General features: G+C 38.4%; 11 protein-coding genes across 19 annotated transcripts in view; 3 read left to right on the forward strand and 8 right to left on the reverse strand.

Moving 5' to 3' along the window:
• Positions 1–300: 300 nt before the first annotated feature.
• LOC107100737 (prolyl 3-hydroxylase OGFOD1-like) lies at positions 301–4922 on the reverse strand. The gene is made up of 7 exons (XM_015399355.1): positions 4691–4922; positions 3433–3578; positions 3299–3345; positions 1346–1446; positions 1152–1268; positions 983–1074; positions 301–893 (listed from the first exon to the last, which is right to left on the reverse strand). Exons 1-7 carry the CDS (start codon positions 4848–4850, stop codon positions 711–713), a joined length of 846 nt encoding a protein of 281 aa, XP_015254841.1. The 5' UTR covers positions 4851–4922; the 3' UTR covers positions 301–710.
• A 1275-nt stretch (positions 4923–6197) lies between these two features.
• nudt21 (nudix hydrolase 21) lies at positions 6198–10735 on the reverse strand. The gene is made up of 7 exons (XM_015399351.1): positions 10496–10735; positions 9115–9315; positions 8973–9036; positions 8804–8893; positions 8532–8607; positions 8302–8416; positions 6198–6585 (listed from the first exon to the last, which is right to left on the reverse strand). Exons 1-7 carry the CDS (start codon positions 10615–10617, stop codon positions 6564–6566), a joined length of 690 nt encoding a protein of 229 aa, XP_015254837.1. The 5' UTR covers positions 10618–10735; the 3' UTR covers positions 6198–6563.
• A 2273-nt stretch (positions 10736–13008) lies between these two features.
• On the reverse strand, positions 13009–20579 carry LOC107100749 (mucin-5AC-like). Of its 2 annotated transcripts, none has more exons than XM_015399375.1 (8): positions 20364–20579; positions 19370–19473; positions 18827–19295; positions 18654–18746; positions 18543–18579; positions 15592–15663; positions 14253–15506; positions 13009–13626 (listed from the first exon to the last, which is right to left on the reverse strand). In XM_015399375.1, the coding sequence occupies exons 1-8, from the start codon at positions 20460–20462 to the stop codon at positions 13361–13363; spliced, it is 2394 nt and encodes a 797-aa protein (XP_015254861.1). In that variant the 5' UTR covers positions 20463–20579; the 3' UTR covers positions 13009–13360. The 2 variants fall into 2 exon arrangements, with proteins under 2 accessions (XP_015254861.1, XP_015254860.1); XM_015399374.1 differs by having other exon boundaries at positions 13009–13629.
• A 3674-nt stretch (positions 20580–24253) lies between these two features.
• On the forward strand, positions 24254–31766 carry LOC107100744 (transcriptional repressor CTCF-like). Its single transcript, XM_015399367.1, has 13 exons — positions 24254–24418; positions 26240–26506; positions 26598–26780; positions 26870–27242; positions 27333–27503; positions 28712–28845; positions 28939–29059; positions 29164–29313; positions 29434–29594; positions 29677–29859; positions 29937–30081; positions 30181–30330; positions 30465–31766. Exons 2-13 carry the CDS (start codon positions 26261–26263, stop codon positions 30710–30712), a joined length of 2265 nt encoding a protein of 754 aa, XP_015254853.1. The 5' UTR covers positions 24254–24418; positions 26240–26260; the 3' UTR covers positions 30713–31766.
• A 6304-nt stretch (positions 31767–38070) lies between these two features.
• On the forward strand, positions 38071–59076 carry LOC107100745 (protein FAM65A-like). 2 transcript variants are annotated; one of them, XM_015399368.1, is made up of 17 exons: positions 38071–38215; positions 42117–42198; positions 42320–42450; positions 42532–42610; positions 42697–42720; positions 43632–43685; positions 44791–44940; positions 45112–45175; positions 45257–45300; positions 45401–45526; positions 49864–50012; positions 50099–50207; positions 55501–56031; positions 56120–56337; positions 57563–57653; positions 57730–57823; positions 57905–59075. In XM_015399368.1, exons 3-17 carry the CDS (start codon positions 42359–42361, stop codon positions 57952–57954), a joined length of 1875 nt encoding a protein of 624 aa, XP_015254854.1. In that variant the 5' UTR covers positions 38071–38215; positions 42117–42198; positions 42320–42358; the 3' UTR covers positions 57955–59075. The 2 variants fall into 2 exon arrangements, with proteins under 2 accessions (XP_015254854.1, XP_015254855.1); XM_015399369.1 differs by lacking the exon at positions 44791–44940 and having other exon boundaries at positions 57905–59076.
• A 1654-nt stretch (positions 59077–60730) lies between these two features.
• On the reverse strand, positions 60731–75191 carry vrk3 (vaccinia related kinase 3). Of its 4 annotated transcripts, none has more exons than XM_015399348.1 (16): positions 75103–75191; positions 71098–71270; positions 70861–71010; positions 70649–70750; positions 67947–68069; positions 67152–67295; positions 66494–66537; positions 66274–66340; positions 65989–66073; positions 65800–65902; positions 65620–65712; positions 65140–65272; positions 62287–62404; positions 62153–62211; positions 61929–62069; positions 60731–61029 (listed from the first exon to the last, which is right to left on the reverse strand). In XM_015399348.1, coding segments are annotated over exons 2-16 (1536 nt in total). In that variant the 5' UTR covers position 71270; positions 75103–75191; the 3' UTR covers positions 60731–61027. The 4 variants fall into 4 exon arrangements, with proteins under 4 accessions (XP_015254834.1, XP_015254835.1, XP_015254833.1 ...); XM_015399349.1 differs by lacking the exon at positions 75103–75191 and adding an exon at positions 72380–72476; XM_015399347.1 differs by lacking the exon at positions 75103–75191 and adding an exon at positions 72357–72439.
• Positions 75192–75562: 371 nt separating this feature from the next.
• Positions 75563–89859, reverse strand: rab27a (RAB27A, member RAS oncogene family). The gene is made up of 6 exons (XM_015399372.1): positions 89648–89859; positions 79795–79963; positions 78429–78514; positions 78230–78333; positions 77881–78004; positions 75563–77305 (listed from the first exon to the last, which is right to left on the reverse strand). The coding sequence occupies exons 2-6, from the start codon at positions 79945–79947 to the stop codon at positions 77110–77112; spliced, it is 663 nt and encodes a 220-aa protein (XP_015254858.1). The 5' UTR covers positions 79948–79963; positions 89648–89859; the 3' UTR covers positions 75563–77109.
• A 1322-nt stretch (positions 89860–91181) lies between these two features.
• Positions 91182–91731, reverse strand: LOC107100742 (protein PIGBOS1-like). Its single transcript, XM_015399365.1, has one exon. The coding sequence runs from the start codon at positions 91684–91686 to the stop codon at positions 91528–91530; it is 159 nt and encodes a 52-aa protein (XP_015254851.1). The 5' UTR covers positions 91687–91731; the 3' UTR covers positions 91182–91527.
• Positions 91732–92218: 487 nt separating this feature from the next.
• Positions 92219–100761, forward strand: pigb (phosphatidylinositol glycan anchor biosynthesis class B). Of its 3 annotated transcripts, none has more exons than XM_015399364.1 (13): positions 92219–92528; positions 94078–94214; positions 94292–94415; positions 96644–96761; positions 96843–96947; positions 97822–97952; positions 98030–98170; positions 98250–98301; positions 98374–98585; positions 98662–98726; positions 98812–99031; positions 100360–100537; positions 100614–100761. In XM_015399364.1, exons 2-13 carry the CDS (start codon positions 94097–94099, stop codon positions 100725–100727), a joined length of 1578 nt encoding a protein of 525 aa, XP_015254850.1. In that variant the 5' UTR covers positions 92219–92528; positions 94078–94096; the 3' UTR covers positions 100728–100761. The 3 variants fall into 3 exon arrangements, with proteins under 3 accessions (XP_015254850.1, XP_015254848.1, XP_015254849.1); XM_015399362.1 differs by lacking the exon at positions 92219–92528 and adding an exon at positions 93828–93929 and having other exon boundaries at positions 94030–94214; XM_015399363.1 differs by lacking the exon at positions 92219–92528 and adding an exon at positions 93842–93929.
• Positions 100762–100989: 228 nt separating this feature from the next.
• Positions 100990–110558, reverse strand: ccpg1 (cell cycle progression 1). Its single transcript, XM_015399366.1, has 9 exons — positions 110428–110558; positions 109897–109979; positions 108882–108999; positions 108178–108254; positions 107908–108085; positions 105679–106008; positions 105490–105593; positions 101944–103235; positions 100990–101478 (listed from the first exon to the last, which is right to left on the reverse strand). The coding sequence occupies exons 2-9, from the start codon at positions 109954–109956 to the stop codon at positions 101286–101288; spliced, it is 2352 nt and encodes a 783-aa protein (XP_015254852.1). The 5' UTR covers positions 109957–109979; positions 110428–110558; the 3' UTR covers positions 100990–101285.
• Positions 110559–114035: 3477 nt separating this feature from the next.
• The window catches only part of prtg (protogenin), a 28701-nt gene continuing 1774 nt past the window's right edge, over positions 114036–140962 (reverse strand). The window contains exons 2-19 of one of the 2 annotated variants that reach the window (XM_015399370.1): positions 139641–139943; positions 131497–131641; positions 131117–131250; positions 130674–130970; positions 130424–130583; positions 129854–130101; positions 128659–128823; positions 127373–127678; positions 126733–126921; positions 121521–121616; positions 121234–121420; positions 120738–120865; positions 120460–120630; positions 118980–119159; positions 118776–118899; positions 118534–118675; positions 118283–118396; positions 114036–117602 (exon numbers count right to left, since the gene is read on the reverse strand). In XM_015399370.1, the coding sequence (XP_015254856.1) occupies positions 117234–117602; positions 118283–118396; positions 118534–118675; positions 118776–118899; positions 118980–119159; positions 120460–120630; positions 120738–120865; positions 121234–121420; positions 121521–121616; positions 126733–126921; positions 127373–127678; positions 128659–128823; positions 129854–130101; positions 130424–130583; positions 130674–130970; positions 131117–131250; positions 131497–131641; positions 139641–139943 (3458 nt within the window). In that variant the 3' untranslated portion in view covers positions 114036–117233. The remainder of the gene's footprint in view (positions 117603–118282; positions 118397–118533; positions 118676–118775; positions 118900–118979; positions 119160–120459; positions 120631–120737; positions 120866–121233; positions 121421–121520; positions 121617–126732; positions 126922–127372; positions 127679–128658; positions 128824–129853; positions 130102–130423; positions 130584–130673; positions 130971–131116; positions 131251–131496; positions 131642–139640; positions 139944–140962) is intronic. The other variant, XM_015399371.1, reaches the window with a different exon arrangement.

Here is a 140962-nt window from a genome sequence, read left to right on the forward strand (position 1 = left end):
ATCACCCAGCCATAAATAAATAAAACATGAAGTTTTAGAATACATTCATTTATTAGGCTAAAAGGCGAACCTTGTTCTGAATTTACCTCTTTAATATTCACCATTCACACTCAGACCTGATTACTGCCAGTCACCTGAAATCTAGTGACAAGATAGACTATCAGCCATGAGAGAGTTTCAAGATTACAAACATTTGGGGGAACTTTTTGTAATCTTGTTGTAGAATAATACAACAACATTACTTTTGTGGAAATATTCAGCTGACTGACAAGACGAAGGTTTTTTTTTTTTTATGGGAGGCGTGTGTCTCATTCCATGGGCCATAAATCTAACACGTTATAACCAGAGAATATCATACTGGCAGTGAAACCTGGTGGTGGAAGTGTGATTATCTGGGGCTGCTTTATGGTATAAGTATCTGGACGACCCAATGGAATCCTAAAGAACAATCTCCAACCATCAATTAAGCAGAGGACAAGAATCAAAAGCACAACAGCAGATCCACATTTGAATGCCTCATTAAGAGATACCTCCTTTGTAACAGATTCAATTATATCTGCTAGATTTTTAAAATTAGATATGTGAAAAATCTGCAGAATTGGCCACTAATCTTATCAAGTGTCACTTTGATTTTCAATAGAATAAAACTCCTTTTTAATATGGTGCATGTAGTGTGTAGCTAGATTAACAAACAAAATCGATGGGAAACCTTAAAATGAAAGTGCCTGAAAACACGACTTATCACCGTTTCCCAAAGCACTCACATCTCTCGGTAAGTGAGGATGCTTCACGATGGATGGCTCCTTAAAACGAGGAGGACGCTCCAAAGAAGGTCCGTGAAACCAGCCGCTCAGGGAGAGACGGCACTTGTCTCGTGATAAAACTTCAGAAACCTGCAGAAAAAAAAAAATAAAAAATCAGAAACACTTCACCTTACCCTCCTATTTTAACCAACATGGCTTAATAAAACCCAAATACTCACCTGGTGAAAAGATACTGGAGACACCTCGAACAGTACAAGGGTGTTCCAAGAAGGTACGAGGGACTTCACTATTCTCTCTGGCTGGAAATTACCTGAGGATAGTAAAAGGCAGCTGTTATGTAACAATACAGCTGTAGACCCACATACACACAGGATGTGAGGTACCTACTGTCTGTGGAGTACAGATCCAGGGTGCCACCATCACTGCTCTGCCATGGAGGCACAAGATACAGAATGAAAGCGACCCTCCTCCCCTCCAGCTCATCATCATGGCACAAAAGAACATCTTAAAGATATAATAAAAAACTATAAACCACATGCAACAACCTTCTCAGATTATCTGGGTTTTTGGGTAAGTCTCACCTGTATATTCATATTTAGCACAAGAAATATCCACAGTGGGCTCCAGCTCGACGCCCAGGACGTCCCCGAGCCAAGAGCGGAAACGCCCAAACAGGGCCCCCCTACAGAAGCAGAAACATTTCACATTGGACTCAATAGAAACCCTCCATAACTATAAAAGGATGACTGTTGAAATGCCCAAAAAGCCTGCCATGGCATTTGCTGCGGCATGAATTATAGATGATCACAGACAGAGGTGAGGGGGGGGCATCTCTTATTGTATATTTAATCGCAGCATTTAATCCCCAAGACTGGATTATATTAGTGGGTGTGAAAGCTTATAGTCAGTCTCTTATGGTTTTCTTTTAACTGACAAACAAAATGTTTGTTTTTATTATATTTTGGAAGCTCCTTCCTTCAAACTTAAGCTCCTTATTATAAGAATGTGCTGAGATATGGGTGTGACCACTTTTTAGAGTTCTGGATCAAATTTCCTTTATATACATTTCTTTGAGCCTCATGAGGATCACAATCTCACTTAAAATTTGGCCATTTATCTTTTGATCAGGTTAAAAATCTAAATCTCAAAGACACATACAGCCTAATTTAAAAAATAAAAATCCTTTATGAAAATGAAAGAGAGGGCTTTTTTTCTCTCTCTCTGAGGCCTGAAGCTATTATGGAAACAAAAAGACTATAAATAACCCTCTTAAAGAGTGACAGCATGCATCACCTGATTTTCCAGGTGAAAATTTTGATTTTTCCCTCACTATCATAAACTATCATCAACTACCTGTTGTGATTTAACTCTGCTCCTTTTAAGTTACAAACAATTCCTTTATAAATGTTTAGCATCCCCTTTTCATTAAATCACTTTAACACAAGAAACTATTCCTTGGGTACTAGGAGGTAATCTTTGGCGCCCCCTGGTGGACGAGATCACTAATCTCACATAATACATTTTAAAATCTGTAAATGAAAAAAACAGGCAATATGTGTGTGTAAATAAAAACAACAAACAAATCATATTACTTAAATCATATGGAGGCTTTAACCAATTATTTTGAGGCCATTTTGATCTAACTTCGGTTGGTTCTGTGTTGAAGGGACTCCCAAACTGCTGCTCATCATAGGTCAATGTATCTTTGGGTTGCTTGATTTTCCTTTTAGAAATGCAAAGAAGATCAGTTTTTTTGTTTTTGTAATTGTTTTTGTTTTAAATTAATTTCATTTTTTGTTACTCTAAATGGAAAACAAACAAAATTGTTCTCTAAATTCCACATATTCCTTTTTTACACAGAAAAAGAGAAAAGCTTTGTGTTTTTATTTTTATTAGTAAATGTTTCCTGTCATTTTTTCTTGTGAAACCTAAATATCTGGATCAGCATTTTTTTCAAGCAGTCATAAAAGGATAAAAACATGAACATTGTTTTTTTTGTTGTTGTTGTTACCAATATTTATTTTTATTATTTTTACTGGTGAGCCGTGCTTTAAACAATTTAATCTGTGTCAGGATAGCAGCAACTGTATTAAAAGAAATTAAAGTTTCATGTAGAAATAATCTCTGTATTAGAAAAAAAAAACTGCAAGAAAAGCATAGTAATAAAATCTGTGGGATTTTTTCCTTTTAAAGTGTCTAGAAGTCTCCTCTTTTCATCTAGGAGACATTTAGCTGAATTCAGCCATCATTAATGCACCTTCTGTGACACTGGTGTAAAGAGGTAAAAGGTTTAGATAGGAAAGATTGATAACAGTAAAAGTAGGTTTATGTCTCTGGTATCAAGGATAAGCTCTGGTGCTGGAGCAAAGAGATTAATCAACCATTAAATGTCTCATTGTGCGTCTCCTCTGTTTAAACCTCACATCTGAACAGAAACAAGAACTCTAGAACCCTAGAAACATTTCTAAACACATTTAGCCACTTTGTATAAATTTTAATGTCCCGTAAAAACCTGTAAGATTTGATTTTGTTACCTCACTGCTGCAATGTGTGGCTCCTTTCTCTTCTTCAGATCATCTGACTTGAAGAGATGGGGGAGGACGAGATTATCAAAACGAAAAAGAAAAAACATATATACTGCAATAAACCAGTATGATGAATGGGTTACCTGTTTAAACTTGTACAGATCATTTGACTTTTCATTGAAGTTGAGTTCCAGCAGCTCTCTTTGTAGGCTTTCAACAAAGGTTTGGCTCCTGAGGAAGTTCTTGATTATGCAGTGAGGGAAAGGATGGCAGTCCAACTGCAGGTCCCCTGGACAACAATCCCACATGGAGAAGTCAGTCAAGTGTTTTCATATTTCAGAATTCAATCTTTTGAAAACTAAAGTAGAGACTTTAGGATTATCTGCTGGTGCAACCTGCATCTATAAATACTTCATAACAGATAATCTGGAACTGAGGTTCCCAAACATATCAGCCTGTCAACCAAAAATTAACATTAACAGACTGGTGATTCCCTAAAAATACAGTTAGCCACTTCACAATATAATTATTAACACAAAAAAGTGAAAGAATTATATTCATTTTAAAATAAATGTATTCTTTAATTACATTTAACTATTTAATTCATAATAAAAAAACATTTTAACTATCTTACGGTATATTTAATTATTCAATTGTGCATTTTAGTGCACATTTAATGTTTGAATCATGTATTAAATTGATAAATACATTTCAGATAAATCAATATCCCATCAGCTTATTTTATAGTATATTTATTTATTTCATGATAATTTTTGGCCCTCTATATTACCTCATATCACAATAAATGTGACCCCACACTTGGTGTCTTGCAACCCTGACTTTTGAAACCCCTGATCTATAGCCCAATGACTCCATGTGTCAGTATGGAATCCCAAAATAATCAAAAATGTCGAGAGAAAATAAAAGACTAAGATTTAAGGTTTATTGGATTTTAAAAAGCAAAAAGAAAAACTAAAACAACAAATTTTTACTCTAAAAAGAATGTCACTAAGTTGCATCTGATTGAATGACGAGACTTTATGAATGTTCATTGCACAATTGACACCAAAGTGGAAATGCTGGCTATAAACTATATACGTGTGAGCACATCAAACGAAGGCGCTTATTTTTACCTTCATGTGTTGTTTTATTTTTAAAGAATGTTGTGAGATGGTGGATTTAGGTCATGATGCCTATGTTACACACATTCATAGGGAAAAGTAGTCAAAGCCCAACATTAATCCAAAAAATAAAATAAAAAAGTGTTTCTAATGTACCCTCCCTAATTCTTGGCTCCCATCTGTCCCTCTAGGAAGTGCCACTGGATTGAGTTAATAATGGCACCACAAATGTGATCAGAACCAGCATCAGTCCACAATAAACACGGTTTGCTCCCCTAACCTTTGCTGTAGTGGACCCTGCTCCTCCATGCCTCCTTCACTGCTCCCTTCACCTCTTCCTCCTCCACAGCCCCACAGAGCTCCACGGTCTCCTTGCTGCTCCTCTTTTTCTTCTTCCCTCCTGTCTCACCGCTCTCGTTCTGCGGTCGTTTGGAGCTCATAATAGAGAAATCTCTTTAAATAAAAAAAACAAAACAAACGCCGACAGCGTGTACGGGCAGATTGAAGCGGTGTCGCGGATAAATTACGTCAGATTCTAGGAGTCTGACGTCAAGTTTGGCGACCGTCATGGAGAAAAAAAAAACATAGGGGTAGATTTTAAATACACTGTAAACTTATCTTTTTTTTTTTTCTAAATATCCACTTTAAATTGTTTGATTCTTTTGAGAGATGTTCTTCTTTAACCTGACAACAACCTGACGAGACATGCATCTGGCTGTTGTCAGGTTAGTTCTTCCTTGCTATCAGCACCAAAACATGTTTAAACAAAAAATATAGTTTCCAAAACAATTGTTTATAATTATAATTAAAATATAATTCCCGTTTAAATCTGCGCTGCTGTAGGAAATCATATTGAACTGCAATAGGATAAAAAAAAATCTCAAAAGACAAGCCCAGGGAATTATTGCATTTGCATATATTTTAATCACTATTAAAAATATGTCACCTCAAGAGTTTGTGTTTTAGATAAGATTACTTACTGTAAAATGGGTTATATAGAAAAAAAACTGATGGAACTGTAACTATACAGTCATATGCTTACATCATTTTTTTCATCACAATGTTTGTATCACTGCTGTTTATCTGCACTTTAAAAAAATTCAAACTCTAAAGAGCTGCACTTAACAAAATTTCTTTTTGTTTACACTTGTGTATACAAAATGACAAAATAAAATCAAAGATTACTTGCATAAATGTGTCAGTTTGAACTACGGATTATGGAGGTCTGTCCCTTTGTAGCTCAGAAATTTAAGATTGCACTTATTTGATGTAAGGTTTGCATTTTCATGCCATCACCTGGTTGGTACACATTATAGTCTGAAACAAACCAAGGAATTGTGCTAATATAAATAACGGCACACATTTCTAAAAAGCATTTACAAAGTAATAGTGTAATCTTTATCTCTACAGCTTTATAAAGTTTCATTGTAGAGGTCATAATAAATCTTGTTACTACAATAAGTGGGTTAAGCATTTTAAGACATTTTTTCCTGCTTTTTAAAGATCCAATTACTTTATATTTTAATAAACTTTGCAACGGAGTTACCAAACTGTAGCACTGCATAAAAGGGAATTAGTAATTAGGTTTTCTATCAAAAAACCTTCTCAGCTAAGGAGAGCAGTCTTCAGTATATAAAATCTGCACCTATGATCTTAATAACAGGCATTTGTTTCATTGCGATGTATATTCTAAGTCCCTTCACTGTATACAAGTTTATGAATTTCCTTTAAAAGAATCTGAAACAGTGCTCATCAACATACAAGATCTATAAACTTTATAAAACTTACTATAAACACAACTTTATTTTAAAAAAGACAGCGTGGGTACAGGTTTAAACAACAGGAAACGCAATGTTGTATTTTTTTTAATCAAACATTGGCATCTTTCAGGCAAACATAAAACCAGATTCTGACACAGACCTGCATACTACAAAAAGTTGCAGTTTCACAAGTTTAAAAAATAAAACAAAAAAAAAACAACTCGAACATAATGTTTTGCTCCTTACAATAGCAATAACACCCCTGCAGATATTTTATTTACCATTCATGACAGGTGTTTGTATTTGTAAAAGATAGAGAAGAGATGGAGTCCTTTTTTTCAGCACAATGCCTCTCTGGCTGCACTCACAGAGACAGCCACACCGCTGCTTGGGTTAGTTGTAGATAAAGTTGAACCTAGGAAAAAACAAATTAAAAAAATAAATTTTGACATCTTTAAAACTACAAAAAACAATAACTGTTTATTCTTGAACTTTTAAGTTCAGCCTATTTTTTTGTCTTTTCTTTTCCTTTTTTTTTTTTATTATTTAGTCAGTATGCTCCTCTACATTCATAGTTGTTTGTATCTCAGATTTCTGATGTATAGGGGATAGAAGATTGCATGAATTGCAGAATGATTGCAGAAAGCAGGATAAGTGATAACTCAGAATAAAGTTCTGGGGTTAAATTTCCACATATCCTGCATTTTCAGTTTCAGAGAGCCAAATGGCTATTATTCTGACTCCTTCCTACAGCAAGTTACTCTGTGAACCAACTCTGGTCGGTAGCAAGATTTAATGAACTTATCTCAAGTCCGTCACACATTTAAGTTGAAATCTGACAGGAGGAGGGCATTAGAAATAGCATGCCCTTCACTGGATGACGTCACCTTTATCACTGGCAATAATAAGGCCAAAGAAGAAAAAAAAAAGATCATCATGTACCATAAAGCTGCATAATATCAGCTTAACATGTGACAACGTTGAGCCAAGTGTTAATGTGACTAGCTATGTTTCCACTACAAATGTGTGCAAAAATATAATGATATTCTGTGAATCTCAAAAATGCAATTTTTGTATTTCCATTAAATAGCAAATACAATTGAAATTGCCCATCAATTATACTTTGGTTCCCAAGATAACCTTACAAACAACATGGCAGTGGCAGATTTATCCATATTTCAGCCACTCCTCTGATGGGCACCCTCAAACTCCAACTACGTCCAGTCATCTTCTTACGAAGCAGAAAGGACCAGTTACAGATTGAGTGACTTGTGATACGAAAAATGTAGTTTAGCTAAAATCCGAAAATCCACCTAATCAAAAGCATAAAAACTTGATAAAAAAAAACAAAAAAAAAACAAAAAACTACTAGTTGCACAAGTTCTTTATCTGATCAATAACTGTTTTCTCTTATTCTTAAGACTATATTGTAGTGTTTCTAATCCGCTCAATTTGTGTTTCTGTGCATCAGTACCTTTATCTGCGCAATTGTTAATGATTATTTGTCAGCTGCTGTGAGTTTTATTATATCTGTAAATTATTGTATGTTTCCTTTTTTTTTCTTCCTTGCTATAGTTTAACTTTAAAAATTTTCTTTTTTCCATATTATTCAATATTTCTTGTACCTGTAACTTCTCTGCTATCTGCTTGTTTTTGCCACTGTCACCAGAATTTCCTCTCTGTGGGCAATTAAGGTATTTCTGTGCTATGCCACTTCAGGTGTATTGTGATCCAAGCATTTTTAGGTTATATTAATATAGTGTTTACTGGTATTGTGGCGGCAATGAAATTGAGATATTCTGTGCGGCTCTAGCCGATAAACCCTATTCCTGCCCCATAGAACAACCTACAGGCACATCATCCGCTACCTTTAATGTTCAAGAAACTGATCAAACACTGAAGTCTGATTCGAGGGGTCACTTTAGGGTGACTGTTAAAGAACCAGCTGACATTAATTAGCATTTAATCAATGGAAAAAGTGCCTGTTTACGTATATAGCAACATGTTAACATCAAAATTACACTTCAAAAAATAACATACAAGGATTGTTATTTGTGTATATTTTTTCCTAATGAAAATATGATTTAATTAAGTCAAATTTAATCAGCTAATATATAAAACTAATCTTTACCTGCTCAATAGCTGTGGTAGACTGGAAATGATTGGTCCATATCCAGGGGCGTTGTCATACAACTCAAACAATGGAGCGGCGACCAGCTTATAATTTTTGGGAACGGCGAATAATGCTGTGAAAATATTAGTTACAGATTTCAAATGTATGAAGAATCTGTGACATTTGAGCCTCGTTTGATATTAAATGGCATTATTTGACAACAGTTCTCACGTTACAAAGATACAAACCTTTCTCCTGCAGCTGGACCAGGAACAGCTTTTTATGCTCCTTAGGTTTAGTAATATGAGCTGGAATATACGGGTACTGAAAGATTAAAAAGCACCAGATCAGTTCTCACAAGCAAAAAACATTGATTCAAATGTTCAGTTTATCAAAATAAAGACTGTAATATCAAACAAACCATAAATCTTTAAAGTGTTGCTCTCCGAAAGTAATTTCTGTAATTAATGAGGCATATAGCTGTGTATTAGAAAAATCTGGGATTCCTCTGTTTACCAACCTGTGGAGGCTCAAAGTTGGGGCGCCACCAGTTACCGATGCAGTCATCTATCACCCAGTCCTGCTTAACGCCGTCTTGTCGCCCAAGAATCTAATGACCAGTCAGGAGGTTAAGGCAAATTTGTTCCACAATAATCAAGGAGAGACAATTCAACTAACCGCATGGCTACCTCAGTCATTAGGCGTTTCAGACCCTCCACTTCATCCTCTCCAGGATTCAGCTCTCCACCAGGCCTGCAGGAGAGGCAGAAAACTGTAAACTGGTAACTGTGCCACATGGAGCTGGTTCACACAGGAGCACCAGCCACTCACAGCTTGAAGAACGTTGTGCCAAGCTGCAGAAGCAGCACATGAGGCAGCCTGTGCTCGTGGACGATGAGGACACCCTCTACTGTCCGACGCATGCCCATCTTATCAAACTCTTCACGCATCCTCTGGAACCTGGCGGCGACGGAGCAGTCTTTTTCATAAAGTGGCTCCTTGGTCCCAAAAGTGTAGTTAGTGAGAGGATATCTGAAATCAGAAAGACAAAGTGAAAAGAGACACAAAATAGAGCAGACTAGATATTAAGCATCACAAGAGCTCTCCAGGCACTTCAGCTGTTAAAAAAATATATATATTTAACTCATCATTATACAAGAGTGCTGTGAAAATAATCAGTAAGAACTCAGAGAGGGGAGGAGGCTCTCATCTTTACAAAAAGATTTGATTCTGCTACTTTGCACACCATTACTTTACCTAGCAAGAAAGCACAACGGCAACAACAAAATTTCAAATGTTTCCACATTCTTTCCCCATCCAAGGAAAAATATTTATTGTAGAAAAAGTAATACTTTTGAAAACATAGGAAAACAAATCATACCACTTTGTAATCTACGTGTCTTTTCTTTTAGGACTTTTTATGCCCTTTTAAGTATGTTAAAGTTTCATTAAATTGCAAACTTTCGATATAATATTTGATTTTTGGATAATCTATAAACAAGTAGACTTGCATCTGTATAAAAGCAACACGTCTTTATCAATGAGGACGAAAAATATGAGGTTAAACATTAATATTCAATTCTATTCAGTTTATTTCTATAGCGCCAATTCACAACACAAGTAATTTCAAGGCACTTTAGTTCAGCAGGTCATACAGTCAAATTGATTCAAAGATTTCTGTTTAAGGAAAACCAGTTGATTGCATTGACTCAAATGCAATCCCTCATACTAAGCATGCTTGTAGCGACAGTGGAGAGGAAAAACTCCCTTTAACAGGAAGAACCCTCCAGCAGAACTAGGCTCAGTGTGACTATTAAAAACAAATATATTGGAAATGTTCCCTAGAACATGGCAAATTCAAACAGTCCAGTTGTTTTGTTGTACAAAACCTTTTAAAAATATTATAATCCCTCTTGCTACCAGCTTGCTACAAGCTGAGTATGGAACATTATGACGGAAAAGTAACATGAATTATATACATGCTACACTGATTTAAATAATTTCCTTTAGTTTTCCCAAGACTAACTCGAGCCCACATGTAGCTATAAACAAAGTTAAATATTTGTAAAATGCGTGTTTTTATTATTTTGTTTAAAGTAAATTTTGTTAGGACTGCTCCAGTCGTAACTGTCACCTCTCCACGGATAAACGGTCTCTCTCTGAATGAATATTCATTTGATAGCTGCAGCCTGTGTGGGTAATGTGGACTCACAGGTTGATGGTCCTCTCCAGGGTGAGAGGTTTAGCGGGCCCGCTGATGTATTTGTTCCCGAACTGCTCGCTGCCGCGGCGCGGCCAGCCGGTGGACGAGCGACTAGGTTGCACGACCGACATCTTTACCCGCGGGAGTAAAAGCTCCAACAAATAACAGACTGAAGGCCTGACGAATTTACAGATGAATAAAAGAGAATAAACAGCCTCCCTCCACAATCCGTCTCCTTTGTTTTTCCTCTTCCGGGTGAAAACAGCGGGATGTTGCTGATGTCATCAGTAGCGACACCTGCTGGCCAGGAGGTATCTAAGAAAAAAAAAAGTCCCTCTGCACGACCCACGGTTGGTTTTATTCTAATACAGAATATGTGTTTGTACTTGATTTAATCACTTTATGAACAAAATAAGTTAAATAAAAGAATAAAGGGTTAAATGTACTACCGTTGATTTTACATGAACCTGTATCATTTCAGTGTATAAATGCAAAATTATTGCATTAGCCTCATTCAATCTAAATTTGTTTGTAGAAAATGTGTTTAAAATGGTTTTAAAGTATGACTAACTGAGGTAATGATTATATATTATCACTATTCATCATAACAATTTGTTTTCACTTTTGGATAATTTACCCAGTTCAATTTTACAAAGGGGATTATAGCTGTACTCAAGAAATGCACATTAGAGGAAGGTTAAAATAATTTCATAGACAGACTCCACCAGAGGCAGATTGTGCATTAATGCTGCAGTTCAACCCATACCATATAGCTTATTTTCCAGATCTCATCCTTATTGGGAGGGAGCGCTTATTCATAAATCCAAATCCCCACTGACTGAATTTTATGGCAATAGAAAACTTGTTCAGGACAAAAATTAAAAGGTTCTAGTTAGTTTTGTTTTTTATCTGGCTAGTCCCTTAGATGTCTAAACCTAAAAGTCTTGAGATGAAATGGGCCCCATGTATGAAATGTTTTAGGTTAGTGGCAGAGGTGGGTAACCCAGTACATTTAGTTGAGTAACATTTTTTTGGGGAAAAAAAAAAAAACATTTAGAAATAATATCCTTGCTATTTCTATTTCAGAGAAAATTCTGGCTACTCTGCTCACTGTGAGTAATTTGATGTGATTAACGATCAGGTGACTATACAGTAAATATTAAATATCAACAGCGGAGGTTCTTTATCCTGTCCGAAAATATAAAAAGTCTCACTGTCAGGATTTGTTTAATGGTTTAAAGCTTAAAAACAATTTATGGGACAGTGATTATTCTGTATTAATTTGTTGTCACACAATCATTTTATTTTTTATGCAATTTAGTCTATAAAATAGTAGAACTGGCCCATAAGGTCTGTCTGATTGGATCATTCCTAGAGTGTAATCAGATATTATGATCCAGCAATTATATTTAAGTAGTCTTTTTACCAAATACATTTTTACCCCTAATTAACTAATTTCTTATATTTCTGCTTCTTCTTTTTTTTTACCTGATTAAAAGTTTTTTTAATACTGATTTTATTACTTGAAAAATATTTTTTTGTCACTCTACCTTTGGTTAGCAGGGAAAACCAAAGTCAGATACCATGATGTCAGATACACATGACAATATGGAGCGCCAAGACAGTTTTGTTGGATTCATGGCGTATGTCTCCTATTCCATGCCCCAAATGTATGATAAATGTAAACCCCACATTTTTTTTTTTTTTTTTATAAACAGGTGCCAGGAACAATAGTATTCAGAAAATACATCAACAGTCAACACACCTGAAGCACTGGCTCTTTAGAATATTTTTCTTCTTTACAAACATCTGGTCAAATGTATAGGAGAAAGCATCTTCAATACAGCTCTCTGTATATTTAATTTTCCTCTACAAAGCTTTATCTAGAACAGCGTAGTCGATTGTGAATAAAGAATGTTAAATGTAACATCATTGAATTGTTTGAAGTCATGCGGATAATCTGTAGACCACAGGCGTCAAAGTCGTTCCAGAAAGGGCCGTGTGGCTGCTGGTTTTCTTTCCACCCAAGCAATAGCACACCAGACTCCATTCATCTCATCAAGGTGAGTCTAGTCTTAACCTGATGACTTGATGGGATGAATGGAGTCTGGTGTGCTACTGCTTGGGTGGAAAGAAAACCAGCAGCCACACGGCCCTTTCTGGAATGACTTTGACACCCCTGCTGTAGACCCTTGAGACAAAATAAAAGTGAATGTGTTTTTTCTTTGTAAGTTACTTATTTGCCACAACATCTAGGACCTTAAAGCTGTCATTATTAACCCTAAAAAACACCAACTAATTTCTAATTGTCTCTTTGGGTCAAAAATTACTATAGGTTTAATACCACGTTATTAGGTGTAGCAACGGTATTTGATAAACGGCTTTTCCAGCTCTTTTGTTCTGTTTGATCAGGGAAATTGAATGCAGAAAGGTATGAAAGGATTTGGATATGAGGTTTAAACAAAATATGACCAAGTATATTGATTCTTAAAAAGCCAAAGGAAGGACTCAGTGAACTGAATAATCCATTTAATAATCATAGCTATGTCTCTTTTCCATCTTTTGTAAACATCATGTATTTTACCACAATAGTTTTCTTATAGTACATAATCATACGTGCGATGCAAAATTTCAACATAAGTTAAAAAAAGGACAAAGACACTGCTGGATTTGTTGATAACATCACACCAAGAGGATCTTAGTTCTTTGGTCCAGTGGCCCACTTAGTGGTGTGCTGCAGTAATGTGGTGGTCCCTGTTGGAAGTGCCATTGATCCTCACTCTCCCCAATCCTCCTTTATCCCTCATACCCTTTACTGTGGACTCTCCTGTTCGTCACAGTTGTCGGTCCCGTTTTCACCAAATCTACCATTTTTCACTTATCATCTGCTGACGTAGTTTCCTCTTGAGCCTCACTGACAGCGTTGTCTCTGCTCTTCTCAGCCTCTGTAACCAGCTCAGGCAGAGCATCCTCTTCAGCTTTCACACTTTCTTTCTGCACTTCTTTTCTTGTTACATCACCGTTGTCAACCACTGGTTTGTCACTGTCACTTTCACTCTTCTTCTCACTCTGAACAACTTCTTTCTTCACATTCAGCTCAGGTGATTTGGTCTGTTTGACCGTCTCAGAAGGCTCATCTACTGCTAAAAGAAAAAAAAAATGCAATCAAACATATACAACTACATAAAATGCAATATGTGGAACCCTATGCAGAATCAGAAAAAAAGTATATGTCTCTTGAAGTTGGAATCTAAATAAATTAAGTGAGTCTTGGTGCAGAATTATAAATTACTGGGAAATGACCACCTAGAGAGACAAGAATATTGAATCTGTGAGGCTGAATACAAATAAATTCAAGACTTTCCTGTTTATTAACTAATGAACTCTGGTAAACCACTAAGGTCTTCAAGAGCACCTATATTTTAGATTTCATTAAAATCAACAAGTCTTCATGGATAACTAGGATGTATGGCTGGAAGATATTTGTTCTTATTTGATAAAGACCCTTTAGATTAAATTTGTTTCAAGTTTCCACAGAACAAATGGGCTGAATCGAAATCAATTTAAATGATTCCCAAAGGTTAATTGGGGAACTGGATTTCATTTAATGGATTCAGCGTAAAGGGTGCCTAAAACAAATGAACATAATACATATTCAATTTCTTTCTTGAGCAACATATCAAAAGCATGGCATGTTTGGGTGTCCCAATGTGTAAGAAGAATTTTACAAGGTCTATATTACACATTTATTGAGATCAAATCTTACCAGTGTCTGTTTTTGTGGATTTTCCTGGTTTTTCTCTTTCCTTCCCTTCTTCAAGCGGCGTCTTTAAATCTTTGTCCTGCTGTGGAATACCATCGGGGGGTGCTGGACTGCTCAAGCGGTGCGGAGGGGCATCAGTCTCTTCATCAGTGGGAATCATGGAGACAGGATCTGACCCAGTTATGTGAGGGGAGCTAATTGCTGCAGTGCCTGCCGAGCTGCTGGTGGAAGTGGTGTCTGCGCGTGTTGAGCTGGTAGCAGTGGAGGCGGTGTCTGTAGGGTTTGTGTCGCTGGAAGAAGTGGAGGGAGCACAGACGTGAGCTGCTGACTGAACTTTAGCAGGAGAAGAGGCAGAATCCATGTGGTCGCTGGATGTTGGACTGAGGGTATCATCAGCAGTGGGAGGGAGAGAAACAGAGGTGACAGGGGATGTCGTGGTAATAGGGGCAGCAGTAACTGTACCGAGATTAGGAGAATGACATGCAGTTGCTGAGGTACTAGAAGGAGTATGTAGGCCTGAATTTGAGGTGGTGGTGTGGGAAGGAGGAGTTGCGGTGGTTACAGAAATGTCACCTCCAGCAGCTGAGAGAGCAACATTTGGCTCGAGGGAAGCTGCCTCAGTTGGCACATCTGTGGATGTTTTGGTAACTGAGCTCTGCTGTAAGGCAGCTGGGCCAGTTTCCAGGGTGGGAATGGAGGAAGTAGTTACTGTTTCTGATGTGGAAGGGATGAAAAGAGTTGGGGTAACAGACTCTGAGGAGTTAGGTATAACTGAGACGGTGCCTGGGAGCTCTGTTGGTGTGAAGATGCTAGTATTTGTGGGGATAGGTGTCTCAGGGTCAGGAGCACTAGATTTGGGGACGGAGGTTACTCCGTCACTGACTGTACTGCTGGTGGATGATGTGGTTGTTGCTGCAGCGGGTTTCACTGAGTCAGTGCATATTTCTGTGTCAGTAGTTGAGGAGGAAACTGCGACACTGGCTGCGTCAGGGGCTGGATCAGAGATTGTCGGTACGGAGGAGGGGGAGGTGGTAGCAGACAGGTCAGGAGTAGCAGGAGTAGAAGGAGCTGCGGTCATACTGGGCTTAGTAGGCGTGTTCATCTCTGCTTCTTGAATCTGTGCAAGCTCGTTCTCGGGCGTATTGCGACCAGACGTTGCGAGGGGCAGAGCTGGTTTGACAGCTGGTTTTGGAAGCAAAGCAGGTTTCCCAGCTGCTTCGTGGGCCGACACACTTACCCGGATTTGATGCCGTGTGTCTGGAGGGAGAATTTAAGGAGAAAAATTATCTAGCTGATCATAGAATGTTAGGGATAAGGCATAAATGGACTATTTATAGTTTACCTGAAGATGCAGACATTGTCCGAGGTTTTGAGAAAGTAGAAGGTGGTTCAGGCTTATTATCAATGATGGTACCTGAATGCAAATATTAATGTGTTATTGTAAAGGATAGAAGAGCATGACAATTTAGATTAAAGCAGGTTTATTTTCCACCCATCTTTTTTTCACACCTTACCGTATATTCTTATTTTTCTAAAGCTTTAAACAAGAAATAATAATAAAAAAAATCTTATTTTTATGATTTATGTTTTGGCTTTTGTATCATTTATCAATTAACTATTTAATGGTTATGTATTTGACACCTTTTCCCCAATTAAAAGGACATTTGCTCTGTGCATTGACATTCATAAGGCAGAAATCAATTGAGAAAAACAACCGAGTCATTTACCCATAGAATACACAAGTTGCACTTTTCATCCCATTCTGTCTTGCCATTTCTTACATGTGACAGGGCAGTTTTGCTCAATGAAAAAGATATGTGAGGATGGTAACCTAGTTCCATCATTGATTTGATAAAATCAATAATGGAATTGGGATACATCAAAGTGGACAAGCCAGACCAGTGGAAAAGGAAGCTTTTCTTCTTGTCTATACGTAGAGTGGGTGTGTACATTTGTTAATTTGTGACACTGAGGTGCAAATAAATTGTCAACCCCTTGAATGGTAAACTATGTAGAAATGTTAAAAACTCCCTATATTGAAGGTGCTCTTGCAGCGTTCTACAAAACCAGAAGTCTTGTGCCAAAGAAGCCCAAAGCCTAAAGAAATCATACACTCACTCCATCCCAGCTCCACTAACTGCTACTAAACCAATGCGGACGCAGTGACAGGAAAAACAGAGTCAAGCCACAACCCCCCAGAATATAGCTGCCCAATATTGTCCCCCTGTTGTTTGCATGGAGGTTACGGATACTGTAAAACCTTGCTACAAATGCAGGTGTGTAAGCCTCCAGTGCATTATTACTGGGACTCTGGTTTGGGTGTTGGAGATGCTGGTTGGATCCTCAAGGCTAATCATCCCACACCCCAAGACCCAGGTGCTGTGTGGTGTTGCATGTTTTAGGTGGGGATCAATGGGCACAAAGACTTCAACTCAGTTCCCCAGTGGCCCTAGCACCTTACCACCAGTTAGCATACCATCATCGCGCGACTACAGTCTTTCTATAAAGCATTTAGTTATGTCATGGCTTTGTTAAATCTGTATGGTTTTGTTAAAGACTCATTTCACACTATGGGCACCATCATTGCTCGCTTTTACTCTGCGATCACGGAGTCAATCCTCTCCTCCTCTATCACCATTTGGTAGGCTGCTACCACCACTAGGGACAAGGAAAGGCTGCAGCAAATCGTTTGCATTGTAGATTGACAGCAATTTTCTTTCTACTAAGGAATTGGATCAGGGTTCACCAAGGTGGTCCCTGAAGGCACCAAGGGGCAGACACACAGCACAGCGTCCCCTGAAAACGGCGCAACTCACCAGTGTGCTACAACTGAAATTTTATTTTATTCTGGTGCTCTTATTTTTCTTAGAATTTATAGAGCATTTCAGCATTTTAATTATGCAGAGCATCTGAGCATTTATAGAGATTTCAGAATGATAAATCATAAAGAAAATTAGGAGTTAAAAGAAACAATAAAAATATGATTATTATGCATAAAGTCTAGGTGAATGCTGATCCCTCCAGTTCATAGGAGAGTACTGGTAGCCCTTCCTATGACTCAGTATCCATGAAGTAGCCTTCAGCCTTAAAAAGGTTGGTGACCCCTGATCTAGATCCTAGAGGCAAGCAGGTAAGACTGCAGCTGTCCCTTCCCACCCCAAAATGTTTCCGAGTCTCTTCAGTGGCAGGAGGCTGTGGTCAATCAGGACCATAACCTCCTGCCACAAAAACAGCTTCTTTCCATCTGCTAATGGCCTCAAATACAAGGCCCAGGGTCCCACGTTTACACATTGGAGAAAAAAGGGGGGGAACATCCAAAACATCTCAGTAACTGTATATAATATAATTTTATACTGTTGTTATTATTTATTTTAAAGTATGTAAGAGTGCTCCTCCTATACAACTTGCATTTGCTTATGCTAAATTACATATTCCTGAATTTGTTTATGGCCTGTGGCAGACTGCCAACCTGTCCAGGATGGAGCCTGCTTTTAGCCAATAGTCTGATGGAGACAGGCACCTTGTCTGTCTAGCACCTCATTAAAACAATTTACTCATACTACTTGTAAAACACTAATTGGCAAAAGGCATTTTCTGGTTCTGATCCTGAAAACGTTTTGGTAGAAAAGAAAATGTCTTCCTCTGAAGTGTGTGTAGTCATCTTTGACTCAGACCATCCATGAAAGGGATGAAATTCAACAGCAGGCTTTTGAGGAAAGTGCCAACTTCACTGAAGATGTCTCAGAAATTTTTTTTTGTCCCACTGAAAGCTTCAGATTATCTCAAAAAAGTTGAATGTAAAAATCAACTGAGTAAATACTAAAATAAAAACAAGATGATAACAATTTTAAAGGAAAAAAGAAATGCCCTAAAGATAAATAGCTACCTTTGCCATCCTTGGCAGCAACAAGTTGGAGAACTGTTAACAAATCTTTTACAACCAAATTGAAGAAATTATTGTTCCAAGTCTACCAGATGTCAGGGATTTTATTTTCCTCTATTCAGGAATTTCTTCAGATTGGGGATAATGTGTTGCAATTTATATCCTAAAGGAAGTAAGGGGGGTTAATACAGAAGCCATTTCTTGACTCTGTAGGTCTCTTATTCCTAAATATTTAATTCAACATAAAGCTTTAAAAAGGAAAAACTGAGAAAAACTGTATTTGGGGGATATAACTATTTAACACAGTTCAGAAATTATATTTGGTATTATTGACATAAAGTTCACATTAGTTTTATTGACAATAACCCAGAGGATAGGATGTTAAAAATGGCATGGATGAAAACACATACCTTCAGATTCTGCCTTTTTCATCTCTCCTTCTTGAGTCTAAAATAAGAGAAAAAAAGAACTCAGGCATTCATATTTCCCATATGTAAATTGAGGCCTGCACACTTACACACCTGTGTTTCACCTGGTGGAGGTTTGGAAACTCCAATACGCTGAAGCATCAGATGGAGTTTCTGCTCAAAGCTGTGCTGACCTTCAAATTGTTTCTGAAATAATCAGAAGGTAAGTGATTGTCAGATGTTTTACGGCGAAAAAAATAAAGGAATCAAGCTGCAGTGACGCTCACCTTTGCAGTGTTTCTAGCATTGGTAGCTCCTGCTGCTGCTGATCCAGACAGCAGAATGAGAGACTGGGATTTCCCCTCTCTGAGAGCTCGTCGGGGAGGCGCTGCCTCGCCCCTCATTGGCGCATCACCGGTAACCGGCGTCTCCTGAACAGCCTCCTCTCCAGTAACAGCACTGGGATTTGCTTTTACTTTCTCCTTTTCATTCTCCTTGTCATGCTCCTTTACCCGCTCTTTCTCCTTGTCTTTCTCTGACCTGGCGACCTCCCTAAGAGGTCGGATGAAATCGGCGATGGAGGCTTTTTTGGGGCGACCCTCCTGGCTGGGCTCAGACTTCAGACCTCGCTTCCTCTTAAGGGTGAAGAAGTCACCCAGCTTCCTCCTGAGAGTTTTGGATGGTGGAGGACAAGCAGGGACAGAGCTGGCAGGAGCCACTTCTTGCTGTGTGATGACTTCCTCATCCTGCTTGATCCTAGAGAAAGAACCCTCACATTTCAATCCAGCTTCTATGAATACTTAATCATTTAACTACTGAGTGATACTCACAGTGTATCTGTGGGAAGTACTTTCTTTGTAAAGAACTCCTCCACTCCTTCATCAACACGCCCCATGTGCTCAAGAACTTCATTTTCACTCTCAATTATCGTCTCCTGATTTCAACAGATCCCAGCAATCAAACATAAACAGATTAAATTACATGTAACTTTACATTACATAACAATCCCCTCTAAAAACCCACACACTCTGGCAGCACTTTCCCTCATGAAACAATGCACATATCTTTGGTTGGATTTTTTCATCTATTTCAGCTTGGAACGAGGCCTCCTGGGACCCAGTTGCTCAGTAACGTGAAGTGATCGAGCGTCGCTGGGTTTTACATGCAGAATTTAGACAGCATAATTCATTTCACCAATAAAGGTAACGCGATATCAAAATCTCAGCTATGCAGTGTTGAATTACGCTGATGGTATCAGCATCTGTGCCCACAAGTGAAGATGAAAGTCAAGAGGTTGGCTGCAGAACACAGATTAAGCAGAAGTCACCGTTACACGATCTTCTGCCAGGGAGGGATTTGGGTGAATTTTGTCTCCTAGGGAGTGTGGCTGAATGTCTACAAGCTGCTGGAGCTCGGTGACAACATGACCAGCTTAGTGGGGAATACATGCACTCCCTCTGCATTTTAAAACACTGACAGTTTAAAAAAGCCTCAATCTTTTCCTTTTTATTGTTTTAATTTTTTTGGCAAGAAGAGCCAGGGAAGACATAGAGTCTAAATTCCCACTGGCCTCACCGCCCTCTCATATTCAAACGTAGAGACAAGAGAGAGGGTTTTTCAAAGAGCCAGTGACCGGTACAAAGGGACTGCCTAATTCAAGCAGGGACCAGGCATCTCCTCCACCCTTCCCTTCCCCCTGCCTCTCTCCTCTATACCCTCTTACATCCTCTCCCTCCTTTCCATTTCACTCCCCTCTCTCTCTCAAACACCAAACACTCCTCACTCCATTTTATACCAAGCCCATCTGATGCCCACACACAGTACCTGCGGTCTGCTAGGACGGTAGTTCAGTTTTTGCCGGTGAGGTCTCGGTCTGCTCTGGGTGTAGTGCCTGAGAGCTGGTCCACCCAATGGCAGCTCCATTGGGGAGACACGGCACGCTGCTGCCGTGGCTCTGTTGCTGAGGCACGGTTGCTAAGAGCACCAGCAGTATGTAATGCCTCCACAGTGGTGGGAGGGACCTGGCTGGCTCGACTGACAGATCTGACAACAGAACCTCGCCTTTCTCTGCCACTGCCCCCCCCTCCCCTCTGTGAGAGGAAAAACCAGGAGGAAAAGATGGAGATAAAGCAAGGAGAGGTTCTAACACAGGGATGAAAGTCATCACTCAGACACCTGCTTCAACAACACAACCAAACATTGTGAATCTGTATATCACCCATTACTTTAAACAGGAAACCCCTGAATAGACAAAATGTTCTGTTGTTGCTTATGTAACAAATTAATAATTTATTTTATATGCGGAAAAGAATCCTGGAACCAGTAATTCACAGATTGACCAGGCATTATTTTTTTTCTTTTGGTCCCCTGCAACTGATTGGAGATCCTGTTCCAAAAGCTTTTGAGAGGATAGTCAGTTGCAACACAGAGAGTTGCACAACTTATAAAAAAAAAAAAACAACAACAATGTAAAATATGCCCCCAAGCACCAGTTTCTACATTTTTTAATCACATGGCTTATTTCTCTGTAGATTTGTGTCCAGTATTTAATGGGAATGTTGTTGCCTGTGTGGCTGCTGTACATTTGATATTCAAACTGCGAGAGTTATTTAGACATTCGGGATGCTCATCTGCATCATGTCTATATGTGGATCACATTTCTTTGCTATTTGCTTTTGCAGTTGTTTACACAAATGAGGGAAACTTAAACTCCCATTTTGGCCCAGAAATAATTTGCTTTCCTCTTTGGAGTCTCACCTGGATAATTTCCCACATGCAGTAATATGCCTTCGCCTGTTCCAATGCTAGGCTGCAGGTATAACAAACCAATACTGCTGGTTATTTTACCTAGAGGAACATTTGGACCACTTGTCACACTGTTTTCTGAGGCTTATATGTGTTTAATCTTAATTACTACCTGTCTGTACTTGTAATCCCTAAAGAGTGAATATAATATTAAGACCAGATGAGACCGTAGTTTTAGCTAATGAGCAGTTAGAATTTTCTCAGGGGGAAACAGTGGAATTATAAACTTGAAATGTAACCTGGCACATTTACTCCAAAATGTGTCTCAGGGCAATACTTATTTTCAAGGAAAAACAGCACAGCCTTCAAATCCTTTAGACAATGAAAATAAGAATGAAATAACTATTTATACAAACTAATCAGTGTTGTTGAACACAGCTATGAGCAAGAACAATAACTATTTCTCTTTTTTGTATTTTTGTAGGACTGACTTGTTTTAGTGATCGCCTTCAAGTTTGATGCAGCCACTAATTCTATAATACATGGATGGATTTTTTTTTATTAAGTTTACATGACTAAGCCCTTAGCAACGTTTTTAAGAATTGCACATTCAAAGTCCTCTGCATAAATTATTTTCCCTTTACACTACTAGAATTGCTTGTTTGCATCCTGATATCAATGAGAGCTCATAAAAAGTGCATGGAACAACTCAGAGTACTTGAACAAAGGATGCTTTGTGAATATCGACTAAATCCACCAGGTGGATTCGGTCACTCTGCAAAGAATCATGGTTTCTCTTCCTGTTCTGACTGTTACTACTGTGACAGAGTTCAGAAGCTTCTCTTCTCCTTCAAAATAGTTAAATAACGTCAAACCAACGAACAATGGATTTTTTTTATCAGCTGATAAATAACTAAATGTGTGCATTTTTGGAGATGCCACAGGTGGTAATAGACATATAAACATTTATTTAGTCAATAAAACTCCTGAAATTGCTAATGGCCTTAATGCTGTAAAAGAAATACTGATATGCCATTGTTTGAGTGTAGTGAAGTTGGGAATTTGAGTAAATTTGAGTCGAAGTCTTCTATACAACCCATTACTGTGCAAAAACTTTAGCACAGCATTTATAGAGATTTCACAATAAAAATATCTAAAAGAAAACCATAAATTATAACAATTAACAACAATACATTTATAACTGTATGTATGAAGTTCGAATGAATGCTGAACCGTCCAGTTCAAAGGTCAGTAGCCCTCCCTATGACTTGGTACCCATGAATTGGCTTTAAGCCTTACAATGGTTAGTGACCCTGCTTTAGACCCCTTCAACAACAGAAGGAACAAATAGCCAGTTGAGAGAGCGATAAGAATCGATGATAGCAGCCTTTTTGTCCTTTACAACCAAAAATGTAACGTATTTTCACTAATAGGTTTTTCAAAGGACATTATATCATGTGACATCCTATATTATCCATCCATCCAGGTCGCAGGGGTAGCAGCTTCAGTGGGGAGGCCCAGACGTCCCTATCCCCAGCCACTTGGACCAGTTCCTCCGGGGGAATCCCAAGGCGCTTCCAGGCGTGTCCTGGGTCTCCCCCTGGGCCTCCTCCCGGTAGAACGTGCCTGGAACACCTCACCAGGGAGATGTCCAGGAGGCATCCTAACCAGTTGCCCAAGCCACCTCAACTGGCTCCTCTCGATGTGGAGGAGCAGCGGCTCTACTCTGAGTCCTCCCAGGTTGATCACGAGGCCCTCACCCTATCGCTAAGGCTCTGGAACAGGTCTCCTCCTCCTTTCCTAAATTAACAACTATTAAAAACTGTTTAACTCAAAAATCCACCCAAAAAACCTGTCCAGCACAACAATGATGTCAATCCATTATTCATGAAAACAAGATGGTGGCCTACTGGACGCTTCTACTATGGTTCAGCAATGACTGCCAGCCACACAACGCACAGACTCTAAACCCAACCAAAGAACACTGTGAGTTTGCTAAAGAGCAAAGCAACTGCATAGAGTGAAGCAGAATACACCAGAGGATGTACTCTGCTGCATCCCAGCAATGCCACTACAGGCAGCGGCCCAAAACGCTGCACAGCTACACCTTCAGGCAACGCCCTCAACCTAAGGTCACCATCATCTGGGGTGAACTTTGTCCTAAAAAAGCATATCGTCAAGAAAGCAGAGACATAAGAGGTGGATGCTGTAGATCCTTTTGCAAACAGGATTTCAGCTTTAGGCAACACACTGGCAGTGTGTTTAAGAAGATCTTTGAGAGTAATGAGAAGAACGCAAACAGGAGAGGGGGAGTATTTATGCCAGGACATTCAATTTTACAGCAGAAACATACATTTTGGGCAAGTCACAATTAATTAAAAATATTTCAAATTCACAGAGATCTGTTTGAAAATTAAGTAAAGGAATTTTGGTCTCTCTCCTCAGAAGAAGCTCATACAGTCTTGATTTACGTCCTATATGCCACCCCATATTCATCTGCACCCCATATGCACTAAATTTAAGTTCAGCAAAACTCTTTCTGCACTTGAAATAAAATATAAAATCCCAAAGCAACTCTGCAAACCCTGAGAGAAACGCAAATTTCCGTTAAACGTATTATTTCCCCTCTTGCCAATTCTACATCCATAGATCTCAATATGTAAACATCCTGTCACAGGCCTCACACTGCCCTCTTGTGGCCAATGTTATGTTCTGCTTCAATTAGAGGCATCTTTTTGAGAGAGTTTAGACTACACCTAGACAACCACTGTGTATATTGACACCAAAATTGATCAACATTTCTGGTGAGAAGTCTGTAAATTATCTTTCCATCCAATTCTCCTTTAATAAAAGGCGTATCTTAAATCGCCACACCCACGCCTCATTTCAAATCTGGCGCCCATCGCCTCAAGCTGCCGCTAGGGAACGCCCCTCTTTTCCCTCCGGTCACTGCCATCGCGCATGCGCGCTGCTGCTAATGAGCCGCCATTTTGTGTAAGGCCTACTCCTCCAAAGCGGGAGAAAATTAAGAGCTCGGCACAGAGCCCACACCACCGTCTGCTGCAAGTTTGAGAGGAGCAACCGTCGGCGCTGAGCTTCGACGTGAATACTACGCGGAAAAGAACCAACCAGGAGTGAGTGAAAGTATCATTTTGTCTCCAAACAGCAGAGGTTTTTGTAGGAGCCGTCGACGGCCTCTAGGTGTCACGGTAGGGCTTACCGTTCAGGCGACTGGCGGGGGGTGTTTGTCTCCCTCTATCGTTATCCAAAATACATTAAATTCTCTATAAACCTCCACTAGGCGCATCAGTCGAGTATTTTTGCAGCCTTCCGGACGATATAATTGCATATTTTCACAGGGATGGCTGTATTTATCGCTATTTCTGATTTAAGTATTTTCAGGCCTGACGTCCATCTTATCGTGCCCTTTGTTTCCTGTTTTCAGACGTTGTCGCGCTTCCCCACTTAAACACAGCTCAGCTTGGACAAGTTGTCGACTTGAAAACAACGCGTTATCTCGTCGTTTATAAACACACGAGGCATTTATGCTTTAATATCAATACATATATGGTTGGTTGAACGACTGATGGTGATTGGCAAACAGTCAAACCCCATCAGTCTTATCACCGCAGAAAGAAGCGAAGTGAGCGACTCTATCTCCAACCGTTGGTTCAGTTGCTCCATCTGTTCGCGGTTAATCTGAACAGCTGCATGAAAACTTTTCAATCTGAACCTAATATTGTTTACTGTAACTGAGTCGGACCTACACTCTAATAATCTCCATTATTCCCTTTGTGCGGGCCAAGTTGAATCCTAAGCTTCAGGGGTTCTTTGGATTGTTTTCTCCTTTTTATAAGTGATACAGTCCCTAATTTCCGCTCAAACCACCGTAGTTTAAAGTGTGCAGCAAGTAAAGAAGTTATAGATTAATTTCTCACATTCTTATAAACACCGATTCACCTTCTATTACAGTATTTTCATATTTATTCCCGCGTGCAATGAACGGCATAACAAATTTAAGGCTGTATTGGTTTATTTGATTACATTTTTTAAGAGAAAAATGACCTAGATGTGGATTTTTATATAATTTTAAAACCATATGGCTTAAGTCTGCCCAAAGGACAAAATAAATACTTTGCAGGATATATAGGCTTCATTAGATGGTTAATTTAGTTTTCTTTATACATCCTTCCTCTGTGGCGTTAACCTAAGTAGTTAACAGTCGGCCCGAAACAATTAATCATGATTAATCGATTATTGTAATAATTAAGTAATTGATTGGATGTTAACTGGAGTATAGACTCTAAGATATGTCTTTAGCTGACAGAGCAAACCAGCAATAACTATACAAAGATTGTAAAAATATATAAACACTTTGCATTTAAAATATATATATATATATATATATATATATATATATATATATATATATATATATATATATATTTCTTTTTTTCATCTGTCAGTATGTTCTGTCCAGAACTCCTCCAGTGGAAGTTTGAGTTTCACTGGGTTTAATTTCATAAAGTCTTCTTCAAAGAATTTGGCTATTATGTTAATAGATTTAGTTCATGACACTTGGGTGTTTTGCTAGAAAATAATTCCCTTGCTTTTCCCTTTTTTCTAGTCTCCAACAAGGACACAGCATCAGGGTTTTTAAATTGGTTTAAAGAATGTCCAGAGATTCTGTCAAAAATCCTTTCAATTATTATTCAACTTAAAATATACAGGTTATTGAGCAGTAAATGCAACAATAAAGGTATGCTGTCCGTTTTGAAGGTCTAATTATGAAACTGGAAATAATGGTATCTGAATCAGGCGTGCATTTAAGAGAAATGGCTAAAGAAATATATATGCCTCGGGTTTGTTGGAAAATGCATACAATGAAACTAGGGTGTGGGGGAATCATGATAGAGATGAGGTTTGGGATAAACTTTTTTTTTTTTTTTTACTAGAGTGTTGGTCAGCCCATTGCCATGGAGGGCGAGGTTGTTTCCATGGAGTCGGCTCAGGCTGCTGCCCTGACCTCTGATGGAAAAGTCCTACCAGAGGGCAGGGAGGCTTTGATACAAGCGGCGCAGGGAGAAGTGGCTGGAAACATGGACATGATGGTGATGGATGCGCTGGATCCAACTTTGCTGCAGATGAAAACCGAAGTGTTGGAGGGTGGAGGCACAGTGACGGTTACTGGCGGAGATGAGGGTCAAATCATAACACTTCAGGTATGCATACATACCACTAACATCGATCTATGGTTTGTAAGCAGCCTGACATGTTCTTTAGCTTTTTATAATACTGTATTGTTTGCTGTAGGTGGTGAATATGGAGGAACAGGCTGGTGCTGCGTTAGGACTCGGTCAGCTTCAGCTTGTGCAGGTACCAGTCACAACAACGACTGTAGAGGGGCTACAGGCCACTTATGTCGAGGCCCCTGCTGGGAGCAAGGATTCTGAACCAGTTATCTGCCACACCCTTCCCTTGCCTGAAGGCTTCCAGGTGGGAAATGACTTTATACTTCTTCATAAGTCCTTGCTGGTCAGATTTCTCTGCTAACAGTAATGAAATGTATTAAATGTTGCGTTTAGGTTGTAAAAGTAGGTGCTAACGGTGAGGTGGAGACTGTAGAGCAGGAAGAGCTTCAAGCAGCCCACGATGAGCTCCAAGCTGTACAGGAGGAAGAAGAGGAAGATGAGGAAGTGGGTGAGCCTGAAGCTGCTGTTCCTCCACAAGATGACCCAGAATGGTCAAAGGATCCAGACTACCAGCCCATCGCTGCTGTCCGCAAAGGAAAAAAGGGCAAAAAAAGCCGACTTCGGTATGCAGAAGGAGATCGGGATATGGATGTTTCTGTGTACGACTTTGAGGAAGAGCAGCAGGAGGGGCTGCTGTCAGAGGTCAATGCTGAGAAGGTTGTGGGAAACATGAAGCCTCCAAAGCCCACCAAGATCAAGAAAAAGGGTAAGGTTTCAACTCTTTGATTTCTATTACTTGAAATATTGTCCTTTTCATATTTGCATTTGAAATATTTGCATAAAATGTTTCTGTTAGGTGTGAAGAAAACCTTCCAGTGTGAGCTTTGCAGCTATACCTGTCCGAGGCGTTCTAACCTGGATCGTCACATGAAGAGCCACACCGATGAGAGGCCTCACAAATGTCACCTGTGTGGGAGAGCTTTTAGAACAGTCACACTGCTGAGAAACCACCTGAACACACACACAGGTGAAATAATGCAATGATGTTGAGGCATCCATTAATGTTTTCAGTTTGAATGTGAAGTTCATGGACACAGGCAGCCAACTAAATGTGATCCGTTGGTCGAAGCTCACCATTGAAGTTTTAACCATGCAGTATTCGCTCTAATCTTGCATAAATAAACGCACACAAAAATGTCTAGGGGCTGCTAAATAGAGTAACAAAGAAAGAGATTGTGCCCCTCAATCACCACTGTAGAACTGTTAATAATAATACTTTATTGATCTCACATTGGAGAAATTTACCTCTGCATTTAACCCAACCCCTTGGGGAGCAGTTGACTGCCATTGTGCGGCGCCCGGGGAGCAATCAGAGGTTAAGGGTCTTGCTCAGAGACCCAGAGTGCAGGCTATTGGGATCGAACCATGTACTTGCAACCTTCTCAGAGTACAAGCGCACTGCTCTAACATCTAGGCCAACCCAAGGCATTGGAAGCTAACGTGGCTAATAAGTTATGGTGGTCATGGTGCAGCCAGTTCGAAACTGACAATTGTACCAGAACCGGTCTGCTGCTGAGTTGATCATCAGTGGTTTTTATCTGCTAGGTCCTTGCTTATACTTGGAAGGCTTTATTTTGGACTAAAACAACCAGACTGAGAAACAGTTTCTTCCCTAGAGCTGTTGTTGCCCTGAACGCCTCACATACAATTTAACAACGGTAACTATCAATAATGCCACCTCACGTGCAATAACCTGTACCCGCTACCTCAGGAGAGCCCGCAGTATCCCTTTTTAAACTTTTTTCGTATTTATTTATTTTATTTTATTTTTTTATTTTATATTTTTAAATTTGCACTGATTGCTTGTACTGTGTTTTTTCTTTTTCAAGTAATTTCGTTGCACCCCTGTGGAGCAATGACAATAAAGAATTCTGATTCTGAAATAACTGCATTTGTCCCTTAGTAGTAAACTATACTAAAAATTAGCTGATAAACCGATCAGGAAGGTTAGGAAAGAATAACTTCATGACTGAATTAAAAGTTACATACTTTCATAGAGGGCACTAGTCTGCTAGGTGTTTGATTCTCCAGATAGGGAAGTGATGCCTTCTAAATTATACAGTTTTTTTCAACAAGGGCTGAATTGTCCCATTCCTTATTGGTCAGAAGGCTGATTAACGCTATGCAGTTTTGAAGCAATAAAAAGAAATTCATTCTAATTTTTTTATATTTTAGGTACCCGCCCTCATAAATGTACGGATTGTGACATGGCGTTTGTGACAAGTGGAGAGCTGGTGCGTCATCGTCGCTACAAACACACACATGAGAAGCCCTTCAAGTGTTCAATGTGCGACTATTCCAGCGTGGAGGTAATTCTGTTTTTATTTTCAAGGGCTATATATAACTTTCAGAGTGAGAAGGATTCAGTGCAGTATAAAATTGACATGTATTTCTGTTCTTAGGTGAGTAAGTTGAAAAGGCACATCCGGTCTCATACTGGAGAGCGGCCTTTCCAGTGCAGTCTCTGCAGCTATGCCAGCAGAGACACGTACAAGCTGAAGAGACACATGAGGACACATTCAGGTAAAATAGACGTGGCCCATTGTTTTTCAGCTGTATGTTTCCTTTTTGGTTTTTGTTGTTCCTAAACAGATCATTCTGATAATTTCACCTCCTTTCTCTTGCAGGGGAGAAGCCGTATGAGTGCTACATCTGCCATGCTCGTTTCACGCAGAGCGGCACTATGAAGATGCACATTCTGCAAAAACACACAGAAAATGTGGCCAAGTTCCACTGCCCGCACTGTGACACTGTGATCGCACGCAAGAGTGATCTAGGTAAGTTTTTCCCATGTGTAATCTGTAAAGCCTGCTGGAGCAAAACGGACGTGTGGTTTGATTGGATTCTGGGGCCTAGTGATGTTAATCCTTGCATTCTTCTGCTCTTTATTTCTGTAGGTGTTCACTTGCGAAAGCAGCACTCATTTATTGAGACGGGGAAGAAATGCCGTTACTGTGACGCTGTGTTTCATGAGCGCTACGCTCTGATCCAACACCAGAAGACTCACAAAAACGAGAAACGTTTCAAGTGTGACCAGTGTGACTACTGCTGCAGACAGGTGTGCTGCGACCACTTGTGTTTAGTCTTGATGTTTTTTCTCCAAATTGCCTGTTGTTTGACGCTAGTGGGTTTTCACACAGGAGCGCCACATGATTATGCACAAGCGCACGCACACTGGAGAGAAGCCGTTTGCCTGCAGCCAGTGTGAGAAGACTTTCCGTCAGAAACAACTGCTGGATATGCACTTCAAGCGTTACCACGATCCAAACTTTGTTCCTACCGCCTTCGTCTGCAACAAGTGTAGCAAGACCTTCACACGCAGGGTAGGACACTTGAGCTTCCACCGTACCCTGTGTGATATGTCTGCTATGAGAGGCTGACAGTTTTGTGTTTTCAACAGAATACAATGCTGCGGCATTTCGAGAACTGCATGGGTGAGGCTGGTGGGGATGAAAACGGGTCTCCCTCTCCCAAGAAGGGTCGCCGTGGCCGAAAGAGAAAGATGCAGAGCAGAAGGGATGATGATGACGACGATGATAATACAGGTGTTAAGTTTGTGTCTGTTTGTGTTGTTAAACAGATCATTAATTGTTTAGTTGGAAAATTTCTTCGTAAAAGTATTAAGCCCCTGTGTCTTTCTGTAGAGGGAGAACTGGATGAAGCAGAAGATGAGGACGATGACCTGCTGAATGAAATCGAGGTGGAGCAGGCTGAACCAGTGGTCCCAATTCCTGCACCAGTTGAGCCACCAGTGAAAAGGAAACGTGGACGCCCACCTAAGAATAAGCCTAACAGTAAGTTATCGTCATTTTATGTAATTCACACAAAAAAAGAAACCACTGGGAAATCTATAGGCTGCTGATTTAAAAAAATAACATAAAATAAAAAAACTGACTGGAGCTCCAGTTTGACCTGAATGTATTTGTAGCTGCAGCCATCATCCGTGTGGAGGATGAAGCCACGGGAGAGGTCGACGACATCATCGTAAAAAAGGAGGTTGGAGCGGAGCAGGAGGAAGGAGCTACCGAGGAGGTGGTGATCGGTGGTGTCAAGTCAACCATTGAGATGGAGGAGCTGTCTCAGGTAGAAGGAGCCGCCGAGGAGGTGCAGCTTTCTGAGGCCCCTCCTAATGGAGACCTGACCCCTGAGATGATCCTCAGCATGATGGACCGATGATTTATGTGAAGGTGAAATCTGTAAAAAAAAACAAAACACCCAGATCTTTGGTTGAATCTTTATTTTAATTCTTGGCATTTAGGATAACGGAATCTTGTACCATGCACAGATGAAAACGTTGTACCATGCACAGATGAAAACGTCACTGTTGTAATTTAAAAAATTTTTTACTTTGTAATCATCTGTCGATAAAAACTCGGCATGAGGAGGGAGGAAAAATGTTAATAAGGATTTATCAAACCAAAAACAAATTTTAGGACATTTTATTTTGTGGTGGCTGTAATTTGTTGGAGTTTTGTCCTATCTATGGGTTATTGGGTTAAAAAAAAGTGCTTGTTAGTTCATAAGAATCTTAAAAAAAAAACTCTGAATCAGCTTTTAAATTTTTTGTAGGATTTCTTTACCATTTTTAGGCTAATATGGATTATGTAAATAGAGCTTAGGTATTTAAAGCCCGATCTTAAAAAGGTAACTGTATGAACAAACAACTGCCTCTAATTACAGCCACTTCAAACGAACCATGATATACCTGGAGGGTTTTTTTTTCTTCTTCCTGTGTGGTTAGTAAATACTTTTTTAAAATAATATTCTAGTTTTAAAAGCTTAATAGACTGCTTATCTCATGCTCTTTTTTCCTGCTACTGTAATACATGTAGAAGATGTGTATGTACCTAACATTGTCACAGATGAGTGCAAAGATAAAGAAAAACAGTAGTTTTGCTCTCATGTGTAGTCATTCCACATTGGGTTATTTTTTTTTTTCATTTTGTACCATTGGCGGAGCTACATAGCAGCTTAAATTACCTTTTTAATTACTGTGTGGCAGATGAGAATAATGTACAACCAATAAAACGTTATGGGACTGATTTAGGTTTCTGCTGCTGCATTGATCTGTATTTTTTAAAGGAGTTTGTTTGGCTTTGCTTTATTGGTACAGGTAAAGCAAGAGTTTGCTCAACACGGTTTGTTGAAATTGGCTGGGAATAAATCCCCAACAATAACAAATGTCAGCATATTTTGCTTGCAAATATATTTTATTAAATTGGTAAACGTGGATTTGTTTTCTTTATTTTAACAGACATGTGGTTAAATGTCTGTTTTTAGCTGTGTGTGAAGATATTTGATCAAAAGCCTTTTGCTTAGAAATATATGGACTCAAAATAACTGGTCTAGAAAAAGATGAAAATCAGATTTTCATGTTTAAATCCCGATCCTGTTAAATGTCCTTGCTCAGTCCTCAATCTGTTTTTATTGATGTCTCCCTTTCCCTGCGTATTTCCTCTGTCATGTATTGTTGTTTCTTTTTTTTTTTTCTCCATAATTGCCGTATGTAAAACCTGCTCAGTGTAGTGATACCAGCCATACCTTCATTCTGAACAAAATACATTTTGTTTTTGGTACTTACACCCCTGAGTCTGTACTGGACTATCTATAGGCACAAAAACCCGAAGCAAAATAATAGGTCACTGCAGATATTTACATGCTGAGGAGATAATTCAGCAGAGAAACGTGGGAGAACCTAAAGAACTCAGGCTAAATGTATTTACTGTTACAAAAAAATTAACTGGTACTGAAAGTCTTAATCTTATATGGGAACTGGCCCTATAAAATAAGTCAATCCATGGTCCACTGCTATATTATTTAAAAAGTAAAAGCAGCTTTTGATTATCATCTAATATCAGAATATGCCATCTTGTGATAAGGTAGTTTGCTGGCAGCACAATACCATTCTAGATTATAAAATATTTCCACACAACTGGAACTCCACCTTCAACAGCAAAAAAGATATTCAAGATGCTTTTGATGTTCAGAAGGAGCTGAACACACAACAAATATGTCGCAGCAGCCTAGTCAAAGCCTAGATCAGGGGTCACCAACCTTTTTAAGGCTGAGGGCTACTTCATGGCTACCGAGTCATAGGAAGGGCTACCAATACTCACCTATGAACTGGAGGGATGAGTGTTCACCTACAGTAAATCTCATCCATAAAAACTCCTTTTTATTCTTATTTTATTCATTCATTCAAATTACTGAAATATGATGAAATAGTTAACATGATTAAATAATACATAAATTATTAAAAAGAAGAGCAACAGAATAAATTTTTTTTTAACTTAACCCACTGAGTGAGTTCTGTTTTCAGAAGACGAAGAGGGCACCCCATGTGGTCCTGGAGGGCCCCTTGGTGCCTGCGGGCACCGCGTTGGTGCCCCCTGGCCTAGATGTTTGCCTTTAAAGCTGTGAAGAAACAACCCTGGAAAGGAGCTGGAGCAAAACAAAACAGAAAGGGCTTGTGAAATAGGACACTTAATTGCTAAATAAATTCCTACTTCCTTGGAGTAGGAATTTATCCATTTGATCTGTTTAATGAAAGATTGTTTTTCTCCCAAATCAGATAAAATTGACATCCAGAAAAGAAAACTTAATATGCTAAAACCTGGACTTGAAGGGGTGGTATTCTTGCATTTTGCTACAAATGAGTTAAACAAGTAGGGGTCTGCTGAAATCTTACAGCTCCACCAACGTTAAAGGATTCTGAACTCTGTCGGGAGCTGAAGTGGCTCTTTCAGAAATAGTTACTGATCCAGAGAACACCAGGATATCCACCAAGGTTGCTTTCAATCCTGAGAATTAGTTTTCAGATTGGGAAATAAACAATCAGAGGCTCAATGAGTGAGAAATACAGGTAGAAGTTTAGTAAGGTCATAGAGATGGATATCAAATAAAGACCCTGAAGTTTTTCATATAATGATGGATTAAGCATTATGCAGGTAAGATACTCATATAGGTGTTTTTTTTTCATTAACTAAATGCATCAAGTAAAGATCTCAATTTCCAAAAACGGGTCAGAACACAGTTTAAATTTCAAAACTAAAGTGTGAGGAATGATTTTTTTCTTAATAAAGCCACTACATGCCATAAAAGGTTTCTTTTACCGGTAAATACACAACCTCTGATAAATAACAGTTTTCCTATTTTTTGGTCATTAGTGATCTTTATTCTTTGGTTTCTGGGCAGTGAGGAGCAGGACTCTTGATGTGGTGGAGTGCATTCAGATTGATGTCTTCCCATATATATTAGAGATGCATAATACAAACCATTATTAGATCATAATAGTGTATGCATGCTTATTATGGTCCATTCTGGGTCAGCCAATTGGCCTAAATCATTTCTGTATGTGAAAATGTTACCTTTGGTATGTATTTGATTTTGTTAAAGCGTTTCTATGGTTACCATTTCCTTTTAATGAGATTTCACAGACTGACTGTAGGAAGCGTAACACAGCACTTCTGCTCCCTCTTGTTGCTGCTGGTCAGCTGGCTAAAAACAGACTACATTTAACTTTTTCATCCCTGAACTTTAGAGGCTTTTTATGTTGTTCAATATTTTTTTTATGTGAGATCTTTGCTAAATGAGGAAGCAGACAGCTTCCACTGCTATTTATTTATTTTTTTAGAAATACTCAATGACTGTTGCCCAAGAACTGAGTCTTAACCACAAGCTTGCTGGTATTTGATCCCAGGTGGTTTCTTAAGTACAGGAGCCACCTACAGTTACAACATTGATTTGGGACTGTAAATGAAACTAAAGCCAGAATTATGTTGCATTTATCAAACTCAGCTTGGTAATTTTTTTTTTATTCAAAAGAAAATGTGTTGTGGTAGAGGGTTTTGTGTTAACCTGGTAGTAGCCTGATTGATATGTGTAACTGAGTTGAGATCTGAAAACTCAGATCTCGCTACAATCTAGCTTGCGGGGCAAGGTTAGTTTTGTGTTGCAATCTTATTTTAAGATAAATTCTACCCTACCTGAACAAGCTTCAATAAGCACATATTATTGAGATCACAGGATGCATAAAGCAGGGCTGTGTTTTTTCTCACCCTGTCTTCATCTTAGATTTTTTCTTCATATGTGTTGATTATTTGTATTTTCAATGAACACAGACTAATCCTTAAATTGTATGTTAGGACACTACATGGATTACAAGGGAAACTGGAATAAATGTAGCAAACTGGAGTTTGCAGATCATTTTTTATATATATCCCAACCCAATACAATCTGGTATAGAAGTTAATCCATTACTACTACTGAAAGTAAATGCTCCTGTTAATGAACTTGAAATACAACACTGGCAATGGGATAATTAACATCATCAACATGAAAACACCAGACTTTAACTTTTTATCACTGCTGCTTGCCTGCACTTTAAAAAATGAAATAGTGTAGAGAGCTGTACTTAAATGCATTTTTGTTTACACTTGTGTATACAAAATGACAAAAAACTAAGTCTAACTTCATCCGAAAATGTGGTGTCTCTGGGAAGACAATCTTGTCTAATAAGGGTGAGACTACTGCCTGAATCTAATAGGGCGACACAAGGCTTTCCCTCAATAAAAACACAGATGGTGTGCTCCTGAGCAGGTACTAGAGACACAGGTTCTTCCTCTATCAAATCAACAATTGTTTTAAATGCTGGTGACAAACAAACAGACCTCTCTGTTTAAATCACCCTAACATGGTTATTACTACTAATTGGGGGATTTTCTATGGGATATTTAGGTCTGTGTCCATTCCTTTGGGGGTGAGCAGGCCCCTGCTAAAACCTTCTATGTCTCTGTTGTAGCATCAGTCTTCTTCTACGCTGTTGTCTGCTGGGCCCATGGCAGCGCAGAGCAGGACAGAAAGAGACTAAACCAACTAGTGAGAAAGGCCGCTTCTGTCCCAGGCTGCACTCTGGACTCAGTGGAGGAAGTGGCTGAGAAGAGGGGGCTGTCCACGCTTACATCCATCATGGACAACACCTTCCAACCTCTGCACCAGACTGTAGAGGAGCTGAGCAGGTCCTTTAGTCAAAGACTTTTAAACCCTGTTTGTAAAAAGGAGCACTACCGCAGGTCATTCATCTCTGCTACTATTTACTATAAAGGGAAAAACTGCTGCAATATCTAATGTGCAATCACTATTTAATACCCTAAGCATTAATACAAAAAATTTGAATAATAATTGGACTTTATTAATCTCACACTAGAGAAATTCACCTCTGCCTTTGACCCATCCCCTTGGGAAGCAGTGGGCTGCCATTGTTAGGCACCCAAGGAGCAGTGTTTAGGGTCTTGGTCAGAGACCCAGAGTGGCAGTCTGTGGGAGTGAGGCTCGAAATCTGAACCTGGATTCCAGGCGCAGTGTCCTAACCACAATATATAATACCCAGCGCAATAACTATATATATATATGAATACCATTTAATACCTTGTCCAATAACCCTGTATAATAATCCTGTTAAATAAGAGACCTCAGCTGTTTTATACATTTCTCCCCTGTGAGATCAGTAAAGTCAACCAATAAATCAATCACTCAGTCAATTAGTCAATCAAAAAAACAAACCAGGGATAGTAAATGAAGCAAAGTTGTAAACTGTTTAATTTGAAGCATTATGATTCAGAAATAAGAATAAGGGACAAGTGATGAACACAAACTTAACCACTTTGTCACTGTATGTGAGGATACTTAGTGCATTACAAGGATATTTGGCATAAACGTAGCAAACTGGAGTGTGCAGATACTTTTTATTTTCTAAGCAAATTTAGAAGATGTGGTAAAACCATGAGGCAGAACTGATGCATTTCATGTTGATCATTTAAATGTTTATAAATCTTCTGCTGAAAAGTTTATACACACCGACCTTATCAACTGTAAAATATGTCAAAAACCAGTCGATAAGCCCAGGTATTGAGCCTTTTTTTTCCCATTCCTACTCTTCCCCGGCAGAGGGAATCAAAACTTCACTTTCTTAGCTATGTTTTAACAATCAATGAGCATTTGATAGAAAAACTCCTGAACCCTGATTTTAAATGTAATCCGACCACTTAATTTGGCTTAAATCCCCTAATCCCAATAATTAGCCGAGACTACAGAAATAACCCAACTAGACTACCCTGACAGTTAGCCTGTCGCCTTTCACCAGCTGTACTTTGAGAGTAAAAAGTGCCAGATTATCGTCCCCATGGTCCCCCTCTTATTCCAGTTTGCTGCAACTCGAACAACCAGCCCCGGGTCTGCTAACAATCGAATCCTCACGATCGCGCCTGTAAAACTTTACTCTGTCAGTACTTCCTCTTTCCCGATATAGCCATGGCTATTTCTTTCCACTGCTTTCTTCGTGGTGTAGCCAGCAGTGAAAAAGGGGTAGCAACGGAGAAAACAGTGACTGAAGCTGAGGGGACATGTTTGTTGCCACAGCAACTAACCGGGCTCAATTTCCGGTCCAGGGAGCTAAACTTCAAAATAATATTCAAAAAAAAAAAAAAAGTAGTGGATATCTTGATAAAATACTTTCTTCAAAATAGTTATAACCAGTTCTAACCTCTGAATAATGGTCAAATGTGATATAGTAAATTATCTATGTTCATGTACTTACATTTGTTCATGTGTCCTGTCAAACACTGTAGCCTGTCTTGATTGATTTAAGCAAATTGTAAAAGCTTTGATTTAGTTGATATGTGACATATATGTAAAGCTTTAGTAAATCCATCTATTTTTACAGTGGTAATTCATGATGTCCAGATATGATACTGATATGGCAGTTTGAGTATTGAACAATACAGATATTGCCCTGATACGATACCAGCGGGAATCAGATTTATTATTTCTTTTATTGTATGGAATGATAGGAAAGTCTTGATCAAGTGATATTCTAACACAGAGAACAATTCTCCAGCATCAGGCATGAGAACAACAGATCCATTTCGTACTTACCAAAAAGTTACAGAAACTTTAAACAAAAGTGTATAGAAGCAAATATCGGAGATATAGATCCCAACTCCAGAGATTTTAGAGAAAGGCCCATATATTTCGATATTCGTTTTTTGGCTGTATCACACAAAAACAACTAGATGGATATAAATCTGTATATGTTTATGATATGTTTAAAACGATGACAAATTATTTAGATAAAAATGTTAAAGAATGAAAATCTTGAGCAAATTCCATTTTTTTACATGCTTAAATCATATAGTAAGAAAATAATCATCCCCTGTTTTTTGTAATCTTTTACAATTGTTTGAGAAATAGTTCTCCTGACTTTCTGATGTTTCAGTTGACGTGCCTTTTGGTGTTGATCAATAACATTAGTAAAATATTAAATGGAAAACTTTATTTGCTGTAAAATAGAATTGTAGTTTTTATTATATTCATTTTAACCATAAAGGATCTAGTAAAAAAAAAAACATATCTACTAGATGTTTATTTTTTTTTTATTTTTGGTCACTTTAAAAGTTGGATGTTTAAAAAAAATAAAATAAAAGAGAGCCGTTATTCTGAAATCTCGCCACCGGAAGTAGTTTTGACTGTACACGATTAGCTTGATTTGGACACAAAATCTGCGAAATCAGTGAGAAGGACAGCGCCCAGAATAACTGTAAACCTCAGCTAGGTGAGGGGCAGCATCTCGCTGAGAATGGGCCTCCGGGTGTTTCCTCCGGGCTGTCGGACACTAAAACAGAGGTAGGACGCTGAAGGTTTGTTTTATCACCAAGGTCAATGGAAGAACCCTGGCTCTTTTCTCTGGACATGAGTCCGTCCGTCGGGCATAAAGAAGTTGTGTCGCTGGGATGTTTTTCTCCTCTTTTCTTTTTTTCACAAACAATAACAGTCTTTCCAGAGGGCTCTGTTAGATGTTCAGTTTATTTCCAGTGTTTAACATGTGTCCAGAGTTGATGGCGGTTGGGGTTCCTTATGAGGACGAAGGGGGGGAAGACTTTTGTGGCCTGTGATGAGCCCCTTCTGGCTGGCTGTGGGTGGGATATGAACGGAATACAAAGTGTGGAAAGAAGTTGGAGCCCCATCCTTCCCTTTAGTGCGAGTGAAGGAGCTGTGCTGTGGTCAGGGTGTGTTTATCCAGCCTGGTAAAGCTAATCCAGTAATCTGGAAAAGAGGTGACTGCATTTTATGGTAACACCACTTCCCCTTCCTCTCCACCTCCTCCTCCTTCTCCTCTTCCTCCTCCTCTTCCTCCCGAAAAAGAACCAAAGTAGGGATGACTGCTGCTCCTATCTGCTCACAGAAAAACCCTTACTAGACTATTACTGGCTTTCAAGTTTTTTATTTTTTTTGTATTATTACATTAGATATAAAATCTAACCAAGTTATGATCAGATTTACTTATTTTCAATCAAAATGCGTCATAAACAGTTCGAGCTCATGTGATGTGAGAGCACAATCCTGCACATCAGATACTCCCACATAAAGTTTAGTGAAACAGTTGCCAACATAGTTAAGAGTGTTTAATTACATTTCAGTATATAATACAGCTATTTATTTGGGGTTATTTAGAGAGAATTAGTGAGCAAACAGTATTAAGTTATGGAGAAATGTAAAAAAAAAAGGGTTGGTTTTATGTAGGGCTGAAACAATTAAATGGATTAACCATTCATTCCCTTTCTTACACACTTAATCCTAAGTGGGGTCGCGAGGGGTGCTGGTGCCTATCTCCAGCTGTCTATGGACGAGAGGTGGGGTACACCCTGGACAGGTCGCCAGTCCATCGCAGGGCAACACAGAGACAGGATAAACAACCATTCACGCACAAACTCACACCTAAGGAGAATTTAGAGAAGCCAATTAACCTAACAGTCGTGTTTTTGGACTGTGGGAGGAAGCTGGAGTACCCGGAGAGAACCCATGCATGCTCAGGGAGAACATGCAAACCCCATGTAGAAAGACCCCGATCTTCTTGCTGCAAGGCAGCAGTGCTACCCACTGCGCCACTTAGCAGCCCTTAAATTAAACGGATTAATCGATTATTGAAATAATCATCAACTTATTTAGTAATCAATTAATCTTTAAATGAAATCTAGAAACTGTATGCTGACAGAGAAACCCACTTAGAAATGTATTGATATCAAAATTATTTTAAAAAAAAACTGTTTTGTCTGTCAATATGCCCTATTCATAACTCTTTTCCACTTGTTTATTTTTGTAAAAAATCTGTAAGGAACCTTTTGCTGTCCGTTAATTAGTCGATGAATCAAAATAATAATTGACAGATTCATCAATTCGCAAAATAATCATTTCCTAACAGCCACCAAAGCTTTGAAAAGAATCTCAAGGAGCATAAGTAAGAGTCGCAGTAGAAAGACATTAGCGGTTCTTTTACAACCCATGTTGGGAAAAAGTCAAATAAATAGAAATGTGCTCTGCTTAGAGGCAAACAAAATGACAGTTGTTGGCTCGTATTCTGTTTGTGGCAGAAAACCATCTGTGTGTGTCACCTTTAACCTTTAATAGAACACAACTCAATACTCTATTCTATTTTGCACCATATTTATTTATTTTGCACTGCTCTGAACCTTCCATATCAATGCCTTTTGCACCAGGACTTTAAACTGGTTTACCTTTTTTCCTGCAGTGTTTACATTCTTGATCACTGCTGCACTTTGTAAAAGGTAAAGCTGTTGTTGCTGCACATTCACTGTTGAAAGCTGTGCACATCGAAAGTTCGTTTTGTATACACTCTGTGTATACAAAATGACAACAAAGTTTGTCTAAGTCTAAGTTAACACAACATCCCCAGTATGAAACAGGGCAGTGGCAGCATCATGATGCATGCAAGTTTTACTTCTATAATTACAGGAAAGCTGCTCAGAAAATGATAGCAGTTCTATTGTAGGCTGCAAAGGAGTTCAAAACTGGGATGAAAGGCAACAACAGTAAACCACCAACCAGAGATACAATTGATTGATTTGGGTCAAATCAGATTAATGGATTAGAATGGACCAGTCAAAGTTCGTAGCTGAATAATCTGTGTCAGGAATTGATTTGCAGAATATAAGTTCAGCTTTTCTGGTTAGAAGGAAGGGGGAGAAACCTCAAATGTTATAAGCGTGAAGATTCCTACTTCTAAAGGCTTGCAGCTGTATTTGCAGCAAATCCTGGCTCTACTGAATTAAAAAAATATAATTAAATGCAATTTTCTTCAGAATTTATGCTCTGCTTTGTCTTGACCTGTCACAAAATGTGAATATAAAGCATAAAAAATTGCAGTTGTGACACTATAAAAAAAAAAAAAAGTGAGGATAAAGAATACATTTTTTTGGCTGAACATTATTCTTGTTTTTTTTCTTTTATGCCTTCCAGTCTTTTCTTATTCCTAAAATGAGACAAACAAATTACAGACAAAACAAAGCACCAAAAAGTTTTAATGATAATATTCCTTCACACCAGAAGCACGGAGGAACTTTTCTCTGCTGAAATTGGCTTAATAATCTTGTGGGGTTTGCCTTTCTCTGATATAAAGCTTTTCTGTTTTTGTTCTTCATAAAAAAAAAAAAAATGTACTCCAGTCTTGTGAGGTTTGTGAACAGTGTCCTCTTTGTGTTTGCTGCTCCGTAGAGAGGGGATTAATCCAGCTAATGACCTCTATGTGAAGAAAAGGGATAAACGCACATCTAATGGGGAGCAAACAGAGCGATTAGCTCTCATTATTATTAATATAAGAGCCGCCTGCTGTGGAGGACATGGTGTGGGTCTAAACTGGTTATGTGTGGATATGGAAGCCATACTGGGCTATTATTGTTGGGTTATTATTGCATGTTGTTGGTTTCACGGTAGTTTGGAGAGAGGGGAGGACTTGAAGTGTGTGTTAAGCTGTAAGAAATGATCAACTGGACCTAATCTTTAGGGATAGTCGGGGCTGAACTAACATCTTCAACGTAGCTGATGTGGGTGGATTAGTTTGATTATTCCTACTAATGAGACTTTGATATATATGTAAACAGATTTTTTTTGTATTTTCCCTGCAACAGGTGAAGCAGCTCTTAGACACTTTCCCCAATGCTGAGCAGATGCTCTTGTTTCTGTGTCCTGTCCAGGCTCCTGCTGGACAGATTTACGTTGCTTTAAGTCTCTAATCTAGATTATTAGGTCTCCTGTTGTAGTTTCCCCCTGACATCTGCTCTCCGGCAAGCTAAAGGCTTGATTTGTGCCCTCTTGTGTTGAGTGGAGTGATGCTTTTTTTATTCTAAGGCCAAACTTCAGTGGAGAATTTCCTGTGTAGCTTCGGCTGTGAGACTTCCTGCGCTACGGTGCTGGACATGGTGGAGCAGGAGGGGGTGGAGAGAGGAAGGGAAAGGAAGGGGAAGAGAAGCATAAGCAGACTGTACTCCCTGCTGCTGTCAGCTGTGGCCTCTGCGGTTGCTGCTAACATTATGCTCGCCCTCTCAGACTTTCAGCTAAGTGGCCCTGGAGAAACTAAGGAAGTGAAACTCCGTAGATGTCCTTAATTTTCCTCCTTCCAGTCACCCCTGTTTGTTTAAAAAAAAAAAAAAAAAACTGTGAAAAAAAGTCAGAGAATAAACCCATAAGATACACAGAGATGTGTTAATACATTCTTCTTATGTGATTTCAGGACATGTACTTCTGTCTGTTAAAGCTGCAAAGCTACACTCCGCTCTCTGAGCATGCAGTGAGAGTATTCCTCCTCTCAGCAGGTGAGTGGCGTTCTTTCAGCTCCATCTCTCCGTTGTCTTGGTGCTTTCAGCTGGAATAATTCCCAAACCTCTTTATCAGAGAAGATAATTCTCCCTCTTCCCTTTCCTCCACTCCGCTCAGTTTGATCCAAAAAGAAAACGTGCCTTGTAAGGAAGCAGGATGTTCACAGGCTCCACCAAACTGCCACCCACCAAAACCCCCCAGCCTGAGCGGCTGGATGAGGTTTACGCTGCTCTACGCAAAGGCTTACAGTGAGTAAAGGCATTGATTCTGTGGATGGCTCCCTGGTGGGATATTATTGGACGGTAAAAATGTTATGTCCTGCTTATCAGGTCATACCTGCAGGTCCACCAGCTGGAGCTGGACAGTTTGGGTCAGCAGATCAGAGAAAACAAGAAAAACAGTCGTCTGGTGAGAACCCGTCCTAGCACCCTTAGCATTCAGTAACAGGGAGTAGGAACCTTGAATTAAATGTTTCCTTCTTCATCTGCTTGCAGGGGTCTCTGTACGAGTTAGATAAGGTAAGTTTATTCACATCTGTTCTGTTTAAGTCCATACAGATCTGAGGCATCATCTCTACTTAAACTCATTGCGGTCATAAGTACTCCATCGTCTGCCCTTACACAGATCTAAAGTTACATCCAGGGTTTAATTTGATTGGTAGTCCAACCTTTGAAGCAATAAGAGCTTCAGTTCTTCTGGACAGACTCTCTGCATGGTTTTATAGTTTAGTGTTCTTCCACAAAGATATTTGTAACATTGGATGGAAGGTCTTGTTCACAGAATCTAGAAATTTTATTGTAATCTTAAAGGGGGGCCCAGAAGAAAATCTTTGGGAACCACTGGCCTAAACCAAGAATCATATATTGGATCATCCGAATAAAAAGCACAACTTGCCACACAAATCGTCTTATATAGGAGAAATCTGCAGGCCTAAATACTGGGTTATTGTAGGCTTATTCAACTATGGCCATTTAAATTATTTTAAAAAATAGAATTAAATGGATTTGAAAAGGGGTGCAGATCCTTTTGTAACAAAGTATGTTACACTTTATTGCGAAAAAAAAATACATTTGCATATTATGAGCAGCTCTTGTGGAATCCACTCCAAAAGCAACCATATTTGAAGGGCCTCATCTAAAGAAATCCCAATATTTTAAACTATGAGTGCTCAGACATCAGTGGGTAGATGTCATGGACCATGTTTTTGTTTTAGCGTTTATGTTTTATAATGTGTCCTATTTGAATGTATGAGCTGCTGTCAGTCAGAGCATTGTTTAAGTTGGATTTAAATTTCTAATAGTTTTTTCTCTGATTATTTTTAATGGAAAAAATAATTTTAGGGCTTTATTTGGTAAATTAACATGTTAAAGTATTTTGATTTGTCTTCTTGGTAAAACAAAGATAACTGGCTTATTTTCCTCTGTTATAGCAAGTGAAAGCCATAGAGAGGTTCATGCGTCGCCTGGAGTTTCACCTAAGCAAGGTTTGTATCTTGATGAAATCAAACGTCTTACATCAACAAAGAAAGTTCTGTTTGGAATAACTATTAAACCAAATCACAAAGTCCTATAAGGTGTAATACCTGTAAAAAAAATGTTCTTAAAGGCTTGTCTGAGGTTTTGTGGACAATTTAACCTACTTATTTAGCTCAGATTTTCCTTTTTGTGTGTATGTTCTCACTTTTCAAGTACTATTTAAATGACCATATTTTAGACAGACTAGCTTAAAATAATGTTATTTTGGCTGCAACATAACACAGTAGGGCTTAAACAATTAATCGGATTAATCACGTTTATTGAAATAATCTACAACCAAACTAATTAAACAGTTTAAAGCAGCATTGTGTAAGTTTTAGCATAATTTGAGAAATCATTTTTCAGGTCAATATACAGAATGTGGTGCGTATTGATGAGCCGTGCAGGGTGACCCTCTCAGAAACTTGAATGGGTCACATGATCCATGGCAGCGCTTTATGGGATTCACTTCTCCCTAAAGATGTTAGACAATAAAGCTGATAGACACCTACCTGATCCAACATATACATTTTTCTCTGAGGAATGAGTTAATCAGGAGTTCTGTCTTTACTAGTATGTCCTTCACTTCTCAACCTGCTGGTCTGCCTCCAGATTAAGAAAAAAAAAGCAGAAGAGTACCAGGGGTACCAAAAGTTTGTTTTAAAATTGATGATTTTATAATAATTTTTTATTTATGATTGGATTTTTATTTTATTTTATGAATATAAAGCAATATATTTATTGTTTCTTTTTATATTGTGTGGCTGGTTGTTTGTAGCTTCTTTATATTGACTGACTAAATATATATGGTGCTGTAGCAGAACGTGTCTGGCTTTCTATAACACTCTAATATGCAAAATATGCACTCTATTTGTTGGTTTTGGGTCGGTACAGGGCTGAATATTGGATAATGTTTAAATCATTCAGTACCTTTAATTGAAAGTTCACCTTATATAATGGATCTATGCTCTGCGATATATAGCGAACAAAATCAATCAGGTATGAAAGTTGGCTTGTGGTTTTATCCCATTCTTAATAACCACAGAGGCTATCTGAAATCTCTGAAATTCCCAGGTGGAGGAACTGTATGAGGCCTACTGTATACAGCGGCGACTGCGAGATGGAGCGAGTAAGATGGTGGCAGCCTTTAACTCTGCCACAGGCAGCAAAGAGGCCCGAGAGAGCCTAAGTGAAGCCAATAAGGGCTATAAAGAGTATACAGAGGCAAGTAGCTAAACTCAGGTCTTCTGAATGTCTGTCATTTTGTCAGTAGCAAGTGTTGAAAGTGTCTAATACTGTTTAACTCTAAGAACTGATTAATTATTGATGAGTTACTGAAGCAGCTAATTGTTTATATGCGAGATAGACTGAGCCTGTATCCTCTTGTCTGTGTAGCACATGTGCTCCCTTGAGAATGAAATAGAAAGCCAGATGGGAGAATTTCATGTCAAGATGAAGGGTGAGTCACTCTTCACACTTACTCAGATACTTCCGTCTATCAGTCCACTTCTCATTTCTTGGTTGATCTCTGATGTCTCAGGCCTTGCTGGGTTTGCACGACTGTGTGCTGGTGACCAGTATGAGGTAAGACACACAGTCATGAGCAGTCCTGGTCAAATCCCCACCCTTTGTTTCCCTTTGCTTGCGGCGGCATTATCTGCTTATTTATGTTTGGCCCTGATAGGTGCTGATGAGGTATGGGCGGCAGCGCTGGAGGCTACGCGGCCGTGTGGAGGTCAGCAACAAGCAGATATGGGACAGTGAGGACTTCACTTTTCAGCCTCTTGTCACAGAACTTCTGTCCATCAAGGTAATCAAACAAATGATTAGTTTACAGGATTTTGACGGTGTAGTAAAGTCAGTGTTTCCTTCAAACCACATGATAGAGCAGAAGAACATTAACACAACAGTAAATCTAGCAGCAGGGTTTGTTTTACAGCAAGGGCTGGATATATGCTAGTAAAGGCAGTTTAAATAAAAAAAATGCTTCAAAGATCCCCCCCAAAGTGTAAATGAAACACATAGGGGCCAGGTGGCAATTTTAAATGGAAAGCTTTTGTTTTTATTTCGAAAGTACAAAAATCCAAACAAATTATTACGATTTACCTTTGTTCTCTTGAGCTCAACTTTATGCAAATGAAAAAATATTTCAGGGAGGTTTTCCAGTCGTGCGAGAAATTTTCGATCAGGCCGACTTTCAGCCTGATTGTGAGTCGTGTAGTGTACAGGAGGTAACAAGATGCGATGAGCCTCTCACGACCACCTCCCGATCAGGAATCGTGAGGTCGAGAGATAATCAAACATCCTCAGGGGGCATGCCCAAAATAGGATTTTTCTTTTTCTTCTTTCTCTCAGATGTAAACACAGCAGCATGGCGGGTAGTAGCCATGTTTTCTCAGCCATGTCTAAGTCCAAATACGTCGCCACCTTTTCATTTTAGAGCTTTCAGCACAAAATTGCACAAATTGCCAAGGCACCCTAGTGAGATTCATATTCCTCTTGAACGAGTCAGAGCAGCTTCATCTCACTGCGGAGCTCAGCCCAACGTGGTTTTTAGACGTACAGTGTGAGCAGGTAGATCGCGTCAGCTGCACATACATCGTGAGCTATGAACTCACACTGCAGCTACAGCTCTCTGTAGCTGCGTGCAACAATTGAAAAAATCGTATGCCCGGCTTAACACAATTTAATACCGTAAAAATCTTAGATGTCTATTGTCACTTATTTGAAAAAGTGAAACTTATTTATCATATAGACAGGATGTTTTAAATGCAACCTGGGCTTCTCCTGGACCTCAGTAGAACCACAGGCTGATCGCCTCCACTGATGCAGTAGTTCATGTAAAGGAGCCCCAGCCACAAGCATTTGTTGCAAAGAAATAAACCGTTAAAGACACCAAATATATCTGTTAAAAATAACCTAATTTTTTAATCTTTTTTTATTTTCTTTGATAATTTTCAGAGACATCTAATTTAGATGTTAATTATCTGTAAATTATAGCCATACCATTTAACCTGCAAGCTTCTTCTGACTATTTGAAGTAATGGAGTCAGAGTTGAGGCTTGAGTCCCTTCGATAATCTGTGAAGGGAAACTAAAGATTAGTAGCGATGGTAACAAATAAACAAAGTATGATTAATCCTTGAAATAACAGTGGAAATATAAGAAATTCTGTTATGCACTTACAAAAAGGGTTTGATATCTCTTATTCCAATAAGCATATTTCCACTGATTATTGAGAAGCCTATAAATTAGATTTTACATCCCATTATTTAAAATTATAATGTACAAAAAAAATACTTTTTTGAACAAATGAATGCACCCTTTTCAGTGATTTTATTATCTTCTGAGAGATGCTTGTTTCCTTTTACTTTCTGACAAATTTCTGTGTTCATTAAAGGAGCCATAACACTGAAATCTGTTGAAGCCTGTGTCTGAAGTGGGAGAGGGGATTATTATTTTATTTACTTTTTTTTTGTTTGGGTTGATTGTTCAAACCAGAAAAGCTCACATGAATGCCCTCTCCTCCTGTGTTAACATCAATAATGGAAGGATGCTAACAGTAGCCCATCTTGCCATCCCCACTCCTGTTTCTGTGTATCAAAAAGGAACAACCAGAGACTCCATGTTGCTCTTTGTTTAGAACTGGATGCAATGGTAAACAAACCATGGAAACTGCTAATATAGATAACGCTGCATCCACATAAACTCACATTATTTTGTGCACCCTTGCGAGAAAAGAAACGGGGGAATAAAAAGCAGTCCAAGCAAGCTCCATTTAATTTTTTTTCCCATAAAATGATTAAATATCAATTGAAAGACATTTTCAGAAGGCTTATAAAGTAAAAAACCAGGGTATGATTCCTTTAGAACTGATTTCAAAGCTTTAATTTGCAAAGGTTTAAACAATTTTAGGCTTAACAGAAATTGCCAATTTAAAAAATTTTAGCAATTAAAATGCCTGTCTGACCACATGTACGGACACTGACACTTGAGCATAAATACAGACAAAAATAAACACTACATTTTCATTCCACTAATACGCACAGTTTGAAAGAGGTGTTAGAGTTTTGTTGATGGAGAAAGATTTAATAAGTCAGACAACCATATGATTTTTTTTTACTAACACTGCAGAACAGCAATGTTAAACATTGCAAATAAACATGGATCTGGTTCATTATTATTATTATTATTATTATTATTATTATTTTTTTTTTACATTATTTCAAGGGATTGTGATCATCACTTTTCTTAGGTTTATTTGTGATTGTTTTGATTAGTTTACTGGTATCAGTTAAACCAAAATTGGCTTTTCATTATTTCTCATACTTTCTGAGTCTTTGTTACTGTAATCACCAACTGTTTCATCTGGGAAGTAGCTGCTGCAAAGGGCTGAGGAAACATTTTGAAACATCTGACATATCAACAGTTTTTAATGGAATGTGATGCTCCAAAGGGTCCTTTTTACAGGACCTTCAAAGCCAACAAATAGAAACTGTTATCTGGTCCAGTAACAAGAGGAAGTCACTGGAGTGAGGCCGGGACATGTTATGTGGTCAATATTTGACCATATAACTAATTCTATGTAAATCAAATTTTTTCCACATAAATCAATTCAGTTTTACCTCAGGTTATTTATATAGCACCAATTCATAACACATGTCATTCAGGGCACTTTACAGGAACAGTTCAATTAGATCATACAGTCGTATTGGTTTAAAGTTTCTGTCTAATGAAAACCAGCTGATTGCTTCAAGTCATTGACTTGCAGGACACGCTACTCCTGGATGAGCTTGTGGCCACAGTAGTTCTTCATACCCATTTTGTTGTCGACTCTACAGCATTACCTCATACCAAGCATCCATGCAGAGACAGTGGAGGGGAAAACTTCCTTTAACAGGAAGAAACCTTCAGCAGAGCCAGGCCCAGCATGAGAAGCTTTCTGCTGAGGCAGACAAGGAGTTCAAGGAGTCAGAAGCAGCTGTTTAAAAGGATCATAAAAAGCACTGACCAATAACTAATTTCTATGTTAGAAAAGTTAAAGGTAAACCAGCTCCACAGGTTGCTCCGTCTAGAAAAGAAGCAGATGAGCTCTGAGCCAATTTTCATGTCAAAGGGATTTTCTAAGGCTATTAATCAACGTGGTAGGAATACTCAATACCTTTTTGTTTTTAAAGAGAGCACATTAAGTTATGAGCCAATAACTACTGTATGTCTATGAGAGAAACCAGACTTGACACTGAAACAAGCCCAACTCTGTCATCTATATCTAAAGGGGTTAATGGCATTGGGCCAGGTGATATTTTGCTCCAGGATGGTCTCAGTACCAAACAGGAGATGCCAGAGAAATCTTTTATGATCAGAAAAAGCAGAGAGAACCTAAACTTAGGGGTTGAAATAACAAATACTGCAGATTGATGAAAAGTGGTCCCTATGTTCTCCTGCAGCCTAAGCCTATAGAAGCATACATATAAAGATATCTAAGGATAACCTGAGCCACTAGAACTATAAACTTTTTAAAATAGAACATTGTAACACAACACTAAATAGTAGACTGGGTGTCGTTGACTGACTAAATTTGGTAGTTGTTATCTATCATGGGAGAGGAGCCTGATAACGAAAATATTTGCTATTTTACTTTTAGAAGCACATTGAGAGTGAATTTCTGTTAAGAACATTAGGAACAGTCCTATCTGTGATATGAGATGCAGCTTGGTTATTTAGGGCTTTATAACTGAGAAGGAGGATTTTAAATTCATAATAATAATAATGATTAAACTTTATTGATCTCACGTTAGAGGATCTCCCTCTGCATTTAACCCATCCCCTTGGGGAGCAGTACTAAGACCATATACTAAACCCATAAAGGGAAGCTAGAATAGAAGAAATATGATCTCTCTTTTTAAATTTTCAGTCATGTTAAAGGATAAAGGAAACCTCATGATTAAAGTGATTAAATGTTTTTGTTGTTGTACTGCAGACGTCCTCCTAGGATAAATTATAGGAGATAATCTGCAACAGTCAGATAATACAAGAAAATGTGCGGCTCATGTTTTGTTTGTGGTTAGCCGCTTTAGATGGTTATCTCTCATGTTGAATGGTCTCTGAGCGGCTGTGTCTCACATGTTTGCTCTCCTCTGTTGTCAAGGTGACAGAGCTGAAGAGCCTGGCCAATCATGTGGTGGTGGGCAGTGTGTCCTGTGAGATGCTAGATCTTTTCTGCCCACTGCCACAGACACTCGCTGTGGACATCAACGACCTGGGGACGGTGAAGCTGAACCTGGAGGTCACCTGGAGGTCATACACACACCTTTAGCACACCTGCCAATGTTACTGCTACTTTAATTTTTAAGTCTGACTCTACCTTGTTCTTTGTTTTTCAGTCCGTTTGATAGGGATGACCAGACGTCCTCGTCCAACACTGTTTCCAAACGACTTCTGTCCAATCAAAGCCCTCCTGACACTCCGTCTATGCGCGAGCAGGTGTTTTATGTGAGTCCCATTAAAATTTGTCTTTATTTACAGTGGTAGAATAGTACCTGCACCATTTTAAACTTTTAAGATGCATTCTACTTTACAACAATCCACTTTAATGTTTTTTTATTGGGATTTATAGGGCACATAACTGTAAGGAAATATTAGCCATTGATTTTAAATATTCTTTTAGAAATGCACCAATCCAGTTTTTTCCAATCCAATGCCGATACCTGGACTGAGCGTATCGGCCGATACCGATCTGATTCAACTGTAACATGAATGAATAATATAAACCATAAAATAAACAGTGAAAAGAAAGCAATAATAGTTCGTTATAAAGTGCACTGGATTGGATCTCCGATATCTGATCCAAATAATTAGTCGATATCGTAGCTGGTATCTGATCCAGGTATTGAATCGGTACATCTCTATAATTTCTTTATGTTTTTTTTAAGCTTTTGACATCTTAAAGTTTTCTTTAATCATTTATCTAAACATAAATAGAGAGAATAGTAAAGCTAAAACACTACTAGACATAGGTGTCCACCTAAACTGTTTAAAGGGAGCATTTATCAGAGACGAACTTAAGAGGTTCATATTAACTCTAGAGGAGCGTCTGAGGGCCATGGTTCGGGTTGGAGTCTGTGTACATGGCACTATTAGTTATGCACTCTACAAAGTTTTCTCAGTGTTATATTGGTAAAAAGAAGAAAAAAAGAAATTAGTTGAACATACATGTTGAGAATGCTATGTTTGTGGTCAGATTTACCCAAAATGTTTTTAGCCAACATTCAAAACGACACTTGTGGATGAAAACTTAACTCTACACCTTTCCTTGAACACATCATGCCCATATTGAAACATGAAATGGCAGCATCATGCTAAGGGGAGCATAGATAGGGGGACATGGGAAGGTGGACTGAGCTATGGATTGTGTGCAGACCGCAACTCTCTGAGCGTATCTGTTCAGACTCTCTACATGCTACAGGTTGGAAACTTGTTAGAGACAAACCCCAGAAGACTTACAGCTGTGAAAATAATGTTGAGTTTTTCTTTAAATTTGAAAGCATGCTCTGCTTTGCATGGGTCTGATGCATAAATTGCCAGTAAAATACATTCCAGGGGTATGATTGCTCTTACACAGCAGACTGTCTGAGTTTATATGATCTATCGCACCAATTGGCTGTTAATTACTGTCATTTCACTGGCTTGCTTTCTTTCAGCTGCTCCCTGGTTGTTTTGTGTCTAGCTGTAGCTCTGAACTGTGTGAGAATTTTCCCAGAGGTTTGTGTGGCCGATCATGTGGATGTGGGAGAGCGAATGTCGGCAGTAGGGCTTTGTGTGGTGGCGACAGTTTGTTTGAGCGTAACTGTGGCACTTGTACCTGTTTAATAGTGGTTTAGTAGTACTCCAAAGTGTCCCTCCTCTTCCTCACCCCAACGGAGAGCGTGTCTCATTGTGGGCTGTACCACAGTCGCTCATTGGTGGAGGCTTTTCCAGGTGTTGACGCGTCCCTGCGATGGGATTTTGGGCGAGCAGAGTCCCACATCGTTTCATCACAGTTGGTGCGTTTGGCCGTAGCTGTAGCTTAGTCCATAGTCTTTAATCTAAGTGACATATTCATGTAATTTTTCCATTCAATGGAAAGGGTTTAATTATGACAAAATTAAAATCTGATGTATTTATTTGTTTTTTTTTTGTTTTTTATATTTAGAATCAGGAAATGAACAAAAGAGAGACACCATCATTCTTAATAAACTAAATCTGTTTAAAAGTACAGCTTGGAAGCAATAGCGGTAAAATGGCTACTTGTGCAGATAGCTTAACAAATTCACAAGCTAATATCAAAACAATGGCGGGGATAAAAAAATTAAATAGCTTCACTTTCCTCAATTTTATTTCATAACTTCTCATTACAAGAGCAAATTGGTGTATTTTATTGTATTTAATAAACTGACACAAAGTCTGTCATGGTAGGAAAATGATGCATTATTTTGAAAATATATTCAATTCAATTCTGAAAAGTGTCTTATGATAAAAGTTTGATTTGGGTTTTTAAGGCTGATACCGATTATTTTGACATCAGTCTAACCAGATCCCTGACATGTGCTGCCAATATTACTTTTGTGTGTCCTCAATTTACATGATAACAATTATATGTGATAACCAATGTTACACATGTCTCAATTTAGACAAAAAAGAAACATTTATTAATGAATCAAGGTAAACATTAGCGATGGATATTATATGATGCAGCGACTATGCATGTGGTTGATTTCAAGGCACGGTTGCTACATGGACAAATGAACCTGTGAGTATCTGTTGGTCATCATATTGGTAAAACCTCTAGATTTGATTCAATATTCAAAACCCTGAGTCAGTACTTCTCCAATATTCCACAAAATAGCTCTGCTTCATTGGCATTAGATGGAGGGCATTCATGGTAATAGATCTTTTATTTCTTGCCATAAATTCTTTATTCTTGTCTAATCCATTATCTTTCCATCAACCATAACCAGCTTCTATGCCCCTGTTGAGGAACAGCGTCCACACAGGATGATACTGCAACCACCTTTTTTCTCTTTGGGGACTTGATGTTTAGGGTTTACTTGTTGTCTCACTTGACCTGAGCGCCTTTTTCTTACATATTTAGCTAGATTTTTGGTGGAACCTATTCAGTAGCTTCTTCCTTCCTGCCACTATTAAGACCTGATTTTTGGTGTGAATCATTAATAGTAGTCATGGCAACACATGGTTCCCGTGGCTCGCCATTATTGATTCCGTCCCGATAGCGGAACCAATAAAAACGTTGTTGGGGCCGGGACATTTGTGAGATACGCCATTAACTTTTTGTCTGGAAAATATGAGCAATTGTAAATGTAATGAAAATTGGCCATCCAGCCAAGAGTTTTCTCCATGGGTAAAACCAGTACCAGGGAACATACATGAAGCACAGTGTATTTTGTGCAAGAAGTAATTCAAGCTCGGAACAATGGGAATTAAGGCAGTGGAGTCTCACATGCGAAGCGCGAAACACAAAGCATCAAAATCGAGTTACCGAGAAACAGCCGGTATTTCTCAGTTTTGTTCCACCCTTGTCTCTGCAACGCCTCCACTTATCACCAAATCAAACATACTAAGAAAACGATACAAAGAAAAATAACTGCAAAAAAGACACTGGTTATGTCGTAGCTTTAAAACTGATTTGTTTTGTTTCCTGCTAAAACAAAGTTTGTGAATTCCGTTAAATAATTGTTAAAATATACCAGTATATCATTTGTGTGTTTTTAGCTTTCTTCCTGTATGGGAAGTTTTTCAAAATTTGAAACATTAGTGCAATGGTTTATCTTAAAATAAACCTTTGGGTTAAGCTGTTGCAAACGAGTTTTTCTTGTGAATTTGGTCTTAAATTTTTCTTTCAAGTGGCATTAAAAAGTCTTAAAAAGTCTTGAATTTAACTTGCCTTATGCTGTAGGAACCCTGCAACAGATGCTCAAATCGAAGCAAGGGAGCTTTCCAACTTCTTTAGTGTTGGAATCTTTTCCAAATAATTCCTATTTTGTCCAGCCTGCCAGGCGGAGGGCATGTCTTGGTATGGCTGCAGATTAGCCAAACTTTATTTTTTCTAAACCTTGATTAAACAGTTCTGCATGAGGTGTTCAAAGCTGTAGCTGTGTTTTATGATCTAACTCTGCTTCCATGGTTCTGTTTAGTCTCCAATGTTATCTAATAAGCCTCTGAGGTCTCCAAAGTAAAACTCTGTCAATTATATTTGGTTATCCGAAGGCAATTGGTTGCGTTAGATTTTTGTACAGTGGCATCAGATGGAAAGGGGATGTATGCAGATGCATGCCACACTTTTCAGAATATATTTAGAAACAAATTGGAAAAGTTTGTTTCCCATGACTTTACCTTAAAGGGATAGTTCGGTATTTTTGACATGAATCTGTATGGCAGATGTCTCCCTCCGCCTAGCTGGGCGGAGGGAGACATGGCTGTTGTTGGGCTCGCTGTCTGAATGACGGCGCGCACTGATACGAACAGAGAGAAAATAGGACCAATTGATAACGACGTGTGACTTTTTCCACTACAATGTTTTTGGGATGCAAAAATATCGCTCTTTTGAACACATAATGTTTTGGGAAGAGAAAAGTTTTATTTCGCTGTTCCTAAAAACCTGCCGGACTACTTTTGGCTTGACCAAAACTGGACGATAACTCTGCTCACAGGACGCTGCCAGGGGTAAGTCAGTGTGATTGCATGCCACTGGTGATGGGGATGCCATACAGATTCATGTCAAAAATACCGAACTATCCCTTTAATGCACTGCTTTGCATTCCCAATAAAACATACTAAGGCAAGGCAAACATTATGTATCAGAGTTATAACACTAAATAAATATTATATTTATTTTGTAATTCTATTGATCAACATGGTAGGAATACTTGATGCTTTTTTGTTTTTAAATCCAATTACATTAAAGTTATTTTCAAATCTGTGTGAAACTATTATTTTCTTTTTCTCTGCGACTATAAATATCACACTGGTTGAAGTGTAGTTACACATTCAGGAAATAAAAAGCTATCTGTAGTCGATTGATTATTGCCAATATAATCAAAACAACAAAAAAGGAAGCTACGTAAATGATTATGTCATGGATGTTCTTAAAAACAATCCCTTCTGAACTTTATTAAAGGAACTCATTTGGCAGCTAGTTTATAACATCCGTCCCTCAATTCATGTTGAAGAGTTAAAGTAGAAATTAGTTCCAAACATCCAGCATCCCTCACATAATCAGCAAAGTCAGAGCATTCCTCTCTGTGTTTTGGCCTCTACTAAAGACTTCAAGTGCTTCACTCTGCAAACCAGATCCAGATTTTCTGTTTTTACTTGAAACATATGGCTCTTCTTATAATAAACACATGAATGCACTTATGACACATGGGGATAGGTTTCTAGTTTTCAGAGGGCTGTTTCAATCTGTCTTTCTTCTGTGCTACTTAAACAGTGGATATTTCTACTGTGCAAAAGACCTTAGTTAAACGTAATGGTTTTATATTTTGTTTTCAATCCCTCAGTCTCTCAGGAAGAAGTTAATTATACATTATATATATTATAAATCTGGGCTTTAAAATGTGCTTTTAGTTTTACAGATCTATAATCCAGTTGCCTCTGACATTTTCAACCATCAGTTTAATCCTTTGTTTCATTTTCTGTCATTATTTGACTGTAATGAGTTAAATTCAGTTGTTTTGTTAACCTACAGTACATGTTGATGTGACTGGGATCCTTTTTACCCCACCACTAGTCCCTGCTGAAGCGTCAGGGGGAGATGGAGAACGGTACCGTATGGTCCAACTCCTCTGAATCATCAGACGACTCCTCCAGTCCGGCACTGGCTCATCACACTCAGAGGCTGATGGCCTCCAACCTGCTGCAAACTACTCCCACCACTCAGCTGTCGCTCGCACCACACAAGTCCAGCGTGTCCACGCCGTCGCTCTCGTCCAACCAGGAGGAGGATGAGACGGAAGGCGTAGATATTTTCCCTCAGCAGGAAGCAGTGCCTAACGGCCATCTGCAGGCCCCCTGTTCAGACTGTGGTGCTGCTGACAGAGCTTCTGTTCAGTCAGAGGACATCATCTCTGAGACCTCAGCTGAGCTTCTGGAAAGGGTGGACACTTTGGCTGCAGATGTGCAGACTGAGCAATGTGAGGAGTCCGCAGCTGGATTGAGCGAGGCTGAAATTGAGGAAATCACTGCAGAGACTTTCCAGGAGACTCAAAGTCAGGCACATCTACCAGTCCAGGAAAGCAAACAAACAGAGGACACTCCAGCGGTGGGCTGAAAACTAAACACAGCAGCTCTTTTCTATAAAAACTGTGTTTAACTGCAACTTTTTAACCCTCTGCTTTATTTGTCCTCAGGCGCCTTTTCCTTCTTCTGCCAGTTTCAATCAGGAAGTTGAGACCGCCCTCGAAAGCTTCGACTTTCTCAACTTTTCAGATGTGGAAGAAGAGGAGGAGCAGCAACAGCAGGAGAAAGAAGAGCTAGAGGGAAGATGTGAAGAGGACCAAAATAAAACCCAGCAGGAGAAAATATTAGAAGAAAAAGATGATGAGGAGAATGTGTGCTCTGAGGGAAGGTTAGTATCAGCAGGAGGAAGTGGTTTATCTTATTCTTTCACATTCATGATTCAACATTTCACAGAGCTCCAGAGGCCAGTACCACGAAGCGAGCTCAAACTATTTCAATCAATTCCCCACTATGGTAATCAGAAGGAAGAGCACCATATTTCTCCTGTGAGGAACAAAAAGCTCCGAGAAATTTGAAGAGAAAAAAACAATCTCAATAAAAAAGAAACATGGTGGCGGCATGAAAGGGACGCCAAATAGTGTAGCAAAGGACTGCCGTCTGTGTAAATGAGCAAGCTACACATTAGTGTCATTTAACACACACTGCATCCCAATCGATGTACTGCATATTAACAGGGTGTCCCCTGGAAGTGAAGATGACTTTGCGACTTTTGCGTAAAATGGCATGACCATACATACAGTCTATGGTACAGTGTGGGCCGAACTTCTGTGGGTCACAGAGCCAACACACTCTTCTAGGATCTGGCATATATGCCAGTCCGGCCCCTGAAAACCTGTATCAGTCATACTGTAATAGTGATCCAAAGGATCTTCTTACAATTTGCACTCTGATTTTATTAGCTTCATATATCAATTATACAAAAAAAAGTGAATGCCAGGGCTTTATGAGGACATTATACAGAAAACAAATACAGAATAGTAAATGGTTGGTATGTCAAAAAGGAGGAAAAATAAATAAATTAAAAACAATTTAATTTGTCAATGACATATTAGTTTTAACTTTTTTTTTTTAGCTTTTTGGATTTTAAGTTCCTTTATTTCGATGTTGTTTTATTTAAGTTCTTTTTCCCTCTGAATGAAATTGAGTCTTCAGTGAAAGGGAACGTAATTGTCTCCATAAGAGCTGATTGGCTGGAGGGGGAGCATTTTCTAGGATTCAGATCAATCCTGAAAGCTAGCCTGCCCCGGAGCAGCTTTGCCATTGACAGGCGTGTTACCATGGTGACAAGCCTCGCTAAGAGTGATCGCAGCTTTGAGGTACAGGAAAGACTGGGTTAAATCTGAAGTTGTCTCACTAAACCAGCAGTCCCACTTAGTGGTACAGACCTCAGTTGTCAGTTATAAATGTTATGATAATTTGAAAAATACATTTTGTTTGATTTTCAGTTTAATTTGATCCTAGAAAAAGCAAAATACAAACAAATCTGTAAGGAGGTAAATTCTTTCTGACTGCACAGTCTGCTTTAGTTGCATCATTTTTTTTGGTCATTACAGTGATGAAGAGGAAGCAGACGGCTTGGAGTTCCTTATGGAGGCTCCAGAAGGATTTAGGAACTCCGATGAAGACTGTTTCTCAGAATCACAGGTAAACAGAGCCCTCAGGGTCGCCCTCATGTTGCTCTGACTGCTTTCATGTAAATATTTTTTCTTCATTTTTCAAGGAGTCGAGTGTTTCAGACGTGCAAGATTTTGGCCAAGTGGAAATTCTGGAGGAAAAACATAAGCAAGACGGCGAAAATGGAGATGGACCTCATGGTGAGAGAAGAAGGCTGTTAGTAAACAGAGGAGGAAGCTGGTACTAGCTGTAAGAGCTTATTAATCTGTTTTATCTTTCAGAGGAGGAAAGCTCTCATGATCAGCACGGGAGTCCTTCCACGCCCAGCTAGTCAGCCACTGCTGTTTTTTTTTTTTTTTTGCTTTTTTTTGACTGTGTGGAGCCACAGTCAATCCATTTGTTCCGTCCTGACATACCAGTGCCATCGCGCTCCCTCTCGCTCTGCAGAAATGGAGGCCTTGAGGATGTTCCACTCAACACTCAGACAAACAACCTCTGCCTGTCATGGTGGAGTTTGCGCTTGTTTGTTGCCTTGTTTACCAGGAAAACTGAACCTGTGAGCTCCTGCACTCACTGCATCCTGCTGTCTGTGTTAAAGTGGCACTGAACAGCAGTTTACATGTTTCCTATACTTCTCCCATCCTGTGATGGATTCAGCGTCCCAAAAACATTTCAGGAACAGATCAAAGCGGCCTTCTGTTTTAATTTTTTTTGCGCTTGTTCATTAATTTTATATAAGAAATTATTTTGAAATGATTTTAAGTTTTTGTTTATCAATCTACACAGAAGCATTTAAAGGTATTCAGACAGCACCAGTGGATATAATCAGCCTGATGCTCTTTCATTACCAGAGGACAGGCTACAAACATGTGATGTTTATCTGCAGACCAGAAATCCTCCCTGAAAACAATCATTTCCTTCAACATCCCTCTCAGCGCTGACGCTGAATGAACACGTTCTCTTATCAGCGAACATTCAGGAGTTAACAACTCATTCTGGGTCGTGCGTTTGCAAAGATGACAACCATCTGCAGTTTGCAACTATATTTAAACCTGCATGTGTAGCCGTCTCATGCTGCCAGCATGTCTGTATAATAACGAAGCTTAACTGATCGGTTTAAGTGTGTAAGCTAGGCTCTGCTCCAAGAAAGCCACTGTGTTCCTATAAAAAAAAGACTGCCTCATGGGGGCTCTGTGGTCTTTTATTGTTGTGCTTTTACCTGTTTCATCAGAAAGTGCCTCAAGTGACATAAGAGATGTTTTAAAGGTTTTAAACGCCACCAGTGGTTGATGGCAGTGTTTATTTTCTGATTCACTTTAAGGAGTGTGCACAATGAGAGATATTTACTGTTTCATAATAAGAATTGTATATGTCCTGAACTGTTCAAAAGGTTTATGTTCAGAAATGTTCGAACTTTATAAAAGTTTCTTTAAAACCAACTCACCCTTTGGGTTGTCATTTATTGTGTTGAAAATATTTCTACTGGATTTATTATGACATTGGAATGTTTTAGACCTGCTTTGACCAATAACACTGATTTTTGTCTTTTCAAATTTAACTAAATAAAAAAAAAATACTTTATTAATCCCAAAGGGAAGTTAAATGTTGCTCATAAATAATTTTTTTAACAGATGTTTTAGGTGTTTATAGCTGTGGGCAGGAAGGATCTTCTGTAGTGGTCTGTCTTGCACCAGATCTGGAGAAGCCTCTGACTAAAGACACTCTGTTGTTTAAAAATCTTCTAAAGAGGATGCTCGTTGTTTTCCATAATGTTCTTCACTTTATGCAGAATTATTCTTTGTGAAATAATCTCCAGAGGTTCTAGAGGAGTTCCTAGAACAGATCAGGCCTCCTTAATTGGCTTGTTGATCTTTTGTTAAGCCATAAGCTCTATTACTGTTACTCCAGCAGATGATGGAAGAAACTATCACCCTCTCCAAAACAGAACACCTCCACTTCTTCCCCCATGATAATAGGTTTCAACTTGATTCTTTTTCTTCTGAAATCTACAATCATCTCCCTTGTTTTGTTGATTTAGGAACAGATGACTGATTTCACACCATGCCACAAAGCGGTTCACCAGCTCTCTGTGCTCAGCTTTTTGTCCATTTCTGATGCACCCAGTGACTGCAGTCATTGGAGTATTTCTGCAGATGACATGACTGTCTGGTACTGGAAGTCAGACGCGTACAGAGTAAAAAGGAATGGTGAGAATTTTCTCCACTGTGGTGTTCCTGTGCTGCTGACAATTTGATTAGACAGCTAACCCTTCAGTTTAACAAACTGTTGTTTGTCAGGTAGTCTTTGAACCAGGCAACTGTTGCTGCCTCCACCTGAGTCTTGTGAAGTTTCTCACAAAGTAAGTCAGGTTGAATTGTATTAATTGTACTGGAGAAATCAGAGAACATGGTCCTCACAGAGCTGTCTGCCATTGTCTAAATGACAGTGGGTTTGTTAAGGCAGGTGTATGATGGCATCTCCAACTCCACGGAGATAAGCAAACTGCAGGGGTCCTGATAGCTGCTTGTTTCACACACTCAAATATTTCAGCTCTTTTGAAAATACTGATTATGGTCCCTAACGTTTTAGAGGAAAAAATAAGTTGCCGCATATTTTGTTGAATTGGAACGGTAGTTGTTTTGCACTTTTCTATTTACACCTCCTGCATCTTTGGAATTGCTCAATGACTTTACTGAAGTGGGAACCCCACTAAACCCCATCCAGGCATGAGATTCAGAACATAGCGGGCCATTTCTTCTGTAAAGGAGTTTTTTTTCTTTTTCTTTCTAGAAGTGTTAAATTAAGATTTTTTTAATGAACTAATTGCCTATATTTCTACTTTTCAAAGCAGGTTGACAGGAAATGTAGTTGGTTTTTTTTGTCGTCCCTTCAAGCATTTTTACCCAAGAAAATTCCTGTTAATTTGATTACAAGACATTTTTTCAAACTCAAAACAAAGACCAGAAGCAAAGTTCTTTAAGTATGGTCAGGAAGATAAAAGCCAATATTTTAAACTAAATTTACATTTTCTGCCCCAACCAGTTCCCCTTATTGTTTAATTTCAGCAGAAATGTGAAACAATGAAAGAAAAGTAGAAAATCTTATCCTTTATTAAACTTCAGAAAGATTTAAAATAAGTAACCTAATCAATCTTACAAACATTAGAATAATGTTACATTAGAAACACAATGTGAACATATCCCTGACTTTAAAACCATGAAAAAACAGTGCATTTCTGTTAGGAATCTCACTGAAATCCTTTATGCATGAAATGTTGACCCTCCAACACTTAGAACTACAGCGGATTAGTAAACGTTGAACCAAAAATACATCAGTGCACAAAGAAGTCAATTCTAGCCATTAAAACCAAGTAAAACGTCGCCATTCTCATCTTGTGGTTTGATTTCTGGGAAGAGAAGGAAACAGAAATTTAAATGATAAAATGCAGTTTTAGGTCAAATCTAAGATAAAACATCCACTTAAATTCTGAAGATAACACAAATCTGTCTGACAGCCTGGTAATTTACTTTTTTAAAGTCTGGATGAATTAATCTGAACAACTAGCTGACATTCAAAGCAGTCCAAGCTTTTCCTTAAGGTGATATGCAGTGATTTCTGTTTGTTTTTCACAAACTTTATTTTAAATAAAGGCTAAAACACAAAAAATATAATATGTGTCAAGTGTCAAAAAGGGTTAGAACAAGGTCAAGACATTGATATCTTCTTCTTTTGGGGCCCCCGTCTTCCTAACACTACCCCTCCATTAAGCGTCCCTAGACATTTCCAGGAAGTCAGTTGCAATTATAGAATTCCCAACACTGAAAATGCAAGATGACAAAGACTGAATATGCTGTGCAGCTCTATACCTGCTTTCCCTGTTAAAACACATCACTAATGATTTTATTGGCCTAAAGTTTGTTTGTTTTTGTTCACTTATGTTCTCTAACTGAGGCTTTCCCAGAACAGCTGCTTTAATATCCACATTCAATCACACACAGATGACTCTGTCCACTAATTAGGTCACTTTTTTTGCACAGATTTTTAGGACTTCAGAGTCAAACAAATAAAAAAAGACACATATATTTGTATAAAAATGTGAAAATAAAGCGTATCCTTCCATTCCACAGTGAAGCACTACTTGATGTTGGTCTATTTCATAAAATCAATCGATGCCATCTTGAACTGAATAACATTAAAACCCACAAACAAACACTTCAACTCTTAGTTTTGAGGGAATATAACGGCAGAGAGAGACGCCTGATATCACAGAGTTTGGCAGAACCAGCATCAGGTTTAGTTACTTACATATGGACATATGTAGAGGCTGCTCCACTGACCCCCCAAGCTGCTGTAAGGCAGCACTGAGTCCAGCTTGGAGCTCTGAGTAGCTGGGTTGCTCTGTGTACTGCAGAGCCATCACTGCTGTTAGGAAGGCCTGAAATGCAGCTATACAAAACACATAACAATGGATATTACCAAGCAGTGGGCCACCACAGCTGGAAGTGATGGAAAAACATGTTCTAACTCACATGAAACTGTTTTTGTCCCAAAGCAGTGGCTCAGCAGGGCTTTCACATCATCCATATACCTGAAAAACACAAACTTTAGAGTTCTAGTCCTCTGAAGTTAGGATAAAGGTGAGATGGGGATTTTCTCTCATTACCGCCGTTTCTGGGCAGCCACCTGCTCCGGCTGGGTCAGTTCGGACCATGGCAGTGTTCCTGTGTGCCACATTAGCATGCAGTAACCCAGAGACTGCAAGTCACTGCGACGAGACGGGGCTGAAAAAAAATAAAAAAAATAAACAACGTTCACATTTTACCTTCATATACACACAAAACGCGGCATGCCACAGGCGCAGAGATCATCCTGTTTGTTTGGTTGTTGCATTAAAGAGTCTGCAGAACATGAATATTGTATTAGCAAGAGGAAAACAACATCAATGTGATTATGTCTGCCAAATGGCCAGATGGAGTGTGGGCACCAGGCAGGAGGAAGAAAAATAAATCTGGCCGTGGTGTATTAATATTCCAGTGGGCCAAAAAAAGAAAGAAAGCCTCTATCTGGGTTTAACTATATAAACTAAAACAAAAACACTAAAGAAATTCAACAGATGTCACCAGTGCACCAAACAGCTTCTTATTACAATGATTATTGTACAGGAGAAAACATTTAACAGTAGCATTACCCAACGTATCCTCCATACAGCTTAAATAAAGGCAAAGCGAGGATAAACAATAAGAGAGCTTTGAGAGTTGGTGCAGACTTAAGCAAGCAAACAGTATAAAACTTGTCAGGGGACAGTGAGTGCGCCACTTACTGGTCAGGAGGAGTTAAACATAGCTATTAACGTTTTTTTTATGTAACATGATCAAATCATAAAACTATGTTTCAGTCATCAATTAAATAATACAGCTCTTCCTCACACTATTTTCACATTTATGTCAGAAGAACAAAGAGGATATGAAGTGGAAAGCACAAAGAGTTTGATAGTAGGGCTGTGAATCTTTGGGATTCCCACAATTCGATTTAGAATCGATTCTTGGGGTCACAATTCTATTTTTTCCATATTCTTTTAAATCCAAACGATTCGATTCAGAAACGATTAAATATTTTTTTACTTATTGCAATAATGTAAACACCGAAGGGTAAATTCTACCACAACTCTGGGTGATGTCTTTCGAGATGAGAACGAGGATTTGAAGTACTCCCGAAATACTTAAATTTACCGTTGCAATATCTGCAAATCGCATGAGTCATTTCAAGCCCTTTCTTACAATGTTGAAGGTAAAATCCAAAGTGTTTCCCAATGGTTGCTTTTAAAGACCGTGGAGGCGGTTGAATTTCTTTTTCTTTGTCCTTCATACTTTAGCGGCAACAAACACAATAGCTCACACAACACTACACGCCACTCTGTAGCCTGCTAGGCTGACGCTTGCATGCCTGTTCATAGCTCACGCTGCTCACTGGTTTCGCCAAACACTACGGTGCCTGATAAGGCACATCCGAACCCACAAAAAAAAAGAAAATGAGAATCGATTCCGAATCTTTAAATGTTAGAAACGCGATTTGTGCTCAAATCGATTTTTTTCTTCACCCCTATTTGAGAGTAGCGCTAAAGAGTTCTTTCTACAGGATAAGAAATTGTATATTATAAACAATGTTAGATACAATAAGAGCTGGAATCAAGTTGTGGAAATTGCTAAGGAAAATTAAGCCAAAAGAGAAACCCAACAGGAGCCGCCATATAAGTGCTGTCTGAATAGTACTTGCAGTAAGGAAGCAGGATGCCTCATGTGTACTCTGTGTGACACATACTAATGTTCACCCTTCCATGTTTTGAATTCTATAATCGAGAGTTTCTGTCATTTGTTGCATTGGTGTAACTTTTTCTGTTCCTATCTCATGATGACATCCATGAGGCTGAAGGCTGACTAGAGTCCCTTTCATATCCATCAGCATTCCTAATGTTTATTCAAGTCAGGAAAAGAAGGCAGGAGCTATTGCTTGGCCGATTCAGAATCAGCCAAGGAATATATAAAGAGAGATCAGTATTACATCTCTTTATTAACCTACCTCTAATACAGATTAACTTTTTCAGATATGGCACTAAGTAAAGGTTATAGCAATGATTTTTGGATCAGTATTTATGTTTCTCCCTTTTTTTCTTGTGAGGTGGTGCAGTACCATGGAGCAATATAAAAAGGAATTCATCCTTCTAATGACCGGCAGGAAACTGAATGCTGGCATCTTTGAAATGCCGAACATGAGGTATTTTCACCTGAGCAACGTATGTTTAGGTAAGGTCAGGAGGGATGGCAAGATGAAGAAAATACATAAAGGAGGGATAAAGAAAGAAAGCACGGAAGCGAGGGGGCAAGGGTTTAAGAAATGAAAAAAGAAGAGGGCATGAATAATGCAGAAAAGTAATGAAGGAAGGACCGGGGGGTAAGGAATACTAGGTGGAAACACCGCAAGAAAGAAAAAAGAAATCGGATTAACAAAAGGAAGGTGTCATTGTAAAATACAATTGAGGTGTTAATAACTGCATCAGCAAATAAAAACAGCAGGAATGAAGGAAAGATAAATATAAAGGAAGGATGAAAGTAAGGATAGCAGATGGAGTCAAGATTTAAAGACAGAAAAGGAAATAGTTAAGAGACAAAAAAAAGGAATAATGACAAAAAGGTGCAGGAAGAAAGGAGACAAAGGCGAAAAAAAGTTGGATGCAAGGAGAAAAAGGAAAGAAGCAAACGTGAAAGCAGTGAAGGAAGAAATTAAGGAAATAAAGTGAGGAAGGACGGAGGGACTGATGGAAGGAAAGATGAAAGTAAAGGGAGATAGAGAGGCACAAGAAAAGGCAAAAAAAGCACAGGACACAAGAAAGAGAGAATCAACCTTTTACAAATTAATGTGAAGTTACAAAAACAGTAATAATTTGATTGTTCAATCTTTTCTCTATATATGTAAAGATTTTTCTAAACCATAAAGGAAGGTTGGGGGGGACCAAACACACCTGCTCCATTGTGTGCATCCAGGCTGATGAACGGGACAGCGCCCTCATGTGGTGTTCTGCTGCCTTCGCGGTATTCCACATGTTGGCCTCCTGGACAGTACCTGACAGCATGACAGTATCCTACCAGGTACACCTACCACCAGACACAAACAGCAGGGAGGACACACAAACAGCTCAGCATGAAGACACATAAAAAATACTTATTGTGATATAAAGAGGAAATAGGCTTCTCATAATATAACTGCATACATCATTAAATGTTGAAAAAAAAAATAAACATTTGGCAATAAATAATCTTAAACCATCTGAATTATAACAGAAGCCCAACACCAACACACTTGATTTTAACAAGAAATGGTTTCGACTTTGGGGCGCTGACTCCTTTAAAATTACATGATAAATTGAAAAATTATGTATGTTTGGTTTCATCCCTCTAAGGCAACACAAGGTCATATTTCCCACTAAGCAGCCTTTTTTCACCTGTGAATTCTCTCCCGGTTTGATGTAGATGTTCTCTGCGTTAATGTCCGCATGAACATACTCGTTTGAGTGGATAAACTCCAGGACATCCAGCTGAAAGCAAGCAGACATATTAAATTTTAGCAAGATTATTTTACTGAGTGGATGCAGATTGTCTTCATCCACCAAGGCCGTACTCACTATCCTACAGGCGAGCTGAAGAACAGCCCTCTCAGAGAGGGGCTCATTTTCTTCCTCTAGAACAGACTGCAGGGAGCATCCCATGTTGGGGAAAACCAGAAACCTAAAATGTACAATAAAATCACAAAACGTGAGATTCAGTGTGAAATTCTGTGACATAAAGGGTGAATATTTAGCCTGATTCCACACCTGTATAAGTCTGCATGAAGACCAAACCCAATGCAGGAGGGGATCCCCAGAAAATCCATCCTGTTCTGCTTGATCCACTTTTCAACTACAGAAACAACAAACCAGCCTCAGAGGTAAGTGTATCATCACAAATGGAGCCTGTCCCCTCTAACATTTTATTAGCCTGATCATAGATTAAGATTGAACAGATGCTGAACTGTAAAATACTGAATGAACCTGTTTAAATGGGTAGAAACATTAGGGGCAACATAATGAATCTGTTATCGACTCATACTGAACCCTCACCAGATGTAGACTTAGCCGCTCTTTGAAGAAAGTTCTGTTCAGTGAAGATTCGCCCATCTTTAGTTCCCTGAAATTGAGAAAATATGTTTAATTCCTCTGTAAAATAAACACTATAAAAAACATAGAGTAGACCAAAAATAAGGATATAGCACAGCTCACTTAATGTGTGCTTATTAAGAAGTTTATGAAAAAGAGGGTCATAAATCATGATTACACTGACCAGTTTGAGAATGTGATCCGCTTCTTTTGATGTGGGTCGAGTAACTGAAAGAAACCCCAGACAATTATTAGTCTTAATCATTAATATCAACGTCCTGGTGCTTTATTTAAAATCTACAAACGTGCTAAGTGCTTCAGAACTAAAGGAGCTGTGATAATAAAGCAGAAGCAAAACAGGAAAATATAGTTAAACACAACAATTAATACTTGAAGTATTATCATGGTGATAAAAAGGGCCAACCTTCTTTAAATGTTTTAGATTTTTCTTTTTTTTTGTTTAATTCAAACCAGCCGAAGTTCATCACAACAACCAAAGAAAGGTCTCCCTAGAAGAGTTAACTAAAAAGACAAAGTCATTATAATGACCACCTTTACTCTACATTTAATAAACCAAACTGCACAATGTGTTTAAAGGAAACACTGATTTTGTTAGAAAAATATTTCTTAACAAGCCACATAGATCAAATAAAATGAAGTTGGATTTTTTTAAAATGTTGCAATGTAACCATAATGAAAATGTTCTTTCCCATTTTTCAAAGCCCTTTCTAAGGGGATGAAACTAATTTGCCTGCAACCACATTTAAATCTCAGGATAAAAGAAAATTGTGACATTTCAACTTATGATAGATTTTTTTTCCTTTATCATTACTTTCTCTCACCTTCATACAGGAGCTCCATCATATTCTGACCAATTAACTTCACCAGTTTCCACTTCTTGCCAGCCTTGTCTGTTAGCTCCTCCCCTTCCTGCAGCGGCACTAATAACGATGCATGCTTTGCCTTCTTTGATTTACCCCCTCCTCCTATTGTAGCATATAGACATATACATAAATATATAAACACAATAATCATCATAGATGTTAATGAGTCAAAGAAACTGGACGTCTTATAGTTTATACAAAATTCTTTGTAAGTTTGGAAAAGGAAATATAAACCAAGCAAAAGCAGACTCATTATTAATCAAGTTAAAACATCTAATAAGAAACAAAGAAAAATAAGTAAATGGATGCTCCATCAAAGCTTCACTGATTTTTCTTTTTTTCTGTTAGAGACAGAAAAGGCAGTATTGGAAAAGTCAGAGAAACAAATAGTTAAAACTGGGAACATAAATATATATTTTTTTAAATTAGATATGGAAATGTGACATACTTTTTGCTTATTTTATTTAACTGTGTTTTAAATTTTGTTTAACTTATTTGTTTGCTTTTATCATTTATTGTATCTTTAATCTGATCAGTCTTTTCTTTACAATATCACCATTTCAGAATTAATAATTTAGTTAATCCTTTTATATCCTTTTCAGCTCTCAGTATACCACCTTTTATTTTGCCCCAATCTGAAATGATCCTTCGAAAACAACATATAAAACAAAAATAACGCAGGATAAAATTATACTTCTGGTCATATTTAACTCATGATAGAATGAAAACTGATCAGTGACTGCTGCAGCTCACCCTTCAAAGGAGACTTGGAAGGAGCAGCGCGCTCAACCTTTGATGCTTCTGCCGTTGCAATCGTTTTATCAGATGCTTCTGCTTCCCTCTTAACAGGACTTGAAACTTTGGCTTGTCCCCTGACTGGACAGATTAAATACATTTTTAGTTTAAATGAACCACATGCAGTACTGCAGAGTGTCTTATAAAAGTATCGCTACCTTTTACTTTACTCTTTCTTATAAGAAATATTAAGAGACTGGATGCTGGTTGCTTCCGAGAATCCACAAAATCCACCTTGAACATAACGTTTCTATTGTATGCTAGGTTGCACCATTGATCTCTATTGAAAAAATAGAGATCAGCGGGTTGCACCCATTTAACATGGACACACTTGAAGTCACATTAGATGAACAGAGCGGGAACTTCCAACCCAAAGTAAATTTAGGGAAAATAGTCTACAGGCTTATACAGTATACTGGCTCTGTAGGCCTGCGTTCAAAACGGACAATAGTCAAGCAGTAGAAGCAGAATGTTAACATGCAAAGTCTATGCTTAACATGCAGCGCATTTCCAGCAGCAGGAGCAGTGTATCTTGATGCATCTGAGCAGCTGAAGCAGCGCCTCATGAGCTTCTGAGCATCTGAGGCTCGTGATGCGCTTAACAAGCAGCAGATGCTGGCGCTGGAAAAATTAAAATTTTGCTGCTCGACGCGCCTCATCAACCAATCACGGAAAGAGATCTGGGAGCTGGCAGGGAGACGGACACACACTGGAAAAAAACCCAAATCTAGATAAGTAATTTTTTCTTAAAATAATCTTAAAATGTTCTTGGATTGAGTAGCAAAAAGTGACATTTTGCCAATGGAACAACAAAAATTACTCTTAAAATAGGAAAACACAACTGCATTGTCTTATTTCAAGTGCATTTTATCTAATGATCTTATTTTAAGAGTAAAAATACTCATTCCATTGGTAAACTATCTCATGTACCTACTCAAATTAAGGGAAAATAAACTTAATTTAAGAAAATTTTACTTATTTTTAGATCGTTTTTCCAGTGCAGCACTGCTCAGGCAGATGATCACTGATCATCAGGAGAGTGATCACTATGATCACTCTTCTGAAACAGTTTATAAATGCCTAAATTATCTTCAAATGTCAAATTCTATTCTGGTGCTTGCAGTTTGTACCATATACTTAAAAAACGCTACCATCTACTTTCAGCCGTAGTTGAAACCCCCTGTGCGGCTCCGACACCGAATTAATATTTTAAGCAGGACAGTAATTTTGATGAACTGACTGCATAGACAATGTTTTGAGATGGACTATAACTTAAAAGTATATTAAAACTACTTTTTACAGACAGCAAAGACACTCTCTGCCATTGAACACAGGAGCAGCAGAAGCATCAGATGCATCTGTTCACACTTTACTGGACGCACTTCAGGAGCATCAAAGATGCTTTTGAGGCACGTCTTACCTTAATACTCATATAAATACCCATGTAAATACTGTGTGCAATAACTGTATAATAATCCTTCTATTTAAAAAAAAATATTTAAAAAAAGGCTGTCATATGTGGACACATTCTTCTTCTCTTTTTGACAATTTGGGCTGATGTAATAAGCAAATTTCTCCACCGTGAGATCAATAATCAATCAATAAATAAATAAATAATGTGTAAAAGCTTCACATAGAAACAGTAGATGCTTTTTGCTGCTAAATTCACGTTTGGTGTGAACGTAGCATAAAAATATTGCATCTTTAAAAGTTATTAAAACAGAAAAAATGCAGTTTGTTTTATATGTTTTTGATTTGTTTTTAAAAGAAGTTTCGCAAGCTACTTGAGCCACTTGATCTGAAAATTGTGATTAAAATTATGCACTGACAAGTGAAGGTACACAGCAGCCCCAAAACCCTCCATTTGAAAAAAAGTATCTTGTGCAGCCAGACACAGCAAAAGAAAAACTACTCTGGTAGACGCCAATAACTGTAAAGGATGCAGTATTAACACGATTAAAAAAAACGATAAAAAAAAACAACATATTGTGATTTCTGGATTTTTCTTTTTAGATTATGTTTCTCACAGTGGACATGCATATACGTTGACAATTTCAGACCCCTCTCAGTGAGAGAAATTGCAAAATAGTAGGGTGCTCAAATACTTATTTTCCTCACTGTATCTGGCAAACTTGCCAAAACACAGCATAGCAATAACGCTGCTGAAATCTGCTGTCATTCCATGATGTTTTCCGTTCCACGGACAAGGAAGTAGTTTTGTGTTGTTGACCAACAATCTTTCTAAGGTGGTTCTTGGTGCAGCGCAAGACGGTAAACGGATGGATCAAAAGGTCTGTTTTAGTTTGACAAAGCTCATTATAAATGCAAACCGCACCACATGAAAAAAGTAGCAACGTTGTAGTTTTTGTCCCCCAATCAATCACAGTCTACCAGACTATCAGGTGTGAAAACGACCTAAAGCTCTCTTTGTCCAACTGGTCAGTTAGGTTGACAGCCATGTTTTGGTGAGCTTATAGCTGTAACATCCATCCATCTTCTACACTTTATTTGTCAGGGTCAATCTAAAAAACATGCATTAATGATTTTGCTTGAAATAGAAAATAATGTGGAATTGTTAAAGGCGGGTAAGAATGCTTTAGAAAGGTACTCTATGCATAAAAATAAAACAAATTAACTAGACAGATTGTTTCTCTGCTTACCTGGTCGAGGAGATTTTGCAGCTGGAGATGACAAAACCTCTGAAGTTATTTTTACCTCTGGTTGGTTCTTGGAGTCAAATGTTTGACTCCCAACAGTCTTAACTGTTGATACAGACCAAAGGCGCTTAGATTAAGGATCAAAAGTTGTCTTCTTGCCATGCTACAGCTCTTTGATTTATTTGTGATTTAATAGCCTTAAGAATTATATTTACCTTCATCCTCTTTACTTTTAGGAGGTGATGAAAGTAAAGTTTGTTGAACTGAACCCTGGATGTCAAATTTAACAGTTTTGTCCAGTTGCAGGCTGTTCCGGGTCTTTCTTATAGCAGGACGAGGTGAAACTGGAGACTTACTGTCCTTGGCTGCAAAATGAAAGCATTCAGAATCCTAAAATGCTTTACATCCAAAGAGAACAGAAAAGTATTTCTAAAGAAAAAGAAAAGACTCACAGATCAGGGATGAAGCAGGGCTAGTGGCTGTTGTTTCATCTTTTACAGAGGCAGGCGAACTCATAAGCCCAGCTTCATCGGCAGAACAGGGAAGCTTCTCTCCACATGATGGACAAAACCTAAAGTCAGGCTGTAGCTTCGTCCCACACTGGGGGCAAAAACGGAAAGGCATCCTAGAAGAGCAAATATACATCATCTTTCATAACATCTACCTTGGTAGGTGTGAACTTCTACAGATGAACCAACAAAGTATCACTGTGATCATTTGGAACATGAAACTTTGCTGAAAAAAAATAAATCAAAATGCATTTTTTATTCTATCTAAAAAAAATTCCAAGCTATTTAGATATAAATGCACCTTTCCAGAGGAAGCTTTGGTTTCAAATTTGATAGCACATTAAGACAAGACTCTAAAACCAGGCATTATCTAATAAAAGGACAGCTCTTTCGGGTCCAATGATATCACTTTGGTTAAAGGTTTATTACATTTGAATTCTTAGTTTTGGTGTTGATATAATTATACATCATAAACCATCAATTAAATCTTAAAATTAAGAATTTGGGGGCTGAAGTTAAGCAGGATTTTCTCTAATTCACATGAGACTGATATGGCTTTAGGAAATGGTTTACACATTTTCAAAAGTGCTGAGTCTGGAGCCAACCAGTCTCCAACAACATAGCCTCTGGGGAGATCCCAGAAATCAAAGGCTTAAGGAAGGTCTGGACAGGAGTACTGTCCAGACCTCCCTTAAATTTAATGACTAATGAGGACTTATACGCTAATGTGGGCAATTACAGTAATAACTGCTGGGGTGTGATGAGAAGGAAATGACCCCCAGCCGTGATGTACAGAACTTGTGTGCAATTCACAGGTTGTCCATAACGTTTAAACATAGGGGTGCTCATTAATGGACTTGGCATCACGTTACTGTCTCATTTTTTTTTATTTTACCTCTGGCTGTATTTCTTGGGCACTCGGGTAAAGAGAGGGATGGATCTATTCCCCAATCACCCTCTGGTGGCAATTTGGAAACGGTGGAAGAAGAGAAAGCCAGACATCAAATCTGAATGGACCATGTTCTCTGTCACTGTAGTTCATGCAGCTGCCCGTAGCTGTGGCCGTAAGGCTTGTGGAGCTTATCATGGGGGCAACCCCTAAACTCTGTGTTAGACACAGGCAGTAAGATATGCTGTCAAGCTGAAGAAGGAGTTCTATTGATCCTGGTAGGCTTCTGAGACTCCATAGGAAGCAAACATACTGTGAATCCAAGAGTGCTGCTACCTGACGATTGCAAAACTCAGGCTTTGGAGAGTTTGATACGGCCATGATGATAGAGTACTAGTCGACCTCAAAGAGATTCTGGCAAACCATCTGCTGCCTTCAGAGGGGACAGAGGGGAAGTGTTAAGGAGAAATTAAGGAGGGCGGTACATAAGAAAAAGTAATTGCTTCCCGGAGATACAGCCTGTTTCTGTCTGATCTATTCCATGCAGAGGAAGGAGATAAGGTCCAAATATTCAACCTTGGAAAAGTGCAGTTAACAGTAAACTGCTAAGTTTTCATATTAACTCTGGTGAAGGCTTTTTATTACGTTTTGTAGAATATTCCAGCCTTGAATAACAAAAGCATGAACTAGTTTCTCAGCATTACCCACAGACAAGATATTTTCTAAATTTGATGAAGGATGAAAATTGTAGAAACCTGTTTAATATGGGATTTAAAGGAGCACAGTCAGATTATATTTGACATTGTTTAAATTTATACTCCATGAACGCACTTTGGTTGCATACAATTTTGGGGTGTACTTCTGTGTTTTATGCTTTGTTTGCTCATTTTGTTAGTAAATAAAGCCCTTTGTGAATATTATAACACTGGGGTTAGACTGGGGTTAGAATACCATGCATGTTCACAGTGGGTAAACAAGGAGAATGGTTTACGTCATTTAATTCAATTTAGGTTCTCATCAGCAATACACTTAAATAGGGAGTAATTTGTTTTGTGTAATTGTGTTCATTCTATTGTAAAGGTTTTAATCTATTACATTTAAAAACGTGTCATTAAAATATTTACCTTGATGCTGTGTTCCCGTTTGCGTTTATTAGAAACTGGATTTTTTTGTTTCCCTAGATGTTCTCAAATGAGGCTGTGGAGAGGGTGCACTAGAACTTAGAATTGCTTTAGATAGGTTTATTTAATTAACAATAGTTAGTCTCCGACCATGCCAAGCTGTTGCTTTTCCACAAGGCACTGCAGCAGGACAGGCTTTATTATGCTGCTGCATATTGTCATGGTGTGGCTTTCTGGTAGAACCACAACTTTTCCAGCAGATGGCGCCCCTTCTATTTATATTTGCTAATCACACCTGGCGCTTGAGTTCTATTAAAGCTATCAAATCTGAATGGACACTTATTGTAAAAACCCTTATTTTATCACGATCAAATGGTTTTGGGTCTTGTCTGTATAATATACCCCTTTAAAAGGAAACTCAAGATAAAAAATGAAACAAAAGTTTGTTTTGATGATCGACTCTGGTCAAAGACTCTGGTCTAAAGACAATACCGGTAAGTGCTATTTTGTCTGAATTCAAAAGCAGAAATTCATAGTCATTGAAAGTGTCAGCTTGGGTCTAATTAGCAAAACTTGACTGCACTTATTAATGAGAGAATGACCGGGGCACATTTTGGGAAACACTCTCCTTCCCTCATTTAGAGCATTGAGAATAGGTCTAGGCTGGGTCTTCCAACATGGCAATGACCCAAAGCACACAGCCAGGATAATCAAAGAGTCACTCTGGAAGGAGCATATCAAGGTTCTGGTGTGGCCTAGCCAGTCTCCAGACCTAAACCCAATAGAGAATCTTTGAAGGAAGTTCAAACCCCCTGCATTTTTCTCAGCAACAGCCCAGAAACCTGACTGATCTAGAGAAGACCTGTGTGGAGGAGTGGGACAAACTCCCTCCTGCAGTGTCTGCAAACCTGGTGAAAAAACTACAAGAAACATTTGACCTCTGTAATTGCAAACAAGGACTACTGTACAAAACATCAACATAGATTTTCTCAGGTGTTTAAATACTATTTTATAGCTGTATCAATAAAATAGTAAAAAAAAAAAAAATCATACATTGTGATTCTTGTATTTCTTTCTTAGATTATGTCTGTCACAGTGGACATGCACCTACGATGAAGATTTCAGACCCCTCTATGATTTCTAAGAGAGAGAACTTGCAAAAAACAGGGTGTTCAAATACTTATTTTCCTCACTGTACCTGTATCATATGGATACGTTTTTGCTTTTAAAAATAATTGATTTGATATATAAACACAAACTCAAAAGAACATTGTTAATGTATCATCATTATCTGAGAAGCAATGTAAAAAAAATATATATATATATTTACAGAGAAAAAGTACTAACAGTCGTCATACTATAAATAATCAGCTGGGTTTCACTTTCAGGATGACAATAATTCAATATTTAACCTCAATTACCTGCAGAGAAACTCAACTACAGATGTTAAGCTCAGAGAGGAAAAAAACGATTTAGAATATTAGAGAATATATATTATTTTCCTCTGATAAAACACTTATAATTTTAGAGTGATATAATTGGGAGTTTGGACCTATGCGATGTAAACAGAGCTGTAAAAAGATGATAATTATTTTACAATACAAATAAAGATTTCAAAAAGCTAAACAGAGATTTAAAATATTCCACTCTAGTCTAGGTTATTTCCTAGTTAGCAAGGTCTTACTGTTTTAGTTCTAAAACTAGAGTAAGAGATGCTGTAGGTAGTTAAAATAGAGGGAACTGCCCTTTAGCTGTCCATAGAAACAGGAAACCAACTTCAGCTCGGTCTTGCTAGCTAGGCTAACAACCATTCAAAATGACAAGCCGATATATCAGCTTGTAACTTCAAACAATTGCTGAGTTTAACCTCTTATACATAATAATCACGACGACTTCCGAAAATTGCACCGTGACACTTGTAAAAATCGTGTTAAATACCTTTAAAGAAAAACTCAACCACTTCGTCGGATTCTTCTTCGTGTGATCAAAAGGAAAGCGGCTCGAAAGGTAAAGCTGACATGAGGCCCCCTGCAGGACTTTATCGGAAATACAGGCGAGATATCAACGCTAGTATGATTACAGCTTCTTCTGTCGTTATTTCGACCAAAATTTATAATTTTCCCGCTCACCAAATGTTATAGGATTTTTTTAACCGTTTAAACTCTTAACATTAAAACATTTTAATTGTTACCTGACATAGCTATTTGGTAGCTCTTATTCCCACTTTATTACGAACAGCCTCATTTATTACATTGCAATCATCTCATAGGGGTACCTTAACTCTAGGGTGTGCTTTTCTCTTCCATACTGTCAAATTATCAGTGCCCTGATGTCCTCCTTTTGTCTAATGCTTTTTTAAAACCAGAATAAATTGAATAAAGACACTGACTCGAGATGATACATAAATACAACTGTTTTATTCTTAATATACACATTTTAATAAGAGCAAAGGCACATGTGACAGCCTGATACATCCTAATAATATGATTAAACCCACTTAGAGAGGAAGAATGTCCAATATTTAAATCTGTGCTTAGAAATTCAGAGGAAGAATACAATATAGTCTAAAACTGTCTACCTTTAAACATACAAAATAAAGTGTAACACAAAAGTAAAGAGTGGAAAAACTATAAAAATTATCATTCCAGTGTTTAAGATTTATAGAAAAGCAATAGCTCAACAAACAGGAGGTCTTCAGGTCTGATGAATTCATTTCCAGCTAATATTCTGATTCGCTTATTCATAAAATGTGCCAACAGAACAAGCTCAGCTTATCTGTTCTATAGGAACAACCTGCTACATCAACCCAGAAAATATCAACTTATTCCCATTACAGAAAAAAATAAGATTTTATTAATTTGGCACTTGGTATACAGTATACACTCTGTGAAGAGTATATAGAACAATAACGAATTTCAGTAGAAGTTTCACATCTCAACAGCTCAAGACAAATAGTGCCACCCAGTCACTTGGTTTTAGTAATATATCATATGCATTTTAAAGTTTGGCTTACATTTACTTTTTAAATCCAAGTGTTTACATTTTTTTTTTTTTGTAGAGGGGTTATTAAACCTGTATCTTCTAGATAAGAGAACGGATCTCAAATTGAAAAAGGTCTTTTTTCGGTTTGTTTATTCGTTTATTCTGCACATTTTATCAGAAATTTTATTTTAGTTCTAGATGAAATTTGTCAAATTGTGTGTTTTTTTTGTGGCCAAGATAAAAAAGGGCCTATTATCTAGTTTCTATATAAGAATTAATGATGGCAAAAAGTAGTCCTTGAACTCTGGTTTCCTGATTGTTTTTCCTTAGATACCCCACATCTCATCTAAAATGTTTACATCATTTTTCTTTATGCTGTTGGCAAAAACTGCACTCAAATCATAGTACAGACTAAAGAAACTATCACATGTTTACTGTCCACCAAGAAGAGCTACATTTTCTCTGGCAGGATCCTGTAAGATTGCAGTATTCATTGAGGCACTTAAAGTATCAGTAACAACATTGGTGACCTAAAGTACATTCATTAAAATGTTTACACAGCAATTGAGCATTCCTGATAACATAATAGCACATGTAACAAACAGACTCAGTGTTCTTTTATTATTTGAATCGAGGATCAATATCTTTAACTCAATGTGGAAACTGGAGCTGTTCATTAGGAACCATAAGGAAAATAAATACCCCAAAAATCACAATAATATTAATGTATTCAGAACAAAGAGCACCAACTTAGCTGGTAAACTGCTCAGCAAGTCAGTGACAGTGAACAAGTAATACTCAGAATTGTGGGGTAAAGTGGCATATATATATACTGTTGAAGAAGATGATAAAGTTTTACTCAATACAAAATGTAATAAAACTCCCACTGTGTTTTGCTTGGGCATCTTCCTTTTCTCCCCCACCTGTTATAGAAATGAAAATGTGTGCAACAAAATATTCTTTCTAACAAGCACATTTGCCTCTATCAGAGCCCTCAGAGAGGTCCAGGTTGGAAGGTCCGTTAGCACGGACGGTCCCATCTGGTATCCAGGACTTATCGACACACCTCTCCATCCTCTTCATAATCAGATCCAGCAGGACGTCCACAGCCTCGCTGACATTCTGGCCGCTTGCAGCGCTGGTCTCAAAGTATGTGATTCTGTGTAAGGAGGCACAGCAGCTTTAAAACTGATTCAAATCTTACGTACGAGTGAAGTGCAAATTTTCTCCTTTTCAAATTAGATAGCCACCTTAAAAGCCCCCTTATGAGGGACAGCAAACAGGGTGAGGACAGGACTAAATCAAAGCCATAAAAATTTCCTGCCTGCGTTTTGCTAAAAAAAAACAAAAAACATGCTTTATAGACAAAAACACGAGAGAGGTATGGCTCTGTCCAGACGGGAGCTAAACGGATCTTTATAATATTACACATTTGTTAGAAATCTAATATCCCTGCTGTTAAACATGGTGGTGGCAGTATCATGCCAGGGCAAGAAAGCTTCAAAGTACAGATTTTATGAACTACTGTCTAGATTACCTTCAGTAAAGGTGTGTCTAATTTTGTGAGACCAGGATATCTTTCACATGTAGGCAAATATTTGCTTTTCGAGGAGGACCAGCTGGGTCCTTCAGCCTGGACAGCAGCGTTAAGCAAACACTGCAGCCACTGCCTTCTTAGCAAACTTTTGAGGGAGAGGTTTATGCACAGACGGATCAGAAACCAGGCATACGCACCCGTATTTCTCCGCCAGTTCTCGAGCCTCCTCTTGGCTCACGGCTCTCTGGTCACTCAGGTCACATTTGTTTCCACACAAAACCACATCAGGATTTTCACAATATGCGTGAATCTGTAACTGACCTGAGGGAAACAGCCAGCTTTGATTAACAACCATGACTCATACACATGAAGCTCATAACACTAATTCTAAACAAGATGTTCATCAGTGAAGATGATCACATTATTTAGGGGTCTGACATCATCCTTGTTTCAGCTCATATGAATCAGATAAAATAAATCAAATGTAAGTAAATGTGCTCAGGTTCTGCCTCAGTAGCAGTTTCAGCCGGACCCTTCAGGACTCACTCATCCAGTTTCTGACGTTGAGGAAACTTTGCTCATTGGTGAGATCAAACAGGAGGAGGAAACCCATGGCATCTCGGAAAAAAGCTGTGGTCAAACTTCGGAACCTGCAGGTGGTCAGAACGGTGAAACAGATATTTATCTAGGAAAGTGAATAATGTCAGTAGGGATTAAATCCAATCCTAGAATATGGATAACTAACCTCTCTTGTCCTGCAGTGTCCCAAAGCTGCAGGTGGATTTTCTGTCCCCTGCCTGTAGTTCCATCTGGACCGGTTGAATTGTAGATCTGATGGAAACAGAGACAACAGTTCAAATAGATATTTAAAACCATTGTAAATCTGAATGAAGTGTATCCTGAAAAAAAATAAAAATAACCTGCCAAAATTTGCCCATGGCTGCAAAAACAGCTTGTTTCTAAGATTTGGTTGTGCTCCAATATCGTTTCTTAATTTTGGGTTCAGATCCCACCAACTTTGCTGCATAGCGTTACCTCAGCTAGAACATTGTTTTTTATTTTAGTGCTGCCCTACATTTTGCTTCATCCATCTTTCCATCAACACTTAGCAGCTTCCCCCGCGAAAAAAAAAAAAAAAAAAAGACTCGATAGTGGTATCGATAAGCCCAAACGTTATTGATTTTCGGGTCTTTAAAAAGGATAAAGGTTTAAGTTGTAAAAAAACAAAAAAAAACAGCTCTTTTTACCATCTTTTATGGTTGATTCAGCTTCCAAAAAAAAAAAAAAAAAAAAAAAAAATCACTCCCACAGCATGACGCAACCACCACCATCTATACCTATACATGGTGTCAATTATGCCATTTTTGCATTGTAAAAACACCTTAGCGAGGCTCTAACCATGAAAAATCATTTACTGGTTGTATTTGAGTTAAAAGTTAATCCTTGCGGTACAACTCAAAGTCAATTGAACATTTTCATTTTAAAAATGACTCCCATCTTTTACCCATTGAATTTTATTCTGCCACTCAACATTAGGATGTCAAATTCTCAGTTAAAATTAGCAGTGCCTAATAAAAAAATGTAAAGAAATTACCCCAAATAAGCCATTAATGCTACTGTGTAATTATAGTTTCCTGCAGTTTTATTCTTTTCTTTAAAAAAAAAAAAAACAGAAGTAACTGCTAAATCTTGAAACAAAATACACTTCTGTGTTCACATTGCAATTATTAGTAGATTATTTACTTCATCATAACTTATGTTTTCGATTAGATACTGTATTAATAAATATTTAAAATCCATTTTGACAGATCAAAGAGTGATTTTTCCGCTAAATAAATGAAAGAAAAACAGGATCTACTTCAGGAGCTTTAGGTTAGCAGCACTGAAGGATGGCTACTGTAAACATGGATAAGACTTAGCTGTTTGCCAATGGTTTGAAGTGTTTAATCTGAGGAGGGTGTTGCCTGCTATTTACCCTACATTAGTCATACCTCCTATCGCAGAGCATCCTTCAGTAGTCTATTGTCCAACAAGTATTGCCTGATCTAAAGGGAATGCATTTAAGCCCCTAATAAGGCAGCAATGAAGAAATTCAAAAAATGATTAGTTACCACTCTTCTTTCTCTGAAGTCTATTCCAACTGTAGTGATGAACTTGTTGTTGAAATGGCCATCCGTGTATTGGTAGAGAAAGCTGGTCTTTCCCACACCGGAGTCCCCCAGCGCTAGGAACTTGATAAGGTAATCATACTCCCCATCAGACATAGTGAGTCCGTAATTTCTGAAACACAAAAGGAGGCTGAATCAAAAAATGACAAGAAAAACAATCATTTAATCTCAAAGAAGAAGAAAAACGTTATTTGTGTTAATTTCTAAGATAAAAGGATAAGGTTGATGATATCAGCCTCTGCATGGCCAGATGAGACTCTTCCCCAGTGATCCACAGCCGCCCCAACAGTAATAAGGTTTAATAACAGCTAATGAAGCTGCTATTAATAAGTCAGAGTGCTGAGGGTTCATGCACTATATGGCTGGAAGCATTCACTCATTCAATCCTTAATCCATAGGGTTTAATATGAACTGATCATTATCAGCAACACCAGCTTCATCTCTTCTAGGGAGGCTTTTCCAAGCAATGTGTTTATAAAAATATTTAGGCATTCCATAGATGTCATACATGGATGTATGAGGACTGCTGCAAAGTCATGTTGGGAAAGGAAAGGACCATCGTTAAACTGTTCCCACAAGTAGTAGCATGGAATTATACAAAATATCTTGGTGTGCAACAGTCATTTCTCAATGTAACCAAGACAATGAGCAAAGCTCCAAAAGAACAGGCCCGCAGCATAATCCTCCCATCACCAGATCTTACATCTGATGCAACGCAGTCAGGTAACCACCAAACCCAGACCTTTCTGTGGGATGGAGGAATGATTTCAATTTCCAGTGAATATGTTTTTACTGCCCTAAACTCAGACGGTAGGCCGTGTCTGTTGCTTTGCATGTATGCGGTGATGACAACAATGGATGGAAATGCAACCCTGTTAAAAACCATGGTGTGTTGGTATCCCAGTAAAGTCTGTATTAACGGACCCCTTTCATCCCAAAATATTGACTTTTACATCACTTGGTAGATGAAAAATTTTGCTTTTTCGGAAATCTCCTAAGGCACCTTTAATATCTCAGTGGTTTCACAGTGCTCTATCAATACTTAAAATGGAGAAAATACATTTTGCAATGAAAGGATTCCCAAATAAATGGGGTTACTTTATAGAATATTGTAAATCACTTCAAACCTTGCCTTCAGAACAATACCCCCACCCTCTCCCCCTGCAAACACAAAAACAAGAAAATGTAATGAAGGACATTTTCCATTTTCTTGATGTATATGACTAATCTTTTTCCTCAATAAACAAATGTATATAAAACAAGAACATGGCGTGGAGCTTTTTACAGATGATTCTTGAATAAAGCTGAAGGCCAGATGAAGTTTTAAGGTCTGTGGCCATTAGGTCTGCATAAAGCTCTGTGATCATGTGTGTTTTACCTCATCATGGCTGATTTGCCATCCTTCAGGAATTACTTTCACTTTCTTATAATGCCACTAACACTTCACTCTGAAATACTTGGTACCTGATAAATTATTACACAGGTGCCATCTTATAGTAACACACTGACTGAGTTAAGAGTTTTTTGAAGAAAAAAACCCTGCATGCTTGTATGCGTTATGCCTAGACCGACATCACTTTCAAGTTACTCATCTTTCCCGAAATGCAATAACAAATGGTAGCTAAAAAAAACAACAAACTTGTATAAGAACTAATAGTGTTTAAAAAAAAGGTAGCCCTCAATGCTACACTAGATTGCATCCAACTTTTATACAAATAGAGCATATGCACACAGTTACCAGAAGAACAAATGCCCTTCTGTCTAGTTTATTCAAATAAATGGCTCAAAGTTGACCTTTTCTGACCAATGGCATATGAAAGTCTTTATTCATATAGGTCACAGCATCAAATTAAACAAGTTTTTTTTTTTTCTAAAAATGAAAGGTAAAATGACAAGCATCCCTTATGGCCAACAGTAGTAATAGCAGGTGATTGTTTATCAGAAGATAAACCTGTTTTTTCAAAATACACAAACCTGAAATGATAAAGCTTTAACTGAATGCACACATTTTTTATATTTGCATGAAAAAATCCTTCAAATCCCTTCTCTAATGTTGGGTTGATCATTGAAGACTAAAGCTCACTTCCTTTACATCCAACAGGAAATCTACAAACTACTAGAGGGAATCCCAAATTTATTCATTACTCGAAAAGGTTTAGTTTTCTATTTCCTTTTTAATTTGATTGAGCAGCCTTTTTTCCCCTGACAGAAAATAATTAAATATCTTGCAAACAATGCAATGTAAAAGGAGTAGCAGAGTTTTTTTAGAGAAAAAAATAATCCCTTTGCTGGGAATTTTAATAATAAACATCATAACTTCCTTGTTTATACCTGCAGGAATTTCTTAGCATTACAGTATTTCAACTACTTTAATCCTTGATGAAATGGAAAAGGAAAGATCTGTAGTGTTTAGCTCAAACTCATTCAGGGTAGGATTATTTTGGAAATCAGGAGGATTCTTGTACAAATGAAAATGTTTAAGGCCATTTATTAGACTGTTTTTAACACAGCCCACCTCATTTTCAGGTAACATTTTCTTTAAAAACACTCAACTATTACCCAAGTACACTGTTTCAGTTTGGGCAGTGGAATCTAGCAAAATATGAAACCAACTAGAAATGTAGAAAGGTTTGATCATCAACCAAGTTTATTAATGAAGCACAAAGAAATGAAACAGCACAAAGCCTGTTATGTTTTCCTGTCAACCAGAGTAATGTTCGGTTCTGACCAGTAGAAATAAAGCACAAACTAGTGTCAAAAACTGAAAATTGTGTCACATTTCCTGCAATTGAACCCTCCTCGCATCACCTACATTGTGAAATTCCAACCAGCGTTACAACAGGATTCAGTGAAAATCCCTTTAGTACTTGGCTATACTGCATGATGAAAACACAGAGGAATCTAGCAACACAGTTAATCATTGCTGCAACAATATGCAGGGATTAATGCAACATTTCCTCAGTGCTCTCTGGAACATTTGCTAAAAGATTTTAATCTGCATTCAGAGGCACCTCATGTAACAGTTAGCCATTCGCTGCAGGGCAGAACAACCTGCTCCATGTAAAATCATACGAAACCACCTGAAAGCATACAGCTGTGGTTAAAACGGAGCAAAGGGTTTTAGGGTCCACTTATTGTGCTTTGATTGCACTTTGTTTTTAAAGGCTATTAGCAGCAACATTATCATGAATCAACAGGAAATGATCAAATCAAATCTGTATTAACAGTGTTTTTACATCACTTTAATATTGGTTGACTATACAAAATCCCTACAAAACAATAAACCTCAGGGATTTATTGTTTATATGTTTTTGATCATTTCCAAGTGATGCATTTTAGCACTAAACAATACATTATACATATGCTTCATCATCATTTTACTGCTTAGCTTATTTTTTTCTATATGATCTCCAGACCCAAAAACTAATTGATAAATAGGCTTGATAGTAGGCTTACTCTAGTCTAGAAAATCTTGTTTAAAAATGTTTATTCTTTGCAACAAATCCTAATAATTTGGATTGTTTACAAAAAAAAAATTCTTAAAATCTACTTCTCTGTCATATCCAAAACATTGGTTAAACCCAGTACTAAACGGAATGGGTTAATGTCTACATGAAAGAGTACTGCACCCTCGGTGCACAAAGTAGGGCAAACGCATATCCTTTCTTCTAGCCTCCATAACCATCACTGCTTTCAATGCGCTCTATAAAAATCCTACTGCTATTTATTTTGTGTTGGTTTTATTTGTATACGCACAAATTTACACATTGTATGCTTTCTAAACAACCCTACTCAACTCAAACAGAGTGTATCGGTTTTTTATAAATGTACAGTATGTTTTATTTTTATTTTCTAAAGTCTTTCCTTATTTGCTGCTGACACAATTTAACATCCCCTTTGTAAGAAAATAAAGGCATATTTATATTTCCATTCTTGGATGAATGTGTATTACTTAAGAATATATGCATCCCTCTACACCAAATGTACGGTAGGTCCAAATTCAAATCACCAGCAAATTGCAAAATGTCATAATTTTGGCCACAAACTGGCCAGTAAATAGACCCGTACTGTTTCATCTATGAGATGCGAGACTCCCATTAGCAACACTTTACTAATTGCAGGGTAAAAAAAGGCTTGAAGAAGGCAGAAATGTGTCATATGATCACTTCGTTGACATTTCAGACAGGCCTTACATTCTTTCCCTGCATGCATCGTTGAGCCTTTCCTCTGAACCCATAAGCAGATTAGGGTCCCGTGCAAAATCTAGGGTTGTGTTAAATCTGCTGGGCTGTAAAGGGAGGAAAGAAACACAGATTTGACCATAAGAGGTGAGCTTAGAGTCCATCTCAACTTCACTTTCTGTGTTAAAACCATCTGAAGAAAACACACTTCTTCTAACAGTGGTTCTCAAACTTTTCTTTGTGACCCCTCTTGATTTAAAACAGAGAGTTTGCGCCTTCATCTGACAAATATTTGACAAGCAAAAAAAAGAAAGCTGCCCTACAATCTCATTTAAATCACAAACCTACCACTATTAATGTGCAATTACTTTAGGTTTAACTGCTTCTTTTACTGCGCAACAAAATTCAGTTGTGCCACATATACTTTTTTTGAATTTCCTCTTAAAACTGGTCATTTATCCAGTTCATTTCTACCATTCCCCTCCTGTAATTACACTGGCTCCCTGTATCTCAGAGAATAGACTTTAAAATACTTCTGTTAGTCTATAAATCTCTGAATGGCTTAGCACCTAAATACATCTCAGACTTGCTATCAGTGTATCAACCATCCAGACCACTCAGGTCTTCTGGCTCCAGCCTGCTCTGCATACCTAGAACCAGAACTAAACATGGAGAAGCAGCATTTAGTTCCTTTGCTCCACTTATCTGGAACAAACTTCCAGAAAACTGTAAAAGTGCGGAAAGCCTGAGTTCCTTTAAATCAAGACTAAAAACACATTTGTTGAGGATTGCCTTCGACTGTTCTAGTTAAACAGTTCAACTGAAACATATTTTCTTTAGTCCAACTGTTTTTAATATTCTTTTTTGTTTCTGCATTTTTTATTTTATTTTTTTCCTACTTGCTTTGATTCTGTTTTATCTTCCTGTATTTTAATCATGTAAAGCACTTTGCATTGTCTTTGTACTGAATTGTGCTATACATATAAATTTGCCTTGCCTTGTAATTACACTGATCACCCTCCACCCTCCACCTGGGCATCTACTGCATTATAAAAACATATTAAACATTTTTATATTTTTCCTCACACTGACTCAACAAAAATATAAATGCAGCACTTTTGGTTTTGCTCCCATTTTTAATGGGATGAACTCAAAGATCTAAAACTTTTTCCACAAACACAATATCACAATTTCCCTCAAATATTGTTCACAAACCAGTCTAAATCTGTAATAGTGAGCACTTCTTCTTTGCGTCTTGATATGTGCCATATCAAGGTGCTGATTAGACACCATGATTAGCGCACAGGTGTGCCTTAGGCTATAAAAAGTGGGAGCAAAACCAAAAGTGTTGCTTTTGTATTTTTGTTGAGTGCAATATTATATTAAAAAAACCTGCTGTACAAATATACCTTTTATGTAACCCATTTTTCATTTATTTCAGCATTTAGAAATATGAGTATTTTACTGAAGTTGACATCAGCTTGTACAAAACTGTATTATTAAAAGAAATGACTACAATTACACACGCAAAAGAATAGATCCACCCGATTCAAATCTGTCAAAAAATACAATTCTTATTGTAAGATTTATGTTATCTTATTTTTTTATGCATCTCCAGTTTTTTATGCAGATACAGTGAAGAAAAACTATGAAAATAAGATGTCAAACACCCCTTTGTTTAACTCTTTAATTACCTAACCAAAGCTTCAAAACATCTTTATTGTTATTCTTAAGACAGGATTTTTACCTTTCCTCAACAAAGTTTAAAAGTCAAACCTAAAACACATTAAGACAAAAACCATTGCCTGTAAATTAGTTTTGATTGTCCAATGTGGATCTAAAAAATTATTTAATGAACAAAACAGACAACAGCTTCGTCATTTGGGACCTTTAACTTAGTTATGGGTGTGAAGAAAAAAAAAGATGAACTGACCCATGTTACACTGACAAACTCAAAGCACATCATTTACATCTAAAACTAGTTAAAGGTAGGCTCATAAAGCCAAGCATTCAGTCATTGTAAGAGTTTTAGCTCAGGATAAAAACTCCACATACTCTTTTAGGATTACATATTTTCCTTAGAGAGAATGAATGCAGCTCCAGGTCCACTTTTTTTGGGTCTAGCTAGATTAAATCTAGATTAAATTACAGATCATTCTTTCAACGACCCACAAACAGAATGTCCAGAAAGACTTGGGTTACAATTTCTTTATTTAGCCCAAGAATTGATCAGTCTTTACACAGAAGTGTTCCACACAGACCCAGATGTTGCATTTGTAGAGGCTGAGTTAGTTTCCATAAAATGTGATCATTATAATTTCTTTAATAAGACCCAGTGTATAATGTATTTAATAATATCTGTGGCAGTTATAGGGTTGTGCAATATGGCTGGAAAACGTATCATGAATAGCTAATTAGTAAATATTAGTTCTTCAATTTGAAATAAGGATCAGCTTGGCTGTAAGAGGCTAAGGTTTTAAGATGAGAGCCTAAATTCCTTCTCTGCCTACATCACCCAGAATGCCATGGAGTTCTTGATCAGATTTCAGTGCAATTATATTCTAAAAAAATCTATTGGAGGCTTTTTATAAGCAGTCTATGGCAATACATTTTATAATTGTTTATTGCCCATCCTGAGCCTGTTAAACAACAGATGGTGTCGTGTTGGAACCAATCGGATGAATAGTACTGTGAGAACAACGCGTCGATAAATTAGAGCTGAAAGCATATTCTTATAGACACTTGATTAAAAACAAGTACAGCCAGGAATATCCTATTTGATTGCTAAATGTTTGAATTTTAGAGTTTATCATTTTAAACTTTGTTCTGAAATTTCCACACAGCATTTTATATAGTTAACTTTAAAGGGAACAATCGGATTCTCCCTTCCTGATTGGCCCTGCAACCCACTTGGTTCAGGACTGATTTCATTTGATAATAACCCAGTCTTACCCATTTCAGTTTGAATCTTCACAAAGTGTTTCTTTTTTTTTTATTCCATTCGGTTTAAATGCAAATTTCCCCACCAGAAAAAGTTTAGCTATCGGACCCCTTTTTTAGGAGTATTATTCCTGTACATTCCTTTGCTTTCTACACTTCTGTAAAATAGTTTGAACATGTTTGGGACTTGTGACCATCCAAAACTATTTTCTCAATTCTCTTATCTGATTTTTTTTTCTTTTCATTAAATCAGAAAAATAAGCAGCGTGTCCATCCTAAGGTGGGCCTATTGGTGACTCAAACTAAACTTATAAAGAAGGGTTATCTTAAAGATGTAATTTAGCAGAAAATTATATTGGTAATCCTAAATAATCTAAAACAGAATAAACTCAAAGAAAATTAATGTGTTGCATCATAAAACATGTGTGTAAACACCTGGAAAAAAAAGTGTTTACAGTTAATCCGTATGTCCTTACAGGAATATTAAAAGATTAAGTAAGAACACTGTTGTTGCAGTGCAGTCCCCTACGGATTACAAACAATAATCAAGTAAAAAGTGACACATGACATACAACCAAACACATGTCAGTCACCGGTTTTGTCCGCATCAAAAACCTACTAAATGAACACCAGTTAGTATAAAATATAAGCAAAAGTAAAAGCAGGTCACAGAATTGCAAAACCACAGAGCTGGAAGTACAGATTGCGTCAGCATGTTTCTGCAGATTATATCTGGCTAATCAGACGTTTCCTTGCAGAGCACCAAACTCCGTTCTAACAAGTCGTTTTCAAGCTCAAACTAATGAGACCAACAGGGAAATAGAGACCAGAGTTTAATGTGGCCTTTCTAACACACCGCCTCTTTGAATTGCAGAAACATGTGTAATTCACCTTGTTCCTCCCAGGTTCTACCATAGTGGTGAAAAAGGAAGCCAGATCATCATCTTCGGGTGAGTTAGGCAAGCAAACAGCCCTTTCAATTATTCTAGATAACTAAAGTTTCTGTTGTCATTCAGAAGCTTTCCCACATCCACAAGACAGCAAGTTCTCCAAATAAGTAACATCAAACTGGTTCCTTCACAAATGGTTCAAATAAAAACTGGACAGATCCATCCTAATGCTGAATCCAAAATCATATCATTGCTGTCTGCTGCAGCCTTAGTAGGGGTCTAATATGTTAACTCTAGTAAACAGGTCTTTATTGCTCAGAAAGTGTGGGAGTTAATCTAACTTGGAAGCAGAAAGAAATTACATTAAGACAGTCTCATGTTTCGCAAAACCTTTTAAAACTGACAACAAGCGAGTCCCTGTTCAACAAGACTGAAGCCTCTCATAGAAGCAGACTTTCCCTGGTAAAAGGCCACAGTGTGGGCATTTACAGAGCAACACAGAGTAAACTCTGCTGCCTTCTTTAGATTCAATTCATTCGTCTTATCTTGAGCAACTAAACTGACACAAATCAGTTTAAAATAAAACAGTCTCTTGCAAAGAGACTGATCCTTATGCCAGCAGCTCAAGGTTAAAGTGGAGGAGCTAACTCTGGGGAAAAAGACCAAAAACAATAGAAGAAACAAAACATATACATATATTCAAAATGTGAAAAACTTGTGACCGCTGAGGATACCATGAGGGGCCCATCAGCAAGGCAAGGCAAGGCAAGGCAAATTTATTTGTATAGCACAATTCAGTACAAAGACAATGCAAAGTGCTTCACTTGATTAAGTGTAAGGACTTTAGAACTGGGGTGATGTGCTCTACTTTATTAGTCTTATTGAGGACACGGGCAGCAGGGTTCTGGATCAGCTGCAGCTGTCTGATCCACTTTTTAGGCAGACCTGTGAAAACACTGTTGCAGTAATCGATTCGACTAAATATAAACAGATTAGTTTTTCCAGATCATGCTGAGACATTAGTCCTTTAATCCTGGAAATGTTCTTCAGGCGACAGAAAGCAGACCTTGTAATTGTCTTTAAATGCTTTTGGAGGTTCAAGCCCGTATCCAGCACTACACCTAGATTTCAGGCCTGATCAGTGGTTACTAGCTGAAGCAACTGAAGCTGTGTGCTAACTTTAGATCTCTCCTCTATTGGTCCAAAGATTATTAATTCAGTTTCACATCAGCAATGTGCATCTTTAAATGCAGCACCATGTGAGGAAAATCAGCAACAGGTTCTAAAAAGGCACTTCAAACCGATTTCCACAGCAGCATCACAATCATAAATCAGTTAACTTAAAGAAACAGGGGGTCTAATGATGCTCAGCTGGTGCTCATGTGGAGGGAGGGGGGGTCACCTGACCAATCAGATGGAAAATACCCCCCCCCCCTTCAGACAAACATTAAACCCATCCTGACATCCCCAACTAAAAGTCAGCCTCCCATCATATAGGATCATGAAAACGTAAAAAGGAGAAGTTAATAAAAAGTCTAGTCAGTAGTAGTGATGATCTCTGGCTCGTCGTGTTGTGTCGGTCAGTGAACGCAACAGATGAGGAAAAAGCAGGTGGAATAAAACAAAACCCAGGAGGCCTGAAGTTTAACTGAAGAGTGGATGACATGTTTAAATGTTTCTGTGAAGAAAACAGCAGCCAGGGTGAAGGTATAAGTTGCTAACTCCTGACAGATGCTACCAGCCTGGTTCCCACGGCAGACATTTCCTGAAAGCAGAGTTACTCACCAGCCCCAGGGCGTAGCTGCTGCTGCCTCCTACTCTGTAAAAAAATAAAATAAAAACCCTCAAACAACCGGAGAAAACTTGAAATGAAATGATCTAAGTGGAGCTTGAGTTTTTCCCGTCGCTTCTAGCCCATCAGTGGACATGAGGACAGCCTGGCCCGCTCTAAGCACCACCTTAACTTTCCGGGGCTGTGTGCTCTCAGCCCCTCCGGTGAGAAACAGCGCCTCCCAGCGGTGCTAGCTGAATCAACAGGCGAGGCGAGCGTCCGATCAGCGACGACGACCTGCAGGTGGTCTGCTTTAAAACACCGAGCCAAGAAATTGAACGGGTGACTGTGTGGTTCCTATTTTAATCCTCCTTCGGTCCATTTTCATTAAAGCATTTCCCAGAAGCGGCCTCAAACTTGTCCGGGGCCCCATGGGCGGTTCTAGACAGAGGCCATCAGGGGCCATAGCCCCGAAGAACTGGTCCTGACCAGTTTAGGGTTATATCTGTTTATATAGTTAAGCTTTACTAATTATTTCCTGAGAAGAGGTAATTAGGAAAATACACTTTAAATAATATATATATATATATATATATATATATGTATTAAATGAATATGAGACATGACAAAAAATTGTAATCTTGTAAGCTTACCACCAGGCACTAAAATATTACCAGTTTTAAAAAAAGCATTTTATAAACACAGACTACTACATCATCAAATCTCACATTATTGCATCATGTTTGTACATGAGGAAACTTGACCGGCTCCAGCCATATCAAAATATTACAGTGTTCTTATGCTATGTTTGGACCCAATGACGTAACGACACAACATTATCTGGGTAGGCCTCATATGAAGTACAACACTCACTGTAGCAGCAACGTCCACCTCTCCCTCTTCGTTTCTTTGAAAGAACATGTTTAATTTTTGGGAATTTTTTTCCGTTCTTCCAGCAGCTCTTCTTTGCTTTTTCTTTTCTTGAATCCACTTAAGTACCTCTTTTTGGTATCCATCATCTTTAACACATTGTACGCAACGGTTATGGTTTTATTGGACGCTCTGGATTACCCCAATTCCAAGTTGTAGTGTAAAAAATAAAATACTCAAATACATTGTTGTTTTAAGATCTTAATTGCGGTTTGAAACATATAAATGTGTTTTTTACCAACCGTCTAATTAACTATACACAGTTATTAACATAGTAATTAAAAGTACCACTGTCTGCTTTGCTATTGGTGTCGTATTTAAATGGCTTATCATCATGTTGAAATAAACTTACTCCAAAACCTCTGAGCTTCCTGATCTTATACGGACTCTAATTAACTTCTTTTTTTTTTTTTTATAAATCTTATCAAAAATTAATGAAATACTAATCCTGTCAAAAATGTGTTTAATAAATGCATGTAGCTTCTGAATAACTGAAGATAAAACTAAGAGATTAATCGGGTCACAATTGAAAAGAAAAATCAGAATTTATCATCCAGTCCATTTATCATACAGATTTTTTTTTCTGTTTGTCATAAAAGTTTTAGATTGAACAGTTTTTTCACATAAAAGATAACCAGAGTAAGTTCAGGTTGTGGATAGATGAAATCATTGAATAATTAAAAATGTACCAACACTTGTGTTTTTCTCACCACAAAAAGACATTACTTTATTTCTTGGTTCACAATATCTTTCGGTTACACATTTTAATGCATTTACAAATAAATCTGCCACTAATAAGGCAGGTGAGTGTTAAAATATGTCAAGGCATTTAAAAAAAATTGCCATACCCCACAGTAGCAGAAATGTAACTGCACAGGCTTTGTGTTTTGTTTGGCCTCCAGTCTGGCATCAGCGGTTCTGATTGTTCAGTCTGTTAAGTGCTTCCTGGGAGTGGCGATGTGCTTCAGTCCATTTCATTCCCTTTCTTTGGCACATCCTTGTTTTGCTGTTCAAAGGCCTTCAGTCGTGACTCATAGTATGGTCTGTAGATGTAAATGCCCCCAGCGACCCCAAGCGCTGCGGCTAAAAACAATTGTGAGAAAGGCAGCCTTTGTCGAAACATTGCTCCTGATTCACAAGGTATCAAGATCTACAGATCCCTACCAATCCTGAAAGAAAGAAAAACACATGGCAGATCATTGCAAATACATGGGTATCAAGAAAACAAGCATGTGTTGCTAGAAATAGTTTGCATAAAACGTCCCCCTATTAAATAAAAAAAAAAAAAAATTCAGGATGCAGTGTTAAGTATTTTATATAACATAATAAGATCGAATCGAAATTAATCGATTTAGAACTGTATGAATCAAAATTGAAACCGATTCCGGACTTTGGCGAAAATACCCAGCCCTAGTGAACACAAGCTTTTTATCTGAAAAAAAAAGATTAAAGTGAATTTAGAACCTGATGCAGTGAGACCTAAAGCTCTTGAGTGGAGAGTCAGTTATTTTCTTCTACCTTGACAGTGAATTTTGTCATTTTAAAATGTGTGCACAGGACACCTCATATACATATGCACATACAAATATATTAGATGTCTTATTCTGTCAAATATTGACTTTAAATACACTAAATGTAGAACTCAGGTGGGTGTAAAACTGATTTGTAGTACATCATCAACAGGTAGCGCGATATTCCATATAAATATTTACCAAAAGCATGTCCAAATATAATGTCTTATTTTGAAATTTTGTCCCGACCGGATATTGACAATGTTCGACCGAATCTTGTTCTAATTTTCAGTTCGTTAACCTTTTTTTTATTGAACATCGGTCAAACATGACTATTACGGATATAATTATCTACAACATATTTCACTCACCAGATAGCACTTTATAGGAGGAGTCTGTAGTTATCCCGGACAGAGGGGAAGTCAGACCAAAGGATAAAAATGCCCAAGAAAAGGTAAACAGGAGGATACTTATGTATAGAGAGAGCTTTCTTCTTCTGAGAACTACTGTGCGAAGAAAGATGAACAGTGCCACCTAGCGTCAGAGAAAAACGATGGGTCAAGACAGTATGGCTACGTTGAAGCGGGGAAATTTAATTAAAATAAGAGTAGCGTGGTAAATTCATATTCTTATTCTTATTATTCATATTCATATTCTTTTCTTCCCAAAAACTAGATCGTAATGTTTAAATTTTGAATAATATTTTGTTTTTTGTTTTTTTTTATTTGGATTAATTTCATTGGTGATCTTTTGTGGGAGCCTGTCAATATAACATATCCGCTTTAACTGGAATCTAAATAGATACGGAATATAATTATATTTGTTTATGTAGCAGACAATCGGTACAAAATAAGGAAAATAAGCTTGCAATCTATTCTTCCACCGTTGGAGGGGACAGGTCAATCAGAGCTGTATATCAAAAAAATTTTAAAACATCTATTCTATTCTATTCTCTAAATCTGTATCCTCTCAATCATACACAAGTACAAAAACTAAAAAAAAAAAAAAAAAAAAAATGAACTGCACAAAATTCATTAACAACTTGAGTGCTTATGTTTTCAAGATAACTTATCCTGACACTCATAATACATCAAGAAATGTCGAACAGAACACATTAGAATAGAATAGAATAGAATAGAATAGAATAGAATAGAATAGAATAGAATAGAATAGAATAGAATAGAAATATTGTTCGGGTGTGATACGAAGTCAAAACAGTTTACTGAACACTTTTTGGGTCACTATATCTACATTTTTAAAGACATATATTTTGTATATGCATAATTTATTTTATATTCCTTGCCGGAAAAACAAAAAAATAAAAATAATTCAAACATACATCAATTTGCCAGTAGATGGCGAAAAAACAACGTATTTGGTGTTGCCTAACCGACCTTAAATAAAAACGTAGATTGGAAGATCAACTACTTTTTCCTCTTTGGTCAGTTTTGCAGCCGGACTCTATATAAAAATACACATTTTAAATAAATATGATGAGCGCAGAAAAAGCAAATGCTGATTTTAGATTAAATGGAACAGCAATAATGACAAGTATGCTTGTTTTACGGGATATGATACCTTAAATTAGTGAAAATCAAGCTAGAACTAATTTACATTTACAGAATGTCCCAAGAAGTTAAATCTACAGAGATAGCGACAGTCTCTCTCCTCATCAGTTGGTGGCAGTAAAGCGCCGTTTAGTTTATTACCAAACACGAATAGACACCACAAAGAAGAAGAGCTTTTATATTGAAGTTTGTAAGACCGGAAATAAGATTGAGTGTGGGCGGAAGTAATGTTAAATACGTTTGTTTGGTCACAGTATCCAAACTCGGAAGTTGAGAGAGATTAAAATGTAAGAAATTGAAGTTGGTTAAACCAAAGCAACTACAACCCCTGTTTAAATTAGCTTATTTAAGACACGAGATAAGGAAATTCCCCTGATTTTGTTTTAGTTTCAGCCTCTCGATGAATTTGATATGAGCCTAGTCCTGCTCTGACAGGTGATTCCCACCTTATCCTATGAGGATGGAGACTCTACGCCCTCGGCTGAAGTTCGGGAGCAAAGCAGAGGACGTGAAGTTGAGGAAACGGAGGTCCCTGCTTTACTCCAAGGAGGAGGGGAAGCTTTTAAACCACGGTGCTGCAGCTCAATCAGCTCCATGTTCCATTAAACACTTCCTTTTCAGGAAATCACTAAGCAACTTATCTCCACAGGCCTACTGAGGGTGGCTGTCTTCATTGTGTTCTTCAGACTGATCAACTGTGTCCTGGTCCAGACCAGCTTTGTCCCTGATGAGTACTGGCAGTCCTTGGAGGTGTCCCACCGGATGGTCTTTAAATATCCTTTGATTTCCTGTGTCAGTGTGTGTGAATGAGTGACAGAATGAATAACTTTATTTCAGAAAAAGCAGTACAATTACAGATTTTAAATATTTTAAGATTTATTTATTTTAATATATTTATAATTTTTAACTTTATAATATATTTCTAAGATAGGCTATGTATGCCTCCAAATGTATTGATTTTAATGATTGTCTTTACTCTGTTTTAATGTTATGGTCTTTTAACCTTTGTTTTAATCTTCCCTTTTTTGAACTGTAGCACTTTGAGATTTGAATTCAAATGTAAAGTGCATTACAAATAAAACTCATTATTATTATTATTATTATTATTACAAGATTATGAGCTATAACCCAAACAACCACAACCATTGTAAAACAATTAGCACATCTACAGTGACTACTAGTATCCATTGTCACTGCTCTTCTTCCATCTCACATCATTGTTGCCTTCATGAAGAAGCTTAGGTCCCTCTGCCTTTGCAACAAGATGTTACATATCTTCTATCTGTTGTGGAGAGTGTGATCTCTTCTTTCATCATCTGCTGGGGTAACAGCATCAGGGCAAATGACTTAAAAAAGACCAACAAGCTAATTAAGAAGGTCAGTTCTGTTCAAGGAACTTCTCTTGAACCTCTGGGGATGATTTCACAAAGGATAATTCTCCATTAAGTGTAGAACATTATGGACAACAGTAAGCATCCACTTCAGAAGATTTTTGAACAGAAAAGTATCTTCAGTCAGAGGGTTCTCTAGATTTGGTGCAAGACAGACTGCTAGAGAAGATCCTTCCTCTTACAGCTATCCACAGCTCCAACAATTCGAAAAAAACAAACGCAAAAAACCCTAGGAGTTACTGCAATATTTCATTCCCTTTGGAATTATCAAGTATCTTTTAATTGAATTTCAGTTGAAATTGACTGGGTCAGGGGGGCAGCAGTCTCAGAAGAGATTCCCAGGTGCTGCAGGGCCAGCCAATAGACAGTCTGTCCACTGTGTCCTTTGCAATGTCCTGGGACTTGCCTGGAACAATCCTGAGGAAGGCGTCCAGTTTTCATCCAGTACAGATGTCCGATTCCCTTCAGATGACTCCTCGTGATGTGCAGGAGAAGCAGCTCTATTCCGAGCCTCTTCCAAATGACCGAGTTCTGGACTCTTATCTCTAGTGTCCAGCCAACCTATGGAGAACGGTCATTTCAGCCACTTGCATCCAGGATCTATTTCTTTTGGACATAATTTAAATGTTATAACCTTATGTGAGAGTAGGGACGTAGACTGACCGGTAAAAACAAGAGGTTTTTACTTATGTTGATATATTTATTAGTGTTGCACCAATTCCGATACCAGTATTGAGTTGGGGCCCCGATCCAGCACTAAAATGGTGGTATCGGTATCGGCAAGTACTGACAAATAGGCACCGATAGCATTTTGAGAGCCAAAAGGTTATTCAACTATTGTCACCGATTCCAGGTCGGCAATAAAAAGTTCTACTGGATTCACTTTGTATTAGTATTTTTCCTGTTTCACAAAGGTAGGCAGCAGCTTGACAAAGCCATGATGGCAATTATTCTACATCCAAGTAGTGTGCAGTTCTTCATATATAAACACACACTTCAATTTCAAACAGATGGTATCGGTATCGGCTGATGCTGCACAGCCAGGTATCGGGTATCGGGGCCAAAAAATGGCATCGGCGCAACACTAATATTTAATTATTTATATATATTCCACTTTATATCCCCAACTTTTTTCAATCTCCTAAACAGTGGTAAAATAAACAAAACTCTACATGGCTACAGTTTCAATTTGTAATAAGATAAAAATCTAATTTTTACCTATTAAAATAGCTCATTTTGACTTCCTTAGACACTTGAGTCTCTTCTCACAGCTGATTGGATGAAACTTTTAAGGTCCAAGTTCTCAGTAACTATAAGAAAGCTTTGGTTAATCTGTGAAAGCCTGATATTTGAAGGCTTTAACGATAAGAAAGTGCAAAAAAACGGCCAGTTTGGATATGGAAAACCGGATTCGGATTAAGGAGGGGAACTGATTCCTGCCACTGATGCTTGTTTGATTATCTGAAGGTTCTTTCATTATTCACATAAAATGGCAGTTGTTGTGGTATTAATTTTGTGGTTGAAATATATTTATCAACAAAAAAATTTTTTTTTCCTGGTTTGATTCTGGGTTGATCTATTTGTTGAGGCGAGAACCTTAACAGTAAAACCTATGGCTACCTGACCTGGGAGTGGAAAGCAGGAATCAGAGGATTTGCTTATCCTTTGTTTTTTGCAGTTCTATACAAGATATTACACCTGCTAAACTACGACACAGTCTACCTCCTTGTGAGTTGCTTTATTTCTTGGAAAGATTTGATTTTACTTTGTGATCATGGAGTTCATGAGGTTTTTTTTTTGTTGTTGCAGATTTGGCTTCCTCGAATAGTTCAAGCTCTCCTGGCTGCATTCGCTGATGTTAAATTCTTCTTACTCATCCGATCGCTAGAAACCGAGGATGTTACGAGATGGACGGTAGAAAGAGCCTATTGTCATAATCCTACATCTCACTGAGAAACTGTTCTGTGACTGGGTTTTGTTTTCACCTCCCAAACCTGGACTTGACAATAGAATCCTTGCAGAGCAAACATCAGGAACTCACTGAATGGACCCTATAGATTAGTCTATGCAGAACATCTACATGCATCAAGCTATTCTACCTTTATTTTATTCAGTCTAGAAATAGAAATTGAACTTCATAGATCTCAGACTAGAAATTAACTCTCTGGATTTAACTCATCCTCTTAGGGAGCAGTGGGCTGCCACTGTGCAGCGCCCAGGGAGCAGTGTGATGTTAAGGGTTTTGCTCAGGAACCCAGAGTGCAAGCAGTTGGCATTAAATGGGGTACCTGCAACCTTCTCAGGGCACAAGTGCACTGCCTTAACCACTAGGCCAACACTCGCCCATGTCTTGAAGTCTACATTTTATTTAATTTAAGACTCTGCATTACTTAAGATTTTTGAAAGTATTTGTACCTCCTTTTAAAAAATAACATATTTCCCAGACTTTTCCCATCTTTCATTTCTATTCTATTCAGCTGATTTATATTAATAATGTTAAGCTTCAGTTTCCCAAATCACAATGGTATGTCACTGATGGGCTTAATTCACATTCATTCAACCATCAAAAAGCTTCTCTTCAAAAGTTAAACTTAGATTAAAGTGGGCTTGTTGGTCATAAACAGCGCTGATCTAATTCAAACTGAATCTTATAAAATATATGAAATCTACACTGTCTGAAAAGCCAAAGCTAAATGTCAGATTTTTATAACCTGCAATGAATAAACCCTGATAGCTTTAATTCACATGTCAGGATTGTTTACTGTCTGCTGATTTCTCTGCTCTCCAGCTCTTCTGCCACCTGTGTTCCTGGTTCTCCTGGTTCTGCTGCACCAGGACTCTGACCAACACAACAGAGACCACCCTCACCTGTTTGGCTCTCTTTTACTTTCCTCTGCCAGGGTCTAAATTATCCAGCAGGTAAAAGCTTGTTACCGTTTTTATTCTACTAATCTTCAAGTGTCTTATTTCTCACTGGTTTTCCTTCATTTCCCCAGTAAAATGTACCTTTCCCTGGTGGCTTTGGCAGTGGTCGTACGGCCGACAGCCCTGATTGTCTGGTTCCCTCTGCTAATGTACCATTTCTGGCATGAAGCGGACAAACTGAGACTCATCACTCATAGCTACGTTCCTATAGGGTAAGTGCTCTCAGCCTCATGGATGCTCTAACCATTGTTTAGCTCCTGTCCTCACTGCTTCATGTTGTCAAATATCCAGGATGTTGGCGGTTCTAATTTCAGCACTGATCGACTGTCTCTTCTATGAAAAGGTAAAACACAGCCAACCAACCGAGTAGCTTTTATGTTTACATTAAGATGGCAACAGCTGGCCTCTATTCCAGTGGACGCTGGTGCAATTCAACTTCATCAAGTTCAACATTCTCCACGGCGTGGCCGGTTTCTACGGCTCCCACCCCTGGCACTGGTACTTCACCCAAGGCTTCCCCGTCGTCATCGGTCCCCATCTTCCCTTCTTTCTACATGGATGCAGCCTGGCCTTCAGGAAATACAGAATCCTGCTGGTCACGGTTCTGTGGACTGTTGCTGTGTACAGGTAATTTGATTAGAAGACAGAGTTGGGAAAAACTACTTATGAAAAATGGTTGAAGTAAATCATTTTCTCTGCTCAGTTTGCTTCCTCACAAGGAGTTCAGGTTCATCTACCCTGTGCTGCCATTCTGTATGATCTTCTGTGGTCAGTTCCCTGTTTCACCTCTTTAATCCCAGTATGCGTTCTATTCCTGGTGAAATGTGTTCATATCAGAGGTGTGTAATTGCAGGGATATCTTTGACTCGCCTCAAAGCGTGGAGACGTGCAGCTGCAGCTCTCCTTTTGGTGTCCAACCTGGCTCTGGCTCTGTACACCAGTCTGATCCACCAGAGAGGTACTCTAGATGTCATGAGCCACCTTCAGACGCTTTGTGAGGTCAACGGGGACGCTGTCAGCTCGCAGTCGGACGTCCTCTTCCTCATGCCCTGTCACTCAACGCCGTTCTACAGGTACAACCAAAACCCATGGTTCACTGTGGAGTTGCTTTGTTCAGGGGGATCTGCTGTTTCTTTAAAGTCCAAACAAATTCAGTTTGGGTCTCATGGAGCTGAAAGCATCTGTACCATGTCCTCTATGCGACTTATGGACATCTCTGTAAACAATTCAGGCTTTTCTCAGCAATGGCTTTCATCATATGCAGCTCCTCCATTATTATGGGCCTCTTGGCATCTATCAAACACCTATTTACTGGTTTTAAGCTTCTTAGTTATAAAACTTTGTGTCAGTTTATCACATTAAATCCCCTAAAATACGTTGAGGTTAATTGGTTTCAATGTAACAAAAGCACTTCCAAGGGACAGTTAGATTTGAGTTCAATATTTGCATTGATTTAAGTAGCTAAAACCGGTTTAAAATGTAAGTAAAAAAAATAAACTAAATGAAGCTGTTGAATTGTTCTAATTCGGCATTGTGGGATGTTTTCAGATGCAATCGGGTTATAATCTTGTATCTGTTGCTAAAAAAAAAGGTTTTAATTGTAAAAATAAGGTGCAAGTTCCAACATTATAGTGTCTAACTTTTTTGCCATTTATAACTAGCTTGTATTTCTTTAAAGGTGCAAATCATTTTTCCAATATCTTTTATACAAGATGTATATGCACACTACTGCAAAAAAAACTTTGCTGCTTGTTTTTTTTTCTGATCAATTTTCTTATCTTATTACTTCAGACATTTAAAAGGATCCTAAAGGGATAATCAAGGATTTTTGACTGTGCTGAACTGACAACTTAGCAGAAAATGATGTCAATGTTTTAATGAAATCTCAGGCTTTACTGGGACTGTGGGCTGTCGTCTCTTTGAACTTGTTGACCTCAGGAAAAGACCGCTTGCACAGAACCTTGCTCATCTGGTTTCTTCTTGTTAAAGGGCAGCTTTTCCTCCCCACTGTCGCTGCATGCATGCTCATTGTGAGTGATTGCTATAGTAGATGACAAAATGCAAGTGAATTTCTAGTTGCCACAAGCTCATCCAGGAGTGTGACCTGTAAGTCCAATGTTTCGATGCAATCAGCTGCTTTCCTTAGATAAAAAAAAAAAACTTTAACAATCTGTTTGATCTAATTGAATTATCTCTGTAAAAGGCCTTAAAAGGAGTTTTTTTTTTAATTGGCGATATTTAAATAACAATGAATTAGATCTCTTATTAACTTGAAAAATTATAAATATCTACGCTTCAGAAGTCCTGAAAAACAAAGTCTTGCTGCTTTTAAGCAAAACATAGTGTTTGGATTAAACCTTCAGAAACAGTTCGTTATTTACACACGTCTGTCTCCTCGTAGCCATGTCCACTGTCCTCTGAAGATGAGGTTTCTGGAATGTCCCCCAGACCTTGGAGAGGATGGCTACTTTGAAGAAGCTGCACAGTTCTACAACAATCCTCTCCTCTGGCTCAGGACTTCTTTTCCATACAAATCCTCCCTGCCAACACATCTGGTTTTATTTGACGTCTTAGAAAAGGTAGGGAAAAGGCTACACCATCTGTTTGCATTTGTCTGAAAGTGCAATGTTCAAACATTTCTGTTTTCTCCTGTAGGAAATCTCCACATTTTTGCAGGGGAATAACTTCACGAGGACAGCAGAGATATTTCACACTCATGTTCCAGAGGGAAGACTTGGAGGAAACATATTTATTTATGAAAGGCACTGACAAAGCAGCAGAAACAAACACCAATGATGAAAATATTCTGTGACAATGTAACGGTTTGCTCCTATAATAAATATTTTAAATTTAATATTTACTTTTTTAACATTTTATTTCCATCTACAGTTTAACTAAGAAGTTATTTTCCAGTCTTTTTTTAAAGAGATGTTTAAGCTGAAATAAAACAAAGGCTCCAGTTGAAACGAGACACGAGGTGGAATGTTAGAAAACAGCTGAACTCTAAAGTCACTAACGTCACAAACTGGTCAAAGAAAACCTTCATACACCTACAAGCTAAACCTCTTGGATTGAGTTAAGCATGGCAACAGGTGGATGATTAGCTCAAGTATTGATTTAAATTACATTTATTTTATATTTTTTCAATAGGCATGGAAACAATCCAAGAGTTAACTTAAAGCAGGAAAGTCCCGCATCGTCCATTAAAACTTTTAAATTGTTAAAACATACAACAGGGCTGGGACGCTCAGTAGCTTGAAAAAAAAAAAAAAAAGAATTGTGCAAAATTGCCAAAAAAAAAAAAAAAGCTTTCATGATGATTTTCTTTTAGTATTTGGGGTCAAAGGGCATCGGGCCCAGTTCAATTTTCACATCAGCCATGTGTCTGTCTGCGTTCCTTCCTGATCGGCTCATCTTGCGAGAACAGTGAGGACGAGATCTGCCCCTCGGCTGCTTCCTCTGCTGATGCCTTGCTCTCCAGTCTTCCTTTGAGTCTGTGTCGGGCCTTGGAAACGGCCCTCTAAGATCAGAGAGGAAAAAAATCATAGAAAGACACAGTTAAGGACATAAAACTTGTATCAAATCTTTTTACATTTTAGTTAGATCGAAACAGCAAAATTTGATTTGTTTTACTGGAATTTTACTGGATAGAGCCATAAAAAGTAATGGATAAGTGCACTGTGAACGGGAAAATGTTTTTTTGTGTTTACATTTTTGATAAATAAAATTAAAAATGATTTGAGAATTCATCCCCCTCTGACAGTAAATAAACTAATGCATTCAATCACCTTCAGAGGTCACCTGATCTTCTTGAGAGTAATTTAGTCTCGGTACTGAACCAGTTGTTTAGTGAGGAGTTCACTGAGTCAGCCTGTTTATTCCTTGTGTTTTTAGGCTTAGGTTTCTTCTAGCAGGAAATTCCTCAGATGTTGCGTAAAGGTCATTGAGTTTCTGTTTTTGAGATGTGATTCTAGAGGAGACTTACCGCGGGCCAGAACTCTTGGTGTATCCTTCTCCAAAGAAGTGCCTGTAGATGTAGTCGTCCAAGTCCCTGAACATGTCGTCATCTAAGCCATGATATTCCTGGATGTCAGCCAGGTAGCTTTCAACCTTGCTTACGAAGTCTGTGAAGAGCATGCGGTCGTGGATGAAGAGTCCATTATGAAAGAAGCCGTTGATGAAGGCTCCCAGCTCGTTCCAGTGGTAGAAGTGGTCCACTTCCTGCTGCAGGTAGCTCTGTAGCAGCAGGTTGAACTCGTCGGCTCTGATCGGCTCCGTGGCTTTGTTGAAGAGGCTGGTGGACTCCTGGTAGGCGCAGTCAAAGACCCCGCTGCATCCTTTCATGCTTCTCCTCTGGTTGCTCTCTTGGTCCTGGAGAACTTTCCCGGCTGATTTCCGTGTGTTGTTGTCATTGTGGGAGGAGGATGTTTTGTGTCGGTGGTGGGGTTTCTGGGCTGGACGCTGCCATGACTCGTCAGTGTTTGCTTTGTCATGCTTCTTGTTATAAAATCTCTGTGCTTTGTTGATGAATGTTGAGGCTGAATCCTTAAAGTGTTTGAATGTTGATTTGACCGAATCAGAAAACTTCCGCAGGTTTTCTTTCACAGCCTCTTTGGCTTTCTTAATCTGCTCCTTATGGTGATGGACGAAGTCTTTGGTGGAGTTTTTCACAGCATCAAACGTCTCCTTCATTTTCCCGGCCATTCCCTGTCTGGTTCTTTTTACTTTGGATTCTCTGTCTCCTTTGGCCTTCTCCTCTTTGGATTCCACGTACAGCCTCTCCCACAGGTCGGAGCGCTGCTGCTCGAAACTCAGCTTCTTCTGCAGCTCCAGCAGACGTTGCTCCCAATCTTCTGCTTCTGACCCGCTCTCCTTGTTAGATGTAGAAACATGACTCCTCAGAGCACTCAGCTCGTTCCTCAGCTCCTCCGTGACCTTCCTCTCTCTGTCCAGCTTCATCCTGAGCATATGAGCTTCAGCCATCATGTCTTTCCTCTGAACCTGAAAGTCTCTGATCATCCACTGCCCCTCCTCCAGCTGCTCTTTCAGCCTCTGGTTTTCTGACAGCAGTGAATCCACTCCCCTAGCCTCCAGATCTTGAATCTTTGAGCGCAGGTTTTTCAACTCCTCCTGTAAAACGGACAAAGATTTTTCCTCACGCTCCAGAGAGCTTCTCAGCTGGAGGTTTTCATCTGTTAGACGCTGCTGCTGAGACACGACGTCCGTGCTCTCCTCCATGGTCTGTTTCAGAACCTTTTCCAGGGAATCTCTCTGGACCTTGACAGGAACAGAAAAATAAGTTTCTGCTTATCCATTTAAAGGTTAAGTAACCAATCATTTCTGTTCAACACTAGGACTCCCAGGATTCTGATCCTACTAGAACTCCCACTGGCCTTCAATTTGACCGGTGACATTTTTCCCCAATGGAATGCATGAGTAGTGATGATGTCATCAACTGAAATGGTTTTAGTGTGCGATATAAACTCATTGTGGATATGTAGACATTATATCAGGTCTAATATATACATTTTTAAAGGCTGGGAGGCGGGCAGTGCTGTCCAAACCTTGAGCAAAAGTTTCACTATTGTCTGATTGGTCCCTAATATGTCTGCGTTTTCCCATGCGTGGGTCAGAATCTGAGCCGCTTCCTACCCAGTCCTCCTCATCGGTCTCTCCCTCTCCACCCGAAATGCTATAACCAATATTTTGAAGCATTTCTAAAGCCTGTTTCGTTGTAAGATTTTCTTCTGAAAGCCATTTGTCGGTATAAGCCAAAGAGGTCTAGCTAGAAAGTCAATTGGTGAGAATTTACAATGCAACTAATAGAGCCGTCAAAATAATGGCTGTGGGAGATTGCGGTAGAATGAACCATTTTTATTTTTAGGTTTTTATTTTATTAAAAAAACGATGTGAAAATTAAGGAAATATAGAAACAGGAAAAGTCAAGTTAACATGAGCAACATATGAATAATCCAAATAAAGTTCTTTCCCTTTAAAAGCTTAAACGCATCAAAATGCGGCCTTGTGAGTTCTAGTGTTAAATAACTCAGATCATTGGAATTTATCTAAATTTGAAAAGGTTTTGTTTCAGACTCCTTGTTTTCTTCCTTTATCTTCTTAATCACTTCTGAGAGCAAATTTATAATCTGCTGCTCATCGGGACTATCTTGGCCAAACTGAGTGAGATAATTCATGAGTTAAGGATAAAAAGAAAAAAGTTTAATTAGTCAAATCATAAAGACAATATTCTTGAATTATTGAGGTCTAAATTATGAATTTATTCTCCCTTCTTCAACACTTAATCTCCAATTACTTATAAAGTATACCTCCGGAAACTGTTCAAAAAGAAAATTCAAAAAGTCTTCTTTCCCTTAATAATTGAAGGTTTCTGCACCACTATCATCACTCCCACCCCTGATATGGAGCAGAAAATGGCATCTAAATTCATCTGGAGTGTGAAAGAGATCCCATTTAACATGCCTCAGTGCTGAGGGGTTAAATTGTTTGGGGTGTTCGGATGAATTATTCTGGTTTACTATCATTTCATAAACACACCTGCTCAGGTTATCCACCTCATCATGATCTTTTTTTTATTTATTTTTTTCCCAGCCTGACTAGTACTTTTGTCATTTGACAAACCCAACTTAAATAATACACCAAAGTTTGTGCAATTTGGTGGTGTGCACATTTTTTTATGCAGCAAGGAATCAAGAGCATCCCAGCCTATTAACTCAACTCAATTCAGCTGTATTTATTTATATAGTGCCAATTCACAACTCATGTCATCTCAGGCTATTTTACAGAGATAATACGGTCAGATTGGTAAAAGTTTATGTCAAGGAAAACCACTGCATCCAGTCATTGACTTGCAAGACATGCTTCCCCTGGATGAGCTTGCAGCGACAGTATTTGAGTGCATTTAGTCGACTCTTTGAGACATTCATTAAGGTGGCCTTTTTACTGTGTTGTATTTATCATTGTGGAAACTGGTGAGATCTTTTTAGTTACAACCAGACTAGCAATGGGACTTTGTGTGCACAGCAGCAGCTGCACCACCAAGTCTGTAATATTACCCTAACTGGAGCCTGACCAGGGTGTGATAGGTTTACAGCATTGCAAGACAACCAGTCTAACCACACGCCTTTAAATCCTTTAATGACTAATCTGTACAGACCTGTGAACTACCATAGAAGTTTTGTGAACTCTCCTGCTCCATCACATGTAATGAGAGATATGAAGCTTCGGACAATGAGGCGAGGTCTGAGGGGTTAAAGTGAAATGGGACACATCTCCTGGTTTTTGTAACAATCTGTAAATGCTAATATCTCTATTAATACTGAATTCAGTTTATTCATAATCATTTTACAGAGAAAGTAGAATATATACATATATATATATTTTTTTTTTTTTCACTCAGCTAGTTCTCATAAAAAGAAGAAGCACCAAATGTATTTACTTAGCCTTCTAAGTTGACCTTCAGTGATTGTAATTACTGATGGACGTTTATCAAACATTATGTTTAATAACCAACCTGCTGTGTTAAATGCCAATCTCCATCATGCTGCTTAAGTAGATCCCTCACATCCATGTGCTCAATTCCACTGGTTTTCTGTCTTTCCTGAATCTGGACCGTTCCTACAGGAGAAATTGGTCAAACTGATTATTTCCACTTATCTGTACGTGCACGTCTATGCATGTTAGATTAGAAGTGTGGCGTTACCATAGAAGTGGCCGAAGCCCATGCTGACAGCGATAATGAGGGCGAGCAGGATGCATTTGTTAAGGATGTTCCCATCCAAGCCTTGCTCTCGGTCGTCATGAGCAGCATTAGGTCTCACCTCCACCCAGTCAGCCTGCTGCTGTAGCTCTTCCTTCTTCTCCAACTCACTAAACAGTGAGTCTTGCAACACCTCCTCCTCCTCTGGATCGGTCACAATGCTTGTGGTGTTCTTCCTAACCCTTCGCTTTCGTAAAATGGGGCTGGAGCTTCGTGCATCTTCATCTTCACTGCTGCTGGAGTTTGTCAGCGCTGGCTGCTGTGCTGGAAAGGCTACATTCCACATAAAAAACAGATGAAGATGTTGACACCAAAAGGAGGAAAGTAAACCAACCCATTATGACCTCAAGCTTTGTTCAAAACTGTCTGGGTGTTTCTGGGATTCATTCCCCAGTCGTCTAATGTCCATGTGTAAAGTTTCAGAGAGGTAGCTTTGCAATTATCTTTCAAATCATGCAAGAACTTGGTACTTATCAAATGTCCCAATAGGATATTATTTTGAATATAATGGACCCTTATGCTGAACCATAGCCATCACATCTGCATTTACATTTTCCTTCAAAATCTGAAAAATGTCTCAGAGATTTTTACACCTCTACCATCAGGTTTAGCCTTACTGTGGAGGAGCAGATCTGAAAAGAGACCTTCCTGATTTTATCAGCAGCATAAGAGGATGTAGGTGAGGGTGTTTACTGTACCTATAGTTTAATGCTGTGCAGTGTGCTGTCTGCAGTTAGATGAGGTAACACTTTTGCAGTTTAAAGCCAAAAGCAAATAGTCTTACACACCTTGAGGAAATTCATGTGGTAATTTGCAAGAGCTCCCAAAATGCTCATCCCTTCATGCATTTAAAGTAGTTTCTGAGCCATCTTCCATCAAGCTGCAAAGATTTGCCAAGTATGATTTCTCTAATATTGATTAAACGGTTCATACTTATTATCCCAGCTCAATACTCAGGTAAAAATTATAAATCAGCACCTTCTTGAAGCTACTGAATGGCACATGGTTGTTTTTCATCTTGTTTTCCTTTCCACCACATGCTAGTGAGGTGGAAATTATGCAACCATGTGAAGTGAACTGTTTACTTAACATGCAAACCCCAAAATTTAGAAATGTTTGAAAATCTCTCATCAAATATCAATAAAAATATAAGCTATAGAAAAAGTGTCCTTTATACTGGTTTACTTTGCAAATAACTAACAAAAATTATTTTAATCTGCATTAACATTTTGGCTATTCATTCTAGAACCAAAATGGCAAAAAGCACTCTGCACATTACTAACCATCCTTCTAACACCTAATGTTATAAAGTTGACTTATGTTTTATAAAAAGCAAATCTTTAAACGCATCCATAGATGGCATGACTGACAAGCTGCAAAGAATATATCTTTAAAGTTAAGGAACACCACAGAAAATCAGAGATCATCACAGATCATCCTTCGGCACCCAGAATCTGCAGTTTGCAGCTCTGTTGGTTTCAGACCTCCTGGATGCCAGATTTCAATCTAACATAAACCAGACCATGGTTCATTTATAGGAAGGGGACACATCAAAAATAGGGACAGAGAGCAAAACTGAACATCATGAAGTGTAAATAACTGTGGAAGAAAACTCAACTTTTACATCACCCTGAAAACAGCATCCCCACAGTAACAACAAGGGGGTTTGAGAGGAGGAGAGATATGCGGAAAAGGACCACAGGCCGGATTCGAACCCGGGTCGCCCGCGTCGATGACTAAGGCCTCCAAACACGGGTCGTGTGCGTTAACCACACGACGATGCCACCAAAGCAAACCCCAGGTATAATAATTTTTAAGAATTTTTATTTTTTTTTGTAAGTCTGTAGTGTTCCACAGTTTCCATTCAGGCTTGAGTTTTGTTCGTGCACACATCAAACTTACATCACAACATCTCTCAGGCTTCACAAGCAGCCATCAGTTTTAGCTTAGTTAGCTGCTAAACAAGGTTAGGGTCATGCTAGAATAAATTCAATTTAAATTAGGAAACAAGCAGCTACCAGGGAGCTGACATCTCAGGTGGCGGCTCAAGTTCACCAGAGTTTGGTGAAGTTTCCAGTAACTCAACAACAAACCTGCTCAGGCACAGGAGAAAGTTTTTGTATCGGATGTATTGCTGTTGATTATTTAGAAGGTATTTAAAAGGAGCCGTACCTGTCTCTGTGGCAGTGAAGGTATAATGACTGCTACTGGAGGTGCCGAGGTACAGCTCCTCAGAGCTGGCTGCCTCCTCCTCCCCATGCTGGCCCTCACTCAGGTCTCTCAAGGTCACAATGTCAGAGTGATCACTCGAGGAAAAAACATGCTCTTTGACTGTGGCATCATTTCCAGCCTGCAGGACACATTTTCAGAAGGTAATAACCATTTAATAACCAGTTCTGTTTTACTTTAACATTTTCTTTATATACATTTATCTCCTCTCACCTCAAGACCACACATGGTCTCATCAACAGTCTGCTCTCCCAGTGTGTCATCAAGAGAGATTTCCTTAACACCCAGAGCTGGAAGAGTAAAAAAATAAATAAAAACATAAACTAAAAAATATATATTTATGCACAGCCACAATAAACCTGACTTATGTCCACAAACATAGCCATTTAGGCAAATTAATATAGAGTATAAAAGTTCAACATTTAACTAAAGTTAAATATCAAATAAATGTGACTCATTTAGATCAACACTGTAAAAATTAAAACTTCAAATAGAATTAATTAAATGTAATTGAACTAAAAATAACAGTAATCCCCAAGGGGATGGGTTAAATGCAGAGAATGAATTTGCCCAGTGTCAATAAAGGGATTTTCTTTTTTTACATATTATCATAACGACGTTGACATGTTTATAATAAAATGCTTAGAAAAAAACACACGCAAAAGAACATTAATTTGGCCAACGCTAAGGTTCCATATAAACTGGTAATAAAAAAAATACATATTAAAGAGGAAAATGATCAAAGAAAAAAAAAAAAGAGAATCATGATGATATTGCCTTCTGGTTTCTGCACTACCACTCTGTCGCTTAAACTGTAAAATATATTTCAACTGAAGGGCTGAACATTGTTTCACTTACTAGCATTAAAACCAGCATTGCGTAATTATTTAAACAAGAACAGTTATCAAGCTTTTTACCAGCCGGTGATGAGGCTTGTGATTCAATCAGCTGTGGTTCTTCCAAACTTGGTTGCTCTGACAGCTCAGTGGCATATTCAGCTGCTGCGTCTGATCCCAGTGTCTCTATATCTGAACCCTACAGCAGCAGATCAGAGATTAGGTTAAAGGAGTACTACATATGTATGATTATAACATTGCATTATCCATCTCTGAGCAGAAATTCAGTTGCAAAAAAAAAAATAAAGGGCATGTATAAGTTTCACCGTGTTAGTAAGAGAACAAACAAAAACAAACAATTAAACAAAATCCAGTGTTGACCAGAACCTAATGACATTCAGCGTAATCATCCCTGACCAGTTAATCAGAAACTAAAAGACTCAATATGTTTGGTTTTATCTTAAAGCACTACCCTGTGGTACTAACATCAGCCTTTGATAAACTATTAGTATTTCATTTGAGCTGTGAGATTGTTAGAGAGAGAGCAAGACCTTCAGCAGCAAACAGGAAGGCTGAAAAGAGTACAGCAAAGTTACCCCTCTTGCTCCGTTCAAGCTTGGAACAGGAAACTTTGGAAATTTTAAATAAGAATCTAGATTGTCTAAGTAATACACAAATAGACTTCTCCTTTTGTAAAGTTAGCTGTGTAACCTGTGCCCATTTTAAATAGATCTGGTTTAAAATACACTCCCTATAATTATGTTGCCTTCCTAAAGGAAACATGATTTAGTTTTATAGAAAATGTCCTCAAACACACAGGTATAACATGACCTCTGCCTTGTATGTAAGCTAATAATGAATTCTGATAGGCAGGCTAAGAAAATATATTTTAAATTTAGTTCTCATAGCTTGACACATTCTTAAAATGCAATCAAAATTGGAATATCTCGCACAAGGCTCTGATTGGTGAATATCCAATCAGATATAAGCTGTAAACATTTACCATTTAATTACAACATAATTTTGCGTTGGATATAAGATGTAATATGAAGGACATTACAACCAAGTTTTTCTGCCAAAAACTACAAGATCTTACCTCATTACTGATGATGGTCCAGCCACAGGAGGACTCTGCATCACTCGATGTGTCTGACATGTCTATCAGCAACAATCAAGGCTCTAAAGAACAAAGAAAGGTTAAAGTTTCTGAAATGCATACTACTATAGGCATAGAATGTAAACGTACAGTTTTAGTTTAACTTTTAAATAAAATACAAGCAGGAGAGTGAAACAGCGACCACAAGTGGCGACGAAGCGATATTACAACAACCAGATAGAACCGAGCAGCGCGGCCTGACAAACAAAAACAGCCAAAAAAATCCGACATCAGCGGCTTCTGGAGCTAGAGGCTACGGCAACCGTTCATTGCGGTTCTAAACATTGAATAACGACATCCAGCGTATCGTTTTCGCCTTATTAACTCGCTAGACATGTTTATTGTTAACGTCACTTCCCAAAACATGAGCACAACATGCAATTATAGCAATGAAGACAACGCCCGTTACATTTTAAAGGTGATTTTAGCTTCAACGGAGGCAGTGAAACAAAGAAAATCTGCTCTATTTACCGGTGTTTTGCGCACAGTGTTGTTTGCAAGCTCCTCCACAGTTGCAAGATCGCCAAAAACCACAAGTTATCCGTTAACAACATTCGCAGCAGAAATCCGGAAGGGAAGTGTAGTTTTTGAGTCGTATAACTGTCATGGTGAACGAGGTTCTTTAAACATAAAACAACTACATTTCCCGCGAGGCAGCGCGGTGGTCAAACAGGCTCAACCATATGGCGCAAAAGCAAGCAAATCTTGCGGCTAAGAAAAAAAACAAAACAAAACAAAACAAGGAAGCCTGACTGAAACGGCCTGAATCTAATTATAGTGTATTTACGATAGAAGAAGTTTATGATTTTATTTATTATTACAGTGAAAATAAGGATGGTTAATTACATAAGATTTTTTCTAACGGCAAAAAGTAAATAAACTGATTCTTGGTAACATCTCGATTTCAAAACATCATGATTATGTATTATCTATGATTGTGTTTCACAAATCCCAAAGAGTTTAGGTTGGGTAAAAAGCAGTTTTGTTTAAAACAAGCTACCTCAACTCAAGATCTTTATACTCAGGTCAACTTTTGGATTCAAAATTTGTGCTGAAATACAGCTTATTTCTCTGCAATCTATGTTAAAAAAAAATGTTTTCTTTGCATTTTATTACAGTTCCAATAGTTATCAGAAAATGTTCAGTTTTCATGCACCGGTTCCAGAAAATCTAGAACGTGTTCTTGCAGGATCAGTAACTGAAGAGTAATGATAGGTTAATGAGGAATCTTGAAGCGTTTCCACACATTTCCAAACTGTATTGATACTGCGTTGATACTGTCTCGCAGAATACTGACACCTGCTGGACATTTAAAAACACTACAGGTAGCTTATTTGACAGACTAAACTGAAATGATTTGATTACCTAGTACATTGAGATTTAAGTTATTGTAGGTTGTATTGTATTATTTAATATTTATGTTTAAATTGAAAATATCTTTGATGTTTTTAGATTCAGCCAATAAATAATGTAAACATATATTATAACTTTAAGGGGAAAATGTGAATAAGGATGCTTGTGGGCTACGTTTTTTAATCATATTTTTAAAACAATAAGTAAAGTAAAAACAGTACAAAAAACTAAGAGTCAATTTGAAATGAACTGTAATTCAGATAAATGGAATGATAACTGAGAGGAAAAGTATGACACAACGACAAAATTAAAATAGAAACACAGCAAAACGTTCCTGTTCCTTGCTCAGTCCTGATTAAGAGTGAAGAGCATGCACAAAGCATCAGCTATGCCAAACAGATAATCCAATGACACTGTTTTTATTCATTGGATAAAAACAATGTAACATACAGTCATCAAAAAGCCCCTTATTCTTGATGGAAGAACTAGTTATGTCTCTACATGAGGTCACATGAACCACCTGTGATGTTCAGCTTCAGCCAATAAACATCTGGATCACACTTCCTCCAAAGCCAATCATCTTTCATAATCCCCTTCATTCTCCCTTCTTTCACCCACCTCAACCCCACCTCCTTTTTAAAATATCAGACTGTTCTCAGTCCCACTCACCCTCTGGCTTATTTCTCCACCAGTGTCCGGGCCACAGGGGAATACTACTCTAATTCTTTTCCTAGGTTACTCCAAGCGAATGTCGATTCTCAGCATCAAAGTGTTCTAAATAGACCGGAATACCAAAGATACTATTTCATTTATGTCAATATCTGTTTATCCGTCTCCCTGAACCCCATTCCACCTCTGCAGATGGCCGCTCACACTGTGCCTGGTTCTGCTGGAGGTTTCTTCCTGTTAAAAGGGAGTTTATCTCTCCACTGCTGCCACAAGCAAGCTTAGTGTGGGGGATTGCTGAAGAGTCAATTCAATCAGCTGGTTTCCCTTAGATAAAAAAAAACTGTACTAATCTGGCTGTTACCACTATAAATCTAATTGGATTGAATATCTAAGGCGAAGTCTGCTGTGAGTGGACCCTGTGTTGTTATATGGTCATCGTGTCCCAACTTGTTTTCATGGTGTTGGGGCTCTTTCTATAGCCTAGGCCCTCTTTATGTAGAGCAACAATTGTCAAGTCCTTATGCATAAATGATCCAACAGGATTGAGTTAGGAAATAGAGACTGGTTTAAATCTTTTCATTATTATTCATTTATTTAAAAAAATGACATATGCATTATAAATAGTAGCATCATAAGAGGTATTTCCCTATAAGGTGCCATGTTGATCTGCCTATTGCTACTAGAGCACTAAGCCCAGATGGAAAACATCTGCTCAGCAGTCACACCTAACACATTCTAACTCTAACGTCACATTACACCAGGGGTGGGAAATAGCTAATCGAGTACAATTTGGACATTTTTATTCAGTTTTCAGCAGTTTAGCCATGTCTGTGTGTTTGAGGTATTCAGAAGGAAAAGCAAATTTAGTTCTGCCAGCTCTAAACTGACTACTTTGCATTGGATTAAAGTGTCATACCGTCAATGTGGTCCTATGAAATGTTTCTACTGTTTGTTTCAGGGTCTGTGTACTCTGACCTTCCCTAAATATAATTTAACAGAAACAACCTCTGTTAAATGTGTTTAAGCTTTTTGTATTGTGTACACTTTTTTTTTTCTGAATCCATGAACAGATCTTTCTAAAAAGAAACTCAGCAGCTAAAGACAATTCATAATTTTGACTAAAATAGTACAAACAAATAAAAGTTACAGTGAAAAAAATAAGTATTTGAACACCCTGCTATTTTGCAAGTTCTCCCACTTAGAAATCATGGAGGGATCTGAAATTGACATTGTAGGTGCATGTCCACTGTTACAAAAAAAAAAAAAAAAAACAACAACCTAGGAATCACAATGTATGTTTTTTTAACTATTTATTTTTATCATATAACTGCAAATATGTATTTGAACACCTGAGAAAATAAATGTGAATATTTGGTACAGTAGCCTTTGTGTGCATATAAATGTTGTGTGAGGTTAAATGTTTCTTGTAGTTTTTCACCAGGTTTGCACACATTGCAGGAGGGATTTTGGCCCACACCTCCAAACAGGTCTTCTCTAGATCAGTCAGGTTTTTGGGCTGTCACTAAGAAACATGGGGTTTCCCTCCCTCCCTCCAAATATTCTTTATTGGGTTTAGGTCTGGAGAATGGCTAGGCCACACCAGAACCTTGATATGCTTCTTCCAGAGCCACTCCTTGGTTATCCTGGCTGTGTGCTTTGGGTCATTGTCATGTTGGAAGACCCAGCCTCGACCCATCCTCAATGCTCCAACAGGGAGGGAGGTTGTTCCCGAAATTCTCGCAATACATGGCCCCGGTCATTCTCCCCTTAATACAGTGCAGTCACATGTCCCATGTGCAGAACCCCCCACCCCCACCCCAAAGCATGATGCTACCTCCACCATGCTTTACAGTAGGGATGGTGTTCTTGGGATGGTACTCATCATTATTCTTCCTCCAAACAGGGTTAGTGGAATTAAAACCAAAAAGTTCTATTTTGGTCTCATCTGACCACATAAGGGGGAAATACTTCTTAACCTCACTGATCACTGATGAATAAATAACTAATCAAATGCCAAAAAAAGTAAATAAAAACAACTCTCTTTAGGGATTTTCATAATTTTATTTAAACTGAGAATCAGAATTTTTGATAGTAAGGCAATTGTCTAAACTCTTCTTTCTAAATAATTTCCCAAAAAGAAACAACTTGCAAGTAGTTTTAATGACAAACATAACAAAACAACTGTAAATATCACATAGCATATTAATTAGAAAACAATACATTCAATTTCAAAGCTTGAGACCATTTTATTTTTCTGATTGAGGAGTGACTGTGGGTCCCCCTGAGTGAGACTGTAAATGACCCACAGTGCTCCTACGATCAGAAAAAAGGGAAAAGAGAGCGGGTCACTGAGTTTTTTCCATTTAAATTCACTTCCTCGGACAGGAACATCATTCCAACATAATACCTTTAATGGGATGAAGAGCAGCAAACGTTCTGCACTGAAAACTAAAATAGGACAGATCAAACATCTGAGGTAGCACTTGTTCACCTACATATGCTTTAAAGGACCCAACTATGACCTCTGTGGATACATAACAGTTATTTATTTGTTTGAAACAAGGAGGTTATCTCTGTGACTGCATAACTTGCTTTATAGAGCTGTGGAATTAGAAAAAAGTCAAAGGTTGTCAGATCCAAAGTTGGGTCCTTTAAGCCTCATAAATACATGAAATACAAAGAAATTGGAATTAAAACAAACTGTTTTTTTTGTGTGAAACAACATTTTCAACTGATTTAAAAAGCGCAAAAAAATCAAATCAGAAATAAAGACTGTTTACAGAATGCTCTTTCACAGAAAAAAAACGCATTATAAAGACAAAAACAACATTAAAACACTGATAATAACGGTTGACACGATGATGGGATATAATCTGAACTTTGGGCCAATATGCAGCGGTGAGGATTAGGAAATAAAATCTTTGGTTCATATTGTTTGCCTTTGAAAAGAAATTAAAACTGATTGTGTCTCTTCTCTTCTCATATGATTGAATCCTCTGCAGAGTCCTCTGATTAAAAACACAGAAGCACGACAAAGCATGTGCACCCACACTGTCTACATTATCACCAGCCACAAGAAACACTCCGTTTATTTTTTGTGACCTCTTTAAAAAGATACAATATCAAAATATAGACAATAAATCTGAATATAATCACATATTTAAACATTTATTCTATTGAATTAAGTATTCTCTTTAAATTACTGTGAGGGACAATTATAGGGGGCACATTTCCATGCAACTGCGCAGCTGCAACACAGATACTAATCAATAAAATCTTTTAAAATCACCTACATCTGTTTGCAACTGCTTATGAGGAACTCAGCAGAAGGAAAATGTAATCAGTGTGCATAATTTTGATTATTAAAAATCCCTCCATTGAAGCTGGACACTTCCTCAGAGTTTCAGCCCACGACCCTCAGGACTTATTGGTCGCAGGCCAAGGCCACTAATGTGCAAGGCTTTGTTTGAGGAGAAGCACCTCAGCTGATCTCTGAAGCCACCATTCCTCTTTGGTCTGTTTTGATTACTTCTCCGTTCTCCAAAGATCAGCTGAGATGCCTCAAATAGAACAAAAAAATCAGCAAACAACTCTTTGGGTATTAGCTTCACAGTCACCGCTGCATATTTGCCCTCAGCATAAACTACGTGGCGGACAAGTGCTTATCATCACCTAGGCTAGCAGAGGAAACAAACTATAAAGTTACTACGCAGTGTACTCCTCTAAAGTACAGCATCTTCTAAGAAAAATAGACTTTTTTTTAGAGGTAAAACATTTCAGTGTTCATTCTTCAATTCAGTCTCTGATTAAACACTTTCCACTACAATCATTCTTCATGTGTCGCATCCTCACATGGGGCTCCTCCCTCCCACATTAAGGCCAATTATTAAAGCTTTTCTATTCGGATATGCTGTTGCAAGCACTTCTGGTGTGAATGTTTACACAAATCAAATGAACACAGGAGCTTGTAAAAACACACACTGCAGGGGGGGGGGCTCTATCTAACGTCTGAGCTGCAGGATCACAACGTTAAGAGGTACATTCAATACATTTTCTATAAAAGCAACATAACAATAAAACAGTTCAGTACTATGATACCCTGTCAGTTCACCATGTAATACTACATGATTTTTTTAAACTTACTAAACCTTGTTCCCTGAGTTTGAGAAAAGAAGAGGACAATAAAAGCAACTCTTAAACGAGGTAGTATAAAACACGAACAAAAAAAGGGGCAGACTGCATACCGACATGCAGAACACACGCTGACATTCATCATTTCTCTCACACCCATCATCAGTAACGGGGACAAAAATGAACACATATATTATTAATACTGGCTCAGTACCTCAGCAACATCTGAGGGGGTGAAACTAGAAAAAAAGGGTGTGTAGTTTAAAAAAAAAACTTCATTTCCACACACCGGGTGGAGCGAGAGGAGGTAGCTGCAGTGCCCTTATCATTCGCCAAGTCCAACACAAACTGACAACATAAAGGGGATTACTAACAGACAAAAGAGTCATCAGGAAGTACAAGCGGTGACGCTGAAGCAGCGCATCACAAAAAACAAAAGAAGAAAAAAAAAGGAGTTATTAAATATTGAAGGTTTGCCCTTAGACAAACCGAGGTAGATAAATCAGCAAAAAAGGATTCACACTTCCCTTCTGCTCCAGTGATAAACTCTCATAAATAATCTCCCAAATGCCTCATTTTTTTGACATTCAAGACGACCTTTTTAACATTCATGGTGGGTGAGATTTTTGTTCCAAAACATACTCAACACACAAAAAAAAACAAAACAGACAGAGAGTAAAGAAAAAAAAAATCACTTTTGTTTTTGTTGGCTTCCTGTAGATAATTTAAAGAAGCAACAAAACAGAAAAAAATGCAAGCTCACACAACTCATTCACGCACACTTTCAGTCATTGTGATCATTTTAGCAGGCGTTTCTGGTCATTTTCTGATCATCTAAACCCAGCAAAGCGCAAGGGTAACATAAACTCAGGTATCATGTTTTTCCCAGATAAACTCATATTATTGCTGTGTCATCAGTGGAGCCTCCAGTGGGACTCTGGCTGGACTTTGTTACCATTGTCTAAGTAAAGTATTCACAGGTTGGGAGCTCATAATTACCAAATAATCCAGATGAGGCAAAGAATGTGTAAATCTACTTTTCACCTGCACCACATACACTCCCTCACTACCTCAAATACACTCACACCTACATTCAGCCTCACAGACTCGGCTACACACTGATTTCACTCTGAGAATATCTCTGGGCTGTAGACGCCATCAACAGACCCCTTTAATTTCAGCTCAGCCGGACTCCTCGCCAACGACTCGCTTGGCTCTGTAGAAGGGCAACCGCAGTCCAAGTCTCCGCCGTCCTCCTCCGTCAAAGACGGCGGGCGGCTGTTGGGACCTGAGTTGGTCAGCTCCGTCTCGTCATGAGAGAAGCGTCCCGAGTCTCCTGTTTCGTGGCTGCCCTCGCTGTTGGACGATCCTTCTGCGTCGCCAGGACGGCCAAGCAGCTCCTGCATGGTAGTGGAGTGGTTTGAAGAAAGCTCTTCTTTGTAGGTCAACACCGTGGCTCCTGGTAGGTAGGAAAGTGTGCCATTCCTCTTGTTCTGCAGCACAGAAAGAAATAATTTTTTAAAGTGTGTTGAAAGAGACAATGTTCCCGGTAAAAAAAATACTAACTTGGAGTTTTAAAAACCAGATTGTTGTGAATTTTCACCTTATCCCAACTGTATGGTTGCTTGGTTACCTTCAAGCTCTACTTCACAAAATAGAAAGACAGTAGGACCTCCGCATACAAACATTTCTTTTGTAAAATGATGAAATTAAGCTAATCCCAACCCCTCACACCTTTGCAGAACCTTTAAAATTCCAGTTATTAACTGTTGGGTGGAGAAACATCAAGTAACACTGTCATCGGTCCTGTCATCAAACCTATCACCATAACACTAACACAGTTCAGCAGCAATGAAAAAAACCAATAGTTAAGGAGAGCAATTTACTACAAATATATCAAAACCAAATATTAGTCTATGATATGTGAAGATCACAATGAGTCGTTTCAATTTGCGGGTAAATTCAAGATGTTAAGAGTTCACTCTTTACATAAGGCTCTGTCTGTCACAAGATTCTTCACTGATACAACCGTTCCCAAGAGACCAAAGTCGCTGGAACTGGAAGTATTTTAATGACAGAAGTGGAGAAAGATTAATGTTCAGGGGTTTGGAAGATTTGAAGTTTGGATTTAGAGTTTAACTGTAGTTTCCAAAAGTCTATTTCTTAAACCTACCTGCAAATTTATGCTGTCCTGTTTCCCTTCACCTCTAAAGAAAGACCATTTCTTCTTCTTGTCAGTGCTGGACTGAACAGGCCCGTTAGAATTTATGATAAGATTGGTTCCACCCTACAATAAAAAACATTTTTTTTTTACTATATCTAAAATGAAGATTACATTATCCTTGATAATAAAGAGGAATTTAAGAAGTTGCTTAACAACTACTGTGGAAACGCATCAGGAATCTCTCAGCAGACTGCTCTTACCTTTGCATCAAGGAAATGACCTTGACTCATCATAGGAATGCTCACTTCAGCGTTCTGCACTTCGCCCTCAGCTCCTACATGTATTGCAGCTGCACCAGATGTGCGTAATCCTTCTCTGTAGGATTTCACAGCTGATAGTTTCCTGCAGGGAAGTAAAAACATAGCATGACGCTTCAGGAAGCTTGAAAAATAAGGGGGGGGGAAAACGGGTGTAAGTCACAGCTTTGGGAGCCACTAAGTACCTGTTTTTTCCTCTGCACACAATGATGAACGCACAGATAATGATGCAGGTCAGAGCGATGCAAACTCCCACACTGATACCTGTCATTGACCTTTGGTCCAGGTGATAGAAGCCATCAGAAAAACCTGAAAGGGATTGATTACAACATGAAGCAATGTAATTCCTCCTAACATTAGAGAGAGTTTGCTCTGTGGGGTTCACTGACCTGTGGAGTGAGTGGAGCCACTGGAGAGTCCAACATGGTGACCATTAGAGGTATCTGTTTTCACTGTCAGCTCCACGACGTTAGAAAATGGTCCATCTCCCATGTCATTGGATGCAGAGACTTTGACCAGGTAAACCTGTCCTGGACTCAGGTTCTCCAGCAGCGCCATGGTGATGCTCCCTGTGGGTAGAAGATGCTCTCTATGAATAAACCGTTGTAAATGATACGCTTCTTTTTTTTTTTTTTTTTTTTTACAGCTCCAACTTGCTTACTTCAGGCTTTCGACAAGTGAAACACAAGAAAACAGAGAGAGATTCTTAAAAAAATGTATTTTAATAATCTATCAAAGAGCTTTCAGGGGTTAAATGTTCAAAGTATACATTTAATATTTTGATATTAAGTTTCCACAGCTGGTCTTAAGTTCTACTAAAGTAAACAGACTTAGTTTAAAAATTCAAACATGTTTTTTTTTTTTAAGATAACAAACTAAGATTATTAGAATAATAAGATAATATACAATTCTAAACAGCAAAGACAAAAAGCAATCAGAAATAAATATACTACAATGTAGATTATGGCCATCCTCACAGAAAGAAGGTAAAATAAAAGCTGGAGGTCAGGGGGGTCAGAGCTGTCCACATTCCCTAACTGCTACCACCCTGCTTGCTCTCCACCAGAGGCCATGCAGGGGCTGTAGGGAGGTGGAAACTCAGTCTGGGGTAAAATGGGGGCAGGGCTGAAGGGGTCTTTGTGAAAATCTTACTTTTGACCTCTTACCAGTGGCAGAGGGGGGTTGCCTGTGTGTTTCCTGGGGCCATCTCCCCTTAAAAACACCTCTGCTGCATCACACACCAGACAGCAGATTTCTATAACCAAACTCTACTTTCCTAATTAATTCTCCTCACATGCAGCAAGAATGACTTTATGTTTAACACCTTAAGAGTTATTGTCAAAATATCAAGAATCAATGAAGATTAAAAGGAGTAAACAATGCAAACCCAAACCTTTTATTCTTATCACATAAACCTATTTTTATAATATTAGAACAAAAACAGGGCTCAGCCTGATGGATATATTTCTTATGTAAAAATATAGGAAGAACGAAGCATTTGTTGTTGTGTTGTTAGTTACACCTGCAAACTGGAACACCAACAAAAAAATTGTGAATAACAGTGAAGTTGAAGGAAGGGTAAATAAATGGTTAGATATTTTTTTATCTGTATATGTAATTAAACTGTCATGCTGGAATATTGGAAGCTTTATTGAGAGAGGAAGCCAAGAGGTTACAGGAAACTCTGGAGAGGCCGTGGAAATCTACAGCAAAAGGTGGTTCTACAGTGAAGAAGATGCTAAAAAGCAATTCATTCATGTTCTTCAGCCTCACCACCAGCTGCTATGTACATGTACAAAAAAAGGCTTGTAGATTTAGCATGAAGCCTTACACACGTGTACGTTTATCTTCATTCACTGTTCTACCTACCTTCTCTTTGCAGCACCTGCCATTTACCAGCAATCCAGGCGTTTCGTGAGGCATACAGTATGGTGTAGTGGGATACAGCTACGTTTGGTTCATCTGGGAGTTTCCATGAAACGAGCGCTGTGTCCTCGTCAATCAAAGTCACTTTGATGTTGGAAGGAGGTAAAGTAGGAGCTGACAGGTAATGCAGAGAACAAACTCAGGATGTGTAGTTGTACCATTAGCTGAAAACCTAATGTGAGTCATTTTAGCTTTAAGTAACAGTTACATTTCAAACTTACCTTCAGGGAAAGTGCTCTGATAAACCACAGGGCTCCAGGGGCTGGAAAGCTGGTCAATATGAAGGCGTACAGCAAATTCATACTTAGTGTTTGGCTCCAGATCACGCACAAGAAGCCTCTGTTCACCTCTACAGAGAGAAGACATGACAGGTCAGTAAACCTCCATCCACCATCTAAATCTTTGCTTTGTTCAATTGATGACTGATATCCTTCAGCTATAAAAGCTGAGTTAGACAAATGTCCAGCAGATGGCGATGTGGAGCAGTTTGAGGGAACACAAACCACAAATAGATACCCTGCAGGATTTATGGAGTAAAAATGCAACAGTTCTTCCAAATTCAGACTAAAAAAGTTCATAAAAAGCTAAAATCACCAGTGAAAAACACCCTCATACAGGTAGTAAATATCCGAAAGTATGCTAAATATAAAATACTTTTTGAAAATGTGAGACTAAAAATAAATCAGAAGTTTTTTAAACAGGATGACTGATGCTTACGTCTGCAGATAGAGGACGAGTGAGGCGTTTTGCAGTCCTACAGGGTTGCAGCGGACAGTGTAGTTGACTGCATGGGTGGAGGTGAAGGCTGGCCGGCCCCAGTACAGTAACACAGCCGAGGAGCTGTTGGACCTGGCCTGCACGTTGTTAGGAGGCGGTGGCGGTGGCACGAGGCGATCTCGCACCGCTAAGAGAGAAATCACATTGAGAATTATTTAAACTCTTCTACTTAAGCTTAAAAGAAAAGCAAGAAAATCATAACATTTCTGGAGCATGGTAAAACTTACAGACACATCCAGGGGTGCTGATGGTCTGATCTGCTTGGTACCCATCTCCAACCGCGCTGTAAGCCAGCAGCTTGACATGATACTTCTTTCTTGGGTCTGAATTTAGAAACAGTACATTTAGTTTTGCTTTTGCTCAATATAACCCTGCCACCACTGCTATTTACTCAGAAGTAGCCACAGTGCTGTGCAAGATTTTCTCCAGCCCATAATGAACAGCGAGGCTGTTCTAAGAGAGCTGGATTGTGTGGGTGTGGGGCAAATGGGGTTTCCTGGTGTGGTGGGAAATAGTCGACACATGGGGGCTGTGATGGGACTCCTTTGGTCAGTTTTAACCCCACGAAGGGCAGCAGAACAGAGCAACTCCACTATCCATCACCCTGTCAGCCAGGGTTTTTTGATAGCAAATGACAAAGGCCTTTCTTTGGCCCCTGTCAGGCCGGGCGGTCAGTGGTCACTTTGTCTCAGGTCCTGAATCTGGGAGGGGTCAAAGAGAGAAGAAAAATCCCCAGGGAGGGACACTGCAGACGGTCAGCAGCAGTTGTGACCTTAGTGACCATGAAGACCCACTCCTCAACAATAGCCATCTGACCAAATTAACCTTTTATACCTCAAAGGCTTGCCACGCTTCCCGTTAATGCTGCATATCATTTAATATTTTAAAACAAGAAAAAATACTAAATAAATGAAGCATTTTACATCTAGTAGATGGGAAACACACATATCTGTTCCGGTAGAGGAAAAGAGAGACACTGCAGGAGGACGAGCGTGTTTCTATGGAGGCTGCAAAGTTTAAACTAAGGGTGGAGCTAATCTGCTAGCACCCCCAAGAAGTTTAAATGGAGCCACGGCAGGGCCAGCAGGTCAGGCTGAGATAAAACCCAAGAATCCAAGGGAGGTGGGACTGATATATGAGATGAGACCCTTTGTTCAGGAAACCTACTTTGCAGCAGTTAGCAGCAAAGACAATAACAGCCAGAGGATTAATCTATAACTTCTGAATGATCTGGCTGGTGATTTTGAACATGTAAAATGCTGAAACTGTCAGAGTTAAAGAAAAAGGTGACGTCAAAGCGCATCATGTAAAACCAAAGTCTCATTCTGTCAGTTTTTAACCTGCAGAGTCACCTTTTCAGAGGTTTTAGACCCCAGCATCGGACTCTAAACAGGAGCAGGCTTTTAGAGCGCACCTCTTTCCAGCCCTACAAATACAATGGGCCTGTCGTAATTATGCGCTGGAGGAGTTCTGAGAAGGGGGGGAAGCTTTGACATCTGGGCCATGACCTTTGACATGGAATCTGGGCAAGCTAAATCCTGCAAAAGGAGGGGATACACATCTCACTCTGACAGAGGGGGTGGGGGGCAGAGGAAGTGAGTGGAAAAACAGAGAATCTCACAGAGAGTAAGAATTAAACTGCTGCTTAAAAAGGATGTAGCAGCATCCTGATAAGAGACACCTCAGTCAACAGGTTTCTGTTTTAGCCTCCTGGAGTAAAACAAAAGCATGACAAAGTGACTCAGCTAGATCCTTAGATAGAAAAACAATGAGGATGTTAACGTCACCAGCCATAAAATCCCTCATAAATAATTTATCAAATGGGCCATATGTGAAATTTGACAAAATCATAAGAAAGTAGATGGTTTGTTAGTGTTGAAGAACACATTTGTGCCATACGCACTTCGCTCCTTTTTCTCTTTTTACAGCTGAAACTCAATTCTTGCTGGCCCCTGAAGTTTTGTTCTGTTGCCAAAAGCCCCCTGGGCTGCAGCAAGCCAGGCCTGAACAGGGGCCATAAATGTCAAAATCCTGCATGAGCTCCCCCCACACCACAACATCTATCATCGTCCCCACCTCCTCCTCTCTATTCAACTAACTCGCACAAATCAACTCAAAGACGGACGCCGACAAACCCACAACTTCAGCATGAAATAGCCTTTTAAAAGTAGGCCTTTTGATGTGTTTCTTTTATTCCAACTTATTTCTGTGCATCTTTAATTAGAGTGACATCAGATGTGCTATGGTGTGACATATAAAGCTACGTTGTACACACAGCACTCTCTGGTACCAACAGGTATTTAAGCCTTGGCAATAAACGCAGGTTTATCTCATGAGCCAAGCAGCATTCCCATGTGAGGAAGGGTCAGATCACTGCCCCATTTATGCCAGCTGGAGCCACTCCAACATATCCCTGCCTCTCAGTGATGGGATTTTAATCATTGTAAAAAGCTGAAACTGTACATGGCTGCAGCTCCTAACGGACGCTTGAATACATGTCTCTACTGACTCAGCAGATTCCAGCTAAAGGTTCAGAGATCAGTCGTGTTGGTAGAAAAAAAAGACTGTTTTATATGAAGTGGATTATAGGAAATATAATTAACAGAGCAGGCAGATTTAATTTGAAGCGATCACCTGCTGGAAAGGATGAGCCTCACGGATACTTACAGCAGGCGACACAGATGCAAAGCCACAGGAAGTTAAAAGGCTTTTTTATTTAAAGTACAATTAATAAAAATAAAAAATCAAGAAAGTATGAATACACTTATAAAAAAAAACAGGGACTAAGGTCTTCTAGTTAGTTTAGGTTGAGGAAAATAGCCTTAAATGTCAGGTTTAGACCTCTATGTTATTTTATGATGTTATTTTGCAAGCCATTAACAATATCAAACTATTTCTGTATTATTGCAAAAATTAACCTCTGTCCTTTATGTTTGTGCTAAGAGAGCTAGTGAGTTATCAGAGAAAATTCAGCATAATTCAAATGTTTATAAAATATGCATTAGATTATAAAAACATAGCTGGTATTGCAGATACATCATTGAATGTCTCAGGTTTGTGTAAAGTTCAAAACATAAATAGAAACCTTTAGAACCAAATGCTTTAGAGTGTCAAAGGCTTTGTTAACAGATCAAAAAATATATTTTATAATAATTTATTGAGACACTGTGTGGGAAGGATTATGCTTATGTATTTTGTATGAGTAAACCACCTGACTTATATTACTGCTCTGATTTTGTCCTTATTTAAGAAAAAGTTTGTAGATTAGATCACACCTTTACCTTGTAACATAGCTTACCTCATTAAGTATTGCATGATAACTTTTAAGGCCTCACAGATCATTAGCACAAACTAAAGAAGTGTTACAGCTGGAAGAAGCAGGAGAGAGATCTCAGACCTGCCCATTGTTTGAGCAACAACTCAGTTGGCGAAGGGATGCATTTCCTTTAGGTCCAAGCTAATAAACCCTCTTTGTGGCTCTGAAAGTCAAACACAATGAGACTCTTTGATCTTCTTGCTTCTTTAAGCAACACTGCTCAAAGCAGTCATAAAACACGTGATAAATCAGCCTCCATGGAGCAGCTTTCCACTTTTTAACACACAGCCTTGCTAGAGCCCTTTTTCACAGAGGAACAAAACAATCTTTTCAACTATTTTTCTATTATTAACTGAGCGTGTTTTGCAACTTGCTGACTCTGATTAACATTTACCACGTTTAACGTTTGCATTAAAATACATTTCATATTAACAAAAATCATCCAGGAAAAGTAATACACTAAGATATTATTATCTATGTACTTTGTATGGCTACAAAAGTACATAATTAATATTCTAAATCTTTGTAATTATGTTCACTAACTACTGCTGTAGCTGTATTAAACACCAGCAGTAATTTACTGTCTTTCTGATCCTACAATCACAGAACTTCCTGATTTACAAGTTAGCTGCTGACCACCTGGCTGACCCCCTTGGCCACAGATGGTCAGATGTCCAGCACACTGGCCTGAGCCCCCTGCTCCTCTTTCAAACAAAACAGCTAAAATGAATCTGACCTAAAGGGCCACAAAAGCTCTGATGTGCCCCAAGTTCTATTCAACAGCCAAAGAAAAGCTCCACACAAAAATACTGCTAAGAGGTGAGAGGTCATGGAAGTGGTGCTGCTCTCTCTCTCCACCCAGAGAATCTCTGCTCAACACATGACAAGACTTAAGCCAATTAATCACTCACATGTTTGGTGGCAAACAGATCAGATCACAGAGACCTAAATCTTAACTGTTTTAAGAAAAAATAAAATGTTCTCATTTTCGATATGATACCAATATTGCAGGGTTAAGTACTCATCGATAGCGATATTGATAAGATATCAGCACCAATCATACATACTTAAGTTACTTATTTTGCAGTGTGGAATATTGAAAAAGTTTGATCAATAGGTATTAATAAAAACCACAACAGTAAATATAGGTAGAACAACCAACCATGTACTATTAACCTATGGGCTACATAAACTTTAAACAGAACCAGATGAACCAGAACTGGAGTTTTTTATCAGGTTGATCATATCAGGGATTTTAAATACACAGATATTCTCCAAGCATTTATAATTTTTTGTCATGACTAACTTCAGAAATATAGACATTCTTAATATCAGAGCTGGACACCCCTAACTGTGTCTCTAAATTAATTTTTTTGGTCATTTTGGTATTTTAGTATTATAACATTTTATATTATTATAATTATACCCCTGGTAGACTTAAGTTTAAAGAAATTTAAATTGCCCAACATGACTACCTTGAGCTCATCATTTAAGATGATTTGATTTAAAATTAACATGGAAACATGCAAAACAATCCAGTTAGCAGTGGTAGGAAAGGTATGATTGATGCAATTTCTTTGAAGACTTTTCCACTGATAATTATGAAGGACATACGTAATTCTTGAATGAAATGTAAATAAACCGTTTTTCTTTTCTTTTTTTACACACTTATTCCTTTTGCACAGATTTACATAGGTTTGACAACTGCCTGTTTCGTTTTTCTTACAAACAAACTTCTTTATTCAAGGGAAATTGTTTCAATCTAACTCTTCCAGTAGTACAGGTAACCCTGAGCTTAACTATAAATAGAAAAGTTTTTTTCTTAAGAAGTACATTTAATGTTAAATGCGAGAGCTTAGTAGCAACAGAAACTTTGAAGAAGCCTCATCACAGAAAGTAATGCTGAACTGATTAAAACCAGTCAGCAAGTCTTTGGTTGATATAAAACAAAAAAGAATCTAAGTAAAAAAAAAAAAGAAAAAGAAGGATATCAGGTAACCATATTTTATTAAAGCAAAACCAAAGCCAAGTATGAGGCATGAATAAAAACCACTTGTGCATTAGTGCTTACGGAAAGACTCTGTGAACTAAACCGTATGTTGATCATCTGAAGCAAAACTCACCGAGGCCGCCGATGGTGTGTTTATAAGCAGAGGCCTGCAGCTGAAGAGGGGAACTCTCTGGCTGACTCTCCTCATGGTAAAAGAGCTTGAAGCCGCGCACACTGGCGGAGTTTCTGGGCATCAGATGCCAGCGAGCTGAAATGGTGGTGCAGTTCAGAGGCTCCAAATAAAGCTCAGGGGCAAGTGGAACTGTACAGAGACAGAGTTCAAAACATCCAGTAATTGTGGGGTTGGTGGAATTTAAAAGAGCTCTTGTGTTAATCAGAACAAACTGTGATTAAGATATGTTCATCATATTTATCTTACTACAGTACATTCATTTATTAACAGACTTCTGCCATAGGTTTGTATATAACTAAAGGATGCAGGTAATTGGATATGAAAGCCTGTTTCAGAACCCCCATTATAAAGAGATCAATTTGTCTATATATGGGGGCAGGTTGATGGCAATGCCATGGCAGTGTGGGAAATTAAGACATTTGTCATGATCGTACACTGGACTGTGGAGGCTGAAACATGCATGCTGCACAATCCTGTATGTGGGGTCTTAACATCACAAGTAGCCATCAAAAATTTTCCACAAAACTTTAGTAGTTTCTTAGGAACTGATTGAGTCTCGTGAAAAATTAAAAGGCTGAACCTTTGGCACCAGATGCCTTTGGAGTGCGGTGAGACGTCCAGGAAGATTGCTCCCCCCATCCTACACTGGTAGCAGCAACGAGTCGCAGAAGGTAGATGGTGTCGGCCTGCAAGTTTTCCAGGAGATGCTGAGTCTTCTCTCCAGGCAGATCTACTTGTGATACTGTGCTTTCTGAACTGGTTCGATAGGACAGGCGGTAGCTTGAAACCCTCCCACGGCTGAGCTTCATTGGAAGAGGCTGCCATGACACATGGATGTCAGTGGGGCTACGGCTGGTGAGGCTGATCTCTGGCGCCCGCAGAGGAACTATAAAAAGTTAACACAGAAAAACACGCTGGAGTTAAAGAGTTTTCCCTGATAATGTGCACTCATCAGTCAGTCTTGATGTCAAAGCAAATGTTTGATTACACTATTTGTTTTGTTGCACTAGAAATGTTTTACTTCACTAGTAATCAAGTAAAATTGATGAAATGCTTGAGTTTTCCTTGAAAGGTCAAACAAATACTGCTAAAGGAAGTTGTGTGATATGAATTTTACATGCTTTATAGGTCAATAAATGAAGGAAAACAACATTAACTTTGATATTTTTCTTCTATGGGGTTAGTGGGATCCATCTTTGGATTTTGAATGACAGTTTTCTAATGGTACTGCCACCTGTGGCCACAACACAAAACTGCAGCACTCTTCCGTTATCGTAGTTCTCAAGGTGTCTGAAGCAGACGTATGTGAAATGCTTGTTTGCATCATACTCTAGACAACATGTTTTTTTTTTTTATGAAATTAAAAACTTTTAATTTATCAAAAAGATAAATTTCAAACATTAACTGTCATATAGAGTTTTATATTGAGTATATAGAGTTTTTTTTTTTTTTCCAGCGGGTTATTGTAGATGTTGATAGCTGTAACAAGGATCTCCTATAGTGGTCTGTCTTACATTAGAACTGAAGACGCCTCTGACTGAAGATATGCTGTTGATGGATGGCAGTCTAATGAAGAGAACACTGATGGCTATCCTTAATGGTCTTTATTTTAACAAGAATTGCTCTTTCTGAGATCTGAGAGAAGGTTCCCATAGCCAATATAATATAGTATAACTCCAGGAGTAAATCTGCAACAATTCTTTTTTGATTTTCCCATCTGGGATGTGGTTTTTTTGTGCCTTGTAGAACATTTCCATGAATTAGAAGGAACCACACTAATGTACAAACAAAATAACTTAGTTAGCAGTTTTTTTGGTGCAAACACTTTGAAAGTTGTTTGAAAATGGTCCAGCGTGTAGGCCTCACCATCCTCAAGCGTGTGCTGGAACACGTGGTCCGACATGCGACTGGCTCCCATGGGCATGTATGCCACCACATAGAAGGTGTAGTTGCGAGCTGGCTCCAGGTCATCAATAATGTAGCGCGTGGTATCGTTTCCGATGACAACTTGATATTCCTCGTTGTTTAGTCCTAGATGCACGATTAGATTAGATAAAGAGAAATTAACAAAATCTATGATCGGTCCCAAAAATCTTGGATAAAAAAGGGTCATGTAAATAAGAAAAATCTATCATTAACTCAAATGTTTTCATCTAATACCTGCTTATAAAACAAACATATGTTATAGGCAATGCATTCCATAACAAATACGTCTATTGTCTTGATAGGTTGAATTGTTAGAATGTCCTTAAAGCCTCAATAACTAAATTACCTTCTAATCACAAATGAGCAAATTCTCATCTCTGATTTTTTTTAACAGTCCTGATTCCTGACCTGGTAAACAAGATACTTCAGACTAAATGAAAAGATTTTTTAAACAGAGTGAATGCCTCAGTGAGCATAAGAGAAAAGGCACAATGCTTTCCTTTCTGTCAGATCCAAACCCTTTTGTTGCCTCACAGAATACACAGAGGCTAATTAGTTCCTCCTTTCTACAGAGCCTCTCTGTCAACAACCTCAGGTGCAGAGTGCACTGTCAGATACTCTGTCAATGTCAACGGACAGCTTTTCTTTCAGGGAGAGAGCAATGTGAATGTGTCGAAAAAATCATTATGGAGAGATAAAATTCCCTGACAGATGTCAGGTTTTCAGAAATAAACCAGAAAGAATTTGTTTCGACCTCTTTATCCAACGTCCTGCAGGTGGTCCTTTCTTCAAGTTTAAGTCGGAAAATTTCCCTCTCAAAGGAAAGTCAGTGGCTTTGTCGTTAAGTAGTGCACAGTCTATTATATTTCTCTGAAACATTGTGAGTCTTGTTAACAATGGAAAGAGTTGCCAGGAAATCAAAAAATCCTTTTCAGCCTTTCTTCTGCATTTTCTTCAGCCAAAGAAAAATACCTTGAATCTTGAAATTCTACAAGTTAACAAACTGAAAGCTTAATTAGTTCAAAAGTTGTTTAACTCCTACCCAAAAGAGTGGGTAGCAATCTTTGATCGAATGTTTCCATATGGTTTAAATGCAACAATCAAAAAAAGAAAAAAGTATCTAGAAATGACTTACCTTCAGCTTTCATGTAGTGCACTGAATATGCAATAACTTTATCCGAGTTATACTGAGGTCTCTCCCAGGCCAGTAGGATGGCGGAGCTCGAGACAGTGTCAGCGCGGATATTTCTGGGTGCGCTCGGTCGGTCCTCTGACATCACCACGATGAGCCTCGCCGTGGACAGGACTGATCCCAGCTCATTCTCTGCCTGGCACTGATAAATGGCATCATCTTCCAGGATAATCTGGTTGATTACTAGTTTGCTAGAAGACACAGATACAGGGAATAAAACCTGCTTCTATTTTTCTTGTTCTAGGGAGTTGTCAGTCTGTAATTGCTTTAACAAGCAGTAAATAAGAGCAGGTACATATTATTGGAAAACCAACTAAAATCCAATCTACACTGTTGTAAATTATTCCCTTTCCTTTTAAAGGAGGGAAAACAGAACATTATTTAAGCAGCTTTGAACCGTAAATAGCATTTGGTAAATAATCACCTTTGCATTTGAAGCAAACTAATTGGAAGTCTCTGGGAAGTTGCTTTTAAATCCTAGAACTTATACATAAATCTCTGGTAGAAAAATACCTGTGGTACATCTTGATGCGACCATTGGAGTGAACTTTGTTTCCGTTCTTGAACCACGTTATCCTTGGAGCTGGAACCCCCTCAGCTTGGCACACGAAACGAGCCGTGCCAGCCCGTGGACGAGTCAAGCTCTCTGGCCACTCCACAAAGGATGGAGGTGCTTCATCAAAGAGCAAAGATATATAGTTATAAATCCTTTAAATGAACTAAAGGTACTTTGATCACAGCCAAAATTAAATGCTGTCTTTACCAAGAACGGTGACGTTGGCCGAAGCAACTGTGTAATTACGAGTGCCTGGAGTAGTGGCTCTACACATGTAGACTCCGCCATGTCGGGGCTTGATGTCGGTGATAATGAGGTTACCATTGCCCAGCACTTTGGTGTTGTAAACATCGATAGACTTGCTGTCTGCTCGGCTCCAGGAGATGAGGGGTTGGGGATTTCCTGTGGCCAGGCACTCGAGGATGGCACTCTGGTGCAGCGATACAGAGATGTTCTGTGGCCCAGCGATGATGCGAGGCCTCTGAGGAAGAATAGGACCGGGAGCTATGCAGAGACAAGCAGCGACATCAGTGAGTTTACCAGATGCTTCCGTACAATACAGGAGTTATTGCAACTGGATCACTTGATATGATATAATCTGATACTTTTAAACCCTCTTATCTCATTAATTCCCTTTGGTGATGACACACCTGGGGTAACAGTAAGAGTGGCTTCGATGCTTCGCCGCCGGCTGGCGATGTTGGTGGCTATGCAGCGGTAGTGCCCAGCATCTGCTCGCTGCACACCTTGTATCTGAAGAACACCACTGGGAAGGACTGTAATTCTGGATAGCAGGGAAGGAACCACATGTCAGATGTTTCTAACCAGTAGATATGGAAAAAAATAATCCACTAGAAAAGAGACTAGTTTCCCCCCCGTTAGGCTTTGACTGGAACAGACTGTTCTCCCCCTTGTCATTAGATTAATCAACAACATCTCAACCTGTTTAGCCTGTAAACAACCAATAACAAGACATGGAATGCAATTTTCTTAGCTGGTAAAAACCATCATCCATGAGGATGTTGCAAACCTGTCAGTGGAGAGGGGTAATGTGACCCGGTTGAACTCCCAAGTGATGATGGGAGGAGGGTGTGCTGTGATTTTACAGGAAAACCTGGCAACCGAGCCTTCGGACACCACCACAGACATCGGCTGGAGTGCAAAAGAGGACATACCTGTACAAATGAACATTAGAAAAAGGTACGGTCAGCTTTGCTAATTATTTGGTTAGATAGATACACAAAAAGTGTTAGAAAATATATCTTGTGTTAAATTTTTTTTTAGCTGTCCAACTTCACACTTCAATTTTAGATCAAGAAATCTTTTCAAGCAAATCTATCCTCCTACTTGGACAGATCATTTAAACAGGTCCAGTGAGGTAAAGTTTGATAGAATTTATGATTCTGGATTAAATCACTACTTAGTTTATTATCAGTTATTGCTGTTTTCTTACCTACCGCATATATATAACACTGGCTATTTTATAAAGTAGACTTATCAACTGAAGCCACATTGTAATAATGATCAAAACCATGCATAGCAGGAAAATCAATTCTACTGTTTCAATCTAATTTTAATTTAAGAGCATAGTCCTGCGTTCAAACAGAGGGTCAATTTCACCACAGTGTTGTGTATGAGGCGGCAGCCAACCTTTTTAGGAATAAATGTAGATCCTGTTTTACAGGTGGGAGCATTCTGACTGGAGTTAAACTAAACATTCAAACAGTTTTTTAGCCATAGCTGTTTTGTTTTTCTACATGTGAAGACTGGTGCTAGTAGTCCTTGTTTTAAACTTAAATCTACCAGATTTAGCTTCACTTTATACATCAGAATGACAGGGGATAAACCTGTGACATTGTAAACTATCTAATACACCTTTATTAGTGAATAAATACATGTTAAAACGTGATAAATAAAACAGAAGTAGAAAATACTGAAGGTTAATTCATTTTAATATGGCTAAACTGAATATAGAGTTTTGAATGATTATTTTACAACATCCAACAATGCCAGTCAGGGGATGTCGTGCATAGGAACATGCCGGGTTGTGCAGGAAGGTGTTGACTGCAGGAGAACAGCTACATCCTGCATGGATAAGGTTTCTCTGAAACTGAGCCTGGGTCAGCAACCAACTGACCCACAAGTAAATGAGACCCACCAGGAGCTACCAGAAAAGCCTTTTTATACAACCACAGGAAAAAAAAGGACAAAGAAATAAAAAAAAAGGGACAAAAAAGGAGAAGATTGTAGAATGGTTGTAAGAATTTAAGCTACTTTATCTGTTTATCACAAAAAATAACTCTGAGAGTTGTTGTTTCTTTGAAAATGATCTATAATTCTACATTAATTTCACTACAATGATGTTTAAAGTGGTTTTTGATAAGTTCATTGTGATCAGTGAGATATGTCAATCACTAGACATTTCTAAAATGTCATTTGTCAAAACTAATGTGCTTTCTGTGTATAAATTTAATGTCCTAGGTGCCAGACAAAAAGTAAAACCACACAAAAAGTAACCTTTTAGAACCCCATGGAAGGTCAACGTTAAAAACGGAGAGCATTTTATTAATTGACATACATAAAATCTTTATAAATTGTGTCATCTTCAACAGAGGGGTGCATGTTGCCTCTGCAAAAGGTCTGCAGAAAATTCCTAAACTGCGCTAAAAACACTGAAGTGAGTATGGGGCCAATGACGAATTTCTGTGTTTAAGCAGTGTTACCAGGTGTTATGGTGTTAAACAGCAGGGGATCTCTGACTTCCAAAGGAAAGAAAACACTCAATTATGACATTTACAAGGCTGACAGCAACTTGCCTATAAATCATGCAGACATCCATCGAGGTTGGAGAAAAACAGCAGTTTGAATAATAAATGTTTCATATGTGTTGGACATGAGGAAAACTGTGGCTTGGATCAGATTCTGGTCCAGTTTAATCACATTAGTTCAGAGCTGTTACCCCTTCAGCTTCAGCTCCACTGGGGTTGTCTGATGCAACTACAGAGGTGAGAAGAGGCCTTTAGACCCTCTTTCCCTCACCCACCCACCATGTGTTGAAGTGATATGCCTACAGGCATAGGAGATGAGCCCTTCTAGCCACCGTTTTACTTCACTATTTAGGCAAGTGACTCTGAACCGAAAAACACAGGAACAGTAGCTGATGATTTAGAAACTATTAGGGTATGCTGGGAAAAAATGTTTCAATACTCTTTGGTTCTGAGTAAAACCATGTAAAATTCTCTTTCTTTTATTTCAACATAAAAAAAAAACTTAAGTGTTTCTTTTCTACTTTCTTTGTCTTTAACAGTTCCTTAACATTAGTAAAACAAAACACATGGATGAAACTTTTGGTGAAACATTTTGACTGCATCCTTAACCAAACAGAAAATAAATACCTCTGCCAATTCCTCAAAAGCTTGAAGAAACACTTCTGACCATCTGCCCCACTCTGAATCCTCCCCTCTCACCTCTGACCTCCACAAATCACACTCAGCTCTGGTAGCTTGAAGTTTGACCACCCCAAAACCAATCCTGGTGCTCAGAGCTGCCACGCAAACGGCTTCACTTAAACCTTTACTTGAGTTCAGAGAATTAAAAATGTGAATTGTAAAAAAAAGAAGACAAGAAAAACACTTTTAAACATCGTCACGTCAAATTTAGATTTGTACAGAACTTATATTATTTGTATTAGACACAAAATATGCATCAGATTAAAGTGCAGTTAGTTTGAAAGCCCCAGCAAAGGAAAACAAAATCTGTTCATAAGCCTTTTTAGCTTATTTTGCAACATGATCACACCTCGCAGTAATCTGAAATCACCAAATTAAAGCCGTATCTACCATGACTCTCCAAGCAGCAGATGGGACTTCTGATGCTGGCCACTCAACACTCTAAAGGTCAGTGGATGGGTCAGGCCCAAACAAAGATTCCCGTGCAAATGGCAGGAATTAGTTCAGCCCTCTCTTCCTTAGTTTCCATGGTCAGCTCAAGCAGCACAACTTGTGAGCCATTATTTCTTTTTTTTGCTCCAGTATTATTTTGAATAGATAGATGATACTTGAAACCTTGTGTGTTTTATAATAATCTTTTATACATCTACAGAAATATCTCTTATTCAGCTAAACCTCATCAGTCTATAGTTTTCTGGCAGACAATAAAACTGACCAACGTTTTTAAAACCTGATGGACTGAGCTGATGGCCATTGGTTCACTGAATCAACTCCAAAACTTTCCCATTTGCTTCTACAGTGCTAAAAGCTCTCCAGTGCAGTTGTTTACCTCACGTGCTTTGCCTAGCTTGTCTGTTCCCTTAAAAAACAAACAAACAAAGAAGAACACTGCTAATCAATAAAGCGATAGTTTTCTCCTGCTGGCCTTTGTGAACTTTAATAAGAATATGAAAAATCTGGGCTGATAAGCTGCAACCAGCATGCAAAACTTTAAAAATGGCCACAAATCTATGGCTGGCTTGTTGGCAGATGTGCTTCTGCCTACAGAGCATGCAGGACAGTCCGGTGACCACTGGCCTGGCTAAACAAAGACCTATTCCCATGAGCAGCGTGACCTCTAAAAGCTGGAGTGGGGGAGCACTGCTGGAAAGACCATTCATCCCCCCCTCCAGCTCCTTATCTTTCTCACAAAGTTTTCCAATCAGTCAACAGGAGTAACCCTTCTCTGACAACAGAGGCTTCATTGTTTTTAATCTCTATATCAGATCAGACTTTAAAGTCGACCTGTACATCTGCCTCTGCTTCAAAACACTATCATCCACTGCGATGTTATGGACAACACATTAAATTGTAGCTATATTTAAACCTGTGCTGCAAGAGAGAAATATACGAATAAAAGCAGAACCAGCGCAAGCATCAGCGAATACTGTTGGATACTAATCTAACACTATTGAATTTAGGATTATATCCATTTCAGTCCGACCTTCTTCCATCTATTTACCAGCTTTAAGGAACCTTTGACCTCAGGGCCTGCCGTTCAGGGGAACCATGGTAACCTTTCGTCTCCAGCGGAGGAGAAAAACAAGATCCCTCCCTTTGAATTGTCTCCCTTTGGGGCATTTCGTCATTCACCTCGAGGTTCAAACTGTGCAGGGTTTGCTTCTGACTTATCAGGGGCTTCTAATTGTCCCATCTCAGATGCATGCCTTAGCAGCCCAATGCAATGTTCCTGAGATGACATCCTATAGGAGACACTGGGGAGATAAAAATAAACTGCAGCAGCTCCTCTGTGGCCTGTAACTCTTTTAAAGCCTGCTCTAAAATAAGCATAAAACATCTTAACTACAGGAAATCACAAACCTTTCACAGAACAGTAAAACCAGTTAGTGGATTAAGCAGAACAAACAAAAAAGGATGAAAAGATGATGTCCTACATTTTAAGCACTGTGTACCTCTGCAATCAGTAACTTCACTCATAAATACAATGCTGTTTCTACTATAGCAGCACTTATTTATCTGACCTTCCAGGTCACACAGATGTACACTTGACAAAACATATTATATCCATATGAGTTAGCACTTCTGCCCAGATATATTTAACTCCCCAACATGTTGACCGTAAAAAAACACTTCAACTGAGGAGTTATGATTAGAGATGCACCAACTGATTAGCCAGTTTCTCCCCTATTGGCTATTGAGTCAATAAAATACATCAAAACAAAGTGAAGACATCAATTTTAATCCATAACCACAGCTACCAAAGGCACGTTTGTTTACCAATATCAGCCAACGGTAGAGCATACTCATTTTGAAATATAAATAAGGTTATTCTAATTTTTTTCACATTCAGTTAAACTCAAAACGGCAACCTCTGTCAAAATACCTGCTTTGCCTTTTATTAGTTAAAGTCCTCAGAGTGAAAAAAAAGAAATTGGTAAAAATAGGATGGTGAATTACTATTAATTTAGTGCACCACCAGCTGGATCGTTCAACACCTTGATGCAGTTCATGTTGATGACATATATGGTGCTAATATTTGTAATAGTTAGAAAGTTATTGCTAAAAGAAATCTGACGTCCTTTTTTTTTCTCGCTTTGTGTGGTTTTGGTCACATGTTGCAAGTGACCAAATAAAATGGGAAGCCAACTTAAGTGGGCATTCTCTCATTGAAGATCCTCATCAATCTGAAGCCTGTTGACAAACGTCACATAGCGAAGCTCAGGTGTCACATTCCTTCTCATCAAGGCCAAATCCCAGCCCACCTTTGAGCTCTATGACCCAATGTTTAAGGTTACCCTCTATCAACACTGTCTTCCTCAAATGACAGCCAGGGGCTTCGAATTATGTGTAAAGGGTTAAAAAGCTCCCACAGCCCAATAAACCATGTCAGGAAAGTCACCGCTGAGCTGCACACATGTCCTCACATCCGTTTATACGCAGAGCCTCTGGGCACTAAAGCATGTGGATCACAATCTTCTCATTTGTTCTAAATAACTAGTGGTCATTTACTGCTAATCAACTTCTAAACATATTATTAGACCTTTCAGGCTAAAAACAACCCATTAAACAAAACAAAAAAACCCAAAAAATTGTATCTCCATGCGTGATATGCCAAGGGTGTCAATTCAACTTTTTCCTTTCTGATACGTTACCGATATCACATTTTTAAGTGCTGGCTGATACCAATATTGCTCCAATAGAATTTCAGCACAAACCATACACACTTTTCCTACTTATCTTTGACAGTGAAATACTATAGAATTGCTGAGAATATTATTGTTAACCAAAGGGTTGCATAAACTACAAAATTTAAAAATATAGCAAATATAGCCAAAAAACTACTATCGGATTATGTCAGCATCTAAAATTTGTGATATTGGCCTGCTGATAGAAACACTATGCTTCTGTTTAAAGTTTCTTTAACCCATTGGTTAATATGACATGGGTCAGTTGTTTTCATAGGTATTTTTGTCCACTGTTTTTATCTGTCTTAATATTGACACTTGATCTAGCCTTTTCTAACATTCTACAGTACACAACAAGTCATTAAAGTAATAAAAGCTTAAATTTGCGCTGATATCATATTGGTCAATTCTCACTATTGGTCATTTCTCTAAGCTATAATATCAGCATCGTATCAGAAAGGAAAAAGTTGTGTTGGGACATGTAATTATAAAGACATTTAATGACAATAGCAGCCATTCAAAATGGCCCTTCCCAGTCAAAAGCCAGCCGAATGGCAGCAAAATCCCTCCAACTTCCAGCCACTGGCCTTCTCCAAGGTATGCATATTTTTTTACTCTGACACCACCCTTTCACTGAATTACAGAGTCTGACTAGGCGATAACGCTTCTCTTTAAAAATTAATGTCCTAAAATCATGAAAGAAAGAATATTTTAGACTTTTAAAAAGGAATTGTAGGGGACTAGCCAAGGAGAAACCAAGAGCCTATCAGGGAAAGTTGGGAAATTTAGAATGGATACTACTATATAAGACCAGAAGTTTGAACATCTTATTTAGACTGTAAAAAGGGCAGTGTAGTGTAGCATCTGCTAGCAGAGTAGCATGCAGGTACCATCGTATACACAACAAATTATAGCGGGATGTTTTTGAATCTTTCCATGAATAAGGCTGTTATCAGAGAAAATGCACATTGATGTCCTGTGTACAAACAGTAGAAACACAAAATTTTTTGCCTGTTTTAACAAAAAAAAAAAATTTGCACATGTCCCACTGCAACTTATCTTTCCACCTATTTAAGGACAACCAATTGCCCCTAGAGAATCTCCTTTCTTTTGTTAATATGTGAGGCAGAGAGGACAAAAACAACCAGAGTGAAAAGCCTTTCAGTCTTTCAGAGGAGTGGTGAAGCAGCAAACAATTGTGTGCAAAAGCCTCCAATTCCTCCTGACCTGGGAAGGCCTGCAATAAAGTTTGGTCATTTAGACACTCAGGGCAAAGCCCCCAGAATGCCGGGAAACAACAATTCACCATTGTGTGTGTGTGTGTTTTCAACCCCCACCGTTGCTGCGTCCTTCAACTAAGCATTTCTCAGGTATGTGAAAATTTTATGAGCTTCCAGATAGACCTTCTAGCAGGTCTAAGTGTTGACTCAAAAACAAACTGGAAAAGGCTGGAGAACATTTTATTACCACTTTATTTCAGGATATAGGGCCAGTACAGTATCAATTCATAAAAATGTGTAAACTCTTCAGCAGCAAGGACCGTATTTTGTAAAGTAATGTTTCAGAATAGCCTGTGTGATCCTTCTCTTTATACCATGATAGTTGTAAGAAACTCATTTGCAGACAAATGATTTAATGAGACAATTAATTTGAACCATTTGCATCCATTCAAACAATATTAAAACAAGCATTCCAGTGTCAAAAAGTAGCTAATGGGAAGGCATTGGTCAAAGCTGTAGGTAGGAATGACATAGGGTCTCTGAGGACTATCTAAGTAAAAAGTTTGCCCCCCACCCCCTTAAAATACGACGGTAACTCTCCTAGTGCTGGTGGGGGAGGCATTCCAAGCGAAACAATTCCTCTAGCGAGCAGGGTGCAATAACATGAAAGCCCAGGCCAGTGAATAGGGTCATCGGCTCTTTAGGGTAGCAGGGCCAGTTTCCTGGACAGCTCCTAACCTTTCAAATCTCCCTCCCCTTCATTAACACACCAATGTGCGCCCCCCCCAATCCATCCAACAGTTGTTGCACTTTGAACACTTTGCTCTTCCTCAATGCTGCTATGAGTAGCAAATTCACAAACAGATAAATGACTGAGAACACACTTAATTCAGTGCAGAGTTTCTGCAACTTCCTGTAAGGTAAATCTAAGATTGCTCATCAATATTAGCAAGTTACAAATAACTTCCCTAAAGTTGACATGTGACTCTAGAGCATTAATATCATCGCTGCCTAATAATATCCCCTAAAGTAAACAGTAAGCTTCATCCCAGTTATTTAATATGGACTTGGTATAATAACACCAATAATTCCCAGATATAATTTACCAGAATAAAAAAAAAATGTATGGTGTCAGTGCGTTTCTGGAAAACAAAAAATTGAATGCATAAGGAATAAACGCTGGTCAATAAATCCAGACTTTAAAGGCTGAAAATGAATTTCTATTTCTTTTTCCGTCCTTTTAAGACTGTGGAGTAACCCTGATATTTGTACTTTAAATGGGTTTAAAGCAAATTTTTTTCACGCATTTCTCATACTCACTTGCGATTGTAAGATGGGCTTTCTGGCTCAGGATTGTTCCATACTTGTTCTGAGCAAGGCACTGATAGCACCCTTCATCTGATTTGTCTCCTCTTCTGCTTTCCACCTCAGAAATAAAAAGGGAGCCATTGGAGAGCAGGTACACCCTTTCGTTTTCCACTATTCTGGCTCCATTCCTGAGCCATCTAACGTCAATTGGTGCCTCTCCACGTGCCTGGCAGTCCAAAATAACCGCTTCTTTCCGCATGATAGTGACATCATGGGGCTCCTTGACGAAAAATAACTCACTAAAGCTTAAAACACCTGTGAAAAAGAAGAAAAGGGAAAGGTTTAGATCATCAGAAATGATCTGTGGATTACAAAACAACAATTAAACATCAAATAGCTTTGTTATGCTAAACTTTAAGGAGGTATTATCAGTGAAACTGGATAGAAAAACGAGTTGTCCCTCTTTTATATTTTACATTCTAAAGGGTAGAGATCTGCCAACTGCAGGCCTTTTGTTCATTACAGCAGCAACATATAGTATTTCTGCTCCATTTACCTCAAGCTATAAATTCAACGGCTGGATGTTAAACAAATGATCCTGCGGGCCCATTTAGTTCACATGCAAACATTGATTAAGCATAACGAAAAAAGACTTTAGACTTTGTTTTGTCATGTGACATTAACTTTGCAAGGCCAATAAGAAACAGACCATGTTACATTTGACACTACAGTATTTCACTGTGCATAAATATTATGTAAATGTGTTTTAGGTTTGTGCATGACCCTGTGCTTCTAAAGGGTATGATGTCCTGAATGTTTTTTCGGAGTAAGGGAATTTTTAGAAACAATTAATGGCACAAACTAGATGTTGCCTATTACAATATCTAGTTAATGTTGCTGCAAAAGGTTGAGCTGGGTATCACTGTTAAATATCCATGTTTCAACATGAAAAACAAAGATCCATTAAGCATGGCCTTTCTGTGTTTAAAATTATTTAAATATCCCCCCCCCCCAAAAAAAAAACCCAGCTTAATGATTTATGTTTTTCACCCTTCCTACTAACATTTAGAGCTGACCACTAGGGGTGCACTGGTTCTAGTTTTCTGGCTGATCACTGATCCTCCAAAAATTCGAACCTTCCAATTTTGACAAAAACCGATTAAGTCATAAGGTAACAGTGTACCTTTAATGTTCCAGTCAGTCTTATTTTATTAAAAGGGATAAAACAACACCCATGAAATAATTCAAACTGGGTTTAAGTGCATATGAGGTAGTGTTCTCAAATGAAATAAAACATTGAGAGCAATACAGTGGCTGGTTTTGGAAACATTTTG

The sequence above is a fragment of the Cyprinodon variegatus genome, unplaced genomic scaffold (assembly GCF_000732505.1).
Source record: "Cyprinodon variegatus isolate N-32 unplaced genomic scaffold, C_variegatus-1.0 Scaffold1005, whole genome shotgun sequence".
Lineage (NCBI taxonomy): Eukaryota > Metazoa > Chordata > Actinopteri > Cyprinodontiformes > Cyprinodontidae > Cyprinodon > Cyprinodon variegatus.

What these genes read in the sequence shown, in the direction of transcription:
- LOC107100744 (XM_015399367.1), top strand. Translation starts at nt 26,261, where the DNA reads ATGGAGGGCGAGGTTGTTTCCATGGAGTCGGCTCAGGCTGCTGCCCTG. An exon ending in ACACATGAGGACACATTCAG is followed by an intron (nt 29,060 to 29,163) that starts GTAAAATAGACG and finishes TTTCTCTTGCAG; the next exon opens with GGGAGAAGCCGTATGAGTGC. An exon ending in GTGACTACTGCTGCAGACAG is followed by an intron (nt 29,595 to 29,676) that starts GTGTGCTGCGAC and finishes GTTTTCACACAG; the next exon opens with GAGCGCCACATGATTATGCA.
- vrk3 (XM_015399347.1), bottom strand. Translation starts at nt 72,424, where the DNA reads ATGGCCGTATCAAACTCTCCAAAGCCTGAGTTTTGCAATCGTCAGGTA. An exon ending in CCCTGCTTCATCCCTGATCT is followed by an intron (nt 71,011 to 71,097) that starts GTGAGTCTTTTC and finishes TTCATTTTGCAG; the next exon opens with CCAAGGACAGTAAGTCTCCA. An exon ending in GATGGAGCTCCTGTATGAAG is followed by an intron (nt 66,538 to 67,151) that starts GTGAGAGAAAGT and finishes GGTTTCTTTCAG; the next exon opens with TTACTCGACCCACATCAAAA.
- pigb (XM_015399364.1), top strand. Translation starts at nt 94,097, where the DNA reads ATGAGGATGGAGACTCTACGCCCTCGGCTGAAGTTCGGGAGCAAAGCA. An exon ending in GGGTCTAAATTATCCAGCAG is followed by an intron (nt 97,953 to 98,029) that starts GTAAAAGCTTGT and finishes TCATTTCCCCAG; the next exon opens with TAAAATGTACCTTTCCCTGG. An exon ending in ACTGTCTCTTCTATGAAAAG is followed by an intron (nt 98,302 to 98,373) that starts GTAAAACACAGC and finishes CCTCTATTCCAG; the next exon opens with TGGACGCTGGTGCAATTCAA.
- ccpg1 (XM_015399366.1), bottom strand. Translation starts at nt 109,956, where the DNA reads ATGTCAGACACATCGAGTGATGCAGAGTCCTCCTGTGGCTGGACCATC. An exon ending in GGACCATCATCAGTAATGAG is followed by an intron (nt 109,000 to 109,896) that starts GTAAGATCTTGT and finishes CTGCTGCTGTAG; the next exon opens with GGTTCAGATATAGAGACACT. An exon ending in GGGCTTCGGCCACTTCTATG is followed by an intron (nt 105,594 to 105,678) that starts GTAACGCCACAC and finishes TTTCTCCTGTAG; the next exon opens with GAACGGTCCAGATTCAGGAA.
- LOC107100742 (XM_015399365.1), bottom strand. Translation starts at nt 91,686, where the DNA reads ATGTTTCGACAAAGGCTGCCTTTCTCACAATTGTTTTTAGCCGCAGCG.
- LOC107100737 (XM_015399355.1), bottom strand. Translation starts at nt 4,850, where the DNA reads ATGAGCTCCAAACGACCGCAGAACGAGAGCGGTGAGACAGGAGGGAAG. An exon ending in ATCTGTACAAGTTTAAACAG is followed by an intron (nt 3,346 to 3,432) that starts GTAACCCATTCA and finishes CATCTCTTCAAG; the next exon opens with TCAGATGATCTGAAGAAGAG. An exon ending in GGATCTGTACTCCACAGACA is followed by an intron (nt 1,075 to 1,151) that starts GTAGGTACCTCA and finishes TACTATCCTCAG; the next exon opens with GTAATTTCCAGCCAGAGAGA.
- nudt21 (XM_015399351.1), bottom strand. Translation starts at nt 10,617, where the DNA reads ATGTCGGTCGTGCAACCTAGTCGCTCGTCCACCGGCTGGCCGCGCCGC. An exon ending in CTGGAGAGGACCATCAACCT is followed by an intron (nt 9,316 to 10,495) that starts GTGAGTCCACAT and finishes TTCTGATTTCAG; the next exon opens with ATATCCTCTCACTAACTACA. An exon ending in CCAACTTTGAGCCTCCACAG is followed by an intron (nt 8,608 to 8,803) that starts GTTGGTAAACAG and finishes TTAATCTTTCAG; the next exon opens with TACCCGTATATTCCAGCTCA.
- LOC107100749 (XM_015399374.1), bottom strand. Translation starts at nt 20,462, where the DNA reads ATGGAGCTGCCATTGGGTGGACCAGCTCTCAGGCACTACACCCAGAGC. An exon ending in GTACTTCCCACAGATACACT is followed by an intron (nt 19,296 to 19,369) that starts GTGAGTATCACT and finishes TTCTTTCTCTAG; the next exon opens with GATCAAGCAGGATGAGGAAG. An exon ending in ATGCTAGAAACACTGCAAAG is followed by an intron (nt 18,747 to 18,826) that starts GTGAGCGTCACT and finishes TGATTATTTCAG; the next exon opens with AAACAATTTGAAGGTCAGCA.
- LOC107100745 (XM_015399368.1), top strand. Translation starts at nt 42,359, where the DNA reads ATGTTCACAGGCTCCACCAAACTGCCACCCACCAAAACCCCCCAGCCT. An exon ending in ACAAGAAAAACAGTCGTCTG is followed by an intron (nt 42,611 to 42,696) that starts GTGAGAACCCGT and finishes ATCTGCTTGCAG; the next exon opens with GGGTCTCTGTACGAGTTAGA. An exon ending in AAATGGAGATGGACCTCATG is followed by an intron (nt 57,824 to 57,904) that starts GTGAGAGAAGAA and finishes TTTATCTTTCAG; the next exon opens with AGGAGGAAAGCTCTCATGAT.
- rab27a (XM_015399372.1), bottom strand. Translation starts at nt 79,947, where the DNA reads ATGTCTGATGGGGAGTATGATTACCTTATCAAGTTCCTAGCGCTGGGG. An exon ending in ACTTCAGAGAAAGAAGAGTG is followed by an intron (nt 78,515 to 79,794) that starts GTAACTAATCAT and finishes TGTTTCCATCAG; the next exon opens with ATCTACAATTCAACCGGTCC. An exon ending in GACACTGCAGGACAAGAGAG is followed by an intron (nt 78,334 to 78,428) that starts GTTAGTTATCCA and finishes GACCACCTGCAG; the next exon opens with GTTCCGAAGTTTGACCACAG.